The following is a 105071-nucleotide window of genomic DNA, read 5'->3' on the forward strand; positions in this document are numbered from 1 at the left end:
CTTTTACGTTTGAAGCTGTTGGACATAAAAAGGCTTATTATGTAGCAACTGAGTCAGCATAACTGAAATACTATGCATTTGTGGTAAAATTTTGACATTTTCATACGTTTCAAATTAGTTCAAAATAGGTAGATAAATGTAATTAGCTCCATTCAGTTAGATGTCAAATTGTCTCTAATCTATTGATTTTTTAAGTCCACTTCATAATGATTGAAGGTGAGGAAAAAATATTGGATATTGACCAGAAAGTAATTGAGCAAGTGCATGAAGAGATATTTAGTTTTAACAGTCCCAGAGTGCCTCGCATCGACCGACTTGAAGCATCGATGAGGCGGCTAATTGATTTCTTCAGACATTTAAGCAATCTAAACCACATGTGCAAAGGTAAACGAGGTCAATAGTGTGACCATCAAAACCACTACATCTGTCTGCTAGAGATGAGGGGTTAATTGATTTTTTTTTGATTGCCTTTTTGTCTGATCTGATGGTTGAAGACACACAAAAAAGTATGTGCTGATGGAGGACTATGCTGCATCTTTATGGTGCAAAGGCTACAAAAGGACATATACTGTATATATACAGTACAGACCAAAAGTTTGGACACACCTTCTAATTCAATGGGTTTTCTTTATTTTCATGACTATTTATAAGGGAAGAAATCCCACTTATTAACCTGACAGGGCACACCTATGAAGTGAAAACCATTTCAGGTGACTACCTCTTGAAGCTCATCAAGAAAATGCAGAGTGTGTGCAAAGCAGTAATCACAGCAAAAGGTTGCTACTTTGAAGAAACTAGAATATAAGGGGTGTTTTCAGTTGTTTTACACTTTTTTGTTTAGTGCATATTTCCACATGTGTTATTCCACGGTTATTCATAGTTTTGTCAGTGTGAATCTACAATGTCAATAGTCATGAAAATAAAGGAAACTCATTGAATTAAAAGGTGTGTCCAAACTTTTGGTCTGTACTGTATATACAGTATATATATATATATATATATATATATATATATATATATATATATATATATATATATATATATATATATATATATATATATTAGAAGTTTCTGCTTGACAAAGGGAATACACATCCATGCAGGACGATTGATGTTTTTAATGGTCCAGGTAATTGTGAACTGTTTGAGAACAAGCTTGAACAAAATACTGGAGAATCTGACCTGACATAAGCTCCAAGGTCTAATATGGTGATAAAAGGAGCATAAGCACAAATCAAAAAAGCTTTGTGTTTGCTGGAGAATGTGGCTGATTGGTTAGGAGGTGGGAGCAGATAAATATATGGATTAATAAATGCCTGTGTAAGGAGTAAGTTTACTCCCTTACTCTTTGTGTAAGGAGTAAGAGAGTTACTCATCAATCTCGAAACATGTTTCAGCTATGTTAGCTGAAACATGTTTTTTATTCTCAGTTATTTTATTCTCACTTCACACTATGGTTCAGATGTTGCCGCATTTATCTATGACGGTGTAAATTAATTTAACTCTCACATATCAACAGGGCACACTACAGTGAAATGCTAAGAGCAGGGTTGCGTAATTTCAAATATGCAAAACATACCCTCCACCATAACGGAGCAGCACATTTTGGGATGCACGTCATCATTCATACATGCGCTGTTTTTTTTCTTATCATTCAAACCTCCCTCTGGGCGCAACCTCCGCTGGGTTTATTCCCGTTAATTCTTTATTTGCTAGAAGGATTTTACTCTGCAGTGAAATGTCTGACTGTGTTTGGGGGGAAGGAGGGCTAGAGAGATGTGGGAAAGACCAAATTGTTGCTATATTGGACCATCCACCGGTGCAGCTGGTCTATTTTTAGCCGGGGACTACATCAGCTATGACTGCAGACACTGAGAGGGGAAATCACCAGCGCTGCTGCTGTCTTCATCCAACCACTGACCCTTCACTGAAGTAAATCAAACAGCAACAAGGGAGGCTCTGAAATATTATGCTTTAAAGGAGGAAGATAATAAAATGTGCTTTTTAAACAATTTTTGTGAAGGAGGATGTTTGGCTTTGCTCTTTTGGAGAAGTGTTTTGGTAATTAAACCTGATTTAAGTGAACTTGGAGCGCAGGTGACCCCCATCTGAGGCAAGGCAGGTGGTCTGTGCGCGCTGAGAGAAATAGAGAGGGAGAGGGAAAGAGAGAAACAGGGGGAGAGAGAGAGGAAGAGCGGCACAGTGGTCGGGTTGCACACCAACAACCATCAACCTGTGGATAGAGCGCGCGCGATGCGCCATAGCCACCCTCTCCTCCTCTGACTCCGAGCCCGACATCCATCATCCATGACCCAGGAGAGGGTGCCAGCTTCATTCTCCAGAGGGGGGGAGCAGCCGAAAAGTTGAGGGGTCGTGTGCCAACCCCCCTTCTCCTCCCTCCCACCTCAGCTTCATGAATGGCAGGACCATGGAGGAGATGCCGTTCGAAAGAGTTAAGACGCGGCGGAGAAAGGGTCGCTGCCCACCCGGCGCGCCGCTGGGAGCCATCGCCTGCGAGGACGAGTTCAACAGCCATGAGCTGGAGGCTCTCTTCCAGAACTACAACCTGAAGCTGGAGCAGACCGCCACCCTCAAGGCTCTGGCGGTGCTCATCGTGGCCGCGTCGTCGCTGTCTCTGGTGGAGCTGCTGTCCAGTCCCCGGCTCACCTTGTCCAAGGGCTCCTATCCGGTGCACTGCGTGGTGTTCCTGTCGCTCTTCATCGTCACCAACGTCAAGTACCTGCAGGTGACGCAGCTGCAGCAGATCGCCAAGCTGGCCCTGCTGTTCAGCTTCACCTTCGCGCTGCTCTGCTGTCCGTTCCCGCTGGCGCTCGGCACGCCGGAAACGATGAGCGCCGCAACCCCGGAGCAAGGCGTGTGGCAGCTCATGCTGGTCACCCTGGTGGCTTACGTGCTGCTTCCCGTACGGACGCTGCTGGCGGTGCTGTTCGGGGTGATGCTGTCTGCATCCCACTTCATAGTAATAGCGACGTCCGTGACAGGGATGAAGCAGAAGCTGTGGAGACCGGTGAGTGCTGCACCTGCACCAGAATGCACCCACACCCCACAGTTTGGGTAATCTGAAACTAATCTGATGCAGGATAACATACGAGCTCTGAGTCCAAGTTTCACTGTTCAACTTCACTCCAAGTATCTCTGACCTGTGGAAGGGATTTACTTTGCTTCGCTCTGATAGTTAAGAGGCAGCATGTTTACGCATCCAACTTTCCCCGGAGAAGCAAAGGTTAATAAAACACTGTGCATCGATTTTGGCCCCAGGACGAGAAGATGTCTGTTTTTCCGCAGCAGATGAAGCGGACGCGGAGCTGTCCGGCTCTCGGTGCTGAATCGGGATTCAGACACAGCTGCTGAGCCTTATTTCTGAGATACACATTGCTGTGGTCATGCAGCACCGTTTGCTTTTGTGAGCATTGAAATCTACAGCTGCACCCTATAATTACAACGTAATTGAAAACTCCCCCCCCCACCAGCAATTGCATTAAGGAAGTGAAACTCATGACATGCTTAAAATACTTTGTGATGCATGTACTACTTTATCAGAGCTTCTTTTTTGCGCCAGTACATTGAGGCATATGAGTAATCAGTCTACGGGTCTTGTGAGGCGATTTTTCTTTGTTTTTCTTTTTAGCGTTTCCAGCTCTTCCACACTGTTCTAAGGTCTGTCATTTTCCACACCATGATGTTCTCTTTAGGGTTTTGGTTCAGTGAGTCTGCTGGTGAATCAAGCATGGTGATACAATGGCCATTTAATAATGAATTTTGCAGTCAGTAGGTACTCCAGAAAAAGGAAATGATCACATACACACGCACACACACACGCCCACACACGGTGCCAAGACTTTCCTGGGAAATGGCTGCATTTACTTTGGCCTTTATGACATGGTTTTCCATAACATCAGGGACTGTGACAACTTCACGCTGGATCTCAAGAAACTTGGATTCTGTGCCTCCCCACTCTGTCTTCAGACTCTAGGTGTAAGGACACTCAGTGGGGACCCGGAAATTCAACGACATGCATGAGTAGTCAACAGGAACAAACAAGTTTTATTTTAGTTTCAAATTCTGGTTGCTGCTCGGGATGAGGTCATCAAACAGCTCCGAGCAGACAGGGGAGAAAGCTGGCGATGCACAGATAAAGCAGGGGTATGTTTGAAATGTTCGGCTTCACTGACCTGTAGAGCAGTGGACGGGTGGAGCAGAAGAACTGGGGGTTTGATGACAGGGAGGTGCAGGTAACCAGATTGAACAGGCTTCTGTGAGTGAGACGAATCAAAGAAGAGCTCCACAGAGGTCCGAAAAGCAACATGCAGAGACTTAGACGATGATCAAACTGAGATCATACACTGTAAGCCTCTGTGTGCAGCCAACAGTCCCCAGTAGAAAAATGTAGAGGACAGAGAGCAAAACTTAGCAGGAGGGGCAGGCAATACTCGGTGGTCGTGAGGCACTGCTTGAGTCGGGGTCCAGAAATCCGAAACAGATGGGATCTGTAAAGGGATTGGCAGAAGGGATAAATCCGTGGGCAGAAAATACACTGAAGGCTTGGAGGAAAACTCTGGATCTCTACTAACTCGGGGGCGGTCGATAATCGGGCAAGGGGGCAGAAGATGAGAGGTGTTTAAGTAGGGCGGGAGCCAGGTGAGACAGGTGAGCTGAATGAGTGGCTAAACACAGCATGGTCATGACAAAGAACATGAATCATGACTCTCGGACCTTGATTTCCAAATGAAATGGAATATTCCCATTCATATGAGAAGCCCAAGTAGCTTGATGTTGACTCTGTCTCAGGAATGGTTGAACACCAGCAATATAACAATCGTTGAAAGTCGTTGTATTCTGGATACATCTGTTTATGGTTGGTAACTATAAACATGGAGGACATTTGACCTGAGTCATTTTGTCAACATAAAATGTATCTAAGGCTTGCTAATTATCTCAAATTAATCCCTGTAGTTTTTTTTGGTAATCTTAATTGTAATCTTTGAGAAACCCAGAAAATAATTGAAACATGATTTCACCTTGATAAAAAAAAGTAGACCTCCTATCTAAAAAAAAAAAGCAAAAAACATTCTGATCCTTTTCTTTCGTGTATCTGTGTTCATTATAGTACAGGTTGTTCTGGGCACATATGCCTCTGTGCTACAATACAAATGCATGTTTTTGTCACTGGAGGAAAGCTTGAAAAACAAAAGCATGATTCAAGCATACATTTCACATCCTCTACTTGAAATGTACATTATCCATCACCCCTCTTCATTAGTGATAATGGATACTGACAGTACTGCCCAAAAGTATGTGTCTAATTTTCTATATTTATCTACCAAGTAGTTATTTTTGCCTTGTAACTAAAGAAGTCTTTTTTAACAGTTTTCCAATGCTAATGAACCTCTTTCAGACTTTGACTGCTTTTTCACTGCACGTTCACTGCTTTCACTGCTTGTTTTCTAAGAACACACTGCATAATAAGCTGTCATGCTCTGATAGGAGGAAATAAGTGAAAAATCAGCCAAAGCTTTTTCAGGAAGCCTGAAAAAATATTCATTAAGACCACTTTAAAAGGGTAGCAGTAGTTTGAGCTGGAGTTAGGCACACTGTGCTTCCAACTAGGATGACATTGGGTCCATCATTTGAAGATTTAGGAAACTAAGTGGGGTCTTTATTTTTACCCAAATTTGAATACATCTATTTTTTAAATTATTTTTTTATTATGTTATTGCAGGTGCATCTCAGTAAATTTAAATATCTTTGAAAAAGTTGTATATTTTCAAAACTTCAATTCAAAGAGTGAAATTGGTATTTTTGCATAACTTCACAGAGTAATATTGCAGTGACATTTCTTAAGCATTCATTGCTGTTCACTTGAACGGTTATGGTTTGTAGCTGACAAAAAGCCAAATTTACAACATTGTGTAATAACAAAATTTATTTTTTTATTTCTTTTTCTGTGGTGGTTTAGGTCAGGCCAATTTGCTAGCCAGACAAGCAAGCTGACATTATTGTTGGAAAAGGAGAGATTGGTACTTTTGGCAGTCCTACCCTAAAGTTTATCAGCAGATGAAAGCATGAAGTGCTTTGAATTATCTTGGTTGACAGCTGTGTGAACTCTGAAATTGATAAACATAGTGAACCGACACCAGCAGATGACATGGATACCCAAGTCATCAGACTGTGGGGACTTCACACTACAAACTATTTGGAATCCGTGCCTCTCCATTCTGGTACCTTTATCTACAACTGAAGGTTAAAATGAATTTTTATCTAAAAGGAGGACTTTGTACCACTGAGCAACAGCGCCGTCTTTTTTTGTACTCTGCCAAAACAAAATGTCTCTGTCACTTGTCAAAAATGCATCACTAAATGAGTAACTATACTTTTTGAAACTATTGAAAAATAACTTCCATGATATTCTGATTTATTCAGATGCATCTGCTTGATTCTTAAGTCTGTTTTGTATTAGTACATTTCGTTAATCTCTAAAATTTATTTTGTTCAGAATTAAACATACAAAGTAACATATTAGGTGTTGATTAGAGATGCTTTTTGCCTTTTTGCCTTTTGTCTATACAGTTTTTGGTCTTCAGTGCTGTAATCCTGCTCTCTGTCCACCTCTATATTGTTCTACTGGGGACTGCTGGCTGCACACAGAGGCTTACATGTGCAGATGTGTGCAGCTTCATTAGGCATGTCTGCTCTTGTTTGTCTGCAGCTGGCGGCTAACGCCGTGCTCTTCACCAGTGTGAACCTGTCGGGGGTGTTTGTGAGGATTCTGACCGAGCGTACCCAGAGGAAGGTCTTCCTGCAGGCGCGCAACTGCATCGAGGGGCGTTTGCAGCTGGAGGACGAAAACGAGAAGCAGGTGAGGAGTAAACTTCAAACTTCACAGCTTCTTCAGAAGTTTTTTTTTTTCTTTTTTTAAAAGCGTTCAGGTGCCAGCATATTCCAACAACCTGCCCACAGGCATGCAGTAACTATGACAGCAGCTATTTAAGGAAAGAACAATTACTGAGGCACAAGCTGCAGTGCCACACGTTCCTCCCCCTCCACACACCTACATGGAAGGATTTAACTAAGCAACAATCAGGCAAGTTTAACCCACAGAAATTCTCTTTTTCTGAGCCGCACCCATCTCATACTGCACTCGTTAAAGAGAAAATTAATTATTTAATGTGTTCAATACGCCTGAACACACATCCTCCCTTTGCTTGACACAATGCTTGCACACTTCGCACCTGTTCTTTGTAGATTAGGAGAAGATATGCTGTGTTTTCCCCCAGCAGTAACAGGCTCCCTTCTGACAGGCAATTATACAAGCAGATTGCTTCCATGGCCTCCCTACTCTAGTAAAGGTCATGGTTTATTTAGGAAAGAGAAACACACAGACCTCTGATCAGGATCTGCCAGCAAACCTCTGCTGTGGTGTCCATGAGCACAGGTCTCAGAGTTGATGATCACCCATCAAGCAGCATGAAACACGGATATGTTTATCGCTCAAGGGTGTGTGTTTGAGCAGGATCCACAGTTCTCATTGATTCCCGAACAAGAAAGGGCTATATTCGGTGCGCCTGTGTGGAAAACCGGCTCTCCTGCTCATTTTCTGAAATGGGAAGCGATTCAAAACTTCCTCTTCATTCATTAAATCAAGAAAGGAGGAATCTGTGACTTTTCATTGCCTTTCCAACAAAGGCAGTCTGACTGAAATGAGATTATATGAGTAAAAGGTTCTCCTTCTCTGAGAATGATTGATCTAAAATGGAAACTCTCGATCTTTTTCTTCTCATCTCTGAATTTAGGAAAAATTCATTAAGACAAATATAAATTGGATTATTACGTGAATGCAGCTTGGAATGGCACTGCCAGAAATTCTCTGTTTGCTTCCATTTCTTTCTTTTAAGTCGAGATGTGTGCAGATGTTTCTCTGAAACAACAGAGGTGACAGTGAGTTTTTTTTTTTCATCTGCCAAAAGTACTCACACCCCTTGAACATTTTGTCACTGTACAATCACACAATAAGTGACTTAATAATGCTGTCAGTATTGATTTCCTAGTTATGGTAATGAGCCAAAAAGTTCTGTTACAGGCCCATTCCATTTAAATTTCAGTTTAATTTCAATCACCAATCTGTTATTAACCCCAAAGAAAATTGTCTACATGTATGGTTGCAACATACATGTAGTTGAAACATGAATATTTTTTATAAGGACTTAAAATATAAAAATCCAACATGAGCTCATGTAGCAAACTTATGAGAGGGAAAATTCAAGCAACAGATACACTATCACATGTGAAACAGCAGAGAATGCAGAGAAAATAGAAAGATCTGACAAGGATGAAATGAAACCGTGTGGCTGTTAACTGCTGAGTCGGTAGTTGAGCGATGTGAACCAGGTGACACTAATCAGGAGAGAGCAACTGGATCAAAGGTAGACATATACAGTAAACAACTGATCTTACTAAGGCATAAGGTAAAAGACATCCCCCAAAACAAAAATCTAAACAAAGAAAAGAATGCACTAAGCACTAAGAATCACAAAACATTAGTAAGTAAACCATGTATGAAACACCATAAGTGTGAAAACAGTTGACATACAAAACCAAAGTGACAGCCAAAAGTCAAGAACTATGGAATTACAAAATTAGACATTGTATTGGAGCTCTCATTAGTAACTATAAATAATTAGCTTTGGGTGGGAGAAGTTCATGTAGTGCAGTTAATTTGAGGAGGCCCTTGACCTGAAATATTTTTTGTTGAAGTCTTATGCTGTGAAGAGGACACTCAGGGCTGTCTGGAATGTTTTTGTTCATGAAACATCCTTCTTTCCATACTGAGCTCCAGATTCTCCAGAGCAATTCCAGAACAGAGCCAGGTTTCTTTATAAGCCTGTTTATAAGCTGTGGACTGCAGAAGATATTGCCTTCTAGACTGCAGACTTGTTGAAGATGTTCAATATAGATCTGCAATATTATTGCAACAACCTAAGCTTCCTCAAGAAATACATTTGTATTTGAATAGATAACCTTCTTCTACAAAAAGATACTTTTGTGTCTTCCTTTGAACAATGCCTTTCAATCTCACTTCCCTAGAATTCAGATTTATTAATGCATAACTAATAATTGTCTTGTAAACAAATACTCTCATCTGTTCTGTGAGGAGGCATCACAGGCCTCTTGGCTGCTTCTGTTAAATTCTCTCTGTCTGACCCATACCTTTATGATGCCTGTTTCTTGGTAGGTTTGCAGCAGTGAGTTGTGAGATGTTCAGAGGACTGAATATGGTCTCTAAATCCTTTGACTTTCATGATGCCGCTAATGTTCACTAATGTACTTTAAATAACCACCGAGGACTTCAAAGAGAAGTTGTATTTATACTGAGATGAACATACATCAAGATGGACTTTATTACTTATTACTTCTGAAGAAACCTGTTTGTACTTGGTTCTATTTAGGAGTACATTTATAAAGGATGCTGAAAACAAACAGAAAGGCAGTGTTTTATTTTATTTATTAAAACTTTTGAGGAACCACCTCTCACTTTCTTTCTTCCTCATAGTTAGGCACTACTTTATGCTATCTATCACATAAAATACATAGAGATTTGTTGATATCACATGACATTGTGTGTAAGAGTTCAAAGGATAATGATAGTTTTGATGGATAATTTTGTCAGGCACTGTGTTTGAAACAAACAGTTCTGCTCTTGCTAACAGTTCTGCAAGAGCAGAGCTAAAAGAATAAAGAGGCTGAATATGGTTACAGAGGATGTGAGTTAACATTATTTTAACAACTTAGTCTGTCCTAAGTAAGAAAGCAAGTATTTTATCCATTTTATAGCAATTAGGTAGTTACAAAGCAGTAATAGTTTGTGGAAATTCATCCAAAGCATAATTTTTATAACATGATCCAGGGATTACTCTCTGAATTTGGGTTTGGCTGCACTGCTGCTTCAGCACACAGTTCACAATCAGATATAAGGGGGGAATCTAATTTAGTTTCATTATTCGACTGGCTGCAAATCAATTAGCATGACTGATTAGAGTTCTGCATGATAACAAACATGACCACAGCTCATTGGACTAGCCCGAGGACTTTTGGCTGACATTTTAAAAAGTTATTCATGCAGACATTAATTTCACCAAGCCACCATGCAGAGTAGTGCAAATCAGATTCTCCACTTCTGACAACAGTTTATAATTTCATGCATTGCTCTGTTGTGGTTTTCAGCTTGCATTTTTGTTCTTAGTTTTATTTCTGTTTTCAACTTTCTGTATTTTCTATTTCGTTTATGCTTTCTTGAAAAAAAAAATCTTAGTGAACCTCTCAAAAAGAGTGTGCCACAAATTTGTTACAATAAATAGAAGAGCTGCAATGACGCCCAGTGCTGGTCATCGGCAGCATTGGCACAGATGGCATATATTTATGTTGGACTTTTAATTATTCATTTAAACCTTTCAGTTGTTTATTGTGTATTGTGTATAGGTTACAGCAAACAACAAACAACTTCAGTGATTTTAGAAGCAAGGATTAGATAAACATTCATACATACAAACCTATGGGGAAAGAAAAATTGTGTGATGATTTTGGTTCGTTAATAATTCCCGTCTCTCAGTCTTAGTGAAATAAAGTGGAAAGAGATGAGGGAATTTTTAAATATTAACAGGTAATTATAAAAGTGTCAGGCAATAAAAGTGGAAGAGATTAATAAAATAAATGACTTAATATTTCATGCAAATGGTCACGGATTTACGTTTCTGCTTTCATAATTTCCACACTTAATGAAATGCCTGCAATAAGCTAAACTGGTTTTATCTTCAGCTGGTTTGATGGCTGCTACTTTACAGCGCTTACTTACTCTTTTTGTGAATGGAAATATGGCCTTTCCTCTCCAAAGCTATTCAGCACGGCTGCGAGATGATTCATAGTGCGTTTACAATCATTTGACATCCTGTGAGAATTTGAAGTATGCTTCCTGGTGCTGCAACTCAGATCTTTTGGAGCCAATTGATTAGGACTGAGTGTATTCTTGGCTCCTTTGCTCAGAATTAGTCAATGTTATCTCTAAATGAATCTTTTTACTTTGTAACTTGAAGTAAAACAGAAGAACCTACCCATAAACTCTGACTACACTGGCAGCAGAGGTTACTGTATGTACTAAACAAGCATGCAAGTTTCAATTTTTTTTAAATCCCTTTTTAGAAGCAAATACACTCACTTAAGCTGATGCAAAGAGTAGTGGAAGATTGAACTAAAAATTATTTTCCCCCCACCATATGCTCAATGATTTAATTCCAAAAATGACTAAATGTGGGCTTAATGAAAAGTACTTTCAATATTTGCTTATGGTTTTACTTTTCAAAAAGTAATTTTAATGTGACATATAAGTGTCATTGGATTGCAAATTCTAATTTATTTAACATGACTGTAAGGTTTTAAAAAAAACCTCCTGTTTAAAAACTTATAAGGGAAAAAACTTTATTTTTCCACCGGATTTACAAAGCAGATTTCACCTCATACATGTAAAAGGTGCCTGTTAAGAACAGCAGATGGGAGCTTAATTGCAGGCTGCAGGAGTGTTATTGTCTCCAAAATCAACTTTGTTCTCAAGACCAAATGTTCAAGGTCTTTGAGATATCTTGACATTTTTAGTTGATTCTGTGTCTGGGATTCAGTTTTTTCCCCTCAAAAAAGCAGCTGCAGTAATATCTGTTTATTTTTCAATTTCAGAAAAAATAAACAGACATTACTGCAATTTTTAAAGGATTTTTTACTTTGAAAAAGTCAGTGTTGCTGCCTATGTGCCTCTAACCACCAAGATTGAAAGATTGAGCGAAGAGGAGAGAACTACAAACATACAGACCTTTTTTGGTCCATACAACACACAAAAAGAAAGATCCTCGTGCCAATTAACTCTTTGACCTCCACCTGTCTTCTCCATGTCTCTGTCTTCAGCTAATATTAAGTCAGTTAACCTTTAGCTTGATGTATTTAATCTTCAGAAGTAAATACAAGTACATTAAACTGGGGGAATGTGTGTGATGGTCTGGTTTAAACTGTGAAAATCATTGTTACTTGGCTGTTGGATAGGCCAAGTGGCGTTTTGAGCTGAGACAGTAAGCACACCCCTAAGCAGTCAACCGTTGGATAACATGTACAAATAAGTGGCACAAACACTGCTTTAACCACTGACAAAAGGTGGGAAACCATGACTTTCTTTCATCCTTCAAAATACAAAGTTACACGATAGCTCGCACAATCTACTCTGCTCATAAAAACACTTCTGCCTCTTCATGACATGTTGGTTTGTCTGTGTTGGAGAATGTCATCAGCTCCAATGATTTGTTCTTGTGAAATGTGTTAGCTTTTTAATCTCCACCTTTAATAAAGGTGGAAACAATGTGCTGAGTACATAATGAGCAATGCACCACAGACAGAAATAAGGTAACTGTATTTGATTACAGTATGTACAGCAGCAATTAGAATCCTTGTAATTTTATCCATCAGTAACAATGCCTTGGATTCAGGAAGGACAGAATGCTTTTGGTCCTGGTTGTGAAACTCTGGAACAGCCCATCACCCTCAGCAGGGATGTGGAGGGTGCATGGGACTTCGCCCAACCAGCTTACATGTGTTTTGTGAGCTTGGAGAAAGCGTTCAACTGTATCCCTCTGGGAGTCAGTACAATTTTTTACCAGGTGGTCATAGGTGTCCTCCAGCAGATGTTGTGAAAAGATCAAATAAATACATAAAACGATGTTTCTGGTTGTTAACTTTGTACCCACGCGCACATGTTCTCCCCATGTGTGCGTGGGTTCTCCCTGAGCACTCCAGCAGCCTTTCTAAAAAATTAAAATAACAAAATGTAAAGTGTAAATATAAACACATAAAATAAATGCCTTTTCTTTCAATTGATGAATAAATCTTTTAATTCTCTGGTTTCTTCCCCCCAACTTGTGTGTGCCTCTGAATTTGATAATGCATGTGGATCCCTTTACAGAATTAGTCACAACATGTAAGGCAGGGTTACAATGTTCCACAGTCATATTCTGCATTGTTAACTTATAGAGAGATGATTTTAAACACAATTTAGAAATGTTAATAAAAAGGATTTGCAAAAACATAATCCCCAAGCAAACACCACAGTAGATCTTTTTCGTAACTTTTCTTCTGCTCCTAAATAACCACCAGTCTTAATTATATATATATATATATATATATATATATATATATATATATATATATATATATATATATAATTAAGATGATATATATATATATATATATATATATATATATATATATATATATATATATATATATATATATATATATATATATATATATATATATATATATTTTTTTTTTTGCACAGTTCGTTTAATTAAAGCACCTCTCATCTCCGAGAACTTGAAGCTATTTGTTCTGGGTGTAATTTACATAACAACACATAAATACTATTGGGCATTCCCTGGCATGCATGCATAATGAATTACTTAAATGTGGACAAACTGTGTCAGTGGAGAGAGATTGCATTTGCTCTGCTGACTTATTTTATGAGTAAATTCTGCCTCTGTGTTGAGTTTTAAAATGAAAAGTATGCATAAAATTAGATTTGCACTCATTTAGCACCAAGAAATTACTTTATGAAGTTTGATATTTTCACTTGAATTGTGCATTTTGCAAAAATATCCCTGTTATTGTGGAGAAGACCTTTGTTTAACTGACATCTCCAGCTGCAGTCCCCAAATTCCACAACTGCTTTCACTGCATTATTAGTTGCCCTATGTCATATCTTGATCTTGTTTTTGTGTAGTTTTGGACTTCTTGCCATTTGCAGAATTTGTGATTATTTACTTATATATATTTATCTAATTATTTTTATTTTCTATTTCATTTATTCTGTTTAAACAAGCACATAATATAATTGTTTCATTGTTATTTTTATAGAAAAAAATGTCCCAGCTAACTTATGTAGTAATTTTATATAGAAAATGCATATTTAGAAAAAAAACATTAAGTTTCTTAATCTAAATTTTTAAAGTAAATTCACTGACAAAAAAAACAGTCACAGATGGGGATTACATTGTGTAAGGCAACTATGCTGAAACTTTTTCTCAAGAGTTCAGTGTTTAACAATTTTTTTCTCTACCTTTCTAAAAATAAAATCCTCACATCTTCAGCGAGAAAGAGACAACTCTTGGTGACTTTGTTTAATGCAGTTAGAAGTCCTAACACTGCTTTCTTTCTGCCTTCACCTCCTCCCTCCTCAGGAGCGTCTACTAATGAGCCTTCTGCCCAGAAATGTTGCCATGGAGATGAAGGAGGACTTCCTGAAGCCACCAGAGAGAATTTTTCACAAGATCTACATCCAGCGCCATGACAATGTCAGGTATGGGGATGTCATGACAACTCAGGAGGTGTGCACAGGGGGTGTTTTCATTTCAGGAGTGACATTGCAGTTTATCAATCAGAGAGGAAATCAGACCATGCATTTACATAGACTTACTTAACAGTTGTTAAGAAGAGTAGTCATATCTCTTAAATTTGAAGTTTCTGACAGTTCTTCCTGCTTTAGTTTCTGCTTCATCTTCCTGGTTGTCAAACATAATGCCAAAGCTGATTTTTGTGTGCATCTCAATGGAATGTAAGAATCATTGAGCTAAGCAACCACCAGCAGGCAGAAACAGTTAGAGACTAACTGGTAAAGATATAAGCAGATGTTTCCCCTGAGGGGGTTGAGTTCAGAACCAGAGCAAAAAGTTAGAGAATAACAGACTACGTGTTCAGTTACCAAAAAACATCAGCTACAGAGAAAGAAGTTTATGTTTTCCCTCAAAGGAAACAAAACAATTGTCTTTAAAGATTGAAGGAGAGTAATTAAACTGTGGCGGCTTTTAGAAATATGCTTAAACTTCATTATTTCGAAGCATTAGCATGTAGGGCTTGAGTCAGTTAGAATCTGACATTCACTCTTCCTGGGCATGAAAGTTATCATAATTCTGGGATTTTTAACAATTTACTTGAGCTTTTCTATATATTGATTAAATAACATTAAACTGGAACAATAAAAAAACTGAAAAAGTAAAAAAGGTTAATTTAATTAATGGTACATAATTTATGGTTCAATAAGAAACCAGCAAAAATAATACTATTGGTTAAGTTATGTATGTATGTATGTATGTATGTATGTATGTATGTATGTATGGATGGATGGATGGATGGATGGATGGATGGATGGATGGATGGATGGATGGATGGATGGATGGATGGATGGATGGATGGATGGATGGATGGATGGATGGATGGATGGATGGATGGATGGATGGATGGATGGATGGATCAGATTTTCTTATTTCAATTTTATCTTCAAAGATTTTGACAGGAAAATATTCAAAAAAGCTAAATTTGTGCAGTCGACTTTATTTTAACTGCCTGAGAAATGACCAGAGAAAGGAAAAGGAGCATTACCTGAGGCATACAATAAATACTGGTGTTTCCCTGTATTTTTAATTAGCCTTTTTAGTGCTCACTTTACTTCACAGTTGACATAAAGTGTGAGAACCTGACCCGACTCTGAGCTGATTTCATTTCAGTGAGGCGGTAAAGAGAAAAGGAGAGGTGCATTAGTGCTGCTTAGTGTAGGAGTCGAGTGTTAGGTAGCATATCAACAGCACTTCTGTCAAGAGGGAGTCCTCAACTCTTGTCTGTCTGCCTGTATCATTTTAGTTCTGAGTGTACATCTCCTCTGCGATCACAACATGGGAGCGAGCAGCCTCGCCACCACACTGGCACACCGCCAAATGTCCCGTTATTTCTTCCAGCAAGCCAGCTCCTGCTCGCCTCCAGGGCTCTGCTGCAAGCACACGCATCAGAACAGGGATTTAAAAAAAAAAAAGTAGGAAAAATATTTTTTATGTAGCGGTGCGGGGGGTTGCACCCGTGATCAGGGTCCCTTTGATGTTTCTCTGAGAACATTTAATCACACATGCACTTGGCCAACCCTGTTGCTCTCGCCTCACCATCCACACATCAGTATGACCTGTAGCACGGAACCATTCAGTGAAATATTATACAACAGAGCTCTTCAGCTGAGCGACGGTCGTGATCCCAGCTTTGCATACATCAGACTCCAGAGCAACTGCACCAAGCAGCAAAAAGAACTTGGTTGACAAAGTCACGATGCAGGAAGGGGAAAAATGTCTTCTACATAAAAATGCAGCAGTATCTGTAATCTCTGAGGAAAAATTAAAAGAGTTTGGCACCATTTATCTGATGGATTTGAAATCGTGCTTTACTACGATTCTGATGTGTTTGGACGAGAAAGTTTCTAAAAACTATCCTATTAACAACTCTAACAATAGTGGGGCTACAACAATGGATCACAAAAAGCAGAATTTTTATGAATCAATGTAATATAATCAAGAGCACACTCTTCTACAAGGTTTTAACCAAACCTTATTCTTTAGTCTACACATGTGGTGAATACAGTAGACTGTCATATGTGCAACAAAACCAGAACTTGCTTGAAATTATTTATTACAAAGTTCAATAGCACAGAACTATACTATTGAACATTGATATTTTTCAGTGCTTTTTGTTTCTAATAGGTTACTTCATGAAAATGTATACATTGATAGAAAGGTAGTTATCTACAATTATGCAGTTGACACTAATGTCCAAACAGGCATCAGAACCCCAAATTTGCTCCACCACCTGAAATCTGTTCCGCATAAAGAACACAAAGGAAATGTGAAATGCACCCGCTGCAGAGCCGAGCCACCATGTCGACCTTACACGGATGATGCAAAGTACTTTCCTGTATTTTTTTCTGGATGAGGTGTCTCAGAACTCGAGAGTCAATTATCATGATTAAGCTAAATCCCACTCAAGCTTTGATGCATGCTCCACTGAGAGCAGTGAGTTTCCACCGAGTCAATAAGATCCATAACACCTTGTTTTGCTGCCATCTGGGCTGCCTCTGAGCAAATGAATGAGGGGCTAAGTGGTTTTCAACACCTACTTCGTGCACTACTTCAGTTAGCCAGCAGCAGGCAATTCAGCTCCGTAATTGATTTAGTGGCTGGCCTAAAAGACGCCTTCACTTATCAGGGATTGGATTATAGTACTTGCTGTTTGCTTCATTGCTGATCACTGTTAGCCAATTACTCTTGCTTTAAAGTGATCTGTGTGTTTAGCTGCAAGGATGGAAAACACAGCACAGTAGCACAATGCTCTATCCACATTCTCTTTTGACATTTTTGTATTAAAACAGCAAGTACTTTAGTTTGTCTAAAGCAACAAGGGAGGAATAAAATGCAGATTAAAATGTCTTCTTGTTTTTTTCTCCAGCATCCTGTTTGCAGACATTGTGGGATTCACCAGCTTAGCTTCTCAGTGCACTGCTCAGGAACTGGTCAAGTTGCTGAATGAACTCTTTGGGAAGTTTGATGAACTGGCAACGGTAAGTTTCCTTGATTAACATAAATCATCTGGCTTCAAATGACAATGACAACATAAAGAAATTTAAACAAGAGATGGAACAGATGGAGCTAGTCAAGTTTTTGTCAACCTGATGAAAATATATAAATGTTTGATAGGAAAATATCATTTCATAGATCAGTTGAACAATTTCCCTTTTTATTTTTTATTGTTGGAAAAAAATAGCTGACAATTGCAGAATATTCAATGTTTGAGTATATCTTATAGGGTGCTGTGGTTAAAAGTATCAAAACAACCGCTAAAGTTCTATTTAATCTGAATTGTCATGAAGGCATGTGCAATCTTTATTAGTGAATTTTCTGTCATATGATGAGCTCTTATCCCAGAGTGTTTTTTTTTCTTTTGGAATGCTGCAAAGTTAAATGAGTTTAATTGATCCAGAACAAGTTTCTCTAACATTTTACTCAAAAATGGTCGATGTTCTCTTTCCTCTCTTTCACAGAACGACTGCTTTTATATAGACTACAAACAGGAAACTTTTGAAGCTAGTGGCTTGAATGGATTTCACAGTATAAAGATAAAATGGGTTGAGACTGTAATGAAATATTCTTTTCTAATTAGTGAAACACTGAGTCAATCAGAGAAATGCACATTTGTCTTTAGATATTTTATCTTGAAAAATTAGAGGTCAGGCTAGAAAGAGGTCGAGAAGAAAGAGGAAGAAGAAGGAAGAAGAAGTGAAACTTAACACATACAATTCTTCTTTTATATCTTTCCAGTCACGTACACAGTGCCTTCCACCTCTCTCCTGTAGGGAGTTCCTCTCAGTCTTTTCCATCTCTGGTTAATTTCTACCTCTGTCCCTAAATCAAACCCAGTTCAAAGGAGTTTCTGTGGAAAGGAGAAGAAAAACATCTCCTCTGAAACCAGTTCCATAAGAAAATCACCTATTCAGGAATCTTTATTATCAGTTCATTCTTCCCAGTAAATAAGCCAAAGTTTTATTTTCTAAGTCAAGACCATGTACCCAGCATGTTTCAGATCTTTGTCTGTAAAGAAATACTAAAAACAGACATTTTTCCATCATTGAGCTTTGCTTTTGTAATCTGACAAAATGCAATAAGTTGTTAATGTTATTAACACTTTTCATAAACCCTGTATGTTTTTGAAAACTCAGCAACTTTGAAAACTGTTGTGTTCTACTCAACGTACTTGCCAAGTGCATTTTTGGCAACCCAACAGGACTTTCTGTACTCTCTGCTGCTCTGTGGTCTGTTTTAGTAGTTTCTTTTCCAATTAGTTAAGCGAATGTAATACGATATTGGGACATACCATCTGAAATGTGCATAATTCTATCATTACTTTCTAAAGAGCTTTTGATCCTGATTTTGTCAGCTGCCAATAAGAATGTAGTTTAAAACTACCCACACAATCCAAATCCAAACAATTCTTTCTATGTTATTTTATCCTGGTAATTCTGGGGCTGTTGCAAGAGCTGAAGTTTATTTGTACTGTCTGTGCTCGGGGTGCAGATTTTTGCCATGTTATTTGTGCACTTAAGCTGACAATAAATATTGAAAACTTTCTTCTATAACTTTTGTTAAGAAATAATGTCACTGAGCCATCCTGCTCAGCCCACAGTCGTGGAAGCAGCTAGTGAATTTGTGTTTCAGTGAGCTGTTTGTCTCCAAGAAAACTGAATGTATTATTGAGTCCTGGAACTCATTTATTATAGCAAGCCATATACGTATGTATTGATCCAAATTGTGAAAGTAAGGCTGGAGATACTGACTGACACTGAGGAGGAGGAAGAGGAGTTGAAGAAGGTCAAGAAGTGGAGATGAGAAGGCTGATTTTCACAGAGGAGAGATGAGGGCTGAGGAGGAGGATTGTTTAAGTGTGAGGGGGTGAACATGTATGTGTGTGATACGGCCCAACTGAGACTACTGTTAACGTGCGCAGAAGCACACACTGTGCACCAGTAAGCCAATGCAGTGTTGTTCTCCAGGAAAGGAGATTAGGTGAGAGATAGGTTATCTGCCGGCAGACCGCTATAATCATATTAAAACTGCATGAGCTACACACAGCCACACACATTCCGGTTTCGGTCACCTCAGAGGACATTTCATCGACTTACATAAATTACAACCTCACAACATCGCCTTCACTGTTTCCATCTATCCACATATTTTTTTAAAAAGTCGTGTCTTGGTTGTAGCTGCAGGGTGGAGTGTATCCCTGCTGTGATACGGCAGGAGGCGGATAACTCTCTAGACAGGTTGCCAGTCCCTTACAAGCTACTGCTATCCTAAAGCAAGTATTCACATTATTCTTTTATAAATTGATGCGAAACACATTTTTCTGTGGGTTTGCTTCTGTCTTTATCAGGAAATGTATTGCTGTGAGGTCTGTATTAAATCCTATCTTCTGGAACAGTCTAAGAAGATCCTGTGAGTCACTTTTTGACTGGTCAAGATTCTTGTGACTGTGTGGACTATGTGAGCCTATACTGAATAAAATTTCATAAAACCATTATTAAAACTCAAAAAGTGGTATTGAAGAAAAACAATCATGATTTTTGAACTGTAGTAACAAATATAGTCCAGATTTATCAAATAACCTATAAAGCTTTAGTTTTGTGCAAGCTGCTTCATTCTGTGTCTGCCATGTTCATCTTGTTGCTTTGAGCAGTAAAGTCTGTAACGTGCTAAACAGGAGGTCTATTCTGCTACTACTTGTTGAACAGAAGGATATTTTCTCTGTCGTGACGTTCACTTTTTAATAGGAAAACTTCATTAAAAGTCGTGCATCTGAAGTGGCAGTAAAATGAAAGGCCTCCTCCGTTTTTATAAGGACGATTGAACTTGGTTGAGAAAATGCCTACGCTCGAGGAAAATCCCAGCTTTACACTGAGTGATATATAAGAACAAAAACAAGCTTGAAAGCACACATGTTGATATAAACAAAAGTTTTGAATGAAAATGAGTAGTTGAACAAAAAATCTTATCTGACATCCCTCCCTCCCTCCCTCCCTCCCTCCAGTCTCTTGGGCCAGCTCCTTTCGGGGGAATCCCAAGGCGTTCCCAGTTCAGCCGAGAAGAACAGTGTGTACTTTGTTTTCCTCTGGGTCTCCTCCCAGTGGGACATTCTTGAAACACTTTACCAGAGAGGCGTCCAGGAGGCATGCTAACCAGATGTCACCTCAGCTGGCTCCTGTCCATATAATTTACTATATGACCTATCACTGCTTAGCATAGTTATTTATTTTCATTGTGCCGTGCAAATATAATGCTGTTTTTATGCAGTTCTAGACAAATCATAAGAATAAATGCTCACTGATAACTTTCTCCTAACCTCTCCTTCCTCAAGGCCAGAAGATCTCATCAGATGGTTTACTCCTATTTTATAACAACCATGCACATGCACACGGGCAAAGTCACATGATCTGCAGGATAATCCCCGTTGAGTTAGTTCTCCATTGCCGCGATCAGTCAGGGCTTAACGTAGGGAGATTGACTGAAGGGACAGAGAGAGCAAGATATAAGTGATATGTGACTCACTAGGACTGAACTAATGCTCTGAAAACCCACATTATGGACATCTTGTGATGAGGATATATTGCATACATGTGTGCAGCTGCATCCTAATTGAGATTTATACCCTGTCGCGTTAGCCAGAGAGAAATTTGCTTTGAAACCAGCTCTGTCACAGCTGCTAAGCTCGACTGTTGTACGCTACATGACACATTTGTTCCCTGAGGGTTTAAACTAAACTTAACCACCATGGATAAAAACCTAAACAAAACCTTCAACCAGGTGACAGGTGAAGGCAGGCGTGCATCACCCTGGCCTCTAAGTCAGCAGGTTTAAACTCTCAATTTTTTATTTTTTTTGCCCCGGAAAACAAACAATGCTCCTGTTCTCCTGAGACGTATCCTTCTGTCAGTTGACGACTCCTCTCTCGTTTCTTCTCACGCAGATGCACAAATACGCACACACAAACACACTTTTCTGAACCTTGGGCAGGGATAATCATCCACGTTCCGAATTCTCATATCCTCCCACACCAAAATCTTTCTGCTCCCGTGAGCAGAAAACCAGAGCACCCCATCTTCTCTCTTCTCATCTCTGCCTCTCACCCTGCAGTTCTCATGAATCCTCCCTATATCTGTGTGCATGTATGTGTGTTTGTCACTCACAGGCTGCCTGCAGGGGAAGCTTTGTAGGGTTTGCCATCATTATGTCTGATAACTGAGTGAGACAGGGAACCCTGTGCATGAAACCAAATTGAAGTACAGTGTAGTACAGGGTGTTCACATGTAAGAATGCGGCTGTTTGTGTTTTCTTGACTGGTAATGTGCTGCTAAGGTGTGAGTTTATTTTTGTACGTGTCCTGACTTCAACAGCTCTGCGCACAATGTGCTCTGTGACAAATAGAAGGATCTGTCGGGGGAACGTGTGGGCGGGATTCTACTTCAAGAGCATGTCGGAGCAATTAGAGTTGGCCCCAACAACAAACGCATAAATGGTTTCACAACCACCACTTGTGATTTACATGTTCAGGGGTGCAGCTGCACTTCGTAGACTGCCAGTCATGTGTCAGGTGGAAGGAGTTGATGTTCGTTGATGTTGAAGATTTAGCTACAAATGTAGAAGCAGTCACAATTCATTTTAATTTTGTCCAAAGTGGGTTGTTTTTAAGTTGCCTCTTCCTTGTATTCAAATGAACCAAGAGAAGAAATTTTGAAATGTCAATTTTTGATGTGAATCAATGAACTATTAAGTTGTGGTGAAACGAGATCTAATGATATAAAATTTCTGTTCTAGTTCTTTGTTCTTAAAGTTGGAACTGGGACTTATTGAAAAATTTTACAGTTTTAAGATATTTTTTAGAATTCAAAATATATAAGAGAAATGATAATGGCACAGAAAAAATTAAAAAACGGTGGGAAACGAGTGGGAAAAACAATATTTTTTCAGCTGATGTGGTTTAGTTGTCATTGTAATTCTGTTTTCATTTGGTGGTGATGCTTGAATATTAAGTTACATCGAACCTTAGTTGGAAGTTGAAAGGTTTGTGACTATGGCTTCGGCTAAATCTTCACCAATCTAAAATACTGAAAATATTGGCACCATTTTGTGTACTGCCAAAATGGTGCACAATTTTTGACCGTTTTGACAGTACACAAATTCTTTTGTGTACTGCAATTTTTTGACTGAAACTTGACAGTATGCAGTCAAGTTCTGCAAAGTCCTGCTAATTACGTCATTATTTGACTTAAATGTGTTGAAGCACCGTCATCTAAAAGTTGTGAGTGAATTCTTATTTGTAAAAATGGCAATAATTTTGCAATAGCCCAATGTTTGCTACGTAGCAATTTTGCTCATTGACAGCATGTCAATTAAAAACAATAAGTTCTTCATTGGTTATAAAACCACTTCAATTTAAAGGATATTGCATGTTTTAAAATTTGGATAAATCGGTCTCTCCAAAGAACTGAACTGAGTGCTTCATGTTTTTAGTATTCACTTGTACTCTTCTTCATGTCTTTGCAGGAGAATCACTGCAGGCGGATAAAAATATTGGGGGACTGTTACTATTGTGTGTCAGGACTTACACAACCCAAGGCAGACCATGCCCATTGCTGTGTGGAGATGGGATTGGATATGATTGATACAATTGCGTAAGTAACGAATACCCACAGAGAAACCAAATTCATCCCCAACAGGCCTGCGTGGCATCACAGAAGGTGATGCCATGCAGGGAAAGGGTTTGTGATTCATTCTTCTTTGAAGGAAAAGAATGTATTGAACTTTTTACTTTGACTTTTATTTGTTCTAAATAAATTGTTTCAACTGAATCATTTCAGTTCCTTTAATTTCACTCTTTAGATGCTCTTCCAGATTTATCTACCCAACAGAGAAATACAACAAAGTTTATTGAGATTTCTGGAAATTAAAATCTTTTTACTGTACATAAACTCAGATAGAAACCAAGTTTCTATCTGCAAGTGTTTGACAAGTTTCTGAAAACTGAAATATGTTGATGCTATGTTTATCTAAACCTTTTTTAAATAAAGAAAATTATACTGTTTTCAGTGACAAAGCCAACTGTTTGCTGGGTCAGAGTATAAAACTGATTTTGTCAGCAGACATGAAAATAAGAAGAGAAGTTAAAATAAAAATAAGAGTACCATGATTAAAAAGTTTGACTTACCTTTACTGTTACCTTGCTTAGTCTCAGGGAAGAAAAAATAAACAAAACAGTTTATTTGCAATAATTGTTAAATAAAATTAGACTCTGATAATTTTCATTCTATATAATATTATTTAAATCTGACCCCAAATTTCCAAAAAATAACACACGAAATACTTATATTTATTAGAGGAGTTTTGAAAAATATATTTACAAATTATGTAAAATATTATTTTTAAAGAGGATGTCATAGTTGCCATCTTCTGCTCTCTGGTTTATTATTGTCTTTCACAAATGAATACACAGTGTAATTTAATTCAAATACATTATATTTGTACCATTTCTGATCTATATTTGTACCCATGGATTCAAACAAAATATGACAAATGTGGCCACAGACCAAACCAAACTAACTGATTAAAAGTGAAAACATTCATATGTGGTGTTTGGAAACATTTCCCTTTTTAACCTGGGGATCCAGGGATTTCCTTTTCCTCAGCATCGTATACAGCTGACTGGAAGGTCAATCCAGCTGAAGGACAAAGGGGATTGTTTCTGTATGTGACAGATTACCTGAAAGATTTTTGGTCTCTAGTAATTTTAAAGACGATCCAAACTACAGAGAAACCAAAAACACCTTGAAAAAAACGGACACCAGCACACATTTTCTTTCAAAGATGTTGACACAAATAAAAGGCACCTTTACCTTGTTGTCTCATATGAACACTCACCTGACCTGTTTGTCCCCTGCTGCTGTGTCTGAGTGGAGGGATGCAGCTGAAGGAATGCTTTATCTCAGAGGGCAGACTTCTGCTGTACATACTCACCCATCAGCTTGTGTGTTTGTGTGTGGGGGCGTGCGCAGGCGTGTATGTGTGTATGAGAGGGAGAAAGAGAGACATCCCTCCTTCAATCTGGCTGGCACTTTTACTTTTTCAGTCCTTTTGTATAAACACATAAACCCACCATTTGTAAAGAGTTTGCTGCTCTCAAATTTCTTCTTCAGCTCCACGTCATGTAAAAGTGACAGATATCCAGCTGTCGATGAAAAGCTGAAGTTTCCTTAGTACTTTCTAGAAACTCACGCTGAGATGAAGTGACTTTTATTTCCAAATTAAACAGTGGTACAGTCGTTAAGTAAGACTGAACCAACCCACAGTGAAGGAGGGTGGGAGAAAAATTTAGCCATTATTTCTATTATATCTTTTAAGTTTAATTAAAACATTAAAGTAATTCAAGTTACATTTTAGTTTTAAAAAGTGATATTCGAAATTAACAAATACTTTACAAATCTGTGAAGGAGTGCAATAATCATTTCCATTTATCTTGGGTAATTTACAATGTTTTATGTCTTCTAACAGTTCAGTGGTGGAAGCAACCGAAGTGGATCTGAACATGCGTGTTGGGCTGCATACAGGACGGGTTCTGTGTGGTGTGTTAGGCCTGAGGAAGTGGCAGTACGATGTCTGGTCAAACGATGTCACACTGGCAAATGTGATGGAGGCTGGTGGGCTGCCTGGGTCAGTACCGACTGTCAGAACCTGTCAGACTGAAATGAAGCAGCACTCGCAGGGAAAAGAAAGGAAAAAACTGTGTTCAAAATGTGTCAATTACATTTAAGTTGTGTTCCATATAAAGAATTACGGGAAGTCAGAAATGAATAAGATTAGCCAGATGTTGATGTACTTCAAACACTGCTGACTGCAGCTGGATTTTCTAATTAGGAAAACAAAAAGTTGTGTATGAAGAAAAGAATAACTACGCCCTTGCTGCTACAACTCAATTTGAAACGGAAATTAGCAGCCAGGTGCTGATAATCAAATGCACTGGATTAACTGATCATCATCAGTGTAACCAGCTCTACAGGATCAAGCTTTGCTCCAATATACAGTACAGACCAAATGTTTGGACACACCTTTTAATTCAATGAGTTTCCTTTATTTTCATGACTACTGACATTGTAGATTCACACTGAAGGTATCAAAACTATGAATAACACATGTGGAAATATGCACTAAACAAAAAAGTGTAAAACAACTGAAAATATCCCTTATATTCTAGTTTCTTCCAAGTAGCAACCTTTTGCTGTGATTACTGCTTTGCACACACTCTGCATTTTCTTGATGAGCTTCAAGAGGTAGTCACCTGAAATGGTTTTCACTTCATAGGTGTGCCCTGTCAGGTTAATAAGTGGGATTTCTTGCCTTATCAATAGTCATGAAAATAAAGAAAACCCATTTTAATTAGAAGGTGTGTCCAAACTTTTGGTCTGTACTGTATATTTTTTTCTGTTTTTAGCTCTCTCCCAGTTTTCATCAACTCTGAAAAGATTCTCTGCCACTGCAGAGGTAAAGCTGCCCCACAGCATGATGCTGCTGGCACCAAGTCTCATTCTGGGTGGTCAGAATGATGTGGAGATTTTTTTTTTTTTTTTTTCGAACATACATGTCAAACAGATGAATTTTGATTTGAAGTTCTCATCAACTTAATCCCTGACGAGATTATGATGCTGTTTCTTCCCTTATGTTCTCTAAAAATCTCTGAAGCCATAGGTTGATTATTTACTAATTAGGTGTCTTTTGATGATACTGGCAATATGTTTCTGTTTATTCAAGGGATCTTTTTGTTGAGAAATATTGCTAAATAAATTATCAGAATTCAATAGATGCTACCGACTGGTTCAAGGTGGGACAGGCGTTGCCTCATGAACGAGTTCTGAGTCCCTTTTTGTCTTTGGGAAATAATCAAAGAGACTATATTAAATCAACTGGTGTAGCAACATGTCTAAAGATATGAATAAAATGTCTTATTCCTTCTGAAGTCACCTTATTCATAATGTTCTGAAATTATTTAAAGCCTTTGTGGGATTTTTCTCTGAAAATACAGCATCGAGAACCAGAAACAGGGCTGAGCGTTGGTAATAAATTTCAGTTTACAAAAAGCCATGTACAGTAACAAGCAGATTTGCATTGAAAACACTGTGAAACGAGGTCATCTCTTTGGCCCAGTTTGGTCATGTTTTATGTTAAGTAATAAGATTTTACCTCTCCACATAAGATTAAATGAGTCATTAGGAGGAAAATGTTCTTACTGTGAAGAGTTTTTAGCAAACTGAGGGGCTATTAGCCTGCTAAAAATAATGAGGAAGGAAATGATTTAAGATCTCACCAGCTACTTTTAACACTAACTACTTTCATCTTGCTCTCAGTAAGGTGCACATCACAAGGACCACCCTGGAGTGTTTGAACGGAGACTATGAGGTGGAACCAGGCTTTGGCCACGAGAGGCACGCCTTCCTACAGAAGCACCATATCGAGACATTCTTCATCGTGCCTTCGCACAGACGTAAAGTACGGTTCAACACCTCTTTCATGCTTCTTTTTCCCCACAAACAAAAACTTGAGAAGTGCCACAGCTGTCAGTGTCGTACAGTAATAATAATCCTCTCATGCAGAGGGAGAGACAGAGCATGTGCTAAGCTGGCGTACACATGGGTAGTAAAACTGTCTCTCACACACTGCACATGTGCACCATCAGCGTATGCGTGTGTGCGTGCGTATATGCGTGTCATAGTATTTTAAATCCTCAAAAATCCACAAACATGTATACACAATCAAAAGCTTGACATGTTGAGGTTTTGTAGCCTTGGTTTGGTTGTTTTTTTAATATAAACAGCAATTTCATATTGTTTGTGATCTTAAACTTATTTCCTGATTTATAAAATTTGAGTCTTCTGATTCAGAAAAAGAAGATAAAACACACCTTGATTTTTAAATATATACAACTCTGCAAACATCTTTTTGCTTCCAGGCAGAGAGATGACATACCAATAGTTTGTTTGACACCAAATATACAGTACTTATATTAGAATCTGGAAAGATGGGAGTTAAAACAGGTCCAGTTTACTATTATTGCTAACACCACCTGTTGTCTCAACTTTCAGATTTTTCCTGGGATTATCCTGTCAGACATCAAACCAGCCAAGAGGATGAAGTTCAAGACAGTGTGCTACCTGCTGGTGCAGCTCATGCACTGTAGGAAGATGTTTAAGGCCGAGATCCCCTTCTCTAACGTCATGACCTGCGAGGACGACGACAAGGTATGTGATTTGCTCAACAAGACTCGAGATCTGTCCATTTTTCTAGCCCTGCAAAATGGTTGTGGAGTCTCTAATCTACACACAGGCTCAAACATTATGATTAAGATTAATGAATATTTTTACATTATAAGTACTGCATTGCCACATTACATTGGACAGGATGAAACAAGATGTCTTTATTCACATAACTTTAGCTCTGCAGAAATTAATGCTTTTACCAAAGAATATTTGCATGAACTATATGTTTTCTACAAGACTCTCATTCATTTTATTGTGTATTTTTTAAATAGTTTTAGTATTACTAAGTTAAATTAGCAATGATATTATTAAATTAAAATGACTAAAGTGCAAATAAATCAATTTGCAAATAAAATACTTTTCCTTTACCAATTTTGTAATATTTCAATAGTTAAAGCTAATCTACAATGCAGTATAAATTGTTGGCAGTTGTTGGATGAAACTAATAAAGTAACTTATAACCTAATTTACTTTTGAAATCAAGTAATCAGTAAAGTCACCAAGTTACTTTTTAAAGGATTAATCAGTTAACAGTACTTGGATTACTTTTTTAAGGTAACCATGGCAACACTAGTTATGAAGTAGGGCTGCACAGTCTCAAGAAAATATGATATCGGCGAATGTTGCAATAAGGACATGACTGAATGAATAAATTAAAAAAAACTTAATTCTAAGGCACTTTTTGGTTTAGATTTATAAATACTGAGCAGTTTATCAAGGGATTGGGCAAAAAAAAAACATATCATAAGCTTCACAGGAGTGGCCTGCCTACCATAATTACACCAAATGCATCAGTGTTTTATCAGAAAGCAACTAATATCAATATCTGAAGTAGTCCAAATATTACTTGCCTTAGATATGACTAATTTTTCAACAATATAAACAATAAAAGGGAAAAGAGGCAAAAATTCATCCATGAGAGAGTTGCATAGAATGAACACACACATCAGTACCCCCAGACAAAGCAAGTACTGAGATATGATGTAAACAAACAATGTCTTGAATAAACAAATGGCTCACACACTGCAGCACTCAAATCCTGTCTCATTCATAGCATCCAAAGTATAGCACTTATAGGTAATGTTTTAAGCAATTAGAATATGACTAGAGTATGACTTTATACAACAAATGTTGAAGATTTTTGGGAGAATATTTAATGGACTCATGCAAGAAAAGTAGACCTTTATGGGAAGTGTGCATCTTATTATGTGCTTTGCATTTGTTACTGAATGTTTTTGTTACATTTGTTTGCTTTTAGAAAAGTCATTTGGATTCTTAACACAGCAGTAACTCAGTTTGATGGCTTGTTCCTCTGTGGGTCGGTCAGTCTGGGTCTTTGCATCACAACGTTTGGTCATCAGAAGTAGCCCAGTACCTTTAATCCATCCAGCTGTGTGAGCTCGGCCAGATTATTAATACCTCTCGATTCTGATGACATTGCATTATGTCTGCTGGTAATCACACACAGTCTGGTATCATCTCCTCTAATAGCATTACGCACATTGTTACATGATTATCCAAGTAGACAAAATCCTGGCATTGTGACATTGAGGAGTTTAGCATAGAATTGTAACACTGGAATGTGTTGATCTTGAAACAAAACGTTGTCTTATGTGATGTTATGAGTTAAAAATATTAATTTCAGTGACTTGTTAAAATATAATTATTCTGACTTTTTCTAGAGGTTTTGAAGTTCTTTTTTATTATTGGTTTGTTGTTGAAAAAGGCATTTTTTAGTTGAGCAAAACCTGCAAACAACAAAATATGCAATATTTTGGAAAAGTTAACCTTATTGTCCTGTGTGGTTTAGATGTGTTGTTGTTTAGTTGTTGGTGATATACCCACATATTTCACTCTAAAAGACTTCTGTATACAGAGAAGTTCAAGGTCCACTCATTGACTGAAAAACACTTTGATCCTGTAGCTGCAAAACTCCAAATGACCCGTCATTCAACACTATGCTTGGCAGTTAGTATGAAGTGTTTGTGCTGATATGCGTTTGATTTTCTGTCGACATGGTGGTCTGAATTGCAGTGAACCATATCTATTGAGTCTGATCTGTCCCAAGAACAGTATTTCTGACATCTTGTGTTTTATTCAGGTGCAGCTTTGTAAAATGAAGCCCTGCTGCCATTTCTATTTAGCGAGAAAAGATTTTCTCCTTCTACCTAGATTTATTTACTCTTTTTCTAACTGTCCTGTCATGGACATCAACATGTAACATGCAAACTGAAGCATGTTACCGAGGTAATGTCTATTTGAGTTACTTTAGTTTTTTTTTTGTTACATTGCATTACAAATATTGTTGAAGGACTCAATTACCTAAAGTTACCTTATTTTTGGTTCAGGGACAATTTGGTAAGGAATGTAACAAATCCCTACCTTTAGAGATCAATATTTGTCTATTTATGTTTAGATACTCCAAGACTCCTGCTGACCAAGCCCTAAATCTGTATGCCCAACCTTCAATTTGGTTCTGAGGTGAAGTCTACCTGTGCATTGTGTGATGGCGCTGTCTTTTCCTGTCTGACAGCGGCGAGCCTTGCGGACCGCATCGGAGAAGCTGAAGAGTCGGACATCCTTCTCGGCCACAGCCGTGCAGCACTCCCCGGCCACACGGGTCAATCGCTACATCGGTCGGCTCATCGAAGCGCGGCAGACTGAGTCTGGGACATCAGATCTGAACCACTTCACCTTGTTTTACAGTAGCAGAGACAGGGAGCGCAGGGTGAGGCTATGCACACACCTGCAGGGAAACATTTGCTTTACATTTATAGCAGCACACACTCATACATCAAATATGAACTTTTCCTTATTACACATGAGGATAACTGCTTCGTGACTGCATGATCTGCCTCCCTCTGTCTCATTCCCACACATCATACCCTACACAGTTTATAATTCTGTTTCTCCCACACTTGTTGTCGGTGTGTGTGTGCGTGTTTGTATGAAAAATCCACCCACCCTCTCAGGAGGGGTTTCAGATAATGATTTGGGAACGTCTGAGCGACACACGTGACATCCTTCCCATATGTGTGTGTGTGGGCAGTGTTATAAAGGAGACGCAGACCGGCTTGTCTGTTTGTGAAACTGGTTATAGAGGAATTAAAATGTTCAGGTAGATCAAAATTAAAACTGAACTGAAAAAAAAGCTATCCTTCAGGAAATAAATTAAGCAGGGAAAACAGAAAGACACAAATTAGTGTAATGATTTTGTTCACTCCCACACAACACATTTTCTTTTACAGAGTTCAGGACTTCATCACTGCTGGGCAAATTTAGATCTAACAACATCAGAGCTTTTAAAATGAACTGAAATACCGCTAATTAAAGTAAGTTCAGAGCCAGAGTGAAACATTTGAAATCCAATATCTATAGGAAACACACATACGCTTTGATTTAGAGTTTTCTTGTTTAAGTTTTAATAAAGAAAGTATCTTTAAAGGTTCTTTTGAACTTGTAATTTACTGGTAAAATTGAACTTTCTTATGGACAGGATGGTGGAACCGACCAATCACAACTGTCAGCTTTTTGTGCAAGGGACAGCTGCCACAATCAATCTGTGTTACTGAATGTCTGTAATGAGTTAATGGATGATTTCAGCAGAAGTTGTTTTTTTTTCAGCTGGGGTTGTGTGAAGCACTTATGAGCAGTCAGCATTTTACATTTTCTTTGCAATAGATGCAAACTCACTTGCATAGCTCACTTATGTCAAAGTCATGTCCTAATTTATTCTTGACTATATGCATTTTCTTTGTCATGAGTGGTGTGTGACATACTGCTCTTGCGTCTTCAACTTCTTACAGCCTCTATGTTTTCCCTTAGTATCACCAGGTGTATGATGACCATTTCATCAGTGCGGTGGTTCTCTCTCTGATCCTGGGTGCCCTGTTTGGCCTTATCTATCTGCTAATGATCCCACAGTACGAACATCCCTAACACACTTACTCTCACATATTCTCTATTTATCTAAGTGAAAACTATAGGATGTGTTTTATTTTTCAGAGGGGTTTTGGTGTTGCTGCTGCTGGTGCTGTGTGTGTGTTTCCACGTGGCCTGTGTGATGTACCTACATCTCACCAGAGTTCAGGTAGAACCTCCTATTCACTCTTCCGACCTGTTTTATTTGCACTTTGTTTAATGTGGTATGCTTATCATCATTTTGAGTCCACCTGCATGTGGAGGTTTACAATTTGAATGTTTATTGTACAAAAAAAATATATACACAAGTATTTTAAACTTTATCCAGTGTTGAGCCAACTCTGCATATCATAAGCCACTCCACTAAATATTCTCACTTCTTTGGACTCAATAGAGAAACTAGTAAGTCCAAAATACTACTGACATACATTAAGAGGTACTTTATTTGCTGAGTGTTTTTACTCTCAATCCATCATTTTTTTTTTTGATTGTAGTGCCAACCAGGCTGTCTGACCATCCAGATTCGAACAGTCCTCTGCATCTTCTTGGTTCTGCTCACCTACTCTGTTACTCAGGCCTGTGTGGTAAGTCAGTGTGCTGGACACCAGTAGATACTTGTAATTATTGGCACCTGTTATGCTGCCTCACCTTCTTCAGTCATGTTCCTGGAAACATTAAGGAAGCAGGTCAATGAAGACTTGAGGGGCCTTTATGTTTTATACTTAAAAATATATATTTTTTGTCTTTTGTCTTACATTCACAAACATAAAGGGAAATATTGTAAAATAAACCACATGTAGGTGGAGTCTAACTACCTCCACCTACATTTGGGACATCACCTGATCATCTGGGCCTAAAAATGAAACTTTATGCATCAAACACTCCAGAAGGGTCTGGCCAAATCAAAAGGTGATAATGGGGAAAAGTACATCATCCTCAGTCTAAAGTACAGTGGAAAATCTGTGATGTTATGAGCCTGATTTATGTTCCAAAAGCCCCCGGGAACCTTGTTGGGGTTAATGGCATTTTGAGCTTTTTGAAATACAATTAGTTTTATAATAAATATCTACTGGACTTTAATAAAGAATTACAAATGTGCCAAAATAGTTCCTTTTAATGGGAAATGGAAAAATTGTTCCGTGGCCCTCTCAGTCTGTTATGAAGGGAACAATGTTTAGAAAATAAATGATAGAACCATTATGTCCCTATATATAAACTGAAGAATGGATGTCTTTTTTCCCCATTACTGTAAAGTAGAGCAGCTCCTCACTCAATTAAATGCAGAGGATGCCTTCTTTTAAGATGTTGCTATAGCATGGGCTTCTTGTTTTTCTGCTGCATTTACTGTGTCCATTTGTTTAAAATGCTGCAAAAAGCATACTTCAGTCCTTAAGCCATTAGAAAAGTAACCTTGTTTGACTCACTGTTTTCTGTTTTCTTTTATGTAATATTATTTCTCTAAGTGGATTGTCTTTTTATAGTAAAAATGAAGCACAAGAATGAAGGATTTTGTCTTGTTCCATTAGTTTTTGGAGGGAATTATAGATCTATGTATTCTGATGGGGAATGATTCAGAATTATGGATTCAACATCCTAATTTTAGTCTTCATTGAAGTTTTCAACAAGAATTTGATCCCCAAATCACCTGAGAAGAAGGATGTTTTACTGCAGTCAAACAAACATAATTTTGATCCATTGTGGACCGATTCATGCCATTTCTTACATGATAATGAGGTAATGGATTACTTTTCAGATCACTGAAACTAACTTGTACTCATATCCTATGAATCCTGATTGGGAAGTTGCTGTTGCATGGTCATGTTTGATTTCTTCCAGGTGGGATGTGTACCGTGGGGTAAAGTTGAGACGAACTCTACCCGTTTCGTGGAGGACATCGCTGCGGATGCCCTCGGGGTCGGACCTGCCAATAGCACCGCAGTGGACAAGACTGGTCCCAGCATGGCATACGCCCTGCTGTCCTGTGTGGCCGGGACTCTCACTGTGGTCCCTTACCTCCGCGTTTCATCGCTCCCTAAGATCCTCCTGCTCCTCCTGCTCTCTGTTACCTACACGGCTGTTATGGAAAGCAGCGGCTACCGCCAGGCTGTGGGGTTAGACCTTCCAGCAATTACAATTTTATCCAAACAATTTTTTGAATTCCTGTAAAATATCTGATTCTTTGATTCTTTGTGGTAAAAATACTCTACTCCTGAAGGACAATAACTCAAACAAAAGTTCATGTGATAGTTAATGCTCTTATGAGCTGGATTTTCACTTAAGTAGAGTCCTGAATACCTTATCCGTTGCAGCACTTATAGACAATTTCTAAATTGGTCAAATTTTTACTATGTATGGGCAACATTAGAAATAAAATTCTTTTTGTTTCTCTGTTTTTACATCATCATTCAGTGGTGGCTTTCTGCACACTCGAGGCTATGATCCCGTGTTGGCTGTTCTGCTGTTTTCTGGAGCTCTGGCTCTCCATTCCAGGCAGCTGGATCTGAAGCTGCGGCTCGACTATCTTTGGGTAACTCAGGTGAGAGTGCATCCAAGCATTTACAAACCATCTTTTATTGTGAACATTTGGAGGTAGAAATATATTAGATCATGGATTGGGCATCTTCCCAATGACCTTTGGTTGGATCCCTGGCCAAAAATTAGGCCACACTTTCAACACCATTATTTTAAGGCTCCCAAAGTCAAGTGAGAAAGAAAGAAGAAGAAATTCTTGAAGGGCCACATTAAAAATAAAAACATTTTAGTGAGTTTGTCATTCAGTACTATCTATATGAGTACTATCTACATTGACTCATAATTTATATAACGCAAAATTAATTTAGAAAAAAGAGTAAGAAGCCAAACAAGACAGGAATGACGTAAAGGGAAACTATTTTTCTCAATGTCGCTCCAAACACACATTTGACAAAACCACCTCAAATAAATAAATTAATTACATTGACTTTAATGTATTTAAGTACATTAAATACATTAAAGTAAACGACAAATGCCATCTCGAGGTACTTTACAAAAAAAATCAATCAATTGAGTCATGTATGATACAATTTATCCTAATAAGCTGTGTGGTAAGCTCAGTTATTATATATAAGTAGTTTGAAAATGTTTATATAAAGAAGCCCAGCAGAGACCATGACGTAGTTAAATGGACTTTAAAATGGAACATAAATATCTTTGTTGATAATGATTCTTTTGTAATGTGGATTGCTTTATGAGAAAGCCAGTGCAGTATTTGTATTAAACAAAACAAATTCATAAAAGCATTAGACTTTTGTCAATTTTGGTTTGTTCTGACAAATGATTGTTTTTCACAGTAAACATTCCCCTAAAAGCTGCAGTTTTCTTGTGTTTTGTCTGTGGAACAAAAGCCTGACTGTTACTATTTTAAGAACAGCTCCATCTCTGTCTTGTTTGCAAATCATTATCTCCCTCTAGTGATAAGGACTTGCCATTACAATTCCATGTAGAGCACCCCACCATTTAACCATTAGTGTCATTTCCGGTGTAAAGAAAACTGTCCCTCTCCTCTGTTTGTTATGATTCCAGGCAGAGGAGGAGAGGGATGACATGGAGAAGGTGAAGCTGGATAATAAGAGGATCCTATTTAACCTGCTGCCGGCTCATGTGGCTCAGCACTTCCTAATGTCAAACCCCAGGAACATGGTGAGGAATCTGTAAGGTTACAGTAAAAAGAAATCCAGAAACAACCTACAAAAAATATGATAAATGCAGAAATATCAAGTTTAAATAGATAAAGGAAACCTAAATCTATGCATTCCGCAAAGCTGAATTTTTCTCTGTACATAGAAGAGTGAAAAAAGGATAACAATCTGCAAAAAGCTGAATTTTAACCCAGTGACTTTGAGGTAAAAAAAAGAGCAACACTTCTAATTTTCTCATAGCTCTGTAAATTGCTTCTGAAACGGCAAAGACCAGAAATGTGAGAATAGGTAACATTCTCACATTTCAGCTATAAACTGTGGTTCAGCAGCTGCTCTGTGGCCTTTTTCCACAATGAATGTTTGAAAATAGTCAATAATCATGTTCCCTCCCGTTTATGTTACCCTGAGATGAAGTATGGAGCCATGTTTAATCCTGTTACAGGCCCTGATAAAGTTTGTGCACCGGAGCAGAGTTTACAGAAATAGGCTTGCCCTCAGCTGTTGTTCTGAATTATAATGTTACCAGTCAATAAAACCCATGTTCTATTGGCTTTTGAAACTGCAGGATTTCTTTAAAGGTTTATGTCTCAACCATCCCGTGGTTTACGATGTTGTCATTATAAGGACCTCCACACATTTAGCAGAAACACATGCATATCCTAAACAAACAACAAAAACCTTCAATATATTTGTTCATATAAAACAAGACAACTTTGTTTTAAAGAAACAATAAATAATATAATTAAAATGAATAAATCATGCCACAAAAATTTAAAAATGTAGATTTCTCCACCAAACGTGCAGTAATGTTTTGCAGATAAGCTCATTCTTTGCAGCATGAAGTAGGTTAATAGATCCTGAACCACAGTGACATTACCTCTAAATGCAGAAAATATCTGAAAGTGGTAAGCTTTCCCAGGAGTGTATACCAAAGTTACTCCAAGAGTACATCAAAAACTGATCTAGGAGGGTTACAAAACAGTAAAGCACTGCAGGCCTGACTTGCCTCAGTTAAAGTAAGTGTTTATGATTCAAGAGAAAAATAAAAAATGACACTTTTGGGAGAGTTCCAAGGACAAAACTACAGCTCAACCCAAAAAATGCAAAAACAAAAAAAACCCCAAAAATCTCACATTTGCCAAAAACTATCTTGATGATTTGCAACACATTTAGAAAAACATTATGTGGACTGATGAGGGAAAACTTGAATAAAACTATAATTTGAAATCTGCATTTTGTGTTCATCTATGTTATATTTGTCTTGTTTAAAAATTTGATCTGAAACAAGTATAAACGTTATGTGGAAATTAAAGAAAAAAAATAACTGAAGGTATTTAGTATGCAGTTCTGTTTTGCAGCAGCTGAACATGAGGACAGGTGTCTGCTATTTCCTAATTATCTCCTCATCGTTTTAACAAGTAACAGAGCTTGAACTGAATTTATATGTGGCGTTTAAATTGAAAAGCTTAAGTCATGAAAGTAGTAAATGCATTAAAGAAAATTGAGTTTTTGGAAATGTCCATCTTGGTTCTTTAGCAATTACTAAAATAAGTCAGAGGAAACAGCAGGAAAATTATGTGAATAACTGCTACATTCTGATTTTTAAAAATAGCTAATGGGAACTACAAGGACTTCACAGAAATAAAAATTCAGTACATCTATATTCTTTTCCCAGACACAACCTACGGCCAAACATTTTAAGTGCATAAAAGACTTGAAGTGACTCAAGATAAAGATTTACTTTTAGTTATTTAATTTTTGGAATCTGCACAAAGCAGTGAAAAATCAATGCATCCACATCATGCCTGCAGAGTTCTAAATAGCACAAAAATCCACATGGGATATTTTAGCATCTGTAAGGGAATATTTCTCATACATTTAAATAGTTATTCTTAACAGTTTTTGGAAACATCACATTCACATTTATGGGTTTTGGAATTCACAAGCAAAAATAGAAACAAAACAGTAGTTTATCCTTCAACAATCAACGGGGTAATGCATCAGATGGTGTGGATCAGCAAGGAAGTTTGCTTCCAGCTGACCCCCACAGAGATGCAGTGTTTAGAAAGACTTCCTCTGTTTCCTCTAGGCTAAAGTTCAGCCATAGATGGCACGGCACTGTGGGACTTAAGGTTCCAGGCCACTAACAGTGTGGCTGCAGAAAGCATTCTCACTGTGTGATGCTTCTGCTTCTGCCTGCGGACATTTCGGCATTGTCATTGCCAACACTGATGAGGGTTCTACTTAAGTTTTGCATTTGGCAATTTTGGTCCATTTTTGCATAATTTCATATTTCGTTTTGAGCAGCTGAAAAAGAAACTCAGAATACAAAGCATGCACCATGCAATACATCCAGGTGGTCTGAAGAAGCTTTATAAAAAGAGGGTTGTTAAGAGAGGGTTTGTCAAAGGATATTAAAGCGTGTGACAAATAAACTAGCAGTAAAGAAATACTGGAAGGTAATACTTTTTGAACTCTATGAACAAACAAGTAAAAGAAAAAAAACTATTTTATAAGAAAATTTTAAAGATTTTCTTATGTATCAGTGACTTTGTGTCACTGATACACTAAGTCATATTGTATCAGTGACATGGAGTCAAAAACATGAACAACTTTATGAAATATAATGAATAAAAAAATATACAAATACACCATTTCTCTATCACCGCTTTAGGATCTTTACTATCAGTCCTACGCTCAAGTTGGTGTTCTGTTTGCCTCTATTGCCAACTTCAATGACTTCTACATTGAGCTGGATGGGAACAACATGGGAGTCGAGTGTTTGAGGCTTCTCAATGAGATCATTGCGGACTTTGACGAGGTTGGTAGAACGATTCGTTCCATTCGCCCATCTGTACTATAAATCATCTGTTTTTAGATGTTTTTTCCACATTGCAGATCTCAGGTCCACGAGCCTCTTCTTACTGCAGGGTGACATATAGAGCGTCATCTTTTAAAAATGAGATTGTGGGCTGGAGTGAGGTTTATAGAAATACCATGTTTACTGATGTAATATACCGAGCTTTGGTTATGGTTGGGAAAGTTCTTCAATGTAACAAATTACTTGCAGATGACTTTTGGCCTGGTTGGATCTGTAATCAGCAACATGAAGCACTCATTTACAAAACATGCTTTAAATATTCTAGCTGCAATACATAAATTTACTGATAATTTGCAAATTAAAAAAGAAAAAGTTTTATGGGAGTGTTTCTTACCAATTTTAATACTTTTTGCAGCTCATGGACAAAGAGTGCTACAGGGATATTGAGAAAATCAAGACCATTGGCAGCACATATATGGCTGCCGTGGGGCTGGTTCCTACGACTGCTTCCAAGGTACTCGTGGTATTTGTATTTAGATCAGGATTAGATTTTGTGTTTGTGAATGTTAGCACAGTATCTGACTTCATTTTATAGAGATCCAATGTGTTTCATGTGCCTAGTTTATTTAAAACACTAACACGTAAAATGTGAGGAATTGCTGATCTCTGTGGCATTAGTACATTCTTCATTCCTGAAGCTTTCTTAAACTAAGCTAAAGATGACAGACAAAGGAGTCCTTTCTGAAATGCCTGCAGAGATTAAAGGAAGCTCAAGCTATAGTTGCTGTTTGGAGGGTGCTCTGTTGTAGTATTTCTGGATTTTCACACAGCTAATCCAGTTAGGATTACAAAAAAGCGGGCTAATATACATTCTTAATGCAGTTATACAACAAAATGCAAAACTGAGATAATATCTCTTTTTTTATTATTTTGTTCAGTTGTTATTTAGGGCCTCTAATTTCAGAGGGGTTTCTTTTTGGACTATGGCTGTTAGGGTAGAGTTAGGGTAAGGTAAAATACCCATAGTTTACGTCCAGTTTCTAATAACTGTAAGACCAATGAAACAATCATAAAGTCCCCTAAACTCCAGTAAGAAATTAACCAGTATTATGTCACCAAATATGCCAGATGAGGCCAGCAGCTCTATAGACGTGTTGGGTTTTTTTTCTCCAGTTCTTTTAATGACATTAGACCTGCTGTACTTTACAGTAAGCTTCTGGAATGACTCACCTGGCTTAGGGATTATTTTTTTATTGACATAGACAGATCACTTAAGATTTGCACAATAATAATCAATTTTATTTATAATGTTCTTTGTATCTCAAACTGAAATTTCAAAGGTCACATTCACACACTTGATTGTAACTGCCTTGGGTCAGTCTGAAGTGTCTTGTTCACTGGAAATCAAACCAGCGATTTACTGATTGCACGACGCCACTGTCGCTCCCTCGTATATAGTAATAATAAATTAATAAATAAATCACATACAGAATTGAAAATCTGCATGTTTGTCTTTCAAAAATTAAGTTGAACACTTTTATTACTTCTTCTCTGCTGAATATAGCCTTTTTTATGTCTGAGATTTTTTTTTTTCATGTTTCAAACTAATTTGTCCTTTTAACGTGTGCTTTTTTTGTAGACTAAAAAGTCCATCACCTCACATTTATGCACAGTGTCAGACTTTGCCATTGAGATGTTCAATGTTCTGGATGCCATCAACTACCAGTCCTATAATGACTTTGTTCTGAGAGTAGGTGAGTAAAGAGCCAAACTCTCTGAGTGGTCCAAACATTAAAGACCTTTTAACCTTGGGGGAGGCCCATTCCAGTAAATTTGCCAGGAAAATACATCACAAACAGAGCATCACCTCCAGGAAGCCTGTCAGCTGAAGTTCTTGGGTCCATTGTGTTCAGTATCCTGTGGAGAGTTTTGTTTAATCCCAGTATACGCTGGTGTACATAGAGCTATCCTGTCTGCAGAGTCAGGCTGTTTTATTTGCTTAATTTAGTTGGCAGTTGAACAAACTTCATGTTTCAGGCATTAACATGAACCAAGAGAAACACTAGCCTTCATTTGTTACGACATGATACCACAGCATTTTAGCGGGAAGAAACATATTTCATGCTTTCCGTGACTCTTTTGGAACAAACTAACATCATCTTTGAGCTTTTGTTTTAAGTGATTCCACATTTATAAAAATAGTTGTTTCTTCTGAGGGTAAGCGGCTTTTTATTAAGAAACAGAAGGTGGCTTTTCAAGAGGATATTTTGACAGCTCATGCTATTTTAACATTTTTTCACTCTAGACCAGTGGTCTCGATCTTCATTATTTGAAGGCCAGAGTCCTGCAACAAATAGGTGTTGCTCTGCTGCAGCACATCTGGCTCCATTGTTAGCTCATTAACAGAGGAATGCAGTGTGAGACCCCGTTCTCTAGACAGCTCCCTCCACGCTTACTGACACTTGTGGTAAAGATACATAAACACCTTCAAAACTTACCTTGTGATAGTAGCATAGTCTCTCTGTGAAAGATTTAGAAAAGCCTGACCTTTTCGATCACATTTATTGATTGTGAATTAAAATTGCCACATGTTTTTGCCAATTTGGTGGTTACTGACACTTCTGCTGTTAAAACTTTGAAAAAACACAGTTTATCTTCAAGCCACTCTTACTCTTGTGTCATATTTCCTAAAGTTGGAGTGTACAAGGAGATGGGTCTTTAACCATTGTGGCAATATCAGCCTCATATGCTCTCTTCCCTTTACCTTACTCTACAGGTTTTGTATTGGCTTCTGGTCTTGGGACTGGGATGGCCATGGAAGAAAGTTGATTTTGTGTCTGGTGAACTATTTCTGATATTATTTAGCCATATGTTTGAAGTTATTATCCTTCTGAAGAAAAATTAGCCCACATAATCTTTCAGAAAGCTCCATCTTTGTGTAATGTCACACAATTCCAGTTAAATTCCTGTCTTGTTTAAGTAATTTCACATGCTTGAGTTTGTAGTGGTAGAATAGAAAATACTTTTTTTTTTAACCAAAATGTCTGTCTTTGCTGGAGCTCTACAATGATGAGCTATAATGATTTAGATTTTTCTTCCTCCATTACTATAAATCTGATATCCAATTGTGTGGTTAAGAGAAATAGTCACACATAGCATAGACATCTGTAAGGTTTGATTGTTTTTTATGCTTTAAAATTACTCTAGTCTGCGATTCCACTTGTTTCTAACATTCAACATTTACAATTTGTGGCTTTTAAGAATGAAAGTATTTGTGTTTGTTTTCTTGTGTTAGCACTGAGCTATAAAAAACTGGGTAAGCTTACTAAAGGTGGTGCCTTAATGCAGGACTTTCAATAAATCAGATTTGCAACCTGCTGTAAATTTCACTTAACTTCCAGGTACTGATTACAGGAGGGGAAAGTATGATTTTAAATTGTATAAGTAAAAAAAAGTTCAACAAAAATAAGTACATTTTGGACAAACTTTGGTCACAGATAATTTTCTTGGAGGGCATTTCCAGTACTGTAGATCCATTAAGACATACTCACTTGTAAGGCTTATGCACCAAAGTCACATGGAAAAAAAATCTGAAATAACATTAAGTGTAACATGTTTGTAAGTGATTATGGGGCTTTTGTTCACTGTGGTTACACCAGGAATCAACGCTGGCCCTGTGGTGGCAGGAGTTATTGGAGCCCGGAGGCCTCAGTACGACATCTGGGGAAACACAGTCAACGTAGCCAGCAGGATGGACAGTACGGGAGTCCAAGGAAAAATACAGGTATGAGACTTAAAGTACTGCTGCAGCAGTTTAACTGCAAAAAGCTACACTGAGGCTACAGCAAATTACTTGGACTAACTTGATGCTTTCCTAAAAAAAGTTAAGCATTAGAGTTTAATCCATGATTAATTTCTCTACGACAAAAGTTGCTTATCATTTGAAGCTTTAAAGCTTTTAAACAAAAAAAAGATCATATTTTTTTATATTTACATTTTAGCAAAAAATAAATAAATAAATCACACCACCAGGCCTTTTCTTTATCGAAGGTGGTTTAAGATGGTAAATGCACCCTATCAGTAAACAGGCAAAATACAACAATGATATTGATTATAGTTAATACAAATTCATCAGATCCTTTTCTTTCTTTACTATTATACGTTTCTATGACTTTCTCCCAGCCTTTTTTGCATCTCTGTCACTAAAAATATCCATCAGGTGTGTGTAGTGAGGAAAGTTGAGGCCATCCAACTGGACACATCTGTCATTGCTATGCAGAAGATTTGAGGTGTAGTAGCCAGCCAAATATTGCATGCAAGCAGTTCTGATTCAGTATGTTTTGAGTTTCACTAAAACTCACAATGACCTCTTTATAATTAGCTCATAATTGCCCTCTTTTATCTTTATTTATATTTCCTCTAAACATGAGATAATTCTGAGATCACTGGTGTTGAGCATTTCAACAAATCTTCTCAACATATTTAATTTAGTTTGAATTGCCCAAACAACTCAGATAGAGCCAACATCAGCATGAACAAACCAGAAATTATAGTTATTTGTAGTTCATACTGGTCTAAGACTGTGCAACACTGAAAGGCAAACTGAAGAATTTTTACTACATTGTTCCACACCTGCCTAGTGATACATTTCAGATAAAAGAAACCATGTAAGAGGGAGTGAAGAATAATTAATTGTGCAAAATTATATATATATATATATAATTTATAATATTATATATATTATAAGCACAGGCCTGAATTTTAAAGCATTGCTCTTACATAACACATATGAGCCTTGGACAGGATCTAAACATTTCTCTTCTCTGAGCTTAAGAATATTACAAATATTATAGAGATTTACTGTTTCCTGTGAAGGACTTTCTTTCATCTCTGTAAACAAAAACCTGCAAGGCCTTTATTTGTATAACCTGTTGGAGTTGTGCAAGAAACAAGTATCAATCTATAAGCAACAGCTACTCTGTCTGTAATGGCAAAGTAGATGTAAACAGTTTGTTTTCCCTCATTAAACATGTTGTTGAGATTGTTTAGGCAGAGCTCCATGCAGCTTTCTTAGTAGTTACACAGACGTCATCAGATTTGTAAAAACAAGTGGATTTCCGAAAAGGGCCTCTGTTGTGTTGCTAATTCCTGCATGCACCCTGTGATGTTTTCACCTAATCTTAAGTGTGTTTTTTTAAGAAGCAGTAGTCATGTTTTCGCTTTAGCAACCAGCCATAGCTCTAGGAAAGTTGTTATTAACTAGTGAACCATCTGTGTTCTGTTTGTTTGGTGTTTTGGTGGAATTTTTGAGATAATTGTTTTGGTATGTATTATTTTCAGTGTTGACATAAAATATTGGTACAGTTTCATACACAAACCTATATTTTGTTTCTAAGCAGCCAGACTTTCTTGTAATCCTTTAAATGGCTTGTTTTCATCAATAGTTTTCTGAAGGCTTTATTAAATTAAATGTATCCATTTTGTTCATGCTTTGGACAGTTTTTGATTTGCGCATTTTTAACAGTCTTTATAACTGTCAAAAATTGAAAACAATGTATAGAAAATGTTTTAGTTTTGAGACTTTGTTCCTCATTTCATTATATTTGAAATATGAATTTCTGAGAGTTAATGGGTTTTTGCACAGGGCCTGTTTTTGCAGCCCTGACAGTCTGGCACTGAATGTGTATAATATATACATATATAAACACATTAAAATAATTTGATCATCATTGAAAATCCCATTTATGGTAGAAACTATATCAGTAAGTGACATATGCAGGCTAAGTATGTACAGATACATTTCTGAAAGCCCTTATTTCTGTTAATTGTAATAATTTTCGATTTACATCTAATGAAAATATAACATTTACATTTAGAATATTACATTAGGCCCCTTAAAAACTATTTTTAAATAAAGAAATGTGGGTTGAAAATCAGCTAACTGAAAAGATCAACAAAAATAAGTACATTTTGGAAAAACTTTTGTCTCATTTTCTTTTTTGTTTTTAAAGCACAGATTACTTTCGTGGAGGACACTTCCAGAATAAAGTCTTTAACATCAACTCATTTGTAAGGCTTACATGCCAAAGTCACATGGTTTGGGGCACCGAGTAAAATGAAAAGAATGTTTATTGTAATCAAAATTGTAAAAAATCTGAAATAGCATTAAGTGTAACATATATGTATGATTACATACACTGCCTGGCCAAAAAAAAAAGTCGCCACCTGGATTTAACTAAGCAAATAGGTACAAGCCTCCTATTGGCAAAAGACACATCCTGTGGTCGTGGAAAAGACGTTAGTCTGTTTAAGAAGGGTCAAATCATTGGCATGCATCAAGCAGAGAAAACATCTAAGGAGATTGCAGAAACTACTAGAATTGGGTTAAGAACTGTCCAACGCATCATTAAAAACTGGAAGGATGGTGGGGAACCATCGTCTTCCAGGAAGAAATGTGGTCGGAAAAAAATCCTGAATGATCGTGATCAGCGATTACTTAAACGTTTGGTCAAATCAAATCGAAGAAAAACAACAGCAGAACTCAGGAGTATGTTTAATTGTGAACGCAAAAGCATTTCCACACGCACAATGCGAAGGGAACTCAAGGGGTTGGGATTGAACAGCTGTGTAGCCGTAAGAAAACCTCTAATCAGTAAGGCTAACCAGAAAAAAAGGCTTCAGTTTGCTAGGGAGCATAAAGATTGGACTCTGGAGGAATGGAAGAGGGTCATGTGGTCTGATGAGTCCAGATTTACCCTGTTCCAGAGTGATGGGCGGATCAGGGTAAGAAGAGAGGCAGGTGAAGTGATGCACCTATCATGCCTAGTGCCTACTGTACAAGCCTGTGGGGGCAGTGCTATGATCTGGGGTTGCTGCAGTTGGTCAGGTCTAGGTTCAGCAACATTGTGTGCCCAAAGAATGAGGTCAGCTGACTACCTGAATATACTGAATGACCAGGTTATTCAATCAGTGGATTTTGTCTTCCCAAATGGAACGGGCATATTCCAAGATGACAATGCCAGGATTCATCGGGCTCACATTGTGAAAGAGTGGTTCAGGGAGCATGAGACATCTTTTTCACACATGGATTGGCCACCACAGAGTCCAGACCTTAACCCCATTGAGAATCTTTGGGATGTGCTGGAGAAGGCTTTGCGCAGTGGTCAGACACTCCCATCATCAATACAAGATCTTGGTGAAAGATTAATGCAACACTGGATGGAAATAAATCTTGTGACACTGCAAAAGCTTATTGAAACAATGTCACAGCGAATGCGGGCTGTAATCAAAGCTAAAGGCGGTCCAACAAAATATTAGACAGTGTGACCATTTTTTGGTGGCGACTTTTTTTTTGGCCAGGCAGTGTATATCACATACATATATACATGGCTGGATAAGACACTTTAAAAAATATTAAGGAATCCAGTCTCATCTATGGGTCCTCCGATAAGAGCTGTTCTGATGACAAAAGGAGGACACTGAAACAGAATACTGTATTAGGCAGGTAGTAATAATGTTTTGTTACCGTATATTTAATAGGCGATGCAGATTAATATTTAACTATTTAAAATGTTGGTTCCAACTAACGTTAAACCTCTTTTTTCACCCTCCAGGTGACAGAGGACGTCTACCGCCTCATTACCGACTACTACGACTTTGTGTGTCGTGGTCAGGTCAGTGTGAAGGGCAAAGGCCAGATGCTTACATACTTTTTGGAGGGCCGCAGGAAAGGGAGCAGGCCCTCTCAGAGCCAGCAGCTGCAGCACACTAACAGCGAGCGCCGTTCGAGCGCCTTCACACATGGCAGTGTTTGCACCAGGCTAAGCCCCGCACCCACAGTGACCAGCTATTCCAACATCAGGACCCCGAGCCCGGGCGTGCCCAAACCAACCCCCTCCACCAGCACCACCAGATACCTTCCATCTGCTTCTGCAGCAATGGTGTGATGCATGCACTCTCAAAGAGAATTCGGGAAACAAAAAAATAAGAATGGAGGTGGGTTAAAGAATCGCTGTAGCAGAGAAAAGCTTGTATCCGCTCTTTGTTGTTGTGTTTCTGGAGCACAGGAAGGCAAATAAGCTGATTCTTCAGCAGGAGGCCTGGACTCAAGTCTGGTTTTTCTATGGGACGGTCTGACGCCTCGATTGGACTCACCCTTCCCCGTTGAAGCAGGTTGTCTCAATCAGGATATGGGATGCTTTAGCCACGTTGCTTCATCATCAACCCAAGGCCAAGGAAGTCTCTGGGATCTGCCAAAACCTCTGACGGTGTAGCATGCAAGCCTCTCACAACAATCAACACCTGGGAATTCCTTTAAACTAACCATTTCATTAGAGTGTAGATAAGACATCAGTGCTGTTGCCTTAGCAGCCAGTCCTCACAAATGTCTATGGCTCATTTGTGTTGCCTTTTAGTTGATTTCTGGATTTTTGGAGCTGAATGAAGATGAATTGTTAACAGGGTTATTGCTGTCAGAGTATTTTTAAAACCAAATGTTTGATCAGTGCAGGCAGGTAATGGAATAATCTTGCCAAAAAATAACCCAACAAAAAACAAAACAAGGCATTGCCTTAAGGCAGTTACGGGTCGGGGATGCCGTTCACCTTATTAAAACCCTCTGACGGCACATGTAACTTTTTTTTAAAAGAAAATTTCTCTAAGTGCATGATGCCACTGCTGCATTTCAGTCGCGTTTGCCGTCCGTTTCCCTGTGATGCTTGACTTCCAGACTCTTCCTCGTCAAAGTGTAGCAATAAAGCAGTTTGTCTCTTATCTCAGCGCGTTCACTCTTTGCATGCTGTAGCCTGCTGGGTCCTAAGTTGACCTGATAGTGTTTGTAGCTAATAGAGTGTGCATAGCTAGCCACACTGGTCTTTATCTCTGTGGAGTTGAAGCATGACTTAGAGAACTTTTGTTTCAGTTTGGTGTGATTCCCTCTTTCTCTCTGAATTATTTATTTTTTTAAAGAAAACCTTTTTTCTGTTTATGAAGACATTTATGCTCCTGTTAAAATGTTCTATTCTGCTATTTTTATTCAACTCAAAACCGTCTCGGTTGAGAAAAGAAAATGTGTGCGTTTATGAGGAGACACCCAAACCTCTGGTTCTGGCTTCATCATGCAAACCCAGATGATTTATTTTATAGTACAGCACTCACAGTACGGCTTACCACAGCCATTAACTCTCCTGTAATCAGTTTTTGCATGCAATGCCTGCAAGCCTGTGGCTCATACATGCATGCTTTGATGAAACACGGATGCAGGCCAAGCAGCACACACGCGGAGGCTCTTTTTTTAATGTCGTCCTCATGCATGCGCTAACAGTAGCGGTTCCTCTTGAATGTAAGGTGCTTTATTGACACGTCTTCTTTATAAGCTTGGTGTTTGAATCTTAATGAGGATGTATTTCAGGATAGATAGACACCAGGCCGAAGCAGAACGGTTTGGAAGGGCAGGGGGGTTCCTCCTCCTTCTAAACCTCCTCCCTGCTTTTGCTGTATTAAAACAGGTAGCTGTTTCTTTCAAACGTGCCAACCTATTTTCATAAACATATCAAACTTTTCGTGTCGAGCTGTAGCACAACTCAATGCGTGTGACTACGGTTCTCGTGGGATCTTTTTTGTGTTGAATGCCTGGATTTTTACTATTTTAACTGTTCCTGGACAGTTTTTTTTAAAACTAAAATCAAAGGCAAGTGTCAATTTTGGAGCATTTAAATGACAAAGGTGTTGTACTTATCTTTAACATAGATTAAATATCTAGTATCTCAGATGCTTTCTTGGAGCTTTGAAATGAGGATTTTTATAAAGTTGCTTTAAAAAAGTTGATGGAAAGTTATTGGAAATTATTTGTGCATAATATTTTTTCTGTAAATTGGATATTTTCATACTGTATGATACGGGTTTTAGTTGTTATATGTAGGTATTACCTGCTGATATTGTCTATTTCTGAGATATATTCTAAATTATTTGATATTTGTCAGGTTCCTTTTGTTGAAGATGTATTTATGGAAATGTTTTATGTGAATGTACATTTTGTTAAAGATGATATTTTATACTAAGTGTTTGCACTGCGAGATTATTGACGTATTATAAAGATTACAAAAATAAAGCCAGCAGGGTTGTTGTCTCCTGCAGTACGAACATACCTGTGCTCATTTTTACCCACAAAGTTCCCACAGAGAGGCTATCAAACATTGCTCAGCATTATGTAAAGTCAGAAAAAACAAGTAGCCGATGTAAGATAAACACAGAGGTCAGTGTTGCTTTCAGTGATAATTCAAATATAATGCCTGGCTGGCATGAATGGATGGTATTATTGTAAAAAAGAATTCACAATCCCTGAACTTTTAACATTCTGTAACGCTGAAATGAAAGGCATAAAGGTTTTATCAAAATGTTATGAGTAAAAAAATCAAGTGTGGGTGCATCAGCCCCCTTTTTCATATTGTTAGTAAATACAGTCCACCTTTGTGTATTTTGATCTCAGTTTAAACACAGCTGTCCTGTGAAAAACCCAGACATTTGTAAGTGGACATTTGTGAATAAACACGGCAGGCAGGCCTGGAGGAGAGGTTTAAAGCAGTTCTAGGCTAGAAAACAAACCAAGTATTGAAGATTTTATAGATCACTGCTCAGTTCATCACATAAAATTCAAAGGGAACGGCACAACTGCAAACCTGCGAAGACACTGACAGAGCAGAGAAGGTGAAAACTAATGAAGAAGCCAAGAGACCCACAATAATGGTCTCAGTTTATTTATTTCAATTTAATGCCCTTTAACACAGGTGTCAAACTCCAGTCCTCAGGTTTTAGATGTGCCACTGGTACAAAACACTGGAATGAAATGGCTTAATTACCTCCTCCTTGTGTAGATCAGTTCTCCAGAGCCTTGCTAATGACCTAATTATTCTATTCAGGTGTGGTGCAGCAGAGGCACATCTAAAAGTTGCAGGACAGCGGCCCTTGAGGACTGGAGTACGACACCCCTGCCCTATAGCAATGCATTCCAAGTGTCAAGTATAGTGGCAGAGAGGTAGTGACTTGTGCTTTTCTCCCAGGATTTTGGTATGCTTTGTACAACAGATGAATATTTGCTATTCAGTTTATAGAGCCAAATGTGAGGACATCGTCTGACAGCTGAAATCTGGAAAATAATGTCTGAAAGAGAAAAGAATAAAAGTTCTTAAGTGACCCAGTCGAAGTCAAGACTTCAGCTTCCTTTAAATGCTGTGTTAGGAATTTAAGAGAACTTTACAGAAACAAATGTTTGAAAACCTTAGTTATTAGAAGAAGTGTAAAAAAAAAACAGGAGATCATATACTGTATCTCTCTAGCAATATGAAAGATTTCTACAGTGACATAGAAAGTAATTTCAAATTATCGCTGCAAAATGATAGTTCTACAAATGGCTCAAATTTAAAATAATGCCTAGTTAGTAGCCATTTTTTACATTTCACTCTGGAGATAATAGGCTTACCAGTAGGCTTGTGTTGTGTTTTTATGTTTTGAAACTAATGTATCTCTGTGACGTATTTTGAAGGCTGAAATATGCAGTAATTATTTTTAAGATTGTCCTGAGGGAGAATTTTTCACATTCCTGTCTTCTGAAAGAGTCCAGGACCTCGATGGATCATGTTTAGGGGGTTTCTGTTTCTCCTCGTTCCCATGCCTTGTTTTCCTTGTTAGAGAACAGAGAAAAACAAAACAACAGTGGGGTCTTATCCTCATGTCCATTTCTGAGAGCGAAAGGATGTTTCAAGTCCTGTTGCAGGAAGAACCAACCTCCAAACATTCATCAGCAGCGTAAAAAGTGTGTGTGTGTACTTAGCCTATGGTGTGGCATGCTCAGCATCCTGAATGACAGTTGTCATGGCAACAAAACAAGTTTATGCCCCAACATGTAAACATCAAGGTTGTGTTTTCCAGCTGGCAAATGATAAACCCGTGAACCCTTCCTCCTCCTCTTTCGTCTTTTAGCTTTGTGATTCATGGTGATTGTGTGCAATCACCACAAAGGATGTCAAAAGTCCATTTGCTGATATCTGAAAAAAAAAAAAATGCGTGTGTATGTGCGCACACATGCAAGTGTTTACCACCTGCTGGACTCTTAGATACAATCAAGCATGTCTGACTCAGATGTGCTGGCGTAAACATTCGCACACTCTGAGATAAGAGGAGGAAATGGGCCTTTTCGGACCTCTTTTGCAGCTGTGGTACAGCGGAACAGCCACCTGCATCACGCTGCAGAGAGAGAAGATAGCAGTAGGCCAGTACGCTTTGCAGGGTTAATGACCCTCTTCTCAATGCTTGCTCAATGCCCCTGTGTGTCATCCCTTACTGTAAACTCTGCTGGAAATTACAGCGTGGGAGAACAAACACAACCCTTCTCCCAAAAAGCATCTGGTGAAATGTAAATGTTCCATTTTCTTGTATTTTTGTTTGTTCAGATCAGTTGGAGTGTATTTTCAAGTGATTTACGTCAGTGAAGTTCCTCAGCATTAATACGCGTTGCATTTGCAGCACAAACACAAAAATATTTTGCTCATGAAAATCGTGAATATGGCCCTGTTCTTTGAATCTTTACAACTGTAAAAAAACTGCAATATTGCTTTATAATCTGTTTCGTAAAGAGTCGTCATTACTAAAGTAAATCAGACTGTAGTATGCATAGATTAATACTCATATCCCAGTGTCAGATTTATATAGAGAGAGGGCCTTAAGTTGATTCCAGTCTCTTTCTTTCTCTCATATATACTGTATATATGTAGCAGCATAAATGGTACGCTGCCACTTTAAGGCCAATTTCAGCTGCTGCATATAAGCAGGTCTCTACCTGCCACAAGACTACTTGCGTCATGACGTCAACTCATTCTGCTTCCTTTGTTTGCTGAACTGTGCTGGGTAAGCGTGGCTGTTTCTTTGTTTGTCAGCTTTAATCGTAGCAATTAATGCAAGCTGGTCTGATCTGTTTAGCCTCCCTTGCTGCTCCTCCAACACCTGGACCAATCTGTTCGTTTGTTTGTTTGCTGCCGGGAAGGTAAGCGCTAGCGTGGCTAGGTAACATCCACCTCATGTAAACGAAGCCTTTACGTAGTATTTTGATACAACTGCGCTGCATAGGCGAACTTGTGGATCTGCTTATCTGGCAGTGTGGTAATTTACAGGTAAGCAGCTACCGTAAGTTATAGTTTTTATCAGCAGTTGTATTAATAATCTACTCTATTTTTTTAGCCTCCTGTTGAGTCCCTGACTACTATTATATTTGGATGTACACTCGCTGCTGTTTTGCCTACGATGAAATGTTTTAAAAGATTTGTATGAACTTTCCCCCGCTGTCGGGAGCATTGATGGCACTACGAACGGGATAAAAAGCAATATTGTAGTGCTATTGTATCACTGTTTTACTCATATTGTTTCATTTTTTGTCTTTCTTTTAGGGACTGAGGCTTCTGTGGTGGCGGTGGTGATCCCTGGTGGCGGTGTCTTGTGTGTTTTGTTGGAGCACCTTTTTTTTGTGTGCGTGTGTTTTTGTAGTGTAGGGTGATCCCTTTTCGTCACTGGATGTTGCCCCTTTCCTCACTACTAACCCCCCGCCCCCACTGGTAAGCCTCAGTTTCCTTTGAAATTTAAACATTTTATTATCAACTTCATTAAAAAGGCATTCACTGTTTTAACCATTCAATTTCAGGTTATTGTTAATTTAAACAACACATTAAAGTTTAATAAATTTTTTGTAGAACTGTTTGAATCTTGTCTCATTTCCAGTAGAACGTACCTGTGTCCTTATTACCATTCTATTTTCCTGGAGTTATTCCAGGTGGCGTTGTCGGTTTCCCCTATCGTAAACTTTAACGTCTTACATTTGGGTTTCATAATGAAGAAAATCCACCCCAGGTTGCCACAAATATATAGATATATCTATATTGATGTAGATATATACAGTATATCGATATATATATGTCTAGAGGCATCTTTGTGGCACAGCTTAGATGCAGAGGTTTTTCCATTTTTATTGAATTTGCAAGCAGTTTCATTTCATCTTGTCACTCATCATAGTAACGTAGAATCTATTAAACCTGACACTTTTAAAACAAAGTTTATGAATAACAAGATTTTGGTCAGTTTCAAAACTTTTCTCCCTAAAAAAATAACAGCAACAACAAGGTATCCTGTTGTACTCTGGAAAGTTCTGGTAAACTATTTGTCTTTGTCCCACAAAAATAAAAATTTGACATTCTAATCAATAGTTAAGTTATGAGCTATTTTGTCCAAGTTCTTAAAGTTGCAATATACAACATTTTTGTATCTATTGTTTCCTCAGCTGTGATATAAAATTGAGTTTTGTGACCATAAGTGCAATCCCAGAAAAAAATTGCTGAGGCATGCTGTATAGAAAATGGCTGAAAGTAAAGAAATTCTATATGGTTTGTCACACAAGAGGACATTAGCTTTAAACATATTATAGGACAGCTCTTCACTATGTAAATCTGAAAAACTCTTTCAACAAAGATTTCTTTTCACAAAGTTGTTCCTGTCCAGCACAAGGCCAACCTGCTCATTTGTGATTAAAAGAGGGGAAAACAACATCCTCCATCCTGACTGTTTCTCATCAAAAATTTCCCCACTGCAAGGGTGTTTTTCTCAAATGCGATGTTTTCCACACGACAGACTGTACAGATACACTGCAGGTCAGTGAACTCCATGTTGTGTAAGAGCAGCAGTGACCTTCTTGAACCTAAACTGTGCTGCTACCGCTTGTTTGGTCTCCTCTGATCACTGTGATGGAATATGAAGCCCTGACGGAAAACACCTTAAAACATCCAGCAAATGTCACAATAACCTGGAAAAACAATGGATCCCAATGACCTGTGGAAAGTTGACAAATCCTGTGGAAAAACAGTTGGGGAAACAACATTTTAACCCTCAGACTCATAATTGTACAAACCTCATAAAGGACTGTACAAACATAAAAAGAAGGTATGTGTTTCCAAAAAATGTGTCCATTATGTTTGTGTTTTATTACATGATGTCACTTAACTTCTTGATCATAAAGAGAAATCCTTCGTCGTGTGCATTATTAAGGTCTTTGTTGCATGTGCCAGACACATTTATTGATGGGCTTCTTTTTCTATACTTTTGGGGTCAGAAAGTGTTCTCTTTCAGGAGTAAAATCAGAATTATTTATCCTGAAAGCTCACACTTCAAAGCAAAAGCACTCTTAGGCACTGGACCAATTTGAATGTTATATTTGTATTTATTGTTGTCAAAGTTTCCTGTCAGGCAAGAAAGCTGACTCACCCCACTATAACCAAATCTACCTAATGTTATAAATAAAGCTGACTTATTGATAGATGATTGATTAATAGATTAAAAGGAAAATTAGCTCTCAGTTTAATATAGACACTCAAAAAGTTTTCCTTTCTCCTGTTGACTTTCGCCTTTACACAAGCTATTCCTTTTTGTCTGTTTGCTATCAACTGCAGAATCGTTTTACTTGGCATGTTGGGTTGGCTTGGGTCTCCGCTAAGCAGGCACTAAACTGTTAGTTATTCTGGTTGGTAGTGATTCTGGCACAGGTGTCTGTACTTATCACAGTGGGTCAGGAAGCAATAAGTTTCCTCTTGAAACCTATTATTTTTTAAACAAGTGATGATTAAAATTTTGAAAACAATTAAAGCCTAAGGAAAACCTTGAAATATCTTGAAAGAAACTGAAAAAATCTGGTAGTTAAAATGAAAACTAGTGACAACATGAATGACTAGTAGTTTTGCACATATGAGGTAAGAATCAATTTTAGTCTACTTTTCTGACTCTGACTGAATGACTCAGGAATATGCACACTTGCCTAAAAGCCTAAAGGCATCAATTAGGGATTTTCCCTGACATAAATTTGTTTCTATATCTTACAGAAAGGTTACTTCGTTTGCAAGTTTTTTGTGGTTTTTGGGAAACTCTGTGATAGCAGATTACTTTGTGGTGTCTTTTAAAAAGCAGTTTAAAACAAATCCTTTCAAACCAGCCTTCCCATAATGGTCATGGCATCAAGTTGTTATTCTGTAGTTTATTTTTATTGCTGTGTTTTTAGCCATCCAACATTACATCTACTTTTCTTACCTCTTCAATTGTTTATTCATTTTGTTCATGACATCTGGTGCACACCTCTGTTTTATTTTATTTTATACTACGTTGTGAAGCACTTTGAGATATTTTTAATGTGAAAAGGGCAACCTACATAAAATTTACGTACTTATTTTGTTACACAGTGCAGAAGCCTGTAAAAATCCAATAAAATGTAACAAGTCAAGATGTTTGCACAGTGTTGTGTTTAAGACATATTTAAAATTTGACTTTGTGAAACCTACTACAGCATGCTGTGCATATTTATCCGTTCCTCCCGGAAAACAATAAAGTTGAAAGTGAAGCGAAGTGGAACCACAGAGAGTCAATCCAGTCAACATCACAAAGGGTGGCGTCTGGGTTTATTCCACGGCTCTCCCTCTCTGCATATGATCTTCCAGTCTTTATTTACTGTGCTGGATTCTTTGATGTGCGTGTTCTGGACAGATTGTTCTGTTGTGAATGAAGAAAGGACCTGCAAACGGATGGAGGGAGAGGGAAAGGGAGAGGGAGAAGCGTGTCTGAAGAAACAGTTTGGATGAAAGCAGTATTTTTTTTTTTTCTAGAACATGATAATCCTACCAACACAGATCCTCTGACCCATTCATGAGAGTGTTTCCAGTTAACACTGCCAAGTGCAATCCTCCTGCTTGGACTTCCTCCTCTGTCTCATTAGAGCCACAGCGAGAGAGGAAAGCTCTGCAGCTAAACACACACACAGTCACTCAGAAGGACAGAGAGAGGAGGAAACCAAACACAATGGATGCTGGCGCATGGGAGACTGGATTTCCTGGGTTTCCCACACACAAATGTACAATCACAAACTTGCAAACATACACACTCATTTTGAAACACATCGAAACACTCACACACGTGGACCATCCTGCAGCACGCCAAGAGTTTGGGGTCCAAATGAATAAACCTCTCCCTCCATTCAGAACTGTAAAGCTGTGAGAGCAGTCCAAGACTCCTTCGTCATAAATGACCTCAGTTCTGCTCCAGTGTTTTTCTTCCAGAGCTTGGCCCATGATCTACTCTCCTTGTTCAATAAGACAGGAATTATCCGATTAAGGAAATCTTGTGAGGAGGAGAAGAAGAAAAAAACTTTGTTGGGGGGGATAAGCGTCATTGTGCCCACTCAGATCACATTCCTGACTGCTGATTCTCAGCCATGGGAGAGGACGCCGATTAAACAAGCCCCTCAGCAGACGTGTCCCAGAACAGAGTGGTCCAGTCCCAAAATCCAGATTTGCACCAATAAAGAGAGAGAGAGAAAGGGTGAGATAGTGGAAACAACCCAACCGGTCCCATTGACGGGTTGTTCACTGGGTTGAGATCCAAATAACACATGTCGTCCAAAAACAAATCTACCTCTGCTCTGTGCCACTTTTCTGAAATGGAGATAAGGCCACTGTGTACAGTCGAGTTGAGCTGCAAAACACCAATGAACTCACTGAAAACAATGCAGAACCCAGCATAAAGAATAAAGTGGTTTTGAAGACACCTATACATTTCAGTATTGTGACTGTTTTGTGGTCCTAAAAATACGGGACTTTTTTGGAGCAATATATCCAGAATATAGAAGAAGAGGAGAGCAGAGAGAATGTGACATTTACTGAGTAAATTTCATGGAAAATATATGACCTGGTGGTGGAGATAAAATACCTCTGAAATAAGATAAATACACAACTTTTGGGTCCATTCAGCAAGTGGTGCAATTTTTCATTAGAGTTTTGTACAAGATAGGGATGATTTTTGAACTTCTAAATACTCCACTTTCGCACATTTTTAATTTTTTGTTATGGTGAATAGGGTAAAAAAAGAACATCTAAAATCAGTAACATCTAAAACTCAGACTCAACAGCCGTAGCTGAACAGATAGTCTGATACTGTCTAATCACATCTTCAGAAAGTAACATGGACAAGAAATGCTTTAACTGAAAAATTATTAAGATTGAAGGAAAGAAAGGGTGGGCCGACATCAACCATAAAGGTACTGAAAGCTAATAGCTACTTCACAGAAACTAGCTTAAAAAAGTCTAACTATTCCTGTATTAAACAGCTTATTGATATATCGCTCTGGATTTCAATAAAAGAAGAAAAAAATCAATAAAGTGCAGGAGATCTACAAAGATTATTTTAAGAGCAAAGGAAATTATAAGTAGGTTTGTCAAACCCCTGACTAATGTGTAGACAGACACAAACTAATGCAATACATTTTCTAAAATGTATTTTAGCAGTACAATGTTTGTATTTCATTGGTTTTATTTAATTTCTTATTGTTAAGAGGTAAATAAAAAGCACTTTGGTTATTCTTTGTTCTGTTCCTATGTGAAGTATAAAAATGATTGATCCATCCGGCATATTGCAAACTAGTTGTAACCCCTTACATTTTTTCCACATTGTGCCTTAAAACCACAAACCTCTGAGTAATTGGGATTTCATGTGACAGACCTACAAAATAGGACCTACAGGGTAGTGAAGTAGAGAGAAAGTCAAAAGAGGGTTCTTGTTTTGCAAATAAAATTCTGAAAAACTCTGATCTTCCCAAATAAAATCTGCTGCTTTCATATGTCTCTTAATTTATAGAGTCCAATAGTCTGTTCCTTAATCTTTTCAAATATGGCTTCTCTGTGGAGAACTCAGGGGAACATTAGCAAGCAAACAGAACCATAAAGAGAAGTTTAAAGCAGATTAAATTATAAATTAATATTCAAAGCTTACAGAGCAGTGTTCAGCTCATGTCTGAAAAGGAAGTGTGGCACAACTGTAATATTATCTAAATGTATCTAAAGGTTGGACATGGAGAACCTGAGAATGGTTGCTTAGGAGGAGCTCTACAGGTCTACAGCTCAGGTGGGAGAATTTATTGTCAGAATAATTACTATTCATAGTTGCTACAATTCTGATTTTTATGGAAGAATGTCAAGAAAGAAGCAACAATAAGTTCTCCTTCCATAAGTCAAGTGGAAGACCCTGTAAATTTTGTGTAGAAGAAGGTAATTTGTGGAAACAATGGTGAAATAAGGTGGGGACAGAATCATATTGTGGGGATGCTTTTCTTCAGCAGGCACAGAGATGCTCGTCACAGTTGAACGACCTAGTCAAAGTCCAGACTTAAGTACTGCCAGTCCAACTGACCTTGAGATGTGCTCAATAGATGAAAAGATATAGATTTCAGTGTCTAGATGTGCCAAGCTGGTCGAAAAATATATCAATGGTTTGGATCTGTAACTGTATCTAAAGTTTTTGAATTGTATAAAGTATTTATAAAATAAAGTTGGAAAACCACAAGTCATTTTCTTCTGTCTCACATATGTGCTACTTTGTATTGGGCTACCACAAAAGCGCCCAATAAATTACAATATTTCCCCAAAGCACTGTACTATCAGAACCTTGAAAATTTCTAAAATGATGACATAAATATGTTTTTAAGGTAACAGTGGCTCTTGTCATGTTAAAAAGTGAGCGATTCCTTTAGCGGAAAACTATCCATTCTTGTAACTGCAGGAAGAATTTCAACAATCAGACATAAATTTATAGAATGAAAACTGCCTGCAGAGCCGAGTTACAGTGCTGCTCAAACAATAAACATGGCTTCACACAGACGTAGATTCTGTTCTGAGGGGATGTTCAAAACAACTCTGTTTTCCTCCGATCACCTGTCGCGGCTACCGGCTCTTCACACCCTGAAAACGAGGGGAAGCTTTGAATCATCACACGTGGATCCTGGAGACCTCCATTTGTATTTGACTGTGTGTGTGAGCACCCCCTGAAACAACATGACTGTTTTTCCCTGCTGCTCACGTCAAAGACAAACATTCCACTCCTGGGACGTTCAATGCCAAGCGCCTTTTGATCTCCTTATCATGTGACACCTGAAAGAGGTGAGAAAGAGCAGCCCTCTTCTTCAACGCTTTTCCCAAACACAAACCCAGCGGCGGCTTGTAGCGATGAAGCCCGCTGTGTGGACATGTTTTTGAGAAAGTGGGTCTGTCCGTGACCTCGGATGACTCGGCTTTATTTGACCACTCCGCCTCTAGAATCTGACATGTGGCTCTTCAATGTGAATACTTCACATGTTTTAATGCTGCTTGTCTCTCCCTCTTTGCATCAACCTGCTAATTAAACACGATCCCTTGCTGTGTTTTTCCAGCCATGCCAGGCACTGCCATACCACAAAGCTGACTTTATGCGGCAGCAGATGACTTTAAAAGTTATTTTTAAGGGATTTAGGTTGGAAGAGCTGCAGGATTGCAGATGATCATCTGACCTCGAGCCACCACTCCACCACATCATCTTTACATCACAGTTCAGCTGGGAACACAAGGTGTGCTTAGATCGGGAAACATGTTGAAGAAAACCTTTAACTTCATACCAAAATTATGAAACCTTTTAACAGAAGAACCAGCTCTATTCAAGCAATGTGGAAAAAACAAAGTATGTGACCTTCCACACACATACAGTTGTGTTACTTTGTGGCTTCAAAAGCAAAACGTTGTTTTTTGTTTTTTTTGCATGACATAGTTAAAAAAAAAACACCATTTTAATCAATAATATATTTTCTTCAATATCTGACACATTCATTTTAAAACTCTAAAAGTAAAAATGACTAAGAAGTGTATTAATTATTCTGTGCAAAAATATGCAAAAATATGTTCTGCACCCATCATTACATTTTTAGGTAAATTCAAATGCTGCACACCATAGATGTACAAGTCAAGGTTTGGTACTATTTTTCATTCTTAAAGGACATGCAAAACAAATATTAATTTGTCTTACCATCATGGATGTAGTTTCCACCTATTTCTATGTATTATTAACAACACTGCCAGAGCAAAAATACATCCTACTTTTAAAGATGCTTTTTGCAATCTTTAAAAAGCAGACATATTGTTTGCGATTTTACTCTAACTTTAAAGCAGGTGAGGGTATTGTTACAGGAGTGAAACAAAAAAATTATATAAATTTCATTTTATTTATATATATGCAAAACATGATGGCTCATTACTTTGTTTTTCAAATCAGACTCAATTTTCATGAATAAAATTATTATGCACCAATAAGTCAAAGGGCATAGCTAACAAATGTGAGAAAAATTTAAAAACTGTAATAGATGTAGATGGGGTTTTTTTGTCTATAAAGTTGCAAAAGTTCACCTCGTTTTATGTTAACTGACATGATCATATACTGTGCATTATCTTGTTATACTTGCATGGTTTAAACTATTTTAAAGAAACTTTATCTATCATCTTCTGTGTCTTTTCTTTGCACATTCTCCTCACAATTAGACTAGCAACAAAAAGTTTAAAATAGATTTCTACAGCTTTGAATCTGCTCTGGCTTAATGAGATGTGACAACTCAAAAAAAAAAAAAAGCAGAAAAGCTATTCTCCATTAAAGCATTAACGTCATGTATAAGCTGTACATGATGTTTTTCATGTACAGCTTATACAATTTGTTCTCCAGGATGTCCAAGTGTGGTTTGTTTTGCTCACTCTCAGTCAACAGGAAGTCCTTTAATGCATTGCAACAAGGAGAGCAGCTTTATCATCATGCACTGCTTCAGCACATTTTATGAGCTTCTTGGTTTTGTTTTTTGTTTTGTTTTTTTAAAAAAAAAACAAATGAGTCTTCCACTTTTCTAGACATGTTAAAGATGTAAGGACGTTTCAAAAGAGCCCAAGTTTTCAGCTTTGATCTCTCCAAAAGTGATAATGGAGCTCTACAGCCATCTTTATTTGGTTGTAAAATAATACAATTTTGGGATTAAAATCATACCTGAATTACTCCCACTTCAGCCTCTGTTTAAAAGCATCTCATTCAACAGCTTCATTGGATCCTCGCACCTTCCTACTCCCTTTTCACCTCCAAATATTCTTCTTTATTTTTTATTACCTTGCCGAACGGGGTTCAGACTTGTTCTACTTAGCTGAAAAACTGTCATGGACTCCAGCCAAATATCGTCAATGTTTCCACCTTTTCCATTTTGTCTTTACTATTTAGGTGTGGCCTGCATTTGCAAATTGAATCTTCTTTTCAAGCAGCAATCGTTTCTTGTATTGTAGTACAGAGAATTTGATCAAAGCTTTTCTTCACTTACTAAAAGGTCTTTTGTTGGGTTTTTTTCAGATTTTTCTAAACTTACTTGATCACAGTTTATATTTTTTCTATGCAACAAAATATTATACTTAACATCAAAGAAAAAAAATTAAAGAAAATATTTAATTGGTAAGATAAGTTATAGAAACTATAAAGTAACGACTTACAGTTAATGTCAGAATTATTTGCCTCTGTGATGAAATAACACAGGATGTGTTGCTTCTAAACGAAGACAAAAACTAAACGAAGTTTGGTCAGTATCAAACTTTTGTTGATTTGCTGAAATGTAACAGGAAATCTGAATAACAAGTTCAAATTTATTAGTCATCTTCTGCTTTACTTCCAAGACATTACTTTCAATTAGTTCCAAAACCATATATAAACATTCAGTTAACTTTACACCATACCTGTGTAATCAATGAGCAATGACTCTCACATAAGGACTATTAGCAGGGCCAGTCATGGGGCAGCATAACGAAGTACAGTAAACCCAAGCATAAATGAAAACCCTCATCCAAGGGCAGCTTAGAGTGCTTTTGAACATGCAACCTTCAGTCCAGTATTCAAACTAAGGACATATGAAACAGCAGTATTAACAACTTAAATCACCCATGAAGCACAAGGACATATTAATTAAAATGTCTTGACTGAAAAACAAAAACAAAAAACGATACTTCTCCCAGGTCTTCTCTCAGGTCTTAGGTGCATGTTGCTTGTTTCTGAAAGACATTACACTTATCAGCTAAACATATTAATGCCTTGTTTTTCTTTATTTTTATTCCATTTCCCCCTCTTCATTTTCTAAACACACACTTCACAAAATACTATTAGCCTGATAAATATCTGTAAAAAGGTTGCTATGCCCCCCCAAAAACTGTTGGGGAACTGCTGTAATAGACAACTTTAAAAGATTATGTGGAAGTTTGACTGCACAAAATATAGATATTTTAAAATTATAAATGGTTAAAGCTTTTGATGTGTGTGTCCAAATTTATGAGTATTTTTGTCACTCAAACTTCTAAAAGTGCAGACACTGTTTATGTTTAATTTAATGGGCCATTTTTAAAGGGATGTAATTACATAGTTTCCAGGCACATAGTGAACTTTCATGGCACAATCAAAAAAGTATGCTAGTTCCAATCCTTAAAAAAATTGCTGTATATATCTAACATGACTTACATAGTTATTTAACTTCATAATTTGAGCCTTTAAAATAGCCTCTGTCTCTTTAAGAAACTCCTACTCTTTCACTTTATCACAACAATGCTCCCCACTACGCCATGTACAACTCTTCTTAGGCTGTTGGACTGAGAAGTAGTTTGTATGATAAGCTCAGCAGGAGTGCAGCTCCACCAGGTGTTTGCTAACTGCTGCTGCCACTAGTCGGAAGGAGCTTAGTGGGTAAGGCGCATGGAAGGGGAGCTCTGTGAGGACGATGCTCTGCTGGAGACTGCAGTTCCAAGGAAGAGATTTGTGAAAAACGGTGGAGCTTTGTGAGAGCAAATATTTAGGCACCCCAAAAAGACAATGGAGATTCAAGAATTTGTCAAACATGCATGAAAAACATTAAAGCAACACTTCAGGTATGGTTTTGATGAGGGAATAACATTATGACAGGATATACATTTCTTAAAAGACAGTTTTACATGATACTGAAGTTTTTGTTTTTTCTACAGAAGAAATATTCATTAAAGAGCTTGTATTTTTAAAACTACCTTTAGAAACTTCCTTAATTCACTAAAAGGTATAGTAAAAAAATAAATAAAATACAAATAACATTTATGAGTACTAATTGTTTCGAGTATAATCAATATCTGCTTTATAATTTGTACTGTGCAGCAATCACGGGAGAATTTAAAAAGTACATCTTGCCAGCTCCAGGTTAGATCCCACATTTACCTCAGAACTGAATTTAATATTTAAACTTTTACTCATTGAGGCGATGAGTTGACTCAATATTTAGCTTAAAATTCAGCAGTTTTGTCGTATGTCACCTTGATAAAAGAATATGATTCAGTTAAATAAAATGACACATTTCTTCTCAATTTGTATACCTGACTGTACACATGGATGTCTCATGAGATGGGTGGTAGAAAATGTTCTTAGCAACACCAGATTATATTAAAGCCTGGTTTGGTCGGAGACTCAGGTAGAAATCTGGGCATCAGTGAGAGTGACGGTTAACACCAGTAGTCAGCTGATGCAATCCCATTAGGCAGTTGCATGTAGAGGAGGATTCCGTTGCGTTGCATCAGAAAGTGAGACAGGAGATGTGAATTGAAATGTGTCATCAGACCCAGGTGAGGGCGTGAAGCAGAGGAAGCACGCATGCTGTGGAAGGGTGGTTGTAAATGGGGGGAACGTTGTCACATTCTGGGCAGGAGTGACAGTGCACAAGCCGTCTTTGCAGCAAGCCGTGAAAACGTGCAGGTTTCTCTAGCGTGGGACCCTCACAGCCCCCCAGAGGAAGCCGATGCGAGGGACGTGTCTGTGGTCATGTCAGACTGCCCCGATTCAGAGCTCCGGTCTATTATTATCCCCAGGAAACGGGTAATTACGGGACAGCTCCTGGAAGAACTCCAAAGCCCGACTTTTGTGTGCGCATACCGAAGTCCCGAGTCGCCCCGTCCCTTGGCAAAAACGGCGACCCTTATTCGCTCTGCTATTTCTGAAACTTGGCTTTATTATCCCGCCGTAGTGCTCGGGATGCTTTCTCATGTCAAACTGGAGCGGCCAGTTCGTTCTCAGCGCACCCACGCTCTTTGCGCGCAGTGTGGGCGTGCGTAATTTGCGCTCATTAGGCTTTTAGTTTTTCCTAAAGTTGTGTAAGGCGTTATTTTGAGGACAATTAATGGAGAAACACACGCATGAATAGACAATAATGTCACAAATAGAGGTTCGTTTGTGTGAGAGCAGAAATCAGGCACTAAAGTAATCACCAGCTCAGCTCCAGAGTGACAACACATTCCCCTTTCAAGTTATGGAAATAAACTGAAACTGACTTTAATGCCTCTATGTTGTTCTTAAAATGCGGTGGTTTGGAGTAGCACCCGCGTGAGAATGGGGGTTGGGGAGTAAGAGGGGGTCCTTGATTGCAACATCAAACACTGGTGTCGTCAGCAATACGTGCCAAGCACCGCCTGTTCCAAAATAAATATTGACGTGATTGTTGTATTCAAATGAGCGACATGACCGGACACGGACGGGCCAATCAGAGCTCATCGTATCATTACACCTTCTTTTCAGAAATCATTCATAACGCCGATGCGTCAAACACTCACAGAGCGACCGGCTATAAATACGGCTGCGCGCAACGCACAGTTTGACATCTTCCAAAAATCTAACGAAAGGCACAGAGTAGCAATCGTGGGAATTCAGTCCGGCGACTTTTCATCTGCAAATTTTCTCTGAACTGCTCTTTATTACATTTTCCAATTTAATACTCAGAACATGTTGGCTATGCGTGGATTGAGGCACGTAGCTGTGGCAGTGGCTGTGTGCTCGCTGCTCGTTACGGTGACGCTGGGGTCCCCGGTGGTGGGGTCAGAACCGATCCGATGCGCCCCGTGCACCCCGGAACGATTGAGCCAGTGTCCGGCGGTGGCGCCCGGTTGTGCCGAGGTGCTGCGGGAGCCCGGATGCGGATGCTGCCTCGCCTGCGCCCTGAAGGCGGGGGAGCTGTGCGGGATCTACACGGCGCCGTGCGGCTCCGGATTGAGATGCACCCCGAGACCCGGCGACCCCCGGCCACTGCATTCCCTCACCCGCGGACAGGCCGTATGCACGGAGAGCGCTGCGCCGGCGCCCACCCCGGAGCCCCAGACTCAAGGTAGGCCTCCCACGTCCACGGTCACACATCCCACAGCCGCACCGCTGGAATCAGACGAGTTCCTCATATATGTGATTTAAGTCCTGCCAGTCAGACTCTTTTCTCATTCATTCATTCATTTGCTTGTTTCTTCAACCAGACCAGGGAGAGCCAGACGCTGAGATGGACAACTCAGCCATCACCGGCTCCAGCTACCTCCCCGGTCTCCCCTTTGACCCGCGGGCTGTGACTGAGGCTCAGGAGAGCATGAAAGCCAAACTCATCGCCATTCGCAGGAAACTGGTGGAGCAGGTGAGACAAACGTTGCTAGCGTGAAAATGTAGATTTTTGAGAGGATGAAAGTTTTTTGGAGGATTTAAAGATGACCGGTGACCACCAGGGGGAGCTGGTGCGCTGTTTGAAATTAGAGGGATGCGACGAGACTCGTGTTTCCTTTTATGCCTTGGTTTTATTTGTAGTTTAATATCAGAACCCCCGTACTTGCTGCTTGCGAAAAAGTGATAATAATGTTTTTGATTAATCCGTTTGCCACTGGTTCTTTTGTTTAGGGTCCTTGTCATCTGGAATTGGTGACTGCTTTGGACAAGATTACCAAATCCCAAGAGAAACAAGGAGAGAAGTTCACCAAATTTTACCTCCCCAACTGTGACAAGCGTGGCCTTTACAAACCCAAGCAGGTTGGTGTCTTTTGAGGATGATGAACATAGATTTTAGGCATTGGTGAGGCTGAGATTTGCACAAGATGATAACAAAAGTTATAATAAGACAGTTTTTTTGGTGTGTGTTTTTTTTTTGTTGGTATTTTCAAATCAATTAATACATAAATATAAAACATGATATTTGATTTGTTGCAAGCATTCTCAGCAAACCTGTGTATGTGAGCTTCAAGCAGATTTTTCTCAGGGTTCTCATAGGAGACCTGCTTTGGTTGACTAAACACCAGCAGTTCTTACGGGGTCTCAAATTGGCCTTAATTAAATCAGTTTAAATTGTGCAGTACATCTTGGACCCATATGGGACTGCTTTTTACACAGTTATTCTGCATCCAGCCTGTAGAGGTGATTAACACGGAGCCATTATGTAAGCTGTAGACCATCCCATCTGGGGCCCATTACTTATCTAATTTATTACCTATAAGAGACACATTTGGAAAGCGTGCTGGGATTTGTAATGCAACAAAATCACTCTCAGATATTCTCTAAAATTCTTATGTTAATGTTGTCCATGCATGTGTTATTCTGTTTTTGATATGTAAACCCCCCAAAAATTATGTAATACCATATAGTCTACATGTGTTCTGCTAAGCAAGTTTACAAGCTATTAGTTGTGTAATTAGTCAGGCTCTCTGCTTAGGTAGCGGCTGCAGTTGGTCGCTGTTCAGACGTCCCACTCATTGCTTCCCAGCTGTAGCTTTAAAACAGCAACACTACATTAATAAAAATGTTGGGTGGTATTCTTTCAGTTTCCACACCATGACTGTTCATGTTTCTCAAGTCCAGAAAATGTTCTATCGAAAGTGTCTTTTTGGTAGGCAAGGGAAAACTACAGTAGCTTTATCGAGCCAGCTGTCTTGCAGTGTGCAGCAATAGGCTGGGGAGAGGGAATTTGACACAGCCAGAGAAAACTCTCAGAGCTAGCACTTTTGTTGACACTCTATACAGGCATTTAACCATAGTAATAATACTGAAAGGCATTTGAGTGTTTTTTGAAACCATGTATAACTTGATATTCACCAAGTTTCATTTTAAAGCTGATACATGCCTCGTGATCTGTGAAAATGAAAGCAGTTGAAATAAGAAGGCTTTCTGTTTCTGTTTCCCCCACAGTGCGAATCATCTCTGGACGGACAAAAGGGGCGATGTTGGTGCGTGAACACCTGGAATGGCAAACTTTTAAGTTCCAGCGACCTGCCTGCAGATGCCGAGTGTCCTTAAAGAGATTGGTCCGATCTCATAGTAAAAGAGAGAAAAAAAGAAGAAGAAAAAAAGAAACGAAGAAGCAAGCCACTATTTTTCCTTTTTTTTGGGTAGCTGTTATTTATTGACCTTGTCCATGGTGGTGTTTAATTCAGGTACACTGTCATTACGGGGCTATAGGTCCCAACCACCCTGTACCCCAAACCCCCCTTCCTCTACAAACTTCCATCCCAAAGACACAAAGAAAATCTATTTTTGTTTTTTCTGTAAAAGAGATTTTAATGTTAATGCATTTACATTATGCTCTATAGCCTTATTTATTTTATTGCTTTTTATTTGTTATTTGTAATTATTCATGAGTATTTATATCTTTTTTGCCTTATTTTTATTATCTTATTATTTTTATGAGTGTATAAAGTGTATATATGTATCTTGGCCCCCACAGCTCCACAGCTGAGTTGAGCTCGCTCTACCCTTAAGGAGCTGTCTGGAGGTTTGGTTTGAGAAAAACCAAGCAAGAACAAAAGCACTGAGTGACCAAATCTCATTTAGAAGTTTTTCTAAATGATCTTCTTATTCCATTTTTATTATTATTATTATTATTGTATTGTTTTTTTTTTATTTAATGAAATTATACATCAGTTTCTGTAAATTAATGCAAACGCTCTCAGTTGGGAATCCTCTACACTCTCAGAAATCATTTCCCATGATCCCATGGGTCTGCAGATAGCATGATGGGTGGCAATTCTCCCGAGCCTCCTCTCAAACGGGTATCTCTACATTAACCTACCTCCAATATTTACGTGTCTGCTGTCATTTTTTTTTTGTTGATGTTTCTGTCCTCTTTGACCACATGACCACAAAGAGTGAGCCGCTTGACTCGGCTCTGTATACATGCTGCTGTTGGAGAGAGAATTGTATTTTATGTGGATCTATTCCAAAGTGACTAACTCTATGTACACTTTTGTTACTGACATGTAATAAAAGAAAAAAGGTGATATATTTAATAAAAACATTAGTCTCATTTGCACACCTGTCATCTTTTCCAAATTTTAACCACAAGCTTTATTTTTATTCTTATTACAATCTATGTAGTAGACAGATTTGGCTAAATTTGATCTCATGTAACTCAAGCTTGTTGTCACCAAGCCATTGCTTACACTGGTCAAATATCTTACCAAGAAGGATAACTTTAGATGTAAAGTTGGCTATAAATGCCAACAGTGTAGAAATTATGGAACCCATCAGGGAACTACCCAATGAATAGGCCTTGGTTAAAACATAGAATAGAAAGAGGATAGATTTTGGGACTGAATACCGAGGTACCTCACACAAGACATTGCTAGATTCTGACATGATTTGGTTTGAAATATCACTGAATTGCCAAAAAGATAATAGTGAAACCAGTTAAGAGCCATATCTGATAAACCCACTTACAAAGTTTCTTAACCAAAATACTATGATCAACGGTTTGCAAGGGAGATGTTAGATCCAGTAGAGCCATTGGTGTTGATGCCCTCAAATCTCCTGACAGAATATCACTAGATGCTAGAGAAGCCTGGAGTAGTACTTAAGAAATCCGGTGAGGCTGTAACTCGCCAAAGGTCTTCTATTTTTCTCCGTGGGGCAATAGTGGTGACAGTGGTAGGAGTAATCGGTGGGTTGTCGATTTGAACCCTTGCTTCAGTCTCAGTTGTGTCCATGGGCAAGACACTAACCTGGTGGTGGTCATAGGGACTGGCGTATGGCAGCTGTGGCTGCATTGTAGTAGCTTACTTTCATCAGTATGTGAACATATGGGTGAATGACTGAAATCTAAAAAGAAATCTTAGAAATGGGCCTGTAATTTTTGAATTCGAGGCTTTGCATGTCAGTCTCTGGATGTGAAAGTTGATAGAGGCATACCCCAAAATATATGTAGCTGTGACCTTTTCTGATTATTATTTGTAAAATTAATTTTAAAAATTACATTAAAGTTTTTGTCTGTAATCTGAAAAAATGTGAGAGTTCAAATTGGATGAATATTTTTCCAAGGTACTATAATTGTGGAAATAATCACAAAAGCTCCAACATTCATTGCTTAATGCTTTCCAGGATCATGTTTCTCTGTCTGTAGTCTGTTTTGTTATCACAGAGATCTAAAGTGGAGGTGCTCGTCTATCTTTAGCCGGCTCAGCACTGCCTTTTGACCCGCTCTGTTTGCCTTGGTTGGGCACAGGAATTTGCCTCAACCTCTCATGCCCACTGCCAGCCTGCCTGGCACCACCAGATTTATTTTTGTTCTTTACAAATTCAACCTTTGCTTCATCTGTATTGACACATTTCACCCCTGAGGGGAGCTTGATTGCTTCCCTGGAGCAAATTTTTGTCCTGATTCCCTGCATTAATTAAAGGAATAGTTCACATTTTTCAGAATTGTTGGTCCAGTAAAGGCTTATGAGCAAACAGTACCTTACCTGCAGTAAAAAAAAATTGCTTTGCTTTTAGCTTTTCAGCCAATGGCTACTCATACAAAAGTAAATTTCAATCATTTTAAAACATCTCTGAATTTGAATACGTCATATTTCCAAACATATTAACATACTAACTTCCAAACAAACTGTTGACTGAGATTATGGTACTACTATATAATGCTTTTTTACTTTAAGGGTTTTTACACATTTTCGCCTGGGATATTATTGCATGTGGGTGGTGCTTAGATGATCACTGGTGCAAGTCACAAAAGAGACAAAACAAAACATCATAGTCAAACTTCTTAAAATGTGTTCATTTTTTATTTAAAAAATGACATTAAATACAAAGTATATCTTGATTCAAAATCATTTCCTCTCTTGGAAAAAAAATAGCTTTGTGATTTGTAGCTTGTACCACGAGAAGCTTGAATAAAACATTACAATACCCGTGAACAGAGAGAGCTTCAGCTTTAAGAGGCTGGTTTGAAAACTGAATAAAATGTGACAGAACAGAAATGTGACCCTGGTTCTGCGCTGACTGGCAGAGGCGGGATGGCTGGGTGTGCATGGAGGGAAGTGATGTTGTGAGAGGTTCACTGTCCTTAAGGGTTGGTGAACATGGATGGCCTGAATGCCACACTGAGAGTGAGTGGAGGTTAGCAACAGAAGGAAATGGTTCTTTAAGAAGAAAACATTCATTAGTGATTATAGTCCCCAAAAATACACTGAATCATATAGACTGTGCTGTGCAATCGGTGAGTCACTGAATTCTTCATAAGAAAACCAATTTTGGATCAGCTTATAATTCTTTCATAGATAAATAATTTTTATTTTTACGCACTGTACATGATGTCCAGTCAGACATGTAGCTGGCCAGGAAATATTACTAAAAATAACAATAAAAATAATAATATATAAAAAGACACACGTACAAATATTAGGGAGGGAATAGCTTAAATGTTTTCTGTTTGTTCCTCCCCTTTAATCAAGTCTTTGAGTAGATGGGATTTAGCACCAATAGGCTGGTTGTAAGTTGCCGCCATCTGAGTGTGTTAAGTTGATGTGGTGCTACTGAGCTACTGGGCAGGCTCTCTTCGGCCATCTCTCCACATTTCAAGTCTGTGCACAGGATGTGGGAGTGCATGGGGCAGGAAGCCCCACGGAGAGGCCCGCACTGCCTCTGTAAGACCCCCTGCCATGTGTGTGAATGCATTTTTGGTGCTGTGTCCACCTTGTGGAGATTTGTTGGCATGCGATCACACGAGCATTTTCTCAAAGAAACAAAAGCATCAACAATAAAAACAAAGGAGAAAAAAATAGATGCACTGAATGGAAAAACTCCAAATGGGGTTGTTTGTTGTATTTGTTGCCAGTAGATCTGAGTTCCACTACAGTCCAAAAGTTTTAAACAACCCTTTTTTACTTCATAGTTTGCTTCCAAGCAGAAAGACTTTCTTGCAATGTTGCTAAAGTGGTTTAGATTAATTTCTCAAGCCTTTCTAAATGTATCTAAAAGTTTTTCTGTGGGCTTATTTGGTTATATTGCAAGTTAAAGTGTTATGATTGGGTTATGTTGACTGTAAAAGAAAGTGAGCAGCATTCAGACAGATTTTCTTTGGACTTTGTCCACAGAGACACTCAAACAGAGGTGTATCCATTTCACTGAACCAAAACTCAGTTTAATTCTGAGAAACAAAAAGATCAGAAAATATCTTTTTTGCTAATTTTATGTATTAATGACCAAAATAGACTTTTAGAAATTTTTTAAGCATGTTTTATGTGTTATTCATAAAATCACACACGTGGGCTGGGAAAATTCATGTAACTTTACTGACCTTTCATAAATCTAGTATTAAAATGAAAACTGTTTAAGAATGGAACAAATGCAAAAGGGTCCTTAATTACCTTTAATGGTACCCTGGTGTTAAAACAGTACAGGTTATAACTAACCAGTACAGGTTAGTACTCGTTAGTACTAACTAGTTAGTACTAGTATTAACCTTGTACTATTTCCCAAAATACCACGCACAGTATACTGTCATGGTGAGGTAAAAGGACCGGACAGTTGAGTTGAATTTTAAAGAAAATTTTTTAAAAGCCCTGAGAAAGGTCTTACAAAGCCACCAGAACTGCTGACCAAACACACTTTAAAAGATTACATGAAAGTCTGACAGCCTGTAAGGTAAAGAAAAAAAAGATATGCTGTAAAGCTTTTGCATAGAAATGGACCTGAATTGTATAAATTTACTTTCATTTCTTTTTCTCAATGGAGTATTATTGTTTTCTTATAACACGCTGTTAAATTTGGCATTACCGCCATGGAAAGGTACGCAGACACAGATAGGTCCAATTGTCTAGAACTGCGTAGCAGCGGGACAGCTAAAGTGCTATAAGTGCTTGTGCTTGAAGCATAGGGGGCAGCTGGCACCTGTGGCAGAGCAAAATGGTCACACCTGACTTGACCCATAAAGAAAAGAAAACTGAAACAAGCAAACACCATGTTGCATCACTAAGACAGGAAGAGGTGGGCTAAGGGATCAGGATCAGGATCAGGCACATACACAGAAAGAGGGCAAGCTGAGGACAATGGCATGTGATTAAGGACTAGAGAACCTCAGAGCTGCAAGAACGATGAGAGAGAAGAATGAACACAGAACATGGGAGAACACGGGGAAGAAAAATTAATGTCGTATTTGTAAACATGCAAGCAGATTTTAAGTAGATTGCACTGCCTTTACTAGAAAACCATCAAAAATCTGATGTTCCAGAAAATTTCAAGTGAGCAAACTAGCTTTTAAATGCACTCATGAGAACTTATGAGGTTAGCTTGGACGGCTTTTCAATTCAGCAAACATCCATCAGTCAGGTGGGGTTGGTATTTTTAATGTCCTTTCTTCAAAATCTGGTTAACCAGAGGATGCGATGCCTTGGATCTCTGCAAGAAGTTATGCCGATTTACCTATTTGTTCTAAAACAATTATCAAAATCTAGAAATGTATCATGCATTGGATGCTCTCAAGTCTTCTCAAGACTTCTCAAGTCTTAACATTTGAAACATAACTTGTCTCTTGCAATTAAGAAGGAAAAGGGAGGTGTTAAAGATTTTAAGGCACTTTAACTGTACAGTTTGCCTTCAATCCATCTACCCTGCGCATCAGTGACAAACAGCAAAAAGGCAGCAAAGAAAGGAGGTCAACGTGCTAAATAAAAAAAGTCTGCCATTCCATACACCTTACACTACTAAATGGACCCTGAGCCAGAAGGTGTTGTCTTTTTCTGCATTGTTTGATGGAGCAGGGTCGAAGGAAGGGAAGCTGTTTTGGGACAGCATGCTCTCACACACCATCTTGCACAGACAGGCAGCTGTGAAAACGTAAGTTATGCAGGCGCTCACGGATTAAAAGACAAACAAACCTCGCGGTTACACACTTACAACAAACACACACATGATAGATCGGTGTTGGTGTGACTTTCTTAGAGGGGGGCGCGGGGTCACAGTCATAAACAAGTCCTCTTTAAAGTGAGTGGGAAAGTCCCTCCTTCCTCTCCCCCTTTAAAAATAGTGCAGATGATAGGATTTATTCTTTCCTCCCATTCTGTCTCAGCTTAACTGTTTTTTATACATATTTTAAAGAAAGGATGGAGGTTCCCTAAGTATAGGACAGATAGCTGTAAAGGACAGGAGACTGTGCTCCACCCCCTACCCTCTCCCTAATCCTTGTACTCCCCCCACCCCTGAAATGGGACCTAAAACAAAAGGTCCAAAGTTCCTTCAAATGTTTACATCAATCTACATGCAAGAGCAAAAACAGGTCCTCGTTCCCTTTCCCTTATTTCTTTCGTTCCATTTCCTTTTTCGACTTTTTTGTGCTGTTTTCCTCTCTCTCTCCGTTCTCTCTTTCTCTCCATCCATGGGTTGTCTCATCTGTCCTCCCCTCATTTACTCTCCAGGTGATAGCACTTTGTCTTGCCCTGCTTGTCATCGTAGCCAGGGAGAGGCTGCCCGTATTTGTCCACGCACCAACAGAAGCCCCGGTTCCTGCCTTTGGATGGGCGACACTGAAAAAAAGAAAAGAAAAAGAAAAACAAACATGGGAAAATTAGAAATGTTATCAAACTGTATGGTTGTTCTCACAGAACCAAATGAAAAGAGAGTTATTTTTACCTCTTAGTGACAAATTACTGTACCTTGCAAAAGTATTCACAGAAGCTGAACTTCTTTACGTTTTGTCACATTACTAGAAGCTTCAGCAGATTTTATTAGAATTTTAAGGTTAAAGTTTTGCCCATTTTTCTTTGCAAAGCTCGTAAGACAAATGGATGGAAAGTGTCCTTGAACAAATAACTTTTGAAAAATATTGCCACTAATTTCAGTTGTCTATGATCTAGACCAAGGTTCCTCAAATCCAGACCTCATGGGGGATCCTTGGTCTAGACTTTGACTGGGCCATTTTAACACATGAATATGCTTTAACCTAATGATTCAATTGGAGCTCTGGATGAATATTTGCCCATATTTCAACAGGGTTTTCTTCCTAAATTGGCCTGTGTTCAACTCCATCCATTTCCCCATTAATGTTCGCCTGTTCCTGCTGAAGAAAAAAACATCTGCTGTAGGATGGTGCACCAGCGTGTTTCTCCATTGGAATAGTGGGTTCAGTGGGATATTCAGACTTAGACTTCCGCCACACATAGTGTTTGCATGTAGGTCAAAAAGTTCAATATTGGTCTCATATGACCAGAAAACCTTCTTCCACATGTTTGCTGTGTCCCTTAGATAGCTTGTGGCAAGCTTTAAATGTGTCTTCTTATGGTTTTCATCTTGACACTCACTCATTAAAGCCAGGATCTGGAGAACTGAGCTAATAACTGTCTGTACAACACCAAGCATGTGGAGCTATGCAGCTCCTCCAGAGGTACTATGTCTCTTCGCAACTCATCTGAGTAATGATGCACCAGTTCTAATGCTGTAATGCTTAGGTTTGGCCAAACTTTTTTAACTTTATGTTGTACTTTATTGTACAGTACTCTTAGAAATTTGAAGTGTGGGATTTTCTCTAGCAAACCTTTAAGGCCTTCACAGATCAGTTGCATTTACACTGGGATTAAATTGCACAGATGGACTGTTTGCAGTTGGTTGCACTGGATTTCAGAGACAATCTTAAATGCACTTGACACATTCCAGATTTGTATTTTGTACAAAATCAGTTGCATTAATTTCTTCCCTGCATCCACAATAACTTACTGCTTTGTGTACTGTCTCATAAAAACTCATTAAAGTTTGTGGTGGTAGTTGGCAAAATGTGAAAAACTTCAAGTGGTATGTACACTTTCGTAAGACACTGTGAAAATGGGAACATATACTTTCTTCTCTCTCTCATACACAGTAAGAAATTGTTAGATATGTGCAGAAATGTTTTATATTAATTCAGACTCCCTTCTTTTTATGACGCTTTTCAGCTGTCACGCCTTGCTAGAACTCCAAAAAGGCAAACATCCCATCGATCACGGTGAGTGGAATGCCTTGCTGCCTGTGGCTGTCTGTGAATTTTTATGTGCAGGAACTTTTAGAGATAAACAGCACAAGCGATGCAGCTGCGTGTTTGCTGATAGATACGGGAATGAATTTTTTGGAGCAGAGAGCAGGGAGCTTCACTCAGGCATCTATATGAGGCCAGCGTACTGCAGAGTTTGTCCGACTTAGGCTCTGCTGAGGAGTTTTCTTGGTGGAGAGCAGATTAATTCTGATCGAGAGGGACTGGGAGTGAGGGGGTGAGTACCCTCGAGTGTGAAGGTAAACATGAAGTTGCTAAAATATTTGTCAAGGCCAGTTGGAGGGCTGCAGGGAAGGCAGCGCTGCTATTCTGGGAAGCTGGCGGATCCTCAAATCTCATCTGGAGCTGATTATTCCCTGCGTGTGCACGTGGGTTCATATAAACATGCACCAGCAAACATGTAGGCTGCACACAAACATGATTTCTGTGGACTGCGCGCAGACATACCTCCCACCTGCTCACACACTTGTATGCAGTAATATCAGATGTCCCACAGGGGGCCAAGCTTTGTAGGGTGGCAACTTTATGAGCTCCATTTGCTTTGCACTTGAAGTGACTCGATCAGTCAAGTCAGGGTAAACCTTGACTCACTTTATTCCTCCTGCAATCTCCTACTGTACAGGAAGGAGACCAGCCAGTACAGAGTTGTATCATGAACTAGTAACAGTATTCAACAAAAGGCATTACTAATCATAAAGTAATGCTGTAATGCTGTAAAGTAATCCAGCTGAGACTGGATGTATGTGTCATTCAGGATAGTTTTAGTATAAAAATGAATCCCCAGCAGAATCATCCACAGAGTAATGTCCTTCCAAAATATCCTGCATGATTCTGCAGCTCTCCATGTAGGTTTTGCCATTTTTTTAGCAAATAAACACCAGTGTTCACTATGAATTCAAAATGGATACTCATACATGGGTCAGGCTTGAAATAGCAAACCTGCAAAAATCAAAACTCTTTTTATGAATGAATGTATAGGTGGATAGATTGATGGATGGATTTGAAATGAAAAGAGGTGTTAGTCTTCCTAAACAAGCTTACACAACTGTGTCATATTCCAATATCTTTCACAAACATAAAATGGATCATAAAAAATTTGAAAAGAATCATTAACAACTGAGTGGAAACTGGCTAAAGTCACAGTGTTATATGGAAAAAAAATTTAATTAATCTTTATAAGTATTGATAGCACATACGGTCAACTGAACTTGTTGCTTGATGTTCAATATGAAGGTGAAGCAACCAAAACAAGCTAGATGTACAAAAGGAAAAAAAATATGAGTGCATTTGGAAAAGCTGTGGCCCTATCTAACCGTCTTCTATCAGTTGCAGCTTAATGGTGTCATTTTCATGTTAGAGATTATATTGGCATTTAGATTTTATTAGAAGCTTTGGATAGCAAATTGCCTTTTACATGATTAATGGCCTTTAATGTATGTGGAAGTTAAACAGCTATTTCTTAAGGATGAGTAGTCTATTTGTTTTGAGTAATGAGTTATGAGTAATGGAACCACATGTGAAGAAATGACAAGATTCCATCAACAAGAAACTTTTCTACATGCATGTATGTTTGATCTGTATGAAAACGCCCCTAAATTTGACTCATGAATTGGCACAAAATCTCTTCATACTTTAAGGCAGGCAGACAGACAAGCTTTAGAGTGTGACCAGGTGTCTGTTTCCGGCGTTCACGTGCAGCCTAAGTGCATGATCAAAGGCAGCTTTATAGAGACACAGGCCTATTAAAATACCTCACCAAGAACTACTGCAGCAGTCTGGGGAGCAAGTATGCCTCCCAAAATGCTGCCTTCTTACCCACCAGCATCTTCAGCAGATTTTTTTTACAGAAAACTTTTTTCTTCCTAACAATCGCCCTCCTCTTTAACTGTCTCATTCTCACTTTTTCGGCATTCCTTCCTCTCACTGTGCCATCGTCTAATTCTGTGGACAGCTTCTATTTTAGCCTTGACCCAGCAGACGAGCCTGCAGAGACAAGCTTAACATTGTGTTCCTGTGCTCTGGTAAATGATGATAGACTCCTTCATGAGCATGGAGGGAATGTATATGTGTGTCTGTGTTGTGTAGGCGCGTGGGGGTGTGTGTGCACGAAAGGGTTGAAAAGCCAAGAGAAAGGTGGAAGGGAATGGAAGAGAAAAATGTGCATGTGTGCTTTCCCCTGTTGCTTGGCTACCTTTGAATTTCTGCTCAATCTCTCCTTAATTGGTGAAGTATTAGCAGTCATCTCAAGGAATTCTTTATTTACTGTTTTAATACATACACACAAAAAAACAAATTAATACTTATATACTGTGTAATTATTACATTTGTGAGCTTTATTTTTATATTTTGGAAAAATAAAATGTGTTCTTCCAACTAATTTAACTTTAAAGAAAATGTCTTCAAAATCATATCACTGTGGCAGTATGCACCTGGGTTAAAAGTTATGCAGCTATGCTAATTATGAGACTAACTGTGTTATTTCTCGTTATCCAAAGTAAGTGCTAATTAACCACAAACGAAAACCGAGCCATTTGAAATCAAGGAAGCATTAAAGTCACAAAATGAAACTATTAGCTAAGTTAAAAATCGGTTATGACCAAAAACAAAATATTTGAGGTTGAAATATGTCCACCATGACATGAATTCATAAAATAAAAAGAAACATTTTAATAACATGATCAAAATCCTGATCAGGATAATAATAATAATAATCTACAATAATATTAGATTTCTAAATAAATTAAAATAAAATTAAATAGTCTTAAAACTATTTTCAATGTAAGTGTACATATTATTTGATTTTACTGTGACAATTCTAGCTTGCGAAAACCAGCAAAAGCGCCCAAACTATAACTCCTTACCTCATAACTTTAACTTCTACGCCTTATCAGACTGGTATCATAGGAAAAGTGAGACTGAAAACTTTTTAGCTACAATTTTCTGATCAAGCAGCAAGTGGAGAAAACATTGCTGAAAAGCTCTGGATTGAACCAGTCCAATACCAGCCAATTTAACCAACACAACAGTGTAATCTTAGACCGAAAATGCATTCTGTTATTAGCCAACTGGAACTGCTTCCACCAGGTGACACGAAAGGTGATCAAACCATGTAAGTGTCAAAATGTTATTGTTTCTTGTTTTTTATGTCTTCTTTTTCCTAACTTCAATTGGAAAAAATACTATAAGTTTAAGGTGTGACTATTTTAAGGACAGTCATGCTTTAAAAAAACCCAAAAAAAACAAATATTATGCTTTACTAACCATTTGTATAACTAAAACTGCAGCTGTAAAAAATGTTGGTCAAAAGTCCCCTTAAGTTGTTGATATTGTCCTTTTGGTACCTCCCTCAAAAGGGCACAGCCCAGCAGTCCCCTCTGCTCCAGCGCTGCATGAATATGACCTACATAGATTATGCCAGATGTCCATCCTGACCCCTTGATTGACTCAAGGACCAACTAGAAACCTGTGGGGGGCACCTGCTGTACCACCTGAGTCCCTGCCATATCGGAATAAAAGACCACGCAAATAGTTTGACAAATATCTGCACACATTTTAAAACAACAGCTTTTACAGGTAAACTACACCAGCAAAGTATGTTTAATTAAAATATGAATTGAATATGAAATACGAAAGAAAATTCTTTGAATACCTTCACAGGCTCCTCACACTCCAAAATAAAGTTTGACGGTATTTCTATCAATTTTCTGCTTTGTTGCTAATCATTTCTTGTTAACTACGAGAAATGAGCACATTAATGTGTGTTTTCAGGGTGCACAGACAAAACCAGAGTACTTTGAGAAAAACTTGTGAAAATGTAAACTCCATTCAACTTATATTAGAACCCAGAACCTTCTTCCTTGGACCACTTTGATAAATAAAGTGTCATTCTTAACTTTCCAAGGAATGGTCAAGTGCTTCATGCAACAATTTAGAAAACAAATGAAGCTCTCAGTTAAACTTTCTCAAACATTTGAGAGGTCTCCACAATCTTTTATTGCTGCAGTTATTTAAATATGCCTCAAACATTTAAATCAGAATCCTTACTATAGTAAAATCAGCTGTTTGACCTTGCATTAAGAAGAAAGTGAGTCACAGAGACTTTAAAACGCACAAAAGCGTGTTAATACCTTTTGTTCTTATCGTTTCAAGCAATTTTAAGTTTTGTTGATCAGCATAAATTGTCATGAGGTGGTGAGGAAAACGCAGCAGGCTCAGGATGAGATGAGTAATGGAGGTTTTAATGTAAAAAAAAACACAGTCCAACCAACGGGCAGCACGGCCGAGCAGAAGCCAGGGCTCGACGCCGGTAGCAACCGTCAAACCAACGGACAACACGAAGGACTCAGAACACATTAGACGAGGACCCGACAAAGAACAGACACACAGGTGACACTAAATACACTGGGGGTAATCAGGGAACAAGAAACACCTGGGAACTAATCAAGGGGAGAACAGGACAACACGGAGACTGAAAACTCGAAATTAAACACAGAAAACACAGAACATGACAGTACCCCCCCCCCTCAAGGGCGGCTACCAGACACCCAAAAAACAAAAAACACAACAAGGGTGGGTGGAGGGGCGCTGGACGGGGGGCCAGAGTCCAAAACAACAACAAAAAACGACCCAACGGAGTGGGCGGAGGCACAGGAAGGGCCAAGAGTCCAAAAACAACAAAAAACTACCCACAGGGTGGGCGGAGGCAAAGGAGGCGGGAACCACGGAGGCGGTCCGGCGGCCGTCCGCGGCGCTGGAGGCGGGAACCACGGAGGCGGTCCGGCAGCCGTCCGCAGCGCTGGAGGCGGGAACCCCGGAGGCGGTCCGGCGGCCGTCCGCGGCGCTGGAGGTGACGACGAGGAGTCCCGGGGACCGCCCAGAGGCGGCGACGGCGATTCCCAGGGGCCGCCCAGAGGCGGCGAGGAACGCTGAGAGTCGGGGTCTCGGGAAGAGCGCAGAGAGTCGGGGTCTCGGGAGGAACGCAGAGAGTCGGGGTCTCGGGAGGAACGCAGAGAGTCGGGGTCTCGGGAGGAACGCAGAGAGTCGGGGTCTCGGGAGGAACGCAGAGAGTCGGGGTGTCAGGTGGGGCCGAGAACCCACTAACTGGGGCAGGAAAACCCATTACCCGCGTCGCCTGTCGGCCTGGAGCCAGGCAGGCCGCCTGGAACCCCATCACCATGGGGACCGTGGCTGGAGCGCCGGCAGGAACGCCGGCAGGAACGCCGGCAGGAACGCCGGCAGGAACGCTGGCTGATTCGGGCTCGGGTGCGCCGGCTGGAACGCCGGCTGATTCGGGCTCGGGTGCGCCGGCTGGAGCGCCGGCTGATTCGGGCTCGGGTGCGCCGACTGGAACGCCAGCTGATTCGGGCTCGGGTGCGCCGGCTGGAACGCCGGCTGCATCGGGCTCGGGTGCGCCGGCTGGAGGTGCTGGTCCCGGAGATGGAGCTGGGTCTGGGCTGGCGGAGAGACTGTGCAGCTTGGGAGGCAGAGGGTTACCTTTCAGCACGGCGATGGCTGTCAGGCGTTGCCACTCTGCCTCCTGTTGCAACTCCGCCAGCCCCGGATGCGGAAGTCACGGGATCCACTCGTCCAGCAGGAGGACCATGCGCGTGGCTATATTCAGACGCTGACGGGCTGAATACGGGCTTGCCACGACCGCTACATAGTCCTCGATGGTTCTCATTAAACCTGCTGGGTCCATGATGGTGGCGAGCCTCACCTCGGTTTGGTCGGGTCCTTCTGTCATGAGGTGGTGGTGTAGGTGGTGAGGAAAACGCAGCAGGCTCAGGATGAGATGAGTAATGGAGGTTTTAATGTAAAAAAAAACACAGTCCAACCAACGGGCAGCACGGCCGAGCAGAAGCCAGGGCTCGACGCCGGTAGCAACCGTCAAACCAACGGACAACACGAAGGACTCAGAACACATTAGACGAGGACTCGACAAAGAACAGACACACAGGTGACACTACATACACTGGGGGTAATCAGGGAACAAGAAACACCTGGGAACCAATCAAGGGGAGAACAGGACAACAAGGAGACACAGAGACACTGAAAACTCGAAATTAACACACAGAAAACACAGAACATGACATAAATATCAACCAAGGCATAAATTGTGGAGACTTACAATGTAATAGAAACGCAGCTTTTTTCCATCATTTTAAATTAAAACTGATAGTCAATACGGTTTTTTGGGGGACGAATACCCATTTATTCTATGATCTCAACACACTCCACCACAGAGTCCAAACTGAGGGTAGGTTAAACCCTTGTGCTCTGTACTCCTCATGCTCCTGGTGCTGCGTGGTCCAACACGGCTGTCACTAGAAAAAAAAACATACATGCTGCTCATTCATAATGCTGCCTTTATGGGACGTGTATGCATGTGTTGTGCGTATGAAAGCGTGCTCTTGTGACGCTGGTCTTTATAACTAATGGCAGCGCCGCTGGGCTTCATGGACATTAAAAAGAGCCTGGTTCGACCACAGGATAAACACAAGCTCATAAACTGCAAGGTGTGTGTTTGTAGGCATAGGGGCGTGTGTATTTGTGTAAAAGAAGGTGCATCTGTGCATGTGTTTGGAAATGCATTGGCAGTAGCTGCGGGATATTGCTTTTTCTAAAATAAAATTTAAAAAAAAATTCTGAAAGACATGAAGTCCAGGATTCTTTTTTAAGCAAACACATAATGTACATAAATGTTAAAACGGAGACTACATATTACTTGCTAGAGTTTGTGTGGCGCAAAAAAAAAATGTGATAAGGAGGATGTGACAAAGAAAAACACCTCTGAGGCAACCAGATCAGAATAGTCATATGTGCTTAGTAATTGGCTTAGAATTTGATAGATTTTTCTCAAGCTGAATGAAGACAGTAAGTATGCATAGGATGCTTTTCTTTTACTGGTGTAAATACCCACAGCGTTTCGTGTTTCCAAACAGGGTTTTGTCTTGGGGGAACATAACGACTCTTTGTGGCTACTTGAGTGAAAACAACATTGCAGCAAAAGTTTTATATTTATTTCAATGTTCCCTTGCAAATTTTTAACATTCTTGTTATTTCATGGATAAAATTATTTAAAAACTCAGCTAATTAGTTTTTAATATATCAAACTAACCAAACAACATAATTAAATGGAATTTGCTAATTTAATGCTATCTACTGTCATTGTCCTTGGACTTTGAGTTTGGTTTTGATCTGAGTATTTGTTACTTTTTCTTATGTTCACTTTTCAATAAGCTCCTCATTTCATGAAACTTTGGAATGTGATGTAAGAAACTTTTTCTGTGATTATTAAAACATTTAGCAAATTGATTTTGGTTTGACTGGGAGTCATTTTCTGTCAGGCTTAACAGGAGACGATTGATTTGAACAGTGTAAGCAGTGGAATCAATTGAAAAAAAACACAAAATAATATACTATGATATTTTACACAATATTTGAGAATTTTTATGATTTTCTTTCTCCATTACTATTAAAGAATGCTCAGAAATAAACAGGTAAGCATCAAATAACTACAAAATGATCAGTTTACAGGGTCAAAATGGAAGTAGAAAGGGACAAAGAGGCAACACGTGGGTATGAGTTGGGGTACAAATTGGTAGATGTATTAACTGAGCTCAGCCTGAATGAAAATATCAACCAAACTTTAGTGTATTTGTTGTGTGCCTTTCACTCACGCAGTATTTTAAGAGTGGCAGTAATTGATCTTTCAGTGACAGTTATTGTTTAGGAGGGGGAACCACAGTGAGTGTTACACGTCACAAGCAGCTGGTATAAATGACAGCTGTGCTCCATTGATGCCACATTATGTTCTCATAAAGTGTAACGTAATGACTGTGATCTGGATAAGCACTTCCTCCCATTGGATATTATTATCTTTTGTGATACTGAGAATAGCTTTTTGGATTTGATGTTCATTAGGATAACTAAGTTTAGATTCATATTGTAGAAAATAGTACTGGCATCTTCACAAATGTATACTGCACAGGCTGCAAAAAAACTCAAATCTGCTTTGTACATTATGCAACATTGACTGGAGGAAAACAGACTTTGTTTAGGAGGAGTCGGAAGAAGATCTGGATTTGAAATTTGGGGAGGGAACAGAACCAAGCAGAGAGACAGAGTGAAAATAGATGTCTGGGTCTCTGAAAGTTGGTCAGTTATTATAAAGCCATTGTGGTCAGTGAGTACGTTTATACAGATCCTTCTGAGTCACGCTCAATAAGTCAACCCTTATGGGCCTGGCACTGCCAGCACCGAGTGAAGGAAGAAGCAGAAGAGTACACTGGCACCTGGCTCACATCCTTAACCCACCACCTCCTCCTTCTCCTTCTCTTCCTCTCAGACACACACACTTAACTCTAACAGAGTACACGCAGACACTGCCGTCCCATTCACAACCCTCTGCAGGGTGATTCTTGGCCAAACAAGGAAGGAAAAGCCAGGTGGGCGGAAGGGCAGGATGGACGGAATGATGGAGCCAGCAGGAAGAACAAAAGGCTGGTGCATGACTGTAGGCAAGGCACAAAGGGGGGTAATGATGGGTGTGTGTGGAATGATGAATAAGAGAAAGAGAGAGTGAGGCTTTGAGGGGTGTAATGAGCGGGTCAGTGTTGGTTCATGTAGGGCCTGAGCTGGGATATGGAGCCAATTCATATAACTGCAGCTAAAAATAGGTTTCTGTGTTGTAGCTGAGAGACGGTCTGCGCTGCTTGACTTCTTTTCTTACAGGCCACTCATATTACCAGCTAACAGAAAATCACACTTACATGTCTGCAACTTTCTCATGTCTGATCTTCACATAATTAATAAGCAAAGATTGAGACTTCATGAGTGGGGTTGTTTCTTCATCTAAAAATCATGATTTTGACTCAATTTTTTGGAAGATTTTCTTCTATTTATGTGAATTACAAGAAATTTCCAGATTGAAATGTACAGTAAGAGCAGCTTTACTAAGTCAACCACCAGATGAAATAAAACCACCTCTTTGTTATGTCTAGCTCTGTTTACCGCAATTATTGGGGGACATGTGTGTTTTAAACAAAATTACTAGTGCCATAAGTGTAAGTGAATAGAATTTTTTTAGCCATTTTCTCAGTTGTGAAGGTCAATACCTATTTGGCATAATTCCATGCCATGAGCTCTTTATTTTCCCAAGAGTAGACTTCTGTGTCACATCATATTTATTTCATAAAAATAAACATAGTGAATTTGTTATAGTTTACACATCTCTACTAGGACTGTAAACAACTGATATTGTCAAACTGACTACTGTCTTGCCATGCCAGCTAGCACACTGGAAAAAGACGTTTCAATTGGATTTAAATGGGAGGAAATTAAGTGTATTTTTGTGGAATGTCGACTTTTGCCACACCTTTGAAACGTGTGTGGCTTTTAATGTGCTTTTCATACTGGGACTAACAGTGAGGCATTTTGCATTTTGACTGAGTTAGTAATCTTTCCATCATGCCAACTGCTTGTTTAATTTTTTTATGATATTAAAACATTGACTGGCCATTTGGGAATTACCTGTGAATCATTTCAGTTCCCCCAAGTGGTCAGATCCTTATTTGGTAAATTAATCGAACAGGAAGTGATGCCATTAGTTTTCCTTTAATTTTCAAAAATCCAGCATGTCAAGGTGAGTCTAGTGTCTAGATAGCATACTATGAGATCAAGTAATGTTGTCATTGGGTCACTTCTACAATATCTGAGTTAGAAAAACAATACCAGGTGAAAGCTGTAGTGCCCTTGCAGAGGACGTTTCCAACCTGTTTAAACAATTTGAGGAAGACTGGCTTATCTGGTAATGAAATTATGAGTGCAGTGAGAAATCCATTAAAATGGTGGAGTATTTCCCAATGGTACTCTGTCTTCCTAAATGAAAGGCTGACACACAATAGTGTGACGGGCTTATTAACATAAACATTTCTGCCTGATTCCTGAATATAATTAGAAGCAGTAAAAACAAATGGGGGCCTTAGTCGATTGGGGGTTATGCTTTTTGGCTCCTGGTGATTCATTTTTCCTGGAAGTAGTCTGATCACCATCTAGTTCTCAGAAGAAATGAAAGATGAAACCAGACACCTTTCAGCAGCCTTACTGGGACTTAATTCTTTTAAAAGACTGTAGGTTACAGAGGAAGAAATAGTACTGTAAATCATGTGTTCAATCTCTCACTCATCCCCTCCCCCAACTCTCCTGCTCCCTTCTTTTCACAGCATTGTCACCCTAGACGTTCACACGGTCTCCTCTTCACTAAGTTTCCGGTCATAAATCTCTGCAACACACTGGGAAGGCACATCCCCTTGGATGGATTCAACACAACACACGCCTGCTCCTTTGAGAAAAGGGCGACGAGACTGGGCATACTACTGTCCTCTGCCTAACACACCCTTGCACCAGAACCGATAATTTTACTGGTGAAATTTGCATGACAAACAGAAAAATACATGGTAATGGTAAGCCATTACCATGTAAGAACTTCAAATTTTTCTGAATTGTCAAAATAGATCTCGATTTTCAATCTTTCTATTCACAATCAGATGTGAAGGCCGCCATTTGTCCAAACTACAAAAAAAAAAAAAAAACGTCATTTAAATTGTTATGCATGGCTCTCAATTTTGGAAAAAAACAACAAAACAGGATAGACATTTATTTTTTTTAGTGGGGAAAATCTTTTTGAGATCTTTACAAATCTATTTTTGTGAGCCAAAAGACAGTAAATTAATCAGCAAAGTGTTACAAGGGACAAAGCTTATTGAGAAGTTATCTAATATTAGCATAATGAACATTATCAATCTGTAGAATTAGAGCAACAAGCAATTTCTGGATCCTATATCATTATAGTATCATACAGTCAAGGAGAGTTAATGAGATTGGTTTAAAAAAAAGCGTTAAAACATCTATCAAAGGAAACGCCACTGTTGATAATGAGCCATTGACTTTGCAGTATCCCTCATCCTTAGGAAGCATATGCTGATGGGTTTTCATCAGCATATACATGATTTTACTCCTACCTTTCTTAGCAATCAATAAAAAAAACCCTGTTAGTAGTAAACTAATCAGACCATATAATTCTGACTAACTACTGTATGTTGGATGCTTTCCCTGGTATTTTGACAATTTGCTTTTGGTGAGGAGTCAGAAGGCCTTCTTTGCCATCACAGATTCAAATTGGCTCCAGAATGTTAAAATTACTTTAGACCTAAATCTGCCCCAAGTATGATCAATGATTGTTTTTATTAGAAGGAACATTTCCTTGTGATGTTATAGAACTCAAAGCTAAATACATGACTGAGGAAAGAGCCAACCACTTGTCTTTCCAATAATCTCAGATATTCAAAACACTGGTTTTGGACAGGAAGAAAACCTTGTGGTTAACCAAAATGTATATCTGCCTTGGTTAGTTGTTAAATGTTATGATATCCAATGAAATCTTTTGAGGAATATTAGAAAACTAGATAATAAAACAGAAGCTTGATTGTTTGATTAATAGCCTTTCACATTGAAACCACTGTTCGGGGCCGTGAGGAGTGGGGTTAGGATCAGGGGTGTTATTTAGAACTTTGTCACATCTTGAGTTGGACTCTGAGTAATAATGCGTGTTTTTGGTGACTCATGTGTTTATTGGAATGGGTTCTGTGGAATGCAACCTCAAAATTAGCTGTTGGTATTTATTTGCCCCACCTGCCTTCATGCACCACTTTTCCTCAAGGAGTTTCAGTCAATTGTCCTCCAACAAAATTTTACGTTCTTGCTTCTTTCTGTCGTTTGATTTTTTTTTTCTCTCGTCTTCTAAATGAGCTGGCCATGGGTGGCCTCGGTTTGCTGCTCTACAGACAAGAAAATCTAAACCAGTGACGGCCTGTTTGTTTTCTTTACCTCACCAACAGCACCCCCACCAAAAACTACCGCCATCAAACAAGCGCCATACATACACTCCCCTGCTGCCACATCCACCGCGCCACACACACACACCCAGACCACATTCTTACATCCCTACCCCCCACACGCTCCCACAACACACACCCACAAACACACCTGACCGACTTCATTTCCTGTGAGGCATGAGTCAGACGGCTGCAGTGCATTTACCGGAGTAATACATGGTTATTAGCCATTCTGATAATATAGTGTTGATGTGGCTGTCAAGGCAACCTGAGCAGAAAAAAGGGGGGGATTGTGCATGTGTGGGTGGTTGGGATGAGTCTTTGAAGATTCTTTGGAAGTGTTCAGGCATGTGGTGGGTTTATTTGCATGTCCGCAGGTGTGTGTCTGCGTGTGGGCGTGGGCGTGCGGGGGTGTGTGCGAGAGAGTTTGGTGTGTAACAGAAAAAGCATAGATGAAACAGCAGGGAGAGCCACTCACCTGTTTTTTCTTGTAGAAGCCCTTTTTGTCACAGTTAGGAAGGCGGAAGCCTCTAGGGTTGAGCACGTTGTTGATCTTCAGGCTGTTCATGATGCTGTCTATCTCCCGTCGGCATGGCCCCTAACAACGCAGCAAACATGCCATCATAAAGAGATTGCCAAGACAGAGAATATTGGGAATACTTTCACAAATTTGAGAGTTTGTGTTGAGCAATAAACAATGAAAATTGACCTGTGCCTATCACTTAATCCTGGTCTTGTTCTTTCATGCATAAAACATCCTAATTTCTTAGTTTGAACTGGAAAGTTTGTGTAGGTACTCATTGTCTTGCAGAAATGAACTTTCTGGTGGGTCCAGGTTAAAGAGGTCATGCCCCAAAATGAGATACCAGCTTTGAAAAAAAGTGGTACCTACCACTTCAAAATATTTGTAATCAAAAGTAATTGTACCTAAACAACAGTAAAGAACATAAAGTTAGTCTGTGGACTTTTATCCACAAATTGCAGAGCACGGCAGTGTTTGGCATTGTTTGTATGTTTTGTTTTTTACAGCACATGCATCAAGTTTTCCATGCATACCACCTACATGTTGACAGTGGCACAAATTTTCTCCTATTGCAAATGGCCAAGGTATCACAGTGACCCTCTTTTACTTTGTTCATTCATAAAACATCAGTTCTTCTGTAAAATTAATCTGCAACACATTTTTGTGCCCAGATGCCTTTAAGCTTTTCTACGTGTGTCACCGTGAAAAAGACTTAGCTGTAAATAAATACATGCATAGTGATAGGGGTTTTCAACAAAGAAGCTTTGCTCTATTGAATACAACACCGGGAGTGCCTGAAGACAGTTTGCAGCTCTCTAGTCTATGGGCAGTAAATTTCCATGCTCCCTGGACATCAAAGAGGCTTACAAGGCCGCCTCATCCAGATTCCTGAGACTGTGATCATTTTTCTGGTAAGTAAACAGACAAAAACTGAGACACAGTCAGGATGTACAAAAGATGACCAAAACACCAACAAATGAAAAGATTTCCACACATACAATAGCATATTAGCTTTATTATCATCTATGAAGTTATGGTGGTGTCTTAGTTACAAAAACCAAAGCACTATGCAAACCAGGAGAAATGCATGGCATTAGAGGTGCAGGGCAAACTGAACAGCAGTAAAGTAGCTGTCAGACCATCAAAAAATGACTTCCATGTACTGGACATCTCTGTCTTTGTCCCAATTTAAACCCAGAGGAAAACCATAAAAAACTCTCTTTCTTGTCCATATGTCTTGCCCGAATGTAGCTTACGCAGAAACACTAGACGATATTGTTGGTTGACCTTTCTGATCGATGCTAGAATTGTTTCTGTTAAATTAATAAGTTGTAAAGTAGTAATTACTAGGTCTTTTCTATGTCTTCTTACTAAAAACCTGGGAAGTCATCAGGAAGAGTAAGCTGATCATCACTTCACTTGACAGATGCCCCACCAGTTGCCTGTAATGCTATTGCTTCACTCACTATGCCATCACTAATAGCATATTGCACAGGTATTTATACCTTTTGAACTTTTTCCCCTTTTCTTATGCTGCAACTATGAACTGCAATGTATTTCATTGGGACTTAATCTGATAGACCAAAACAAAGTAGTGCCGAAATGATGAAGTGTAAATAAAATGATTTGTCTTTTTTTACCAAGACAAATCTGAAAATTGTAGAATGTAGTTGATGTGGCTGTACCCAATACCCTAACTCAATCTTGTTAGTAGCCTAAAAAGATTTGCTGTCTCTTTGACTCTACTGACTCTACACATCTGGACACGGACTTTTTGGTATATTCTTGTAGACAAAAGAGCTCATTCAAATTGGCTGGAAAACATCTGAGAACATCAAATATTTGCTGTATTTAGTAAGGACTTGATGGGCCTTTTTACAAAAATATTGTGAAATGAAAACTAACAATGTTTTTGAAAAGGCTGAAAAAAGACATGGCATATTTTTGCAAATCAAATAATCTAGATAGCCATCTCTGGTCAACAGAATGAAATCCAAATTGGACCATAATTTGCTTTTCTTGGTGTTAATCTGCATTCGTCTTGAAAGACGGTATTCATCTGAAAAGGCATGTGAAGCACACTTAAATGGTGAGGTAACGTTTTGTAGGTGTGCATTACAATGTGATGTGCTGTCTAATGAGCTGTGCAGAACCCACATTTACCACAGAGCTAATTTTTAATTACTTCTGTCTATGTTTTTATCATCCCAAACACAGATTTTACCACAGAAAGTCTCATTGCCTCTGGGTGTGACTTACATACTCAGTCTCCCTCTTGCTCTCCAGGGAGAAGTTGTGCATGTCCTTACTGACTCCTCCTGACACAGGTTCCACCTTGTAGCTCTGCGTCTTCCTATTTTCAGCCTTCTGGATAAGTGTGTTGTGCAGAGGAGGCCTAGTGTTCATTGACCCTGGGCTATGCCCGCAGTTCACAGTTTCCTCAGCAGGCACGACCGTCACGGTCACATTGGCGCCATCGTCCACTTGATTTCCTGCATTTTCTGCAAAGACGAATTTAAATTAGAGCTGTGAAATTGGTGCCAGTTCTCTCTTTTGGCACAGTATACAGATGTATGGAAAGAGTTATGTGATTTATTACAAAGCTCAAGCTTGTTTAAAAACTTGCCATATTTGGACCAGATTTTGCTCCATCTCATGTGGTTTCAAAATGAAAATCAGGCAGCAAATTATAATAATTTATTTTCCCCAAAACATTTTTTGCATTTACCTCTAAACCAAAACCAATTTTTTATGATTCTATCCTGTAAATTACACAAATACAGAATTATTACTGTTAAGCTTCCCAATCCAACTGAGGACTGTTGACTGTGTAATAAAGGCTTGTTAGAATCAAACAAAATAAAGTTAGATCTTTGCCTTGTGGGCTGTCAGAATTACAAATGGTATTCACAAATTTGCAATGAAGAGCAAGAAATAAAGAAGGATCTGGATAAATCTGAGAATTCCTGGGCATAGCCAGCAAAAAATTGAAAGACAACATTAAAAAGTACATGTGAGAAGATTAGAAAATGTAAAATGAAAAGTGAGGGAGAACATCAAAGGTAACTGGGCTGGGATGGTTTCATTTTAAAATGTTAAAGATGAGTAAAATAAAAAAACGGGGCTTCAAGTACTCCTCCCAAAAGTGGGGTGCACCAATCTACCCACGATCTGCCCCCCCGATCAACCACATCATCACACAGTAAAGTGGGCAATGGAAAAGCACACCAGAACCCTGAAGACTGTTTCTAACTCAAAGCAGATTTAGTGTGCGCGAGCTGTGGTGAGGGCGGTGGACAAGCATGTGGGCGTGTAGCTCGTGTGGGCAGCCAGGCTGGCAATCCACCCTTCCATCTTTTCTGTGGCTACCTGATCAATTTGCGAGGCAGTGGTGCTCTAGTCAAAAGAACTGGGAATAACTAAATGACATGTCAACAACAACTTCCCTAAAAAAAATCTTCTTCAATGGCCAATAATGTGGACAAAATTTAGGACTCCAGTCAGAATAATTTTTTATGATCAAAATAAATCACCTTTTATAGCTTTATGCATTTTGGATAAACACATTACGCAATTTGTTTGCATACTGGCACAGGAGTAAACAGCACAAACTGTGGTCAGGGGAGCTTGTTAATGTCTGGGAGGAGAAGCTGCTCTGGAAATGGGAACCAATGGGGGTGGAAACCACTAAGCTGCAATGGCATAATCTGACCAACAGGGGCGCTTAAGACCACCTACATCTTATTTTTTAAAACTCCATCTCCATCTTTGGAGACACTGTTACACCATCATTATGCATAATATCCTTTCATGTAAGAATTTCGAAATTCTTTAAAACTGAGTCTGGGAATGGTTAAAAAAATAGAGAGAAAAAGTCAAGTACAACACAGTTCTACAAGTGTTTGTGTGTTCAAACCAAATACACAAGCAGAAAGCACACACAGGGGCACCTAGGTGCCTAAACACACAAGTGTGTGTTTTCACATGAAGGTGGCATGTGTGCCATTTCACCAGCATCCACACTAATCATCATGCACAGGATCCCACCCCCAGTGTTGTGCAGGCTTGCAAGCAGTTCATTGATAATGGGCTGTGATTTTTGAGTGTGTGTTGCTTGTTTATATAGGCCAACCAACCCCCATGTCACTCTACTCACTGCTAGACACCTGAACTACACTGGCCCCCATCCTGGACTAAGGGAAGCTGCTGTATTCTTGTGCAAGCAGTGTACAAGAATTCAAGAGTTGAAGATAAGTTAGGGCATTAAAGAGGAAAAGTTCTAAATGATGGGTTATACTCCACTTGGTGTTGGGGTGAAATAGCCAGGTCATCTTCATGCATGCATATGTGTGGATGCTATGTAAATGCTACAAGTCAGACATTTCCATGAAGTCAGTTTAACTCATTATAGATAGTCTATCATCTTTACAGAATGATGTGCCATGGTCAGTTTTCTAAATTATGGTACCATTTTATATTAAATATATCCTCCCAGAAAAAGAGTCTATACACACCTGCCTCCAATGACATCATGCAAGGCATTAAGCAAATGATTAGAGTTATTTGCAGTAGGTTCATTTAATTTTGAGAGTGTTTCCTGATCTATTTAATTAAATTTGTCTTACAGAGGTGTTATGTGGGACAACAACAAAATATTTTAAAATTATTTCAGAACCCTGCAGAATTGGAAAAGGACTTGAAAGCTTCAGGCCCTGTACTTGTCTAAAGTTGATTGCAGTGGACTATCTTCATCTTGATGCAGCCAATGATAACATCGACTCAAATACACATAAAGTAGAGTTAGCTTTTATTATTATTATTATTATTATTATTATTATTATTATTATTATTATTCAGTGCACTTTTTGCATACTTTATATTTTGTGAAATCTTGCAGTGTAAAGGCATACCTTATGACAACCTGTGTTATCAGTGTCAATTTCTTAGGGCAATAAAAGAATGAATTGCAATAAGATAGTATCTTTAAACGAGCACTGGTTGCTTTATAAGAAGAAAAATCTCGAAAACCTAGATGTTTTATTATTTTAAATTTCATAATTTTTCATGTGCGACAAATGCGCACATGGAGGGCGACACAAACTTCTTATTGTTTAAACAGGGACCTTCTCGGTATTTCAAAATGTTTTCTTGATGTAACCAATAGTTGCCAAACGTAGAACCTTTGCGCATGTTTACTTGTGCCATTTACCCTATAAGAAGATCAGTCTCAACCTTATACGCACTTAATCTGTTTGCATAGAGAGGGAGCTCCCCAGCCCCGGTCACAGCAGCGCCTCATGGAGAGGGCGCCTGTCAGAATTACCCAAACAGGCACACTGGGAATAAAGTAACCATGAAATGCGCAAATGGAAAGCACCACATTCTACCTTGTTTTTGCGCCGGCTTAAGATAGCTGATGAGTTTTTTTGTTGCGCTGGTGCATACCCCTCGTCCCTCCAACAGAGCTTGCAAAGGACGGTTCTCCCCGGGCTGATGCTTGCAGGTCAAGCCGGAGCCGCAGCGCGCAGTGTACACTCCACAAGCCTGTCCTTCCCCGAGGGCGCACGTCATGCAGCAGCCGCAGCCAGGCTCCCTCAAGCTCTCCGCGCAGTCCTTCGGCAGCGGTTTGCACTGCTGCAGCGCTCTGGCGTCGCACGGCTCACATCGGACCACCGGCCCCACAGAACCGGTGAGCCGGGCGAGCGCAGCCAGCACGACGGCGAGACAAAGCGCGCAGAGACCGGGCATTATAGTGATTAAGCTTGTCACAAAGGGACAGAATGGGAGTTGTCACACGGGCTTAAGGTGACTCTCTGTGACACAGCGAGCCGACTGGCCTTCTCCATCTGTGTTTTCTTTTGCGCAAACTTCTCGCTTTATACAGGCGGAAAAAGAGCCAGCAAGTCACACCCTCCTCCGTATGAATAATGTAAGCGGAGAGCCCCTACATGAAGAGCCGCTACGTTCAGACTCTGGAGAGCGCTGCGCAAACATTACATTTTCTCAGGCGCGCATGCACAGCATTTCCATACAGTCCAGGGAAACTGAACAAATTGATGTTCACTGTTTGAGCTATTTTGGGAAAAAAATTATTATATTAATCATTTTATCTGTAGCTGTGCAAAGCTGTTGGACTAGAGACTTGATCCAAAGGACTTGCAACTGTTAATTCTAGTCCGGGTTTAACAAACATGCACATTTTTAAATTTGCATGAAATATTTTTATTTGTAGATCTATTTGAGAAACCATGTACACGTTTCCTTCCACTTCACAATAGTGAATTGGTCTGTGCTGTTGGTCTACAAGATTAAAATCTCAGTCTGGTTGAACTTTGTGGTTGTTATGTGACATAACGGAAAAAGTGAAATAGTTTTGCAAATGATCAGTTTACAAGGCACCAGTCATGTCTACAACGAAAGAAATGTTGTTTTACTCTTGGTCTATGAAAGCCTCAGAGTTCAAACATCAGTCAGAACACCAGCCATAACCAGTCTGCATATCTGATTCAGTCTGCTCACCTTTCATATACCCTGAGCAGACCTGGTGATCTGGCATTTTCCCTCATCCTGACTGCCACCACATACCGTACAGCTCATAGCATTCAGAACTCCGCCCTTTCACCTTCTACAACATAACTAACCCAACATGATTCCAAATTTTTGAACAGAAAAATGTGTAGATTGTGCAGGCTAAGCACTGCGTGCCCCTTCCAGTCTGATATATCCCCCTGTGCTGCAATAACAAACACGAGAGGGGGGTACATGCTGAGAAAATAAAGCAATCAGTACTGACCATTGTATGATTTCTACCACAGAAGCAGAAAAAGTGTTAAGACTACATTACAAAAAAGCAAGCAGAGAGTAAGGAAACACCCCAAGAAAAGTGAGAAAACTCAATGCTTCGTTTTCTTAGTATGATTATTATTATTGTTTTTTTCTGTTTCTGGATATTTTAGTTTCTTGGATATTTAGAGTCTCACGTTTGGCTTGTTTATTGTCTGCACTTCAGCCAGAGTATAGTTTACTTGAGCAGCCTAGGAGGTTTAACTAATTCAGAAGAAAATGTTATGCATGCTGTTTGAGTATTGAGTAAATAATGTTTGCTCTTTCTTTAATTGATACAACAAGATTTAGGGAGGGAGATGGTGAAGGAAGTATGATGCTAAAGTTTTGCCTTCTTATAGCTTTATGACAATTAGTAGGCAGCAGGAAAACCACAGGAATACATTTTCCTTTTCTTACTTAACATTCTTTCTCAAAGCTGAACCTTCACATCCTTGTCTTCACCTCTTGAAGATGTTCCTCTGACATTTCCTTTGATATGAAATCCGCTCCCATTAAAGAAATCCGCTCCCAGCATAATGGCCAATGTTATTAAATGTAATGACAGACATATTGATATACACAGGAAAAATAAACAACTTTTAATTTTTTCTTTATGACTGACGTTAAATGAAGCTGAACCTTCACATCCTTGTCTTTACTAAGATTGAGCTTTTCTGAAGTAAATACCTCTGGTGTGCCCGGGATGAAACACAGGATTAATTTGTGGAACAGTACTTCAATGCTTACTGTTAATTCTTTAGAGAAATGTTTGTTTTTTGTGAGCGGTGCTGGCTGTTGAGGGAAAAGCAGCTTCTCCTGGTTTTTCGTCCTTCATTATTTGATATAATGAAGTGTGGTTACTCTTACACATTCTACCCTCATAACTAGATAATTCCAAATGGAAGACTGAGATTTTTACTTTCTCTTATGACCTACAAGCTGAACCACAGAGGACTTTGACAAGCTTCTCCAGAGAACTGAAGCAATAGAAATGAAGATACATCGACTAGAGGTAGATGTCACCGTGGGATTTTGGAATTATACAACCTTACCAATGATTCAAAATTATAAAGAGACTGACAGACAGCACCTTGACAAGCAGCTGAGATGTCCCCTCTTCGACCCCAGCACTGAGAACAAGACAGTGAACTGCAGCCAAAACAAACCCCGTCATCTATGAAACTACAATTCAACTGAAAAACAAGTTTGCTGCACTTCAAAAGGAATTTACGAGGGAAACCTCAATTTTAAACAACAAGAGGTATGAAGCAAGGTATGAGGCAAGATCGAAGACATCATTTAACAATAAACACGCAAGGGAAACATTCTTTCATTAACTAAAAGACCAACAGCCCTTGTGTCATGTTTGCCACAGTTGACAGATTGAGAAACGTTTCTGAGGTTGTAACATCTAAATTAAACTCTAGGGCTTGCAATGAATTTGCCAACTTCATTACAGAGAAAATTCAAGGTTGTTGTAAAGGAATAGTGAACTATTTAAAATGAATTGTCTAAATTATTTGAATTTGTAGACTATTTAAAGTAAATTATTCAAAGTGAATTTTCTAAATTAGGCATGTTGCAGATTGTTTACGGATGTTTGTCTGTTTTGATTAGCACTGTTGGTGGTTTATATTTTATTTTGTTTAATATTTGCAGTTTGTAATGTTTTTTTTCTATGTACCTCACAGGCTGCTGTAGCTAATGAGGGCAGACCCTATAAAAGCTGGCTGAATCATTGTACCAATGAATGACTTGAACTGTCAAGTTCTCAAACTGCTGAACAGTCTGGACAAGTCACTACTGCAGAATTATTTGCCATTCTGCGGAGTCCAAAAGCTGTATTTCAACACTTTAAAGGCTTTTTGACAATGACCAAGTACTTAAGTCTTTCTGTCTGGTTTCCGAGCTCACCACAGTACTGAGACTGCCCTTGTCAAAGTGTTCAATGACATCCACATAAATACAGACTATGAAAGAACCACAGTGCTGGTTCTGTTGGACCTCAGTGCAGCATTTGACACTGTTGACCATGACATATTATTAAAGCAACTGGAGAGCTGGATTGGACTCTCTGGTCCAGTACTTGACTGGTTCAAATCTTACCTAAAGTACAGGGACTTCTTTGTGTCAGTAGGTAACCTTTCATGTGGGTGGGCATAAGTATCCCAAGATTTAACCCTGATTTTACCACTACACAGCTCTACATTACAATGTCACCAGGTGATTCCAAACCCATCCAAGCACTGAACAGAAGCTTTGAACAAATCAATATGTGAATGTGTCAAAACCTTCTCCAGCTGAACAGAAATAAAACTGAATTTATCTTTTTACCTAAAGAGGAATGATCAAGAGTCATCATGCAGGTTCAGCTATTACAGCTAGAAACTAGTGAGAAGGCCTAAAATCTGGATGCCTGGCCCACTGTAACACAGAGAATAGACTTTAAAATACTTATTTTAGCTTATAAATCACTCAATAGCTTTGCACCACAATACACTAAAGATCTGCTGTTGTTCATACAACAACCACTCTGGTCTTCTGGCTTAAGTCTACTCTGCATCCCGAGAGTCAGAACCAAACATGGAGAAACAGCAGTGTTTATGTACCACAAATATGAAACAAACCTCCACAGTATTACAAAACAGCTGAAACATTGAGCTCCTTTAAATCAAGGTTAGAAATCTTCTTGTTAAGAGCTGTCTTGTATTAATAATAACTGGAACACTTATTCATATATTTGATGATAATTATTTTTCATGATGTTTGATTATGTAATGTTTGTTACTTGTTTCATAATTGGTTATAGGGCTATACAAATAAACTTGGCATGGTGTGATGGCCAAATCCATGGCCACACTCTGATGTCGGTAACTCTTTTTATGCACAGTTCATTTTTCATACAAACACAACACTTTAGTTTCAATAAAAACATTTATTAGTTGATTTGAATGCATTTGTTCTATTTGTTAGCGCGCACATTTAGTCAACATATGTATTTATATCAACTTAAAATTAATTTGGTTTGCTTAAGATTAATTCTGTTTGTTTTTCCCTCCGGTACTTACCTGCCTTGGAGTTACCAGACAGAGGATGGGGGCCAGGGCTCAGCAGGCTTACATGCTGATTGGACTGAACCACTAGTTCCTGCTGGCAGGGGGATTTGTAGTTTCTTTCTTTAGATAAGTTTTGTATTTAAGTAAATATTAGTATTTAAAGTTTAATATTTTTGATTTTCAGTTTTGGGTCTTTAGTTTAGCCAAACTTAGCTGTACTGTTATTTGTTTTGTGTTATTTGTAGTTGTATTCTGTTTAGTTACCCCTATTGTGTCTTAATTGGTCTGATCAGCCAGTATATAAACCCCTGTGTGTCATTTCTTTGTTAGGTCAGTTATGTTTGTTTGTACAGCCAGTTTGTTTACATTTTTTGCCTGAGTTCAGTTTTGTTTCTTTGACCTCTTTTATGAGCTCAGTTTATCTTTTGTTATTTATAATCTTTGGGTTAAAATAAAAAACCCTATTTTTCTAATATGTCCTGTGACTCCTCCTGTTTTTAACTCGGTCCATCACATGTGGTGTCAGAAGTGAGGATTTTGAGTTGAGGAGGCAGGATTTTTTTTCTATTTTTTGATTTTTGTGAGTAATTTTTTTTTTTTACTAACCCCCTCCAACAAATTTTTGAGCCATGCAGAATGGTGTGCGCCCAAGAAAAGGAAACAAGGTTGAGACCAAAGAGGTTTCCCAGCAGTCAGAGAGGGAGGAAATGGAAGGAGGAGCTTCAGCAGCAGCTGGAGACACTGAGCATGATGAGACCAGAGAACCAACTCTGCATGATATTGCTGGAATTCTTCAGGCCTTCATGGGACAACAGGAAGTTCGGGAGAAAAAGCAGAGAGAGGTTTCTGCACAGCAAGAACAGCGCTTCAAGTGTTTGCAACACCAGTTTCGGCTTTTGCAAATGGAAATGCATGCCAGGACAACCCCGCCCCCTGAGCCCACATCAATTGATCCACAGCCTGTTGAAATTCAAACTGATCATCAGATTCAAGCAACATCTCAACCTGAGGATTCAGCTTCCAGCTCAATGGGTCAGTCTGTGCACATTCATCATCCTAAATTAGAAAAATTAACTGTTGAAGATGATATTGAACACTTTCTGACCACTTTTGAGAGAATTGCAGCTGCTTATCGTTGGCCAAAGTTGGACTGGATTTTTCATCTCATTCCTCTTCTGACGGGTAAGGCTCGCAGCGCCTATGTTAACATGGATGTGGATGATTCCCTGGAATATGAAAAGGTAAAAGCTGCCATTTTACAAAAATATGATATAAATCCAGAAACGTACCGACAAAGATTTCGCTGCCTTGATAGTCTTGATGAGAGTCCAAAGGAATTGTATTCAAGACTCAAAGAACTTTATGAGAAGTGGATTCAGCCTAAAGATAAAACTGTGAAACAAGTTGGTGAATTGATTATTCTGGAACAATTTTTGAGAATGCTGTGTCCTGAGCTTCAGGTCTGGATCAAGGAGCACAATCCAAAGTCTGCTGCAGAAGCTGCTACTCTGGCGGATGTGTTTGTAGCTGCCAGAAGTAGGAGTCAGCCTTGGAGCAACAGTGCATGGAGAGCTGCTAAAGACTCACGTCGGCTACAACCCTCTCAGCCTCATCAAAAGCTACCAACAGGTGTGGGTAAGCCTTTTTTAAGAGAAAATCAGCCTTTCAAGACAGGAAAAAGACCACCAGTGTGTTACCTCTGTGGACAAGAAGGTCACACCAAGCCCATGTGCCCCAAGAATCAAAGTAAGCTAACTCAAATGTGTTTTGTGCCTCACCAGAATATGGGTATTAAACCTGAAATAAAGCAGTCAAATAAAATCATCCTAGTGAAGATTGCTGGACATGAAATGAATGCTTTAATAGATACTGGCAGCACACAGACTCTAGTGCACAAGAACCATGTGCCAACTAATTGTATATGCCCTTCTGAAACAATATCAGTTTGCTGTATACATGGTGATGAGAAATCATACCCCACTGCTGATATGTTTGTTGAGGTGCAGGGGGCTCCCTATTTGTTGAAGGTTGGGGTAGCTGATAACCTACCCTATCCTGTAGTTCTTGGGGAGGATCTGCCTGTTATTTATGATTTATTGAGGGATGTGCAGAGCTGTAATGTGGCTGTAACCAGGTCCCAAGCTAAAAATCAAGATGAGCATTTTGCAACACTCAGTGCTTTACCCTTTTTTGAGGCTGAGCTGCAGACAGAACCTGGGAAATCACGGAAGCCACGCAGTCAAAGAAGGCGGGAGAAATTTCAACATGCACTGGGTGAGACTTCAGTTGAAGTGGCTCCAGATATGCCACTGGGTTTTTCAATACCCACAAACATCAGACAAATGCAGCAGAATGATCCAACTTTGTCTGCCCTGTTGCTGAAGGCTAGGGGGGAGGCCTCTGTAGGGTCTGACACAAATAAAGAGCAGTATATACTGCAGGATGGCATTTTATACCATCAACATGGCCAGTTTAAGCAGTTAGTTGTCCCTAAGGAGGCTCGTGAGACAGTGCTGACTTTGGGACACTCTATTCCCTGGGCTGGCCACCTTGGGAAGTATAAGACCACTGCTCGCATTAAGCGGTATTTTTTCTGGCCTGGTTTGAGATCAGATGTTGCTTTATTTTGCAGAAGCTGCCCTGAGTGTCAGAAAACCTCAATTAGAGTCCCTACCAAAGCACCACTTCAACCCCTGCCCATCATTGGCACACCTTTTCTACGTCTTGGGATGGACATAGTTGGCCCTGTGGAAAAAAGTAAATCTGGAAATCGCTTTATGCTAGTCATTACAGACTATGCGACCAGATATCCTGAAGTTTTTCCATTAAAGACTGTTAAAGCAAAACATGTAGCTTCCTCACTGATTCAACTTTTCTCAAGGGTTGGATTTCCACAGGAAATTCTAACTGATCAAGGCACTAACTTTATGTCCACACTATTGAAACAGGTCTACAAGCTGTTGGGCATCAGGAGCATGAGGACGACACCATACCACCCACAGACGGATGGCCTGACGGAGCGTTTTAATCAAACTTTAAAACAAATGCTTCGTAAGTTTGTTAATGATACAGGCTCTGATTGGGATCAGTGGTTGCCATACCTCCTTTTTGCCTACAGGGAGGTTCCTCAGGCTTCCACAGGTTTCTCCCCATTTGAGCTCCTTTATGGCCATGATGTGAGGGGCCCTCTGACCCTGCTGAGAGATGCATGGGAGGGAGACCAAAGTAAAGAGGATCCTGTTAATATTATTTCATTTGTCCTCCATATGAGGGATAAACTGCAGCAGATGAGTGAGTTAGCTCAGAGTCACATGGCAGCTGCACAGAAATATCAAAAGGTTTGGTTTGATAAAAAAGCTCGCCACAGAAGTTTTGTTTCTGGTCAAAAGGTTTTGGTTATGTTGCCAACTTCTGACAGCAAGTTGCTTGCAAAGTGGCAGGGACCCTTTGAAGTACTGAGGAAAACTGGACCTACTACCTACCAAGTCTCCACACCAGGTTTCCAACGAGGGAGTCGAGTGCTCCATGTTAATCTTCTCAAGGAGTGGGTTCCACGGAAGGAGAATGAAACAGAAGTGTTGCTTATTCACAGAGTGGATGAGGAGGAAGAAGTTAATGACTATTTGCCTTCAGTAACATCCTCTGTGCTGGACCTAAGCCATCTCACCAGTGAGCAACAGTCTCAGGTAACACCTCTTATTACTTCTGACATATTTCAAGAGTGCCCAGGTCGCACCACTCTGGTGGAGCACAGCATTGTTCTAAAACCGGATGCTGTTATAAAGCGTATGAGTTACAGGATACCAGAACGCTTCCGGGTGGAGCTGAAGGAGGAGATGGACCTCATGCTGTCTTTAGGAATCATTCAATCTTCAACAAGTGAGTGGTGTAACCCAGTTGTTTTGGTTCCGAAAAAGGATGGCAAAATAAGATTTTGCATCGACTTCAGGTACCTCAACTCCATATCAAAATTTGACTCCTACCCAATGCCACGTATTGATGACCTCATTGAGCACCTGGGGGAAGCAAGATATTTAACAACTATTGATCTGTCTAAAGGCTACTGGCAGGTGCCTCTCACCAAACAGTCCCAGGAGCTGACAGCATTCCGCACCCCTTGGGGATTGTTCGAGTTCACAGTCCTGCCATTTGGTCTGCATGGGGCCCCAGCAACATTTCAAAGACTAATGGATCAGGTACTCTGTGGGCTCTCAGCATTCACCTGTGCATACCTTGATGATGTTGTGGTTTTTAGTAGAACCTGGGAAGAGCATGTTGACCATCTAAAGGAGGTCCTGGATCGGCTGCGTTCTGCAGGCCTTACCATCAACCCAGCAAAGTGTGCTCTTGCTAAGACAGAAATACAGTATCTTGGGTTCACTATTGGAGGTGGCATTCTTAAACCTCAAGTTGATAAAATCAATGCTATAGCATCCTGTCCGCTCCCACAAACCAGGAAACAGCTACGATCTTTTCTAGGCATGGCTGCATTCTACCACAGATTCATCCCCAATTTCTCAGCTAGAGCAGCATCTCTAACAGACATGACGGGTTCCAGAAGTCCCACCAAAATTCAGTGGACAGCAGATGCCGTTGCAGCTTTTAAGGACATTAGCCAATCCCTGAGTAAAAATCCAGTTTTGCATTCACCAGATTTTACAAAAGACTTTTTGTTGCAAACTGATGCTTCTGAAAGGGGTCTTGGGGCAGTGCTTCTGCAGGGACCACCAGAGGACCAACATCCAGTTGCCTACATCAGCCGCAAGCTGCTGCCAAGAGAGAGACGATATGCAACTGTGGAGAAGGAAGCCTTGGCTATTAAATGGGCCCTTGACTCATTTAAATATTATTTGCTCGGAAGAGAATTCACCCTTCAGACTGATCATAGAGCCCTCCAGTGGCTAGAAAGGATGAAGGACACTAATGGGAGAATCACCAGATGGTATCTTGCTATGCAGCCATTTCGGTTTAAGGTTCACTACATCCCCGGCAAAGACAACACCACTGCTGATTACCTTTCTCGGTGCCAGAGTGAAGACCAGGAAGTGGGGGAGTGTGTGATGGCCAAATCCATGGCCACACTCTGATGTCGGTAACTCTTTTTATGCACAGTTCATTTTTCATACAAACACAACACTTTAGTTTCAATAAAAACATTTATTAGTTGATTTGAATGCATTTGTTCTATTTGTTAGCGCGCACATTTAGTTAACATATGTATTTATATCAACTTAAAATTAATTTGGTTTGCTTAAGATTAATTCTGTTTGTTTTTCCCTCCGGTACTTACCTGCCTTGGAGTTACCAGACAGAGGATGGGGGCCAGGGCTCAGCAGGCTTACATGCTGATTGGACTGAACCACTAGTTCCTGCTGGCAGGGGGATTTGTAGTTTCTTTCTTTAGATAAGTTTTGTATTTAAGTAAATATTAGTATTTAAAGTTTAATATTTTTGATTTTCAGTTTTGGGTCTTTAGTTTAGCCAAACTTAGCTGTACTGTTATTTGTTTTGTGTTATTTGTAGTTGTATTCTGTTTAGTTACCCCTATTGTGTCTTAATTGGTCTGATCAGCCAGTATATAAACCCCTGTGTGTCATTTCTTTGTTAGGTCAGTTATGTTTGTTTGTACAGCCAGTTTGTTTACATTTTTTGCCTGAGTTCAGTTTTGTTTCTTTGACCTCTTTTATGAGCTCAGTTTATCTTTTGTTATTTATAATCTTTGGGTTAAAATAAAAAACCCTATTTTTCTAATATGTCCTGTGACTCCTCCTGTTTTTAACTCGGTCCATCACATGGCTTAACTAAGACCCTGGGGACATTACTATCTTTTAAGCAGGGGTGCCCACATACAGAACTTAAGAGCTACCACTGTGCAGCTTTTCCCTTTTCCAACACACCTGAATCAAATGAATGGCTTCTCACCAAGCCTCTTCAAAAATGAGTAATGCCTAACTATATTGAATAAGACACAGCCCAGTTCTTCTATGACAGTGGGTTTATTTTAACAGTCTGGTTTCAAGATTTCATTCATTTTTATTTCATGAAAGGTTCTGGAACTTATTCAAGAAGGAAAAAAGCCACATTTTTGCAGACAAAACCACAATTTGTCTGTCCCCTGCTGCACCATGTCATCAGCTCTGATCAAGACAAAAAGCAATCTAAAATTGTATAACATAATTCACCATACTATAAACAGAAACTTTCAAACAACTCCTCAATTTCATTATAGAAATGAGTGAGTGCAAATATGTACTTTATTATTGCCAAAACTGATGTAATTTTAACCTTACTAACTGAATTGATTAATACTGAAAAAAGATGAAAACTGCAGCAAACCAGAAATGAAATTGACGTCCCAAAAATGTTTGACTTTGTTAAATCATCTTATTCTCAGAGAAAAACATTACAAGCCACAAAAATCCAACCAAACCCATTTCTTGCAATAGACTCTTCATCACAGGCAAATTAGTTCCCAACATTTTTGATAGCATTCAGCAAATTCCAATGGGGATATCTGGACTGAGATCGATTATTCCTTCAAGCAGCCAAATGAAAATCTTTCTTATCAAATGGGAATTTCTTCCAAACTCATAAACAACCACATGGGGCAGCCCAAATATTTTAAGATTGTCTGTAGTGTTGCTGGCTTACACTGTGCAGCTCAACTGCCTTCGGTCCCAAGTTTTTTCTTTGCTTTCCCATCAGCAAAATGATTAACACATAATTTTGCTGAATGATGTTGACTGTGGCTTGCAAGCAAAAAAACATAAATAATATGCATTGCCAGCATCCCAGAGGAAAATCAGATGGTGCTCTTTAACTCAGTCGGCTTGCTGACAGCAAAGACAGGCCTCATACATCAAGAAGGAAATAAGATCGCATAATAAAGACTGGTATATTTTTACAGGGAGATAGTGGTGTCTAGCTTGTCTTCCAGGCCCTTAAATAACAAAATACTCCACAGGATATAGAAAATTTGATAAACCTAAAAAAAAAAGAAGTGAGGATTAAGCACTAGATACACAGGACTTGTAACTTTGATCATAATCAGACTCGACATCTAACATCACCACTTAGTATGTTTAACCCTCTTTTAATTTCAGGACAGCAAAAAAGAAGGGATATTTTCATAGTAGGATGCCAACTTGGGTGGCAGACATCTGCCTTTGTTAACCACCATCCTCAGACCCTATTAATTTGGCTGTTCTGAGGTTAGGAGCAACAGTTGAATGGTTTTACAGAAAGTTAAAGACCGTAGGTTGTTGACTGGAGTCTACATCAGCATGAGTTTCTTGTATTTGTAAAAATGCATTTAATTGTTGACCTTGATGCTACATAGTTATGTCTTCTTCATACTATGTCTATTCCTTAAAGCAAGGAACAAATTTTCTCTTAATAGACATTAACTTTTTGAGTTTTATGATGCAGGTTTTATTGCTGTAAAACAATACCCCACTTTTTCCAGGGACAATGCTTGGAGAGTTTATTGAAATCTAATAAATGCCACACATGTTTTTAAAACAAGGCAATTTTTATTGATTGTTGTAATAGGGGTGTTGCTGCTCGGGAATGAACTGTTCCTCTTGTATCTGTTTTCAATAAGCTAATGGAATGGTCTCATTGCACTCCAAAACTGTCTGCATGACATGGTTAGAGAAACATCTGGAGACAAGAGAAGAAAGACGAGCTGAGGAATGTGCACAGCTACAGAGGTGAATATGGGACAGAATACACGCCAACAAGTTTGTAGGGTATGCTAATAAAGGTAACTGCATGTGGGAGCAAAGACAGACATTAGTGTTCAGACATACAGTTAAAACCAGATGTTTATATACACTGTTACAAAAGGGACAACATCTTCTAAACATTTCCCTCTAATAGTGTTTCAGGATTTCCTTTTATTTTCACCAATGCAAAAAGAAATCTAATGATTTTATTAGAAATTTTTGAAATTCATAAGTTTTTATATGTTTCCTTAGTATTTCTGGATTGTTATCTTTTAAAATGTCGGACCTTGGTCAAACATTTGGGGTATCTTTGCACAAGCTTCTCGTAACAGTATGCCAGAATTTTGACCCATTTCCTCAGACAAACTGGTGTGACTGGATCAGATCTTACTTGTACATGCCTTCTCATCTTTGCCAGCAAATTTTGTATAGGTCTTGTGGTGTAATTGAGTAAAAGGGGATTACAGAGTAGCTGATGATAATATCAGGAAGGTGTGACAATCTGAGTAGCAGGGGCAGTGAGGCAAGTTTGGTTAAGTAAAGACACTTTGAACTACAGTTGGACTCATGAATGTTTAAGTTCTAGTGGTCATTGGGTGAGAAGCCAGGTCCACCCTGGAGAGATTAGCAGTCCATCATATATATTTTGGACCTGGGAGGATGATGGTGTCCCTGGAGAGGACACCTTCTCCAGAGGTGTCCCTGATCCTCTCCAGTCCAAGAACTCTCCCAGTCCAGTTCTTGGACTGGAACAATATGCAAACTCCATGCAGAAAACCCCCAATCTGGTTTTCAAACCCAGGATCTTCTTGCTGCAAGACAACAGCGCAAATCATTTTGCCACCAAGGAGATTGAATTTTTTTTTTTTTTTTTCTCCAAAGAGTTTTTGCAG

The 105071-nt window shown here is 39.1% G+C and overlaps 3 protein-coding genes and 2 long non-coding RNA genes across 6 annotated transcripts; 3 read left to right on the forward strand and 2 right to left on the reverse strand.

Annotated features, from left to right (window-relative positions):
- The first annotated feature begins 1075 nt into the window (after positions 1–1075).
- Positions 1076–48324, forward strand: LOC116726292 (adenylate cyclase type 1-like). Its single transcript, XM_032572958.1, has 20 exons — positions 1076–3028; positions 6728–6877; positions 14283–14401; positions 17362–17473; positions 23007–23134; positions 25008–25166; positions 26855–26996; positions 27590–27745; positions 30297–30491; positions 31589–31686; positions 31769–31853; positions 32179–32268; positions 33521–33795; positions 34094–34220; positions 35246–35362; positions 38036–38182; positions 38598–38696; positions 39822–39936; positions 41842–41966; positions 45796–48324. Exons 1-20 carry the CDS (start codon positions 2414–2416, stop codon positions 46126–46128), a joined length of 3387 nt encoding a protein of 1128 aa, XP_032428849.1. The 5' UTR covers positions 1076–2413; the 3' UTR covers positions 46129–48324.
- Positions 48325–50946: 2622 nt separating this feature from the next.
- LOC116725199 (uncharacterized) lies at positions 50947–51924 on the forward strand. Its single transcript, XR_004340345.1, has 2 exons — positions 50947–51082; positions 51155–51924. It is a non-coding gene; the product is annotated as an uncharacterized LOC116725199 (long non-coding RNA).
- Positions 51587–55280, reverse strand: LOC116725200 (uncharacterized). The gene is made up of 2 exons (XR_004340346.1): positions 54881–55280; positions 51587–54773 (listed from the first exon to the last, which is right to left on the reverse strand). It is a non-coding gene; the product is annotated as an uncharacterized LOC116725200 (long non-coding RNA).
- Positions 55281–63670: 8390 nt separating this feature from the next.
- Positions 63671–67169, forward strand: igfbp1a (insulin-like growth factor binding protein 1a). The gene is made up of 4 exons (XM_032573077.1): positions 63671–64229; positions 64369–64520; positions 64778–64906; positions 66056–67169. The coding sequence occupies exons 1-4, from the start codon at positions 63851–63853 to the stop codon at positions 66161–66163; spliced, it is 768 nt and encodes a 255-aa protein (XP_032428968.1). The 5' UTR covers positions 63671–63850; the 3' UTR covers positions 66164–67169.
- A 1728-nt stretch (positions 67170–68897) lies between these two features.
- Positions 68898–92447, reverse strand: igfbp3 (insulin-like growth factor binding protein 3). Of its 2 annotated transcripts, none has more exons than XM_032572394.1 (4): positions 91958–92442; positions 88830–89071; positions 86526–86645; positions 68898–72657 (listed from the first exon to the last, which is right to left on the reverse strand). In XM_032572394.1, exons 1-4 carry the CDS (start codon positions 92316–92318, stop codon positions 72535–72537), a joined length of 846 nt encoding a protein of 281 aa, XP_032428285.1. In that variant the 5' UTR covers positions 92319–92442; the 3' UTR covers positions 68898–72534. The 2 variants fall into 2 exon arrangements, with proteins under 2 accessions (XP_032428285.1, XP_032428286.1); XM_032572395.1 differs by lacking the exon at positions 68898–72657 and adding an exon at positions 80340–80476 and having other exon boundaries at positions 91958–92447.
- Positions 92448–105071: the final 12624 nt, after the last annotated feature.

The sequence above is a fragment of the Xiphophorus hellerii genome, chromosome 9 (genome assembly GCF_003331165.1).
Source record: "Xiphophorus hellerii strain 12219 chromosome 9, Xiphophorus_hellerii-4.1, whole genome shotgun sequence".
In the NCBI taxonomy this organism is placed as follows: domain Eukaryota; kingdom Metazoa; phylum Chordata; class Actinopteri; order Cyprinodontiformes; family Poeciliidae; genus Xiphophorus; species Xiphophorus hellerii.

What these genes read in the sequence shown, in the direction of transcription:
- LOC116726292 (XM_032572958.1), top strand. Translation starts at nt 2,414, where the DNA reads ATGAATGGCAGGACCATGGAGGAGATGCCGTTCGAAAGAGTTAAGACG. An exon ending in GCAGAGACAGGGAGCGCAGG is followed by an intron (nt 30,492 to 31,588) that starts GTGAGGCTATGC and finishes GTTTTCCCTTAG; the next exon opens with TATCACCAGGTGTATGATGA. An exon ending in GGCTACCGCCAGGCTGTGGG is followed by an intron (nt 33,796 to 34,093) that starts GTTAGACCTTCC and finishes ATCATCATTCAG; the next exon opens with TGGTGGCTTTCTGCACACTC.
- igfbp1a (XM_032573077.1), top strand. Translation starts at nt 63,851, where the DNA reads ATGTTGGCTATGCGTGGATTGAGGCACGTAGCTGTGGCAGTGGCTGTG. An exon ending in GCAGGAAACTGGTGGAGCAG is followed by an intron (nt 64,521 to 64,777) that starts GTGAGACAAACG and finishes TCTTTTGTTTAG; the next exon opens with GGTCCTTGTCATCTGGAATT. An exon ending in GCCTTTACAAACCCAAGCAG is followed by an intron (nt 64,907 to 66,055) that starts GTTGGTGTCTTT and finishes TTTCCCCCACAG; the next exon opens with TGCGAATCATCTCTGGACGG.
- igfbp3 (XM_032572394.1), bottom strand. Translation starts at nt 92,318, where the DNA reads ATGCCCGGTCTCTGCGCGCTTTGTCTCGCCGTCGTGCTGGCTGCGCTC. An exon ending in TAAGCCGGCGCAAAAACAAG is followed by an intron (nt 89,072 to 91,957) that starts GTAGAATGTGGT and finishes TCGTCTTTGCAG; the next exon opens with AAAATGCAGGAAATCAAGTG. An exon ending in GCTTCTACAAGAAAAAACAG is followed by an intron (nt 72,658 to 86,525) that starts GTGAGTGGCTCT and finishes TCTTTTTTTCAG; the next exon opens with TGTCGCCCATCCAAAGGCAG.